The sequence below is a fragment of the Oreochromis niloticus genome, linkage group LG14, assembly GCF_001858045.2.
Source record: "Oreochromis niloticus isolate F11D_XX linkage group LG14, O_niloticus_UMD_NMBU, whole genome shotgun sequence".
Classification (NCBI taxonomy): Eukaryota; Metazoa; Chordata; class Actinopteri; order Cichliformes; family Cichlidae; genus Oreochromis; species Oreochromis niloticus.
Genome location: NC_031979.2, coordinates 22,110,810 through 22,253,963, shown reverse-complemented (window position 1 = coordinate 22,253,963; position 143,154 = coordinate 22,110,810). Strand labels below are relative to the sequence as shown.

Genomic DNA, 143,154 nt, shown 5'->3' with positions numbered 1-143,154 from the left:
GCTGTGAGAATAAGGAAGGTGTTCTAGAAGTACAACTGAAGAATTCATCTTGCTGTGACAAGAGCTCCACCGCAGGTAACTCATTACTTTGTACACTTACATGCCAGCTGTGTGTGATGTATCCAATAAAAACAGTTGCACTTTTTGTGATATTGTACATATGAGTCTTAGTGCATATCAGACTGTGGCGAGAAATGTATTCGATTGAGTAGACATCATGGAATTACAGACTAATTAATAAACCTGCCACATTTGTGTGTATTTTTCTCCCTTAATTCAAAACTCTGTACAAGCGATACCATATTTTAAAAAAGATCTGCCATGTCTACAGTGTTGTTGATCCTCCAATAGTTGTCATACTGTAATCAAAGAAAATCCAGACTCATGACTGGAGGTGATGCCTGTACATTGACTTTGTCATTGACTCTACAGCTTTCCATGGTTGCTTCAACAAACACAAGGAACTATGCTGTCAGTTAGCCGTTTTTCACAAACCTCCACAGAATATTGTTTAAAATGAAATAGAGTTAATCATAAGATAATCAATTTACTGTGAAAAGCAGTATTGCAAGGATATACTGTACGAGAAACACAAACACAAATCTAAACATGAATAACTATGATTGAAGTATAAGTCTTACAGTTTTTAGTATCTGATTCTTTTTCACAGGAGTACATAATGTAGGAAATCTGCGTTGTGGTCCGAATGATGATAAGAAGAGTCTGGTGAGGAATTCCAGTTTCCACCAGTGCTGCGGTCACAACCAGTATGACAACAGGACTCAGTGCTGCTGTGAGAATAAGGAAGGTGTTCTAGAGGTGCAACCGAAGAATTCATCTTGCTGTGACAAGAACTCCACTACAGGTAACTCATTACTTCATGCAGTTATATGCCAGCTGTGTGTGATGTATCCAATAAAAACAGTTGCACTTGATGTCATATTGTACATATGAGTCTTAATCCATATCAGACTGTGGCGAGAAATGTATTTGATTGAGTAGACATCATGGAATTACAGACTAATTGATAAACCTGCCTTTAAAAAGATCTGCCATGTCTACAGTGTTGTTGCTCCTCCAATAGTTGTCATACAGCAATCAAAGAAAATCCAGAGTCGTTACTGTAGGTGATGACTTTGTTGTTGACTCTACAGCTTTCCATGGTTGCTTCAACAAACCCAACCAACTATGCTGTCAGTTGGCTGTTTTTCACAAAGCTCCAAAGAATATTGTTTAAAATGATATAGAGCTAATCATAAGATAATCATTTTACTGTGAAAAGCAGCATTGCAAGGATTGTGTTTACGTGTTTCTTGTACAGTATAAGTTAAACTTGAATTAGCTATGATTGAAGTATAAGTCTTACAGTTTTTAGTATCTGATTCTTTTTCACAGGAGTGCATCATGTGGGAAATCTGCATTGTGGTCCGAATGATAATAAGAAGAGTCTGGTGAGAAATTCCAGTTTCCACCAGTGCTGCGGTCACAACCAGTATGACAACAGGACTCAGTGCTGCTGTGAGAATAAGGAAGGTGTTCTAGAAGTACAACTGAAGAATTCATCTTGCTGTGACAAGAGCTCCACCGCAGGTAACTCATTACTTTGTACACTTACATGCCAGCTGTGTGTGATGTATCCAATAAAAACAGTTGCACTTTTTGTGATATTGTACATATGAGTCTTAGTGCATATCAGACTGTGGCGAGAAATGTATTCGATTGAGTAGACATCATGGAATTACAGACTAATTAATAAACCTGCCACATTTGTGTGTATTTTTCTCCCTTAATTCAAAACTCTGTACAAGCGATACCATATTTTAAAAAAGATCTGCCATGTCTACAGTGTTGTTGATCCTCCAATAGTTGTCATACTGTAATCAAAGAAAATCCAGACTCATGACTGGAGGTGATGCCTGTACATTGACTTTGTCATTGACTCTACAGCTTTCCATGGTTGCTTCAACAAACACAAGGAACTATGCTGTCAGTTAGCCGTTTTTCACAAACCTCCACAGAATATTGTTTAAAATGAAATAGAGTTAATCATAAGATAATCAATTTACTGTGAAAAGCAGTATTGCAAGGATATACTGTACGAGAAACACAAACACAAATCTAAACATGAATAACTATGATTGAAGTATAAGTCTTACAGTTTTTAGTATCTGATTCTTTTTCACAGGAGTACATAATGTAGGAAATCTGCGTTGTGGTCCGAATGATGATAAGAAGAGTCTGGTGAGGAATTCCAGTTTCCACCAGTGCTGCGGTCACAACCAGTATGACAACAGGACTCAGTGCTGCTGTGAGAATAAGGAAGGTGTTCTAGAGGTGCAACCGAAGAATTCATCTTGCTGTGACAAGAACTCCACTACAGGTAACTCATTACTTCATGCAGTTATATGCCAGCTGTGTGTGATGTATCCAATAAAAACAGTTGCACTTGATGTCATATTGTACATATGAGTCTTAATCCATATCAGACTGTGGCGAGAAATGTATTTGATTGAGTAGACATCATGGAATTACAGACTAATTGATAAACCTGCCTTTAAAAAGATCTGCCATGTCTACAGTGTTGTTGCTCCTCCAATAGTTGTCATACAGCAATCAAAGAAAATCCAGAGTCGTTACTGTAGGTGATGACTTTGTTGTTGACTCTACAGCTTTCCATAGTTGCTTCAACAAACCCAACCAACTATGCTGTCAGTTGGCTGTTTTTCACAAAGCTCCAAAGAATATTGTTTAAAATGATATAGAGCTAATCATAAGATAATCATTTTACTGTGAAAAGCAGCATTGCAAGGATTGTGTTTACGTGTTTCTTGTACAGTATAAGTTAAACTTGAATTAGCTATGATTGAAGTATAAGTCTTACAGTTTTTAGTATCTGATTCTTTTTCACAGGAGTGCATCATGTGGGAAATCTGCTTTGTGGTCCGAATGATAACAAGAAGAGTCTGGTGAGAAATTCCAGTTTCCACCAGTGCTGCGGTCACAACCAGTATGACAACAGGACTCAGTGCTGCTGTGAGAATAAGGAAGGTGTTCTGGAGGTACAACTGAAGAATTCATCTTGCTGTGACAAGAGCTCCACCGCAGGTAACTCATTACTTTGTACACTTACATGCCAGCTGTGTGTGATGTATCCAATAAAAACAGTTGCACTTTTTGTGATATTGTACATATGAGTCTTAGTGCATATCAGACTGTGGCGAGAAATGTATTCGACTGAGTAGACATCATGGAATTACAGACTAATTAATAAACCTGCCACATTTGTGTGTATTTTTCTCCCTTAATTCAAAACTCTGTACAAGCGATACCATATTTTAAAAAAGATCTGCCATGTCTACAGTGTTGTTGATCCTCCAATAGTTGTCATACTGTAATCAAAGAAAATCCAGACTCATGACTGGAGGTGATGCCTGTACATTGACTTTGTCATTGACTCTACAGCTTTCCATGGTTGCTTCAACAAACACAAGGAACTATGCTGTCAGTTAGCCGTTTTTCACAAACCTCCACAGAATATTGTTTAAAATGAAATAGAGTTAATCATAAGATAATCAATTTACTGTGAAAAGCAGTATTGCAAGGATATACTGTACGAGAAACACAAACACAAATCTAAACATGAATAACTATGATTGAAGTATAAGTCTTACAGTTTTTAGTATCTGATTCTTTTTCACAGGAGTGCATAATGTAGGAAATCTGCGTTGTGGTCCGAATGATAATAAGAAGAGTCTGGTGAGGAATTCCAGTTTCCACCAGTGCTGCGGTCACAACCAGTATGACAACAGGACTCAGTGCTGCTGTGAGAATAAGGAAGGTGTTCTAGAGGTGCAACCGAAGAATTCATCTTGCTGTGACAAGAACTCCACTACAGGTAACTCATTACTTCATGCAGTTATATGCCAGCTGTGTGTGATGTATCCAATAAAAACAGTTGCACTTGATGTCATATTGTACATATGAGTCTTAATCCATATCAGACTGTGGCGAGAAATGTATTTGATTGAGTAGACATCATGGAATTACAGACTAATTGATAAACCTGCCTTTAAAAAAGATCTGCCATGTCTACAGTGTTGTTGCTCCTCCAATAGTTGTCATACAGCAATCAAAGAAAATCCAGAGTCGTTACTGTAGGTGATGACTTTGTTGTTGACTCTACAGCTTTCCATGGTTGCTTCAACAAACCCAACCAACTAAGCTGTCAGTTGGCTGTTTTTCACAAAGCTCCAAAGAATATTGTTTAAAATGATATAGAGCTAATCATAAGATAATCATTTTACTGTGAAAAGCAGCATTGCAAGGATTGTGTTTACGTGTTTCTTGTACAGTATAAGTTAAACTTGAATTAGCTATGATTGAAGTATAAGTCTTACAGTTTTTAGTATCTGATTCTTTTTCACAGGAGTGCATCATGTGGGAAATCTGCATTGTGGTCCGAATGATAATAAGAAGAGTCTGGTGAGAAATTCCAGTTTCCACCAGTGCTGCGGTCACAACCAGTATGACAACAGGACTCAGTGCTGCTGTGAGAATAAGGAAGGTGTTCTGGAGGTACAACTGAAGAATTCATCTTGCTGTGACAAGAGCTCCACCGCAGGTAACTCATTACTTTGTACACTTACATGCCAGCTGTGTGTGATGTATCCAATAAAAACAGTTGCACTTTTTGTGATATTGTACATATGAGTCTTAATCCATATCAGACTGTGGCGAGAAATGTATTCGACTGAGTAGACATCATGGAATTACAGACTAATTGATAAACCTGCCTTTAAAAAAGATCTGCCATGTCTACAGTGTTGTTGCTCCTCCAATAGTTGTCATACAGCAATCAAAGAAAATCCAGAGTCGTTACTGTAGGTGATGACTTTGTTGTTGACTCTACAGCTTTCCATGGTTGCTTCAACAAACCCAACCAACTATGCTGTCAGTTGGCTGTTTTTCACAAAGCTCCAAAGAATATTGTTTAAAATGATATAGAGCTAATCATAAGATAATCATTTTACTGTGAAAAGCAGCATTGCAAGGATTGTGTTTACGTGTTTCTTGTACAGTATAAGTTAAACTTGAATTAGCTATGATTGAAGTATAAGTCTTACAGTTTTTAGTATCTGATTCTTTTTCACAGGAGTGCATCATGTGGGAAATCTGCTTTGTGGTCCGAATGATAACAAGAAGAGTCTGGTGAGAAATTCCAGTTTCCACCAGTGCTGCGGTCACAACCAGTATGACAACAGGACTCAGTGCTGCTGTGAGAATAAGGAAGGTGTTCTGGAGATACAACCCAAGCATTCAGATTGCTGTGCAAAGGAGTCAGTTAAACCTGAAGGTCAGAAGTGGTCAAATGCAGTCTCATGCACATCTTAGAAATCTATTTAAGGTTTAGCTCTTAGCTTCATAATTTATGTTAAAATGTAATGACAATTGATGAGTTAATGGCAATTATTTTGGTTTAGTTTGGTTTTCCACTTCAAAAGTCTTTATGCTTTATATTTACAGGTTTTCGACAACTGGTAAGATACATATTGCAATAAAATATCATTCTTTTATTTTTTGTGCAAATATATGAATGTGTGCATTTATGTTTTATATTTTTCAGACACATAGGCTCCTACACTGTTGGTAAGTAAATGGAATGTTTTTAGTATAATGTCATATGTAAAGAAATGTAAATTTAATCTAGTCAAAATTGACTATCATGAATTCAGGCTTTGTAGGAAATGTTCTACTCTAATTTGAGTTTATTTACAGTTGTGCTCAAAAGTGTACATACACTCATCACTGGCATGAATATCATAGTAAATTTGTGCTTAAATTATTTCTTTGAACTGCTCTTTTTCATGAATGACTATACAGCATACACCTTTAATAATTTAAAAAACAATGGGTGCACAAGTTTGAAATGATTTTTGATCTTCTGTAATCCCCACAGTGCCAAAAGTCTAAATACACCCCAACTAAGTTAAATGTCCCTTAGTAAGTCGCACCTAAACACCATACTTTTGGTAGCCATGAGCAAGCTTTTGGCATAAATTTGATCACTCTTCTTGGCAGAATTGGTAGAGTTAATTGAAATTTGTTGGTTTATAGACACACAATTGGCTTTAAGCCTGGTCCACCAATTTTTTTCAGTTGGATTGAGGTCAGAGATTTAATCTTTACTGAATGAAATCCGAGTACACGCAGTAAATTGTTATGCCATCCAGTAGCCAGTAAAAAGAAATATACCTGTTAATACTTTCTGTTCTGCTCTGTGGTGGTGTACCAGTGATATGGAGTGGTTTTTGTGTTTATTTTGGGTGTGTTTGTCTATCCACAGCACTGAACCAAACACACATCTCTGTGGGTCGACATGTTACAATCCAAAGACGCATCGTTGCTGTGAGAGACACCAAAAGCCTTTTTGGTTCTGCGCCTCAGGTATTACCGTCTCCATAGCTGTTTCTTTGAGTGAGTGTGTGCCAAGGACAGTTTTCAAGAACTCTGCATAGTCCTGCAAAAAAAAAAAAAAAAACTAAGAACACCCTTAAAGCTTCCCTGAAAGTGTTCTATCTATCATTGATCATTGTATGTGACATTGTATGTGACATTGCATCATCCCATGGTTTTTATGTGGGCCAAGTAAGCTGAATCAGATAAGGAACAGCCCACGCTCCAACAAGGCAGTTAGAGCTGAGTGAGCAGTTTAAACATGTTTATCTTACGTGCAACTGTGTAAAAACAAAAAATTATTTGCAGCATAAATTTCCCCTAAAGGGGACATTGCATCATTTGCTTTTGTGACAGTATCTCATTTTGGAAAATCCCTAGAATGGAAAACTATAAAGAGATGGAATAACAAGCTTAACAGGCTCTATCAACAAGATGCTGTTAAAGAACTTTAATCTAGGATAATGAAAGTATATTATATATTATACTGTAACCTGTTTGCTCATTGTGAAGTCAATACCAAAAAACCCTTTTCCAAATATTTAGGTGAGGGGCATGTTTCCCACTGTGCTGCATACTCTTTTCTTTTTACACAACTTGTAAGAAGTTGGGAGATCGAATAACTTCTGAAGTGGTTTCAAGTGCTAACCACTTTTTTGCCTCTTTAGTTTTCCACAAAGTGCCAGATGTTTTTATTGGGTGACAGATCCTGAAGAAAGCATCAGTTTATCAGCCATGCTTTTATGATAGTTACAGTTACCTGAAAAGAATGCAATCTTATCTGCATGTGTTCCTCCAAAGCCTGTTTATTATTAATGGTGCTTTCAAGTTACCCTGGCCCTATGCCTCTATAATGGTACCCCTAAATAACATTTTAGAAGCTGGCTTTTGAACTGTGTGGCAAATGGACAAATGGTCCCTATTTGGCTTGGATGATGTTGGCAGCTGAAAGTGTGATTCATCAGTCCAGAGAACAGTTTTCCAGTTAGCCTCATTCTATCTAAAAAATAAGCTCAGGCCCAGGGAAGTGACAGCATAACACAAGGAAAGATCATGGCTATGGGTAGAATAAAATGATTGCTGTTTGATTCAGTGTTTCATCCAACACATTGTCATCTATACATGAACTCTTTATGTGAAGTCTTCCTGCTAACAGATAAGCCATGCTTTAGCTCTTTAAGGGTTTCTTTTAAAACAATGTGATTAGTCACTTGCAGTGATAGTCCTGACAGAACATTGATATGTTGTTATGCAAGTCAATAAGGTACTGCATCATACACAGTCAGTTCTCACTTCACCTTCCATATGGACCTCATGCCTGTATGGTGATTTTTTTTAAAAAAAAAATCTACAATTATTATAGTGTGATTAGTGTCAGGAAAGAGTCAGAGTCATCATGGGGTTGAAACGTACCCCAGCTGCAAGGCTCTGTTTTCCACTCAGAGGCAGGATGAGTCCCTGGATAGCTGATCAGTCTGCAGGCTAGGACCCAGCACGTTCCTCTTGTGAGGCAACCATGCCAACCACTGCACTACAATGACTAATCCTGAATTTGAGTTCAAGTAGTGAGTTGTTGTAATTTAACTGTAACCGCAAAGACTGTTATAAATCCATCAAATCAAATCAAATCAAATCTGTCAGAGAGACAGTTTTAGGCCTTAAGTTAAATGGCTTTTGCACAAAAAGAGGTACTCATTGTTCGCATTGACGTTTTATCATGGGTGTGTAAATAACTCTGACAGTTAGAAAGTTAGACAAAACAACGTTTTTCTAAGGGTCCCCTGGAGGCTTTAAGTATTTTTTCATAATACTTTCAGACAGTGAAGTGTGTCTTTATTTTTCCAGACAGTACATCTTGCCAAGATCAAAATCATGGAAAATGCAAGCTGTGCAGAAGGGTGGTTCACTTACAAATAAGAACATTTTTTTTCTCCCTACATAGAAAAAGATTTCATTGTGCACATTAGCAAAAGGTTAAATTGCTATGGGAAAATGGTCTTGATATTTTTCCCCAGACCGCACAACACAATTGAAAGAGCTTCCATCTTTTTGAACCACCCTATAAAAAACATAAAGGCTTTGCAATTAATAAAAAGGGATAACTCAGGATTATCTTTGAGTCCAAAAAAGGATGTACAGCAGCTGGTTTGTTCAAAGTCTGGGCATCTAAATCAGTTACTGTACTCCACAGAAGAAGTTTTTTTTAATCACCATAAGCCCACCATTAACTTCTGAGGGTTTACACTCCCTTCATGTCCATCCCCCTCTCCACCATTTTTGACTGCTTGCAGCAATTTGGCTGCACACACCTCATCTGGTTTACATTTTTTTGTGTATTCCAGTGTGGAGAATTAATAAAGGCTCTAAGCCCAGAGGTGGAGGGTTTTAAACATGTGGTTTGGGCTTTCCATAATATGTGGGCTGTTCAGCAATGTCTGGTATGCTTAACAGCCCACATCAGGGTGTGTAGTGTTAACCTTTACCCTTCTTTTAACGTGACTACTAGTACTTTTTTTTTTGCATTTTTCTGCACTAGTTGAGCACTCAAAACACTTTCTACTATAAATCCCTTTCACCCAGTCACTTACATGTAGGACTAAGCACTTTTATCTAACATTCAGACACACTCACACTACCGTGGATGCATCAGTGGTAACTCAGTATCTTGTTTGTTTCTTGCCCAATGACATGCATAGTGGAGACAGCTCATTCTACCAACCTAGCCCCAGATGCCTCTTACAAAGACTTGGAAGACAACCGAATTCCTTCATTTTATAGTCAGTATTTTGCAAAGGAGGGAGAATACAGCAACTTGTGTGTAACATAGGCTACGTTCACACTGCAGGCGAAAGCGCATCAAATCCGATTTTTTTGACCCTATGCGACCCATATCCGATCATGGTATGACAGTGTGAACGGCACAAATCCGATATTTTCAAATCCGACCTGGGTCACTTTCGTATGTGGTACTGAATCCGATACATATCCGATGTTTTAGAAAGCGACTGCTGTTTCAATGGTCATGTCGCATTAAATCCGTCTTTTACGTCACTGACACAAGACAGACGCCAATTATCAGCGCCGGAGAAGCGCCCGAGAAGACATTGCGAACGCTTCCTGGCCATCCAGTGTAGATGTCAGTGAAACTGTTGGGAAGACAACGTTGGAGAAACGTGAACATTTTATTTGTACTGTATAATCTGCAGATTCTGACAGAAATCTGCAACTATCCTTTGAAGCACCGCCTCTCTAAAACAGCAATAAGGATAATTTTTAATGTATTTACATTATTATGTAAATAACAAAAAACTTAAAGCAAAAATTGGGAAACGTAAAGTCCGAAGTCTTTACATTAAGGGCCATCAGTCAAACAATATTGTTTGCTCTGGGTCTAAACAGAGCGCGTTGTGTGTGACATCTTCTTTTGCGCATGTGGGCCGCGTTGAGGGTTCACACTAGAGCGCGTTTGCTGTCGCATTTTATTTGTAGTGTGAACAAGCAGACAAAAAAATCGGATTTGATCAAAAAATCGGAATTGAGCATTAAGACCTGCAGTGTGAACGTAGCCAAAGAGGGTATTGTGCCTTGTCTTATTTACCTCAGATCCCCTGAGTCATCTTTCAAAGACATCATTAATCCCAACATGTTCTATTTTTACTGCAACTACTATTTCCTCTTTCCACCTACCCAACCCACCTCAATCCTCATACCTATTTGTTTAGGTAAACGCAAGGCCAGGGTGTATGACCCACGTATAGAGGTCTGCTGTGATGGATCTGTATCTCCGTGGAAGCCGTGGATAGATCAAGTAATGTACAACTTGTTTTGGGGGTTTTTCTTTTCCTTTTCTGGGCCTGCTTAGCTGTTTGTGTTTTTCTAATCAGTGTAAAGTGCAAAGGTCAAAAGTTTTAATTTCTTTTTCTGTAGGAAAATCAAATCAAGCTTTCAAATTACGGCTGAAGCCTAAAGCACTGTTTCCTTAAAAAAAAAAACAGAAGGAAAAAACATATTAATGGCATTTTGGCGAGATTTTTCATTAAAGTTTTTGTTATTAAATATGAAGGGCCTCATGCTGCAATATTCAGTTTTACACAAATAACTGACAGCAATGTTACCTAGTGATCCCAGACAAAAAAAGTTGTTTTTGTGCAGCTACGATGAGAGAGCTTGGAGCTCCACCCCGCTCCTCTTATACAGTAACTGAGGGTGTTTTTCAATCTGATGTTTAAACTCGTCTAGCGGTGTTGGTTTTGGTTACCACTACTGCAAAAGGTCCATAAATCTGGTAAGACAAAAAAATTTAGATATGCTATGTGTGGAAATGAGATCTGTGTAATGTTTGAATTGTTTCAAGTTTTTGTTTTTTTCCTGATTTTTGTATTTCATCTTCTTTTTGTCAAAACTCATAAATTTATGTTCACCCACGAGCATTTAAATGTGCAAATAAAAGGGCTTCGTTGTTTGTGCATTGTTGAGCAATTTACTGCATTATTTCTGATTTTTCAAGTGCTGTGGAGTGACTGTGTATGGTTCGGCACAACGTGGAGTTCTCTGTTGTAATAATACCTTGTACGAGGGTAGAGATGATGGAGAGGAATGTTCAGAGGTGGGTATTCCTTACAACCCGGCTAAAGGGACCTTATGTTGTTCTCAGTTTCATGGCAGCCCAGGACAACACTGCTGTGGGACGGAAATTTACCGGCCTCGTACTGAGATCTGCTGCAACGGACACAGGTGATTGTGTGTGTGTGTGTGTGTGTGTGTGTGTGTGTGTGTGTGTGTGTGTGAGTGAGTGAGTGAGTGAGTGAGTGAGTGTGTTTGTGTTGCTGCTTTGCATTGCTGAGAAAGTCCAGTGAAAAATGAGTTCTTTAACTTTGTCGTTTTAATCATTTGGAATATAGCGCTGGTTTGCATTTTGTCAGACAGGGCGGCTGAAAGTATGAAAACATTTTTTATTTGTAGTCTGTCTCTTGAGTGAGAACAGAAGAACCCAGAAAGGCGAAGCAGGAAAAAAAACATTTCGCACGAAACCGTCTGAGACAGTCAGACGTTCTTTTTTTCCCCTTGGAAAATGCGCTGAACTACTGTGCCAAGGAGTCTCTCTCAAACAGCCTGTCTGGGTCTTTTATTGGGTTTGGTGCTAACTGTTAATTGTTACAGCCTGTCTGGTCATGACTCATGTCTTTCAGTGACTGATTTTTTCATTTTTTATTTTTTTATGTGGACACTGACAGAGAGCTGAAGCTGCAGCTCTAATGATGTTCTACTTTTACTTCGCAGCCTGCGTAAAGACTGTGGTAAAGACATTATCTTTCAAGCTGGCATCCAGCAATGAACATAAGAACTCTAACTCAGCCTGTTAGGAGCATGTTTCTTCATGTCGCTGTCCATATTTAATTTTAATTAGTACATCTGTTTTCCACCCAAACAAATCGGAAAAATGTGTGATTTGTTTAATTACTTTACATTGCTGATGAAAACTGGAATTTCCTCCTTTTTTTATAGAATCAGTATGGGACCATGTGAGCATGGGAAAAACTTATTCTGTCTCTTCTGTGAGAACTAAGGAATTAGAAAAACATCTGCATGGCAAAATCCTTTTAAACAGACATGGTGTCTGAGATAGGAAGACACACATAATTATCGGAGCAGACATTCTGCTTCAGCTGTTTCCTCTTAAGTTACTGTGCCAAACAACTTCTCTTTGTCAGCCTGTCTGAGTCCCTGACTGACTGCCATTTGAGGTTGTTATGTTTAAAAATCCTGTCTGTGCATGACTCATCTCCGGGGGATGCCTTTTTGTTTTTAGCGGGATTTCTCAGAACCCTTCAGCTGTGACGCAATAACCCTATCCACCACACTACCGTGTTGCCCTTACCATTATTGCATCATTCAATATTTCTCATATGGGTTGAAAGAAGTATTCATGTATAAAATATCATGTTCAGATATCAGTTTGTGTTTTACGGTTAGTTCCAGATCAGCTGAACTCGTTGAATTGTGGCTGTTTTCAGCTACAGTAGCTGTACAGTAACAGCACCACTGGGTATAAATGCATTCTGTGTAGACTTTGAGTGTTGAAACTGCTCTCATGGTGTGTTTCTTTCACTTCACCCTGTGTAAACACTGTTTTGAAGCAGAGAGGAAGTTATCTTTCAGGCTGACTTCAAGCAACATACATAAGCAGTGATCTAAGTGGGCTGGTACTTATATAGTGCCTTTCTACTCATGCAAACACTTAAAGCACTTTCTACTACAAGCATCATTCACTCAAATATAGACATTCATACAGCTTATTTAACTAAGTACTTTGTATTAATATTCGGAATGCAACAGCAGCAACTTGGGGTTCACTTAGCCTCTTATGAGCATACTTCTTTATGTCACTGTACTTAATTTAATACTAACTGCTACCTCTGTTTTCCACTCAGACACCCCAAATCAGAAAATCTTCACTGCTGTGGGGTCAAAGCCTACAACATTAAAGACCCACAGATGAAGTGCTGTGCAGGAACACTGTACAATTTGACATCATTAGACAAGCATGGAGGGGACGCGCAGTGCTGCGGATCCATCCTGCAAAAGCCACAGGTAGATTTATTAATGGTGTTATCTGAGGATCTGTTGTTTGTGCATCTATTCATGTCTTACACTGTATTATATCATAAGATCTTATAACATAAAACAGTTGTGAGGTTGGAGTAGTTATTGTTAATATCACGCTCAGTGAGCCCCTCTAAGCAGTTTTCTCCAAGGCCATAGTGAAATCTGTGTTTTAACTGTACTCTGGATCTATTTACTGTATATCTGACAGTCAGAATAATAATGTACCATGTAATGTAATGTACCAACATTACTGACTCAACTTAATGTTGTGGCCTCACTGGTTGCAAACAATCATGCTTTCATGAACCATAATGAATTATATATCTTTTCAAAACAAGGATATTTGCTGCTCAAGCCAGAAAAAAGAGATGCTTTACTCTGTCAAGACAGGATTTGGATGCTGTGGTCACCTCTATTACAACACCACCCTGTGGTCATGCTGTGCTGGGAGGCTGAGATCAATCCATGAACCAGGACAGGATCAGAGAAAGATGACTCATGGTCTGTTGTGTCTGCTTAAATGTCCTCTCACAAAGTTAAACTTCATTTTGTGTCATTTTGACTTCATAGCACAGTGGAGGTAATGCATTTGACCAATAATATGCCTATAATGTTCTTTTTTTAGGATCCAGACTTCTATCTTTGAATAATCTAAACACAAGTGGTCTCTGCAAAGAAAGTAAGATATCATCTATAATTTTCAATATTGGAACAAATGTTGTTTTTAAATTTTTTTATGGGTTTTTAATGTAATGTGCTTGTGTATCTCTTTATTTAGTGTACACTGGGACTGTGGAAAGTGTGTCTGTGAAGAGCGTTGTGTTCAGGAATGTGCTGAAGGTTCATGGGAACAACGTGACAGCTCTGCCTTTGCATTACATCTTGGACATAGACGATCACTGTCAATCACCTAAACTGTTTCTTGGGAAGACCTACATCTTTAACAAAGTTAATGTTTTCACTGATTTCAACCATGACTCTGTTCTTCAGTCACTCCATTTCATTTTTTCTAAATGTTCATCTTAGATCATGACTGTCTGATCTATGTATGGTCAGTGATTAGCTGTTCTCTTGTTTTTGTCTTAGAACAAGTACTCAGTTTTTATTTACTCAGTGTTGGGTTTCTTACTCTAAAATAGTACTACACTAAGACTAATGCCTAGGGGTTTTTTATCCTCAGAAGAATGTACTGTTAAAGTACTCATTACAGGGATGTTCTCTTACATAATGGTCTATTAACAATATAACACTGTATAACACTGAACCTTAGAAATGCCCATTAATTAGTAAAAACTCTACCCTAAAAGGAAAGACCATTGAAGCTTAACATTTGGGCACTTTGCTGGTGTAAGCATAAAATCAAAGAACCAGCCATATTTCTATCACTCATTTTATTTTTCCATCAGTTATTGTTGTGCAAGCACACATGAAAATGTTTAAAAATGTGATCTTTTTAATCTTTCTGTTACCTAAATAATTGAAGAATATGTAACTCAATTGAATTAATTCATTAACTGAAATATGTTTACTCAATTAATGCATTATAGAAAAATTTAACTTGATTAAAGATTGCATTACTTTTAAACTGTTTAAATTAAAAAATCCAGAATTAGTTATTAGTGATATTACTTACAAGATGACAAGTTGCTATCAGTATGCAGTGCATTAAATGTTCAACGCTCATCTCCATCCAAACCATGTTGCTCTGTTTTTGAACGCATCCTAAAATGTGTCCTCGGTAATTACTACTGTTACACAGCTAGTTAGTGTACAGTGTTGTTAAGTTATACATGCAGTAATGCAACATGACCATTATCTTTCAAAGTCTGATAAAGCTAAAGTAGTAACTAGGATATCCAAGCTAGTCTTAGTTTGAAATTAACAGTAGCTAACACCTTAGCTATCAGTGTAACAGGAAGCAAGGCATGCAAGTATGTTAGCATACAGCTTGACGGTCACATAAGCTAAACTGCTATCAGCTAATATTGTTTGTCATTTGAAATTTTTGTGACTGTTATTTTTATGCCTCTTTTTTGCACTAAACTAAATTGTAAATGGCAACTATTTGCACATGTCCTTGAACCATACAATTGAATGTATAAATGTACTGTAAAGCATGATTTTTTTGAAAGATAAAGCTTGTGACTGTCAAATGGTTAGTTGACAATACCATTATTATAAGCACCCCAGTTCCCACTGATCCCTCTAAAAATGCTATATTTCTGTTTCTTTGTAAGTACCTACTTTTAATCACCTTGACCCAAGTTATTTTTATATATGTGACTTCTGGGAAGATTTTTGGCATTTACTGTGTGTGTCTTTGGTCACACATACCTTTAAACTACTAACAGGACAAGCTCATGATATACAGTATATATATTTTATATTATATTGCATGTTTATATTTAATATTTAATAGCACCTCCTGTATTATTACGTTTTAAATAAATAAGAAGATAAGGATAATTGAATGTGTGTGTTTTTTATTACTGAGTTATCACCTTGAGGTTGGGATTATCAAAAGTGGAGGTTCTTTAGCAAAAAAATAAATGAAAAAAGTACTTGTATTACAATATGTGCATATAACAATTTATTTATACATAACTATTACTACATTTTATATACACATTGTTTATTTGTATATTCGTAGATATTCAACAGAATTACACAATAAATCAATACTCTAAACTGTGCTTATTGTTCTTACTTTACTTTACTTATACTTTATGGATACCCATATGGATACCGCATACCCAAAACATACTACAAAACATTTTTTGTTTTGTTAGTTTTTTGCTCTTTTTAAAATTCTTTATGAATCATAACGTCATCAGATTTGATTTAAGGTCCTGATTTTTACTTGGGATTTAATGTTGCAGTCACATGCTGCTGTTCAACCATTTAGGAACACCTCATTATATTTAATACATTACACTGGGTTATGTGTTGTAGATGTACATCTTGTGGCTGGAGCATGCTACCCTCCAGCTACAGGACTTTACAGGACTACATGGAGACCTTCACTCTGTCTGTCCATTTCTACTCTAAGTGGTGTGTAGTGAATGTGACAGTGACCAAAACCACCTGAGTTCTTCCTAACCGGAAACCCTGGAAGACGAGTGAAGTACAGGCTCTGATCAGAACTCGTAACACAGCCTTCAGGCTGGGGGACAGTACTCTGGACAGCACTGCCTGAGCCAACCCGAGGAGGGGCATCAAACAAGCCAAGGAGGCCTACAGGAGAAGGATAGAGGGCTTCCAGACAGACAACAACCACCGCCAGGTGTAGAGAGACAGTCAAGCCCTCACCAACTTCAAAGGCCAGAGCCCCCCAACCCCTGACAGCAGCCTCTCTCATGAAAACCAGGACCAAGACAGGTGACGCCTTTGCACAATGCCCACCACCGGTTTGACCTGCTGCCCTTCGGTCTGTGCCTAGGGTCAATCAGGTCCCACACCTCTAGACTCACTCCATTATCCTACTCATGTTGTAGTTTTATAAACATCTCTCGCTACTTAGCCTTGTTTACCAGTTTGCTTAGTTTTTGATAGGCGTGTACTTAACTTGTCTGTGTCCTCCTTTCTCCAGAGAGTCTGAAGGAAAGGTCATTCTTACCTTCTTATTCTTGCCTAACCCACTCTGTCACATCCTCTTAGACTCCGATTGAAACCTCTATTCCACAGGTGTCAAACTCCAGGCCTCGAGGGCCCATGTCCTGCAGGTTTTATATGTGTTCTTGATCCAACGCAGGGGATTTAAATGGCTAAATTACTTCCTCAACATGTCTTGAAGTTCTCCAGAAACCTGGTAATGAACTAATCATTTGATTCAGGTGTGTTCACACAGGGTGTTATCTAAAACAATCGAGGCCTGGAGTTCAACACCCCTGCTCTATTCTGTCAAAAGAGAGCGGAGCTGTTGATTCCTGTTCAACACTTAACTGAAGCGTATATATCTGATACTCTAGCACCCATAAACTCTTTACAGACACTTAGCAGAGGATTCACCTTTTTACCATTGAAGATATACCTGTTGTCAGACCGGGGCTTTTACAGCCTGTGGGCAACACCCAGCCTCTTAACCCTTCTGCTCTGTTTCGCATGCAGTCACTTGCAAACAATAAAAGATAACTGAAAACTATTTCATGCTCTGCAGAGTGTGATGCTTTTATTTTGAAATGTTAACTTTTATTTATGTATGGATGCATGCAAGTGAATCCTTACAGACTGCCATGTCAGACATGTCAGCTCATGCAAAAAAAAGAGAAAGATTGATACCAAATGCCGCATTTCTAACAAGACATGTACCGTAAAATATTTATTTACAGAAGTTAAAAAAAAGCTGTGAGCTTAGTTTGTGGTTCACAGTCGCTGTGTTCAAGGACTACAATTTAAATCACTATGCAACCAAACATGCATGTCTGGTGATTAGCAGGTCAGGTAAACTGCAAAACCAACAAAGCTACACACCTCCAGGAACGCAGCTGACAAAGAAAGTTATGTCATATCCCACAAAATCTTTAAAGAGGCAGTTAACCATTTTGTGATGAAGAGTTTATTATTTATTGACCCTTTGGAAAAAGGGTCAATAGCCAACCCCCTGTTCTAAATGATGCAGGCTACTGTATATGTTACACGACACAAAATAACTAACCAGGGTGCTTTTCTTCAGCATGTCCAGATAAGGGTGTCCTGATAATTTACCATGACTGTGCAACACAAATATACAAATACATAATGTGTATATTTGTGTTGCACAGTCATGGTACAGTTGCTTACATAAAGCAACTGTATTAAGCTAATTAGATAGGACCCATGAAGCCATACTGATTTTATAAAGTTCAGAAGGGAGTCAATATTTAACTCAACCCTATAGATAACAACCATATCAGTGAGATAAAATTAAATTATTTTCATTTCTGAGAATCAATTTGCAGCCTTCCTTTTCTGTGTTTGTCACTGGAGAAACAAAAGCAGCTTTGAGCTCACATCAATTTCCTTTTACAAGACTTTGTGTAATTGCTGATCGCAATCACTTCATGACGCAATGCATGCAGGATTTGTGACCGAGCACAACTTTATAACAAGCATTACTCATTCACAGGTGCAAACAGTGGGAGCTATACAAAAGGTTTCATAAACACTGAAACACCATTAAAGATAAACTGCTGACATGACATGATGACAAGACAAGACTGGCAAAACACTGTAAGATAATTCATGTGAAAATGCCTTACTGCTGAGTTCCACCAGCATGACATTTACTGAAATTTGTCACCCTTTGGAAAAAATAATAGCCAACCCCTGTTCTAAATGATACAGGCTACTGTATATTTTACATGACACAAAAACAAGACTGGCAAAAACACTGTTTGTAAGATAATTCATGTGAAAATGCCTAACTGCTGATTTCCACTAGCTCAACATTTATTTAAAAAACACAGATGTGTCTTTATATGAAACCTGCATATATAATAGAAAAATGTTTTAGCACCCTTCAAAAATCTGGGAACAATTTAAAATAATGTTAATATTTAAAAACTTAATCATGTACTTTAGAAATCAGAATATAAAGACTGACTTATTTGGCTTCATCACACAAGCACATATTACATAACATGAAAGCGATATGCTTATCCTTTCTTTTCGATTATTCTTGTCACATTGGAAGGTATGCAAGTAAACAGTATTTGAAAGTGATGCCTTTAAGAAACAGAAAAAAATTATAGCAAAGTGCTGACAGAGGACCACAGAGTTGGATCTGGGCCTCCAGTTGATCCATATATACTATGTTAAACAAACTGTTGTATCTATTTCCCATTTTGCTGGCAAAATATGAAGAAATGTGGGTGGCTTGAGACCTTTGCGAGAATGATGTATGAAGTCATTTTTGAAACAATGAACAACCTCTCCCTATCTTGTGTGTTTTTTCTAACAATGACTATGTGGAAGGGAATTTAAAATGCTCAAAGTCAAGGAAACACATTGCAACTGGCACTGCAATTAGCCTTTACTTGTGATTCTTTCCCGTTAAGCCCACAATTCCCACTGGAATATGATGCAAATCAAAATGTACTGTGCACAACAGAGAAAACATCAGTAACAGCATACTGGCAGCTTTAAGGGACACACCAAAAATACTTGACATGCCACTGAAGTGAGGGAATACTTTTTTTAGTTTTTGGAAGTAGGCCTCATGTTCACATTTACAAAACACAGAAACGGTTTCTTTTACAGAAAGAAAAGGGGAAAAAAATTAAAGTGAAAGCACAGAGAGTTTAGAGAAAAGCAAAAACTAGCAGAACACATATTGTCCAATTTATAAGTGTGTTTATGACAACTGGAAGACAGCAGGTTCATTCAATATTTTTGTGGCTCACAACGGGGAGTGAAGGTGGATCATTGAGATGCACAGGGACCATAAGATACAGTTAAAGCCACATATAGACTCAGAGGCAAGTGTTACCAAAATATTATCAACTGCATTCATGGAAGGAAATCAGTCTCCAGCCTTTACACATGACAATGAAGAAAGGTATGCCGCCTGGAACCTTTAAGATGGCACTCAGGAACCTCGGCTGGCACCACATTGGGGGAAAACAAAGGCGAGACACCCTGTGAATGTGTCGAATCTTTCCAGTGAATTGCTTTCCCAAGTCTGCTGGTCATTTCATGTACAGCAGCCCTCCTGTGATAATATGTGTGGGCTACATACCAGTGAAAATGTAAACATAATGGTCCTAAATTGATAGCACCCACAAAGTTATACTAATGTGGTAAACTTTAGAGAGGGGGTCAGGCCATGAACCTATTGACAATCATTTCCGTAAGATAAAAGTTAATCATATTTCATCTCCGGCATTCCATTTGTAGACTTCCTATAAATGGAATGGGAGGGACTCTCCCAGTGTGTACAAAAACTTAATGCCACCGGGGAAGTTCAGAGATGTGGAACTCCCACAGCAATTTTTCTTTTATAACAACTTCCGTATTTACTGAGTGCAATGACTTCATCGTGTAATACAGCTGGGATTTTTGGGGGCGAAGGACAAATTTTATACAGGACACAACTGTTTTCATAAGCCTTAACCAGGAGTATCAATGATCCGTTGCCATTCCTTCCTTCCTTCCTCCTGTCCGTTGCATTGTGCCAAATCAAGTCCGATTTTTTTTTCTTGAATAACTGGGAGATGGAGATGTGGGTGGAACTTATGATCTTTGTTTGGTGCTGTTTGCTGTCCTCAAGAAAAATGTCTTTTATGGGGTAAATAAAATATTGCTATCATAAAAAGACATGAATATAAGTGATAGAGGTGGTTAACTGTTTCCTCACAGTAAAAAGGTTCGCTGTTCAAACCTTGTAATTGGACGATGCTTTTAGGTTCTTGTGCAAGTTCCTTTCAACTACTCAGGTTTTCTCCCACACAGTATTGGCACCAGACTATGTGAGCTGGACAGGCAACTAACTCTGATAGTGGGTATTTGGCTCAAGTTACTTTGCCATTCCATAGAAAATAAAAAAAAAATAAAAATTAAACAGTGAGTGCATTCATACTGTTCCTTATGTCCAACTATTCTTGCACTCACACACGCTACAGCTACAAAACACGTTATAAACAAAAATGTGCAGCAAAACTCATTAAAGTTGCATTTTAAAGAGCACTGGAAGAGTCAGTCCTGTGATTAAAAACCCCATACACCAGACAACCTTTACACCTGCACAACAAATCTAAAGGTAGATATCAGTAGAGTTCAGTAAATGTAATTCAGTTTTCTTACCTATCTGCTTGAGGTGAAAATGAGGGAGGATGGAGAACGCTGGAGGAGGATGAGAAAGACACATGTACAAATGTTATATACTTTTGAAAGAGGTAGTTGTGATTTTTAAATTGACACTAACTAATAAGGCATGCTATGTATGTGGCCAGCCTCTAGCCACACAAATACAAAATGTTATTAGGCAGAACACTGATGTCCATCTTAGCCACTGTATTCAAGATTGCAAGACAACATGGCGGCTTTCACAAACCGTTGTCAGTTCCTATGTCTTTTTAATATATTCATTCTAAGCTTATGGGAACACATCAAGTTGTTGGAGATGTAATTACACACTAATTAATGTATATTTATGAGTACAGCATTCTTTTTATTTCTATTAAATAACTTCAGGTATTTACTTTACCTTTAACTCCTTTCTGATATTTATTGTGAATTTGTTTTTATATGGCATATATTCTGTATAAGATAAACAAGACCAATGTATTTACTGCTCCAGTATTTACTATGACATCAACGTCATAGAATGGTTGACCCATTCAGAAATGCATCACTTCTGTTTTTCCCAGAATTTAAACTGAGTTCATTGCTTGGGTAAGACCGTGAGGAAATTACACAGGATGGGTGTTGCATGAGCAGGAAGGGAAAAGACACTTTAATGTTTTTCATTTCCACTCTGGAATTAAGTTGTAAAGCTCAACAAGTACTATTTTTAAGCTTTCAAAGTTTCTTTTCTAACTCCTTTTTTTCTTTCTTTTTCTTTATCATAAAATTTGCCTATTCATCTCTTTCTCACAAATATTTTTTTGTGTTTAGGGTTTTTCCATCTAGAATATTTGCGTTTAATATTAATGTATTTTTTAAACTTTCGTGAAGAAAAAAAAAGGATGACCGGTACTTTGGTCAACACAAAAACTGGAATGAGTCAAACTGACCTTTAACACAATAAGAAGGTTAATTAGTGTATTATGACAGATGTTTAAATGTCACTGAAGCAAAAGGATATGAAGTCACAGACAAAGGTTAAAAGCTTCCTTCTTCTGGCAGAGTATAATCCAATCATAAGTTAGTCAAAAATAAACAAAAGGAAGGACAAGGAAGGCAACTTTCTATGGTACTGAGCAGAGCCAAGTACATCAAAAAGTGGCACGTCAAACTCAGTGTCATTGTCATAGTTCAAGGAAACACTTAGCAGCATTTCTTTTGTGTGTATGTGTCTGTGTGTATGTGTGTGGATGAGTAGAGTCTGGCTAGTACACTGTCAAATCTTATTAAATTATTATACAATATTACAGACCACAAATACAGAAATACATACAGAAAAAGTCATAAGCATGCTAAAAAAATTCTCAGTGGTTGCAACATAGTCTTTTCTGAGAGAGAGCACTCAGTACAGTGGGCTTAGAAATAACATGGGGGTGCTGAACTCTAGCCAGCGAACACTGAAGTGGATGTGTGATAATATGCTAAACTACAGGCTAATAAAACTGTCTTTCTGACTCCAAATCACTAGTAATGATTTTTATTGGAGGTGAAACTCTGCATAAACAGCATTTACAAACAGTTTCCATTTCAGGGCACAGCATGTGCTCCTGGTGTTTTTGGCAAATGCCTTTGTGATGAAGCTAAAGTCAAAACTATATGCAGTAGAATCAAAGACAAATGAACCAAGCATTGCTCCTTCACAGCATGAAAGTTCTGGATTTGTAAACTCCACCCTTAACAAGGGTGGTTGCATGGTTTTCCTTGAATTGTCTCCCTCAGTCCAAAGATATGTATGTTAGATTAAATTCTGCTTCCAAATTGCGCATAGGTGCATGTGAAAGGTAAATAGAGAGTGAAAGTATACGGAAAAACTTGGTGAATAATCTGTGAAATGTTTATTGCTTTGAGTTTTCAGTTAGTCCATATACAATGCAGTCCATAAACCTTTAAAGCAGGTTTCAAACATAAGGCCTGGGGTCCAGAGTCAGCACAGCAAAGACTCCAATCCATCCCACTGGACGTCTTTGGAAAATATGAATGAGGGCATAAATTTAGACTTTTTAACTGTTTTTTCTTCAGATTTACAGCCTTTCCTACTGATAAAGAACTCCCCACAGGAATTCATGCTACAAAAACATAATTAGTAATAGTTAAACATTTAAATGGCAGAAAAACTCCTGTTATTTTTCACCAGTTGCCTTAGAGTTTAACTTGCTTCCGACTTTTATCCTCTCATATCTATTTCCTTATGTATGTTATGTTCCTAATTATTTATTTCCCTTCCTGTTTCCTTTGTCTCTCCTTTGTTATGTCCTTTAGTGTCTCCTTGTGTTTAACTTCCGTTGTCTCCTTCATTGTGATCAGTGTCAGCTGTGCGGTACTTCTTCCAGCAATAAAGTTACCACTTTAAGTTCTCCTCCCGTCTCTGGAGTCCTGCACTTAGATCCACATTCTAACTTCCACACAGCGCATCATGACTAATTACTTTTGCAGATGCTATGCTTACAATTATGGGTAAAAAGCTGCTTTCATTGAGGAAGGCTCTGCATGTTTGATTTGGCAGATGTTAATAGCAAGCCACACTTCCTAACACAAAACCAAAGGAACTCTCAGGGATTTTATGTGTGCCTGGGAAATGACCCCTACGCTGTTCCAGTAAACCTACAACAAAGTAGAATGAGTCAAAGCACATCTGCCACAACTTGAACCCCAATTTCATCCCTGGGCTTCTTCTAAAATTAACTATCAACCACTGAAGTATACGTTACCCAAGGTTAGCCATGTCACAGTTCAGTGACCAAAAAGTAAGTTTCCCCTAATTCCCATTTCCCCATTTTCGCTGCTGTTTAAAGATCTTATCACTAGTTCCTGGCTTATAGAAATTTAAAATCTCTTCTGTCTTCCAGAAAGTTGATTCTGTTTATCTGGACAAATTATTACCAGTGGGAGAAACATTTAGTCACTCACCTTCACTCAGCTGACTTCCTCAATCTCACCTCAGCCTTATAACCATTATAAAATGACCAAAAATAGCACCACTGAGCACGAGAACCATCAGGAGACTTTCAGAAACCACAAGCCGCAGGCATATAAAGGTAGGCCTTTAATACCCAGAGAAGAATCAAGCAGGCTTTTGTAGTGTTCAAATTTTTCAGAAGGAAGTACAGGAAAAATATCTATCATTTAAAAATATTTAATTTTTAATTTTACAGCGCTGAATCTTTCTGTGAGTTCAGGCCATACAGTTTTTATACTGCGAGAATAACAAATGATGTCCGTCTTCTTCCAGAACCCATCCTGATGTCTCCATTCGACCTCCTCTTCGTCTACATCCGCTCCTCGTCCACCTCCTATCTGCACCTGCATCACAAAGACACACACGAAAACACCTCAAACTTCTGCAGCCAATGCTTAAGCACAGTAATATCTGACTCATCAGACTTGATTTAAGCTCCATTGTAACTGAAATTTTATAGCAGGCATCCATCAGAACACATATCGCATTCCAATTCAGTTTTCTTTATTCCATTAAAACGTTAAATAATGAAGCCATTCTGTAAAAGTGAATTTATTCTAACAGTAGCCCACTGTTGGAAAGAAAGCACATTTGGCTTCTTTCATGCTCCACTTGGTTGCACATCAGTGGACAGGGTCTTTGAGAGAAAGCAGAAGAGTTTCTGCTAAAGCTGTTGTGACAAGCTACACCTCACAAATTAATTTGGAATTAGCTAATCCAAGTAGTTTTATTGCCCAAAAAGGGAGCAAAAGTAAAATTCTCCTAAATTACTCATGCTAACATTCCACAAAATAAATAACACTTATGTACAGCAAAATCTGTCAATAGCCAGTACAGACTCTCGTGCTAATAGAATGCTGTTTAAAAACTATCTATTCCAGACATACTCACAGTCTGCCAGATGACTAGATAATAAACTATTGCATTTCAGCTTCACCGGGGGACAGACCAGACAGATTTACAGGCTTATTGTAAATGATCTAAATGATAAAATGATTCTGAAAGTGGTCCAGTGTTAAAAAAAAAAAAAAAAAAAATCCTCTCTATGCATGCAAAGCACACACCACAGGGTCAACAGCAGTCATCTCTACACAACTCTCCTCAGAGTTCCTATTTACCAGTATTGAGACCTAATAAACAGTCTAAATACTTCGGCAGGAATTTAAATGGGCAGTACTCTAAACCACATGCAACTAAATGAAAACAGTTCTGAACTAGCAGATCAAAATTACTGTTTGAACTTTGAACTCAGTGGTTCAAAGTTCAAAGTTCAAACAGTACTTTGCAGATACTGAGTGTCTGTTTGCACTTAAATCATATTGCTAGCCATAAAGAATTCACTGATGATAGAGATTTTATCTTTTTTCAACAGATTAAATTAAACTTCTTTCTTGCACTTAATGTAAAATGCAAAATCTACAACTGTTCTGTAACAGTGACTAGTACTTATAATACTCATGGTCCTGAGTTTTCGACCCAATGTGTAGTTCTTTCTTAATTTTGTTATGTTCAAATGATTTGTATGGGTTCTTTATGGCTTTATGCGCTCAGATCTTAGCTTCAGTTCCGGATGACTTGAGGTTTATTTAATTAAATTCCTTTTGTGGTCCCATTCTTCTTAATTTAATTAGTCAAGTTAAAAAAATATTTTCCTGTTCTGGTCAGTTGTGGTCGAGCCAAGCGTCTAGTCTGCATCTTAGTCTATTTCCTGTTTTATTTTGACAGCTTCCTGTGTTCAGCATGTTTAGTTTTGCTTCTTCCTGTGTCATTATGTCTATTCATCACAGCTGTGTTCCCCGTGTGTTTCCACTTCCCTCGTCATACCGTTTCCCTTTGGTCATTGCTGGGTCATCTGTTCTTATAATGCCATGTTTCAGGTATCCATTTCTAGGTTCCATGTTTCATGAGCCACCTTTCCTTTTTTCAAGTGTTTAGTGTTTTGTCATGGTCCCTGTGTATCCTGGGCCGGCCCCACGAGGCTACATTTATTTATTGTAATACTGCTCTCTCTCATGACTCTGCCTGGGCAGATCTCACTGTGGGCCTCCACCTTTTGCCCACGCACATGTCTCCAATCACTCAGCTATCGTGTTTCTATGCCATTTAAAGCTGGGGCTCAGATTCCCTCGTCGCTGGATGATTGTGGTTGACACGTTAGTGTTAGATTCTAGCTTTGTGAAAAGATCTAAGACATACCTTCATGAGCTGTTTCTTTTTGACTTCCCTTCTCCTGTGAACAGTTTCCCCAGACCTGTGACCAACCCAGTCTCTCAGAGTGGGAGCTACTGTCGTGGCTGAGTGAGGATTCTCTTTTGTGTGGAACTGTGTTGTGGAGCGCGAGTGTGAGAGACCCTTCCCCCCCTCTCTGAATCACCCTTATGGACCTCTGGGACCCCGGATTTCTCCCCAGCTGTACATATTTAGCTACTGGTGTTTTCTGTAAATGAAGAGCTGTGTAACTGAAACTGTGACTTTCAGTCTGCGCTTGAGTTCCCATCTGCTCACCGTGAGATGTTTAGGTTAGCTCTCCCAGTTTCGTCTCTTTACCTCTGACTTTGTTGCCTTTTGCCATCAGCCCCAAATAAACCATCTCGCTTTTGTTCAGTTCCGTCTCAGCTGTGCTGTCTGCATTTGGGTCCTCACTTAAAACATATGATCTGCCGCCAGCAATCATGACAGGGCTGGGAAATGTTGGTTTAGTTTGTTCAAAGCACATCATGTAAGCCAGCGGTCCCCAACCCCCAGGCCATGGACCGGTACTGGAAGGGATAACAGGACTAATTACTGCCATCAGCTGATCCCATGTGTAAATAATGCAGCTTTCCATTCCAAAAAACCCAAAAAACAAGCAAAGCAATAGAAAGGTTTGCTTTCTTTTGTTTGACATACTGTCATGATAAAAAATAACTGTTTAAGGAAGTTGTGGCTGGAAAAGGTGTACGTGAACATTTGATGAGTTTCCTAACTGCCATGTTTATGTGCCACAAACACCCACTCAGTAGACATAATTTAGCTCCAGACTCATTAGTTTTGATTTCCTGCCTGAGGAAACCATTGCTGAGACAGCACACTGAAGTTGGGATCAAGAACCACTAAGAAGTCTCCAGAAACCACAGACCATTGGATGTAGGCCATCGACTTTGCTCAACATCTGCTGGCAGAACTGATCTGCAGACTCAATCTCAATCTCTGTGTTGGCTACAGCTGCCTTTAGCGGACGTGAGCAAAACCTCCATTCTAACTGAGTATTTAAAGGTTGCACCTACAAGAGCAATTTAGGGCCAAATGACAATTAAATTCTCTAAATTCTCTATTCATTAAAATTGTAACGAGAGAGAATAAAGTCATACTGTAAAAGGGATTTTTTTTTTGTTCTAAAATTACCTCACTGTTGAATAAACATCATTTTTGCCATTCTTCACTATCATGCAGACCAATGGAAAAGGTCTTTGAGAGACACAAAGATGAGGTGGTAAAGTTGTTGTTTGGTGCCAAGCTACTCCTCAGCTACACACCAGAATACATCCCACATTAACCTATCCAAGTAGTTTTAGTGACTAAATGATGTAGAACAATGTAAACAAATAAATTTAAAAAATGTAGACTAACAGAAAGGCACACAAAAACAATACAGCAAGAGTAAAATTCTCATAAAAATTCCACCCACACCCACATTATCAACAGCATTACTAATTCTGCCATATGCAGCTAATTCATCAACAGCCAGACCAGACTCTGTCATGCTGATATATGGAGCTTAATGCAATATGAAATGTCTTCATCAGATACCTCATATCTCATGACACGCCACAGTTCATTATCACTGTGTAACTTAGTTTCTAAGCTGGGCCTGCCAGTATCTCTCAGTTTACTACACAGGAGCAATCACTACAATTTCCTTCACAGAGTAGCTCTGGGGAAAATGTCAATCAAATTAGGAGGTGTCCACAAGCAGGGAAATTCCATAATTCCAGTTGTTGATTTTTTTAAATCACGTCTTTTAATCACGTCTGTTCTCAATTATTATTTTAACATTTAAAAAAAACAAAAAAACCCATACTGTCTGTTAGTTAGCCACTAGTCATCCACTTCATCACTGGGTATACATGTTTAACTGCTCATTATCACCAAAACAGAAATAACTAATCAGACCATCACAGCAACTCAGCCCATGTAGGCAAGCACAAGTGGTCAAGACCCATAGTACACCACTCCTCTGAGGTAAGAAAAGGAATCTGAGGCTACAATTCACTTACCAAAATTGGACAGTAAAAGATTACAGAAGCATTGCCTGGACTTGTTTTTTCCCCCCACAGATGTGTGGGTGGCTTTTCTCTCTGTTTTCTAAATGCTTATGACTGTCAATCATTAACACCTAGATATAGGCATGGGAAACAATACCGGGTTTAGTTTCTTTCCCACATACTCAACTGGTGGACAACCCACTCTACCTCCTGAGTTAGAGCCAGGGGATATGCAGTGGATGTGCCCCACACCTTACAGGTGCCAGACACCTAGAGAAGAGGAGAAATAAAAAGGATTTGTTTTGCATACACATAAATATTTGAAGTTCTAAATGCTATCTTAATTCACCACAAACCCCAATCACCAGACATCAAGAACTTTATCTGTTTTATGATCAAAGTAAAAAGAAACTCAAGGCTCATAATTTGTTTTGATTTCTCATTTCCCAAAAGAGATGAGATGGGAAGCATTGCTTAGATAGCAGGCATTCACAAAATTGTGACTGAGAACTACCAAGAAGTCTCCAGACACCATAATCCGTGGGAGGTAGGTCATCAATGGTCAGAGATGCTTATGATGAAGTCCTACTGTAAAAGTGAATTTACTCTAACTATAGCCCACTGTTGGAAAGAAAACACATTTCTGCCTTCTTCCATGCTCCACATGCTTACGCATCAGTTGACAGGGTTTTCACCAGATCCTCCCAAATTCATTTGGAATTAACCTATCCAAGTAGTTTTATTGCCTAAAAAAGGAAGCATGAGTAAAATTATCCTCAGTTACTCATGCTAACATTTTTCGACAAACACCCAGACCAGACTCTCATGGTAACAGCTGGAGAAACTTAGGTCATGTGGGTGTGTTTTTAAACAGGATTCTATACATTCCAGACATATTTAACTATGCCATTTCAACTACACCAGGATACAGATCAGACAGTTTAGTAAATACATTCACTAAAAATAACAACTTTAAGGATTTAATGAGCCATTAAGACTCTGGCACTGCTAAAACATGAACAAAACCGGGCTGATAGGATGCTAAGTGGTCTGAACCAAAAGCACACAGCTGGACCCCGAACAAAAAGGATCGCCCTTTGATTACAGCCTCACAAATCTCACAAGAATTTTTCTGTCTGCCATAGTAAGGGCTTCAGTACCCAGTAATCAGATTTTTGTAAAGCATTTTAGTCACTGTCAGATTGGTGTGTAGATAACAACCTGGACCTCAATATCACCAAGACAAAAGAACTGGTAGTTGATTTCAGAAGGAGAAAGTCTGAGCTGCAGCCTGTCAGCATCAACGGGGAGTGTGTGGAAAGGGTCCCCAGTTTCAAGTTTCTGGGTGTGCACATAGACACAGACCTCCAATGGAGCTCTAACATCTCTGCGGTTTTAAAGAAGGCCCAACAGCGTCTCCACTTTCTGAGAATCCTCAGAAAAATGGACCTGAAGAAGGAGCTGCTGACCGTCTTCTACCGCTGCTCCATTGAAAGTGTGCTGACATATTGCATCAGTGTTTGGTTCTCCAGCTGCACCACAGCACACAGAAAGGCACTCCAGAGGGTCATCAATATGGCCCAAAAAATCATTGGACATCCTCTTCCGTCCCTGAAGGACCTGTACAGCACTCGCTGTCTCAAGAGGGTACACAGCATCCTACGGGACTGCACACACCCAGGACACCGGGTGTTTAAGCTGCTGCCATCTGGCAGGAGGTTCAGGCTGCTGAGGTCCCGAACAAATAGACTCAAGGACAGCTTTTACAACAGGGCAATAGCCCTGATCAATGCAAATAGCTGACCTGACTGGCTACCTACCTGGACTTTTTTGGGGGGGTTAACAACGGTAAAAACAGTAATAATAATAATATTTATATTTATAACAAGGTGCAATAATAATTAATGTGCAATAATAACAGTGTGCAATACAAATACACTTCTTCTTTTTTATTACTAAGTTATTATACTGTGTTGTGTTGGTTGTGCTGTTTGTGTTGCGTTGTGTCATGTCGTGTTGTGTTACATGTAATGCCGATGTAGGACAGTTTTCCAATTTCATTGTACTATTGTACTATGTATGACTGTGCAATGACAATAAAGAGTTATCTTATCTTATCTTATTTTTATGGTTGATTTTTTTTTCCAGGGATATTTGTTAACTGGGCTCTCAGTTCGAGATCATTCTCACTGAAGATCTCCCAGTTAACTTACCTCCATTATGTCAAACACCTATCAATATTAATAGATGAGGGAGTGGTGCCTACACTATTCTCCTTTGGTGAGTCAGTGTAGTTAAGAAAGGGGTAAATAACCAAATCCCTGCTTACTCTAATAACAAGACGACCAGTGGTTGTATTTTGATGTGATATTGTTTGTGTGACACCCTGTGTTACCCTATCTGGCATCTATAACTGGGTAAAAAAAAAATGCAAAGAACAGGCTGAGTGTTAGGATTGGTAGTGTTGGTTGGGGATGACTGCATTTGCTTTCTTTTATCCATTAGTTCGTGGAACTTAATCTTTCACTTCTAAAACTTCCCAAAGAGATGAATACTGAGTCACTCTCAGTGTTGTGACAGGCCAGCTTTAGCTGGTGGGTAGGCAATCCTAGAGTAATGTTTCCCTCTACTGGAGTATTTGTAAATCACATTTAAAAGTTCCTCACTGATGTTCACATAGAAAATACACTATATCCTCCTGAGAAGCGAGGAAAAAATAATCTTCCCATTAAACCTTTTTTTGAATTTCCTTCCCCTTTGGAGTTAAAAGAGGCCACCCAAACACCTAAGATATCAATGGAAAGCCAAGGATTTCCTCTATGTCGTACATCAGGACCTAAGGTAGTAGCTCAAATAAGTCAAAAGATATAGACCAAAAACAAATGTCAATTACAGAGGACATAAATACATACGCTGTTTCTCAGGAGGATATACTCTGTATCAGTATGCTGAAACTACAGTTTTTCTGGATTGCTTACTTATGTGCTTAAAATTCAAAGTCATATCGCCTCACCAAAAACAGCTATTATTGCTAAACCTTTTTTCCTGTGGTTTAGTTGGAAAACACTGGGAAAATTGCAAGCCAAACTGACACTTGAAATTGTTCCATCCACTTACGAGAAAGAAAGTGCTGTACGCCGGATCAGTGGATGTTTCAAGCAAAACTATATGAGCACGGTGCCAAATAAATTTCAAAGAGATTTTTTTAAAAAGGCACACGGCTTTACACTTTTGAAAGAAGATGTGCTGCCTTCATAGGACTAATCAGAAGAAGGAAACAAAAACAGAATGTACTGGATCAAGGTCACATCATGTTCTCACCACTAACCATAAACAAGCTGCTGGGGAGTTTATGAGGCACCAAAGTGAGACAAAACAACTCCTCTAAAGGATCCTAGTGCAGTTGTGTGGCCTGCACTCAAGTCTGATTACTGTGTTCACAAATAAACCACACTGAAGTGGAAAATTAAACCAGAGCTTGATTTAAACAGACTAAACAGCCCAGGTATGAAAACGTGCTCCTTCATCGCTAGGAGATGGTGGAGGTAGAAGTCCAAGGAGACAGTTAGTGTAGGGAGAAATTCATTCCACTCTTATCAGTCATCTTCACAATCTTCAGACAGTACTTTCTTTGTAGGACTGAGCGACGACCACATGGTGGAGACAAAGGTTGTTATTAGAGCCCCATTATAGGGAGTTTGTGAATATGGTCATTGCCAACAAGATGAGAGATTCAAAGGAGAACACTTGAAACCCAGCACATATTTAGGTGGATAAATACTGTCAGATATTCTACGAATTGAGGAATTGGGAGCATGAAACTGTTTAAAATGTCTTGGGATGCATTAAGAGTTCCTTTCACCTGAACTAAGGGACCAAGGCCAGCAGCATTCAGCCCCACACCGTACTCCCCTCATGGTTCGGCTGTGTGGCAGGCAGAACTGGACCAAAACACAGGACTCAGAGACAAAGGTAAACTAAAAGAAGCAGCTGTATTGCGCTGTAGCAGAAAAATCCATGAAATAAACTTGCAAAAATCAAACCTAAACTAGAATCTGGAAACTAATAACTGAATACTGAGAAGCTAGAAACTAGGATCAAAACCACAGGGCGCACAGAAGGGGGGGGGGGGGGGGGAACCCCACACAGCATTATGAGGGCACAACACAACACTGACAGAAAGAAACACAGGGCTTAAATACACTGAGGGATAACGAGGGGATGAGACACAGCAGGGGAGCACAGCTGAGAGTAATCAAACATAATAAGACAAGAGGAAGCAAAATTAGATACACTGCACACAGGACAGTGACTATCAAAATAAAACAGGAAACATGGCACAATTCACAAAGACACAGATGAGACACTGAGATGTGAAACATGACAGACCTGGACACAGAGGAAACATAAAACACAGAGACAAAACGGTAGCCAAACATGGAACACTGGGAAGGTACAGAAACAGAAACAAGAAGCTACAAGTATAAAACATAACATCAAGAGAACTAAAACCATGAATAACAAATAAGAAATACAAATTAAACGGATACAAAACACTGGGTTATCGACCAAGGACTGTGACAATAGAGTCACATATCAATCAGCCATGGAAACACATTCCATGAAGCTTTCTAACCACTGTTCTTGAGCTAATCTAAAAGAAACATGAAGTTTGGAGGTCTATAATGATTGACTCTGGAGAAAGTTGGTGACCTTTGTCACTATGTACCTCAAAATCCACTGACCCCGCTCTGTGATATGGCATTTGTGGCTGACTTGCTGTCATTCCCAATTGTTTCCACTTTGTTCTAATACCACTAACAGTTGACTATAGAATATTTAATAGCATGAAAATTTCATGACTAGATTTGTTGTACAGGTGGCATCCTATCACCCTAAGCACCTGGTCTTTCACAAATGTTTGTGAATGCCGTCTGTATGCTTAGGTGCTTGATTTTATACACCTGTGGGCATAGAAGTGATTTGAACACCTGAACTCAATGATTTGGATGGGTGAGTAATAAAGACATATAACAAATGTCTGTATAAAATGGGAGAGCCTCACTGTAATGAAGCGCTTGTCTGTACCATAAATTATCATTACGGGGGTTGTCGGAACTTTATGCGCAGTAGCATTAATGACAGATGCGCTCAGAGGCGTGCCCTGTAACCTGTATAGAGCAGTCTGTCGTGCACAGGAATAAGCTGTATAAAGTCCATGTAAGTTGCAATGATACTTTGATAAAGTATGTTAAGTTTGTTTCTAACGTAAGCTATGTTACTGCATTTGTATTGTGAGCTATCTGAAAACTTGCTCGTTCTGTACTTACGTTACATACATCCATGTGCTATTTTTTAGCTTAGACGTGTGTCAGGCAAGCTAGCAGCACCCCATGAGAAATGGACCGAATGTTTAAGTGTTCACAGGAGTTTGCACCCTTGGCAAGCAGACTGAGGTATGTGATGTGATCTGTTGTTATATTTTATTCAACTGAACTGTGTAACCCCTTGATACCGTTTAAAGCAACCCTTTTTGTTTTATTTAATCAGTGACTGTAAATCTCAGAATTACTTGTTTTGAATTTACTTGATTTAATTTAAGCTCATTTGTTGTTATTGCTTATTGTTATGGTTCAAAAGGACTGTACGGGTATCAATTTTTTCTTATTTTATAGTTTTCACGGTGCTCAACGATGTCCAGAGAATGAGCCGTGTTTGGTGAGGAAATAAATGGCTGCACCCATTAGAGACTCTTCTGTCGTTCTTGATGCCAAGGGCTGCTACAGTGAAAACTCATCGCTGCCTTGCAGCCATCTACATTCATTGTATTCTTTCTTCGAAATGTGAGTAAAGGAGTGTATTGCATCATCCACAGACCGCTGCATCAGTAAAGGACTCAAAATAAGGACATTATAAATACAATGTCATGCACATCTGCATTCTGTAAGCTGTGTGAGCAAATGATCTTCAACATGGCAGTCTGAAGTAATGCAAGAAAGAAAGACCTGTTCTGTATTTAACACAGTAGCATGTAAACTTGTGATGCTGAATATCCCACATTTCTTGCATTAAAATGGCTAAGACTGAATCTGGGGTTTATGCTATCAGTTGTACTTCTGTAAAAACTTAAGTGGCAAATTGTCTGATTTGAGGGCATCATCAGTATTATTATGTGTTGAATTATTTGGGTTTTGTTGCCAGTCTGTGAGGTTAAAGGTGTAAATATCTAAGTTGAGTGTTAATAAGTTGAAACCACCACTCAACCCATTTGAGTTCAGATATATACACTTAAAAGGGCAGGTGCAACAAGCCAAAAATAAAATTAATAATAATGTTGTCCCCCGTTGAAGAAAGACAAATCTACAGAGGCACAACAGGCCAGGTCCAGCTCCAGAGAGCGAAGACTAACAGAAAAGGGGCAGGAGATGCATGAACAGGAAGCCAAGAAAAATGAAAGGTCATTTAGCAAGGCATATGAGTCCTGGAAGAAGTTAGCAAGAGGAATTAGAACAAAACTGAAAGGTTTCTGCTCAAACGAAGACCTTGTTAGAACACAAACGGGCATTAAGGCTAAAGAAGCATTAGTGCATGAACTGTATGAGCCTATCCGACGTAATCATGCTTCACTCCAGATGTTGTCAAGAGAATGGATGCGTGTGTTGCCCTAACAACAGAAATTTGTGATTTCATTAGTAAACGACTAGAAGATATAGATAAGACTTTTAATGACAGGCTCGAGAAGGAGCATGTCAGGATGATATTAAGTAAGGAGGAGTATGGATCTGTTTTTGGGAAAACTGAAACAGAAACAGTTATTTCAGAGCATTCAAAGAGCTCAGGTTCATACTCCAGAGCCACCTCTACGACTTCTAGCAAACGTGTGGATGCCGAAGCTGACCTTGCAGCTAAACTAGAACAGGCGAAGGCAATGCAACGAATACATGAACAGCAAGCAAAGTTGAGTAGCCTAGAGCATGAGTGGAAAATCAAGGAAGCCCAACTGATTGCAGAAATGACAGCAAAGCTAGAGGAAGAGAGAACTAAACTGCAACAGCTACAAGCAGAAAATGAGGTAAAAGTAGCAGCAGCCAGAGTGAGAGCTTACAACAACTACGATGAATTGGAAAGCCTTAAGTATGAGGCAGATGACAAATCACAACTTGATAGCCAAATCATTGAATCTCAAAATCTGTTGAATCCACAGGCTGAATCATTTCAACCTCAATGTGCACCACCTGAGATTTTGCAAAAGCAACAGGAGGTCAGCTTAACACAGGAGCTTGCAAGCTTGTTCGTCTCCAACCGTCTGCCTGCACCTGAACCCACAGTGTTCACTGGTGACCCTTTAAAGTTTATAGACTGGAAGATATCCTTTATGGCATTGATTGGCCACAAACCCCTCCCTGCAGGTGAAAAAATGTTGTACTTGAAAAGTTATCTTGCAGGTGAGGCACGCAAGGCGGTCGAAGGGTTCTTCTATCGAAACTCAGAAGATGCATATCAGGGTGCCTGGGAGATTCTTCGGGAGAGGTATGGAAGTTCATTTGTCAGCTCCCAATGACCCAGTAGCCCTCAGAGTTTTCAGATTTCCTTCAAAGTTGTGCCGAGGCCATCCCTCATGTTAAAGGGCTAGCAATTCTAAATGATTGTAAAGAAAATCATAAACTTCTCAAAAAACTGCCTGAATGGCTGGTAAGCACATGGGGTCGCATTGTTGTGGATGAACTAGACAGATGTCAAGAGTATCCACCATTTGCTCATTTCACCAGATTTCTACAAAGGGAAGCTAGGATAGCCTGCAATCCCATTGCTTCTCCCTTCCTACTAACCACTAAAGTAACAGATGAAAGGCTTCCTAAGAGAACCAAGGCACTCAGCACAAATGCTCAAGCTAAGCACTCTGCAGGTAAACCAGGGACCTTAATTTCAAAGCCAAGACCACCATGCTTCGTCTGCAACGATGAAACACACGGTGTCGCCAAGTGCCCAACCTTTGCTGCAAGGCTTCCTGATGAAAAGAGAGCTTTCATTCGTGAAAACCACCTTTGCTTCGGCTGTTTAAAAAAGGGCCACACTAGTAAAGAATGCAAAAGAAGGCACACATGCACTATATGTAGTCGAAACCATCCAACTTGCTTGCACATAGAGAGAATAGAGGGAGCCAGTGAAATGTTAAACAGTGATTCACCATCTGCAGGAAATGAGACAAAGGAAGTCCGCAATGTCATGTCACTTTCATCTTGGGAGACCTGGTCTCTGCACTAAATGTGAAGACTCAGCCAGTGCAATTAAAGCTAAGTACAATGACAGCAGTAGACACAGTCATAGCTAGTAAAGTGGCAGTTGTGGATTGCAAGTTTATGGGCTCCATAGTGAGTCGCATGTTCAGCTATGCCAAGCATACACAAGGGATTTCATCCCAGTTGATGAGTCTCACATTCCTACAAAGGACACCGCACTTCAGTGGCCACACCTGAGGCAACTGGCAAACAAGCTGCAGCCACTTCAAGACTGTGAAGTGGGATTGTTGATTATCTATGATTGCCCATCAGCACTGGCTCCTCTAGAAGTCATCGTAGGGTCAGAAAACCAGCTGAAAGAACCGTGCTTGGCTGGAGCATCATAGGATCAGTAAATCCATATCTTGATAGAAAGGAACATCAGAGCTTTGTGCAGAGAGTGGCAGTAAAGGAAATGCCATTGCCTCCGGTCAATGATGTGTTAAAGGTCCTAGAAATGGATTTCAGCGAAAGAAACTATGAAGATAAATATGTTTCTCAAGATGATGCTCATTTTGTAAAACTCCTCGGCAGCACAATCACAAAAAGGAAGGATGGACACTATGAGATGCCACTTCCTTTCAAGGGCAGCTCTCCACCCATGCTGCCAAACAACAAGCGACTGGCTGAAGCTTGTTTGCAACACCTCAAAAGGAAGTTATGGTCCAACAAGCAGTACCATGACCATTACACAGCATTCATGGAGGAAACCATCAGCAAAGGTGTTGCAGAACCAGCCCCCCCTGCACATGAGGGAGAGACAACATGGTACATTCCACATCATGGGGTGTACCATTCTAGGAAACCAGACAAACTTAGGGTGGTCTTCGACTGTTCAGCCAAGTTTCAGGGCCTCTCTCTGAATGACACCTCATTGACTGGCCCTGATCTGATACACTCTCTAGTAGGAGTTCTCTGCTGCTTTAGGAGGGAAGCAGCAGCCATCACCTGAGACACTGAAAAAATGTTCCATCAGTTCTATGTCCCACCCAACATGCGTAACTACCTGAGGTTCCTATGGTGGAAGGGCAGTCAGTTGGAAACAGAACCCCAAGAGTATAGAATGGCGGTGCACCTTTTCGGTGCTGGTTCCTCTCCAGGGTGTGCCAATTTTGGCCTTAAATATCTTCCACAGCAATGCGAAGCTGATTATCCTTCAGCGGCTGCTTTCATTGAAAAGAACTTTTACGTTGATGATGAACTAACTAGCGTCCCATCAGTCATAGAAGCTACAGACCTGATTATCAACGCACAACAGCTGTGTAAGACTGGAGGTTTACACTTGCACAAATTTAACTCGAACAAGGTGGAGGCGCTATCTGGTGTTGCTCCTTCAGAAAGGGCAGTAACCACTGGGCCTCTCAACCTTAGCCTGGATTCAACAGCGGAGGGTCACGTACTTGGCATTCAGTGGTCAACAGAAAGTGACACCTTCAGCTTCAACACTGACAAAAGGGATCAACCCTCAACTCACCGTGGTATCCTGTCTGCTGTTTCCTCCCTCTAAGACCCTCTTGGTCTTGTAGCTCCCTTTATCCTGAGTGGTAAATGTATTCTCCAGGAGCTGTGTCGCATGGGCATAGGTTGGGATGATAGCCTGATAGCCTACATTCACGGTGGGAGCAGTGGAAAGGGGATCTACACAGGCTAAAGGAAATAGCAATACCCAGACGCTACCATCCTACAGACTTTGGCAACATAGTGAGGGTGGAACTGCATCACTTTTCAGATGCCAGTAACATAGGTTATGGTGCATGTTCCTACCTCAGATACAAGAATGAAAAGGATGAAGTACACTGTAGCCTTGTGTTAGCCAAAGCAAGAGTTGCACCAACAAAGCTCAGTAATCTCCGCAAGGCTAAGTATCATGTTAAAAACAGAGTTTGACATGCAGATAGACGAGGAATTCTTCTGGACTGATTCCCAAGTTGTATTGGCCTACATCAGCAATGAGGCACGGTGATTCCATGTATTTGTCGCAAATCGTGTTCAGCTAATCTGAGAAACCACAGACCCTGCTCAGTGGCACTATGTGGATACGGCAGAAAACCCAGCTGACCACGCTTCGAGAGGTCTTTGTGCAGGGGACATTCTGTCAACAAACTGATTATCGGGTCCTAAATTTCTATGGAAACCTGAGATACTCCCAACACAACATTTTTCACCAGATCTGCTTGTCTGTGACCCTGAAGTTAAATCAGTGAAAACCTTTGCTACCCATGTCAATGAGCAAAATGACATCCTGAACCGTCTAAGCTGCTTTTCCAGCTGGACAACGCTCATTAGAGTAGTTGCAAGAATTAAGAGACTAGGTATGAAGTCAGATCGTGTCAGCAGCATTGTGACGGTGGAGGAAAGGATAAAGGCTCGTGAGCTAGTAATCTGTCTGGTTCAGTGACAAGCCTTTTTGCAAGACATAAAGACACTTCAGAAGGGCAACTCTCTTCCGAGCTCAAGCCCCCTAAGCTGCCTTGATCCCATCTTAGATGAAGGACTACTTCGTGTCAGTGGAAGACTGACAAAGGCGACGCTCAGTCAAGAACTAAAACACCCGGTTATCCTTCCAAAGGAAAGTCGCATTACAAGACTAATACTGTCGACATCTGTCATCAAGGTCGGAGTCAAACTCTAGCAGAACTCAGAGCAAATGGGTTTTGGGTGCTTGGGGGAAGCAAAGCAGTTGCCAAGTTAATACATAAATGTGTGCAATGTCGAAAACTTCGGCGCCCCACCGAGGAGCAACGCATGGCAGAGCTCCCGAAGGAAAGGATTGAAGCCTCTGCTCCTTTCTCATACTCTGGTATTGATTGCTTTGGTCCATTTTTCATCAAGCGGGGCCGCAAGGAGTACAAAAGGTAGGGCTTATCTTTACGTGCCTGTCTTCACGTGCTGTCCATATCGAGATGCTAGAAGACCTATCAACAGATGCATTCATCAATGCCCTTAGATGCTTCATCAGCCTAAGAGGAGCTGTTTGCCAACTTCGCTGTGACCAGGGCAAAAACTTTGTAGGAGCCAGAAATGAGTTCAGAGAGGCTCTCAAGCAATGTGACATGCAGGCACTGGAGGCTTTCCTGGCAGACAAACAGTGTGAGTTTGTTTTCAATGCTCCTTCTGCAAGTCATGCAGGTGGTGTCTGGGAACGCCAAATTAGGACCATTCGTAATGTGCTAAATGCCACTACCGCTCAGTGTGCAGGAAGACTAGACGATGCCTCTCTTAGAACTTTGTTTTATGAAGCCATGGCTATTGTAAATAGCCACACCTTGCCAGTGTGGACAGTATCTGCGACCCAAAAGCACCTGAACCTCTTACTCCAAACCATCTTATACTGATGAAGTCCTAAGTTGCTCCACCACCACCTGGGAAATTTGTGAAAGAAGACATGTATGCAGCGAAGAGGTGGCGTAGAGTACAATACTTAACTGAGCAGTTCTGGGGTAGGTGGAAAAGAGAATACCTCATGAATGCCTCCACAAGACAGAAGTGGCACAAAACCCGCCGCAATCTAAAAGTGAATGACATTGTTGTCATCAAGGAAGATATGTTACCAAGGTGTCAGTGGCAACTGGGACGTATTGTTGAAATTATCGAAGGCGATGATGATTTAGTCCATCCAGTCAAGGTTCAAGTAGGAGACCAAAGTCGGACCAAGAAACAGGACCGTGCTTTCAAGCCCCCCATTATCGAGCAGCCTATCCAAAAATTGGTGGTTCTTGTTGAAAGAGAATAATAACAAACATGTTATTATCTGAGATGAACTGACATACTGACATAAACAATGTAACATTCCAAGCAGTGTTGGGTAAGTTACTTTAAAAAAGTAATTAATTACTAATTACTTAGTCAATATTGTATTTAAAATACTTATCTAATTACTGTGTCAGAAAAGTAACTTAATTACTAAATAAGTAATTTAACTAAATACTTCTTAAAAATCCCTATAAACCTTGAGTGGGCAAACAATAGAAACTAAACTCTTTAAATAATAAATAATTTTTTTTAAAAGACGGAGACTCTACAGTACGCAGCGGTAGCATGTCTTCCACAATGTAGCCTGCAATAATTTTTGTAAGCTCACCTTCAGACGCTTTCTGTGCTGCTGAAGTAAAATCAAGTTTTGCCTGCTTAGCAGGAGTTGCCGCGGTGTAATCCATGGATGATGAACAAGAATCACTCAGAAGTGTTCGTCTATGCTCTCCTGTCAGGCGCTTCAGTAGATTACTCGTACTATTAACAGCAGCCGATGTTTTTTTCTCCCCAGGACATAGCTTACATATTACTGTAATATTCTTGTCTGCTTGTTTCAGAAAAGTGAAGAGACGGGAATATGTCCACTTCATAAAACAGCCAACCGCTTCAGCCGAGTCCAACATCTTCCGCTTTAGAATAGACTATGCAGCAAACTGGCGCGAAATGACTGGCACCTGCACTACAGCGATGTTAAAGCGGCAGAGTTTACTTCTACATTTAGAAGATAAATTATTGAAATTAAATAATGATATTCAGCGAGTTTAATTATTTTACAATGTAACGCAAGTACATTGTAAGTAACTGTAATTAAAATACCTAAAAATGAACAGTAATTAGTTACTCTACTTTTTCAGTGGAAAAGTAATTTAATTACAGTAACGCGTTACTTAGTAACGCATTACACCCAACACTGATTCCAAGTGGCACCTGCTCTATGATGGTTTGTACACCTTTATATTGGTTGAAATGGTTTCATTTTTGTTGTTGTTCAGAATCATGTATGATTTAGCTACTTTGTAAATCATAGCATGATTGGTGGGAGTGTAATGAACCGCTTGTCGGAACTTTATGCGCAGTAGCATTAATGACAGATGCGCTCAGAGGCGTGCCCTGTAACCTGTATAGAGCAGTCTGTCGTGCACAGGAATAAGCTGTATAAAGTCCATGTAAGTTGCAATGATACTTTGATAAAGTATATTAAGTTTGTTTCTAACGTAAGCTATGTTACTGCATTTGTATTGTGAGCTATCTGAAAACTTGCTCGTTCTGTACTTACGTTACATACATCCATGTGCTATTTTTTAGCTTAGACGTCACGTAAGCTAGCAGCACCCCATGAGAAACGGGCCGAATGTTTAAGTGTTCACGGGAGTTTGCACCCTTGGCAAGCAGACTGAGGTATGTGATGTGATGTGATCTGTTGTTATATTTTATTCAACTGAACTGTGTAACCCCTTGATGCCGTTTAAAGCAACCCTTTTTGTTTTATTTAATCAGTGACTGTAAATCTCAGAATTACTTGTTTTGAATTTACTTGATTTAATTTAAGCTCATTTGTTGTTATTGCTTATTGTTATGGTTCAAAAGGACTGTACGGGTATCAATTTTTTCTTATTTTATAGTTTTCACGGTGCTCAACGATGTCCAGAGAATGAGCCGTGTTTGGTGAGGACGGGCTGCACCCGTTAGAGACTCTTCTGTCGTTCTGCCATGCCATGTTCCTACACAGACCTTTGCAGACCGTTATCTAAAAGTTGTAGCTGTGTACTGTCACCAGGAGGCAGTACAAAAAAAGAACCAGTTTGTAGGCTATTTTTTTATGTTCCCTCAATTTAGGCACTGCCACAGAGACAAAGTCATAACAGAGAAAGAACTCCTCTGGTTTTGGATTTTTGATGTTTGCTGTTCAAGCCAACTTTTCAATACTCAGCACACCATCCAGTCAGGCTCATAGACAGTATAAAACACTTCCCCACCGATGCTAATAGCAAGTTGTAACAGACTGCAGAGCTTGCAATTGCTGAGCAATCCTAGTCCATCCTTCTTTGGCGAATCTCTGAAGCTCCTGCAGATCTGATGACCTTCTGGCATGAGTTTACCACACAGATTTTTAACAGGACTTTGTGCAGATCACTCCATAACATTCACTTTGATCTTCTGGAGGTAGTTCTCCACCAGGAGCGACATATTTTTGGATCATTGGCAGACAGACTAGAAGACAAAGCCACAACCAAACCCAGTTTTGCTGCTGATTTTTTTATGGTTGTCTTTCAAAATCTTCACATATCCTTCTTTCTTCATGATTCCAAGTTCTAGATGCACTGAAGCATCCCCACAGCATAATACTCCCACCACCATGTTTCACTGTAGCAGTGGTGTTCTTTGGGTAGAATGCTTCTTCATCTTTCTTCAAACATAAGCAACACCTTTATGGCCAAAGAGCTCTAGTTTTCTGTCATCTGTCGTCGTTCGAGCATGCATAATCTTGTCCTTAACATACTTCAGTCTGGCTTGAAGGTGTCTCTTCTGCAGAAGTGGAATTTTTCTTGGTCTGCAACCTCAGAGTCCGTTTCTGTGCAGCACATATTTAGATGGATAAATATTGTCAGGGATTCTAGGAACTGAGAAAAACTGTAATTGGTATTTGGAAAAAAACAGGTTTTAAAATGGGAACATCACTGTCTTTGTCTTTGTTATTGTAGTCGGCAGAGAGTCTAGACTATGGAACATTTGTAACCGAATAGGCATCACCATCAGTACATTTATAGAAAGATATTTATAATCTTTAAATTGTGCATTGTGGTTTCAGTGATTGATTTCTTTTAGACTGTTCTCGACTTGGCCAAGTCATTCATTTGTGTGTTGGCAGTTTTTCTGGTGTGTTCAGACACACTAATACTTCTGTCCAATTTATATATGAGATTGGATCAAGAAGACGAGAAAGAACATTTTGGAAGGGGTTCTGATGACCTATTTTGGATTCGAGATAATGTTTTGGAATATTTTGTCTCATGACAAGTGTAATATCATCAACAAATGTTTATTTCAGTATTTTGTGAACGAATGATTTTTAAATTAATGAGCGGTACAGAAATTGCGCTGTAATTTTAAAATGGTCCATTAATATAGTGTTCAATATGATCAGTGGAACACTCTTATCTCCCATAGACTGTGTTTATGAGACGTGGTAATAGGGCTAGTATCTTTGCGCGGTTTGGTTTTATAAAGCAGCAAAAATTGTGGTTTGCTATTTGTTAAGTGTCAAATAATTATTAGGCGATAAACAGTGAATGATTACCGCAACAGAAAGATCTTTATAATCCTTCTGTTTTTCTATTTTGACAGTGGATTCAGTGGGACTAAAAACGTACAAGAGAGCGGCGGAGGGATACACGGCTGTCAAACTGTGGTACAGCACGTCGCTGGTTTAGGTTTCCGGGCAACTCTGCTGCAACAGAAGGATACTGTCTACACAGATTTCCCGAAACATTTGTTATATTGAAAATCCTGTTCTATTTCATTGCTCTATTTGAGTAACTGATCTCTAAGTAAGTGAAATACAACGCATTTAACTGCGCTTTTCTTCATCTTCACGGAGCTTGAAAAGTCAACGGGACGATGGTGAGTGTAAGCTAGCTGATGTAAGCTAGTTAGCCTTAGCTATGAATCGCTTACACCGTAATGTCTGGAATATAATCGTAAATGCATAGGTTCCAAAGCCATAAAGTATATCTTCTAGACTTTTAAGAGTCCAGCTTCACTTCACAAGGGCATTTTAACGTTGGAAAACTGCAGAAAAATCCCAAACCTGACGTGCATACAACGCTGTTTTTAAAAAAAAATCATTTTATCGTCTATATAACGCAATTCTCGATCGGTGGTTTTCTGTGTGCTTAACAGCTGACGAGATAGAAGAGAAGACAAACATTTTATTTATTAGTGTCTGCCAAATGCGCAGCACACACGCCGTATTGTGAGAGGACACAGACGGCCTGTTTAATGCTCTAATGTAACACCATTCATTCGGCTGTTTAGCAGAGTTATTGTGGATAATATGGTTATAATCTCCGTGCTTGGACACATATTTGCGTCATTTGTTTTTTAGGTTTTTTGCTGACTTATTTATTTATTGGTTCGCTTGGACTCGAGAGTGGGCGTGGTGGCGGTGAAGGTGCTGTGTAAAAATAGACCGTCCAGTGTGAATGTGATCTTTACCCATCTCGTTAATCTTACGAGAAAGACATCGGGACTCTGGGTAACTGTCATTTTCGACATGCCTCATAAGGTGCTGCAGCACGGGCAGTATCTGTGTTAGCCACATCAGCAGGGTGTTTTGAACGGACGTGGACATGCGCAACAAGCGAGAAAAAAAGGGGTCGTATTTAACCACCGATTGGGGTTACATAAGAATACGCCTTACAGGTAGCAACACTTGTTTGTCATATTGCATAGCGTTCAGCAACGCGCTGCAACATTTTGGAAATAGATTCAATACCACCATGACACCATGTCCTGCGTTACGTATTGCGCCATAACGTTGAACCGCATTCTGCTTCTGCTGAATGATCCTCTTTTCCACCCCTCCTTTCTCGCCTCCCTTCCCCCCGCATTGAACCAAAGCATGCCTGGTGCAGTCGGCTGTCAAGACCCGCAGTGCACCCTTCAAGATGGGATCTAACTATTTTAAATACTTCTAATATAGACTCATATCTGTGTCTTTGTCTTATCATGTATCGTCTGTTGTTCGTCTGCATACTGTAACAGACCAGAGGAATGGTGTCCCTTGCTGTCTTTGCCAAGTAAGGAAACTTGGACAGCTACAAAATCCTATTTATTCACATGCTGCTCAAACACCATTTGCAAATATGATTAACTGGCTGCACTTTAGAAAAATATTGTCAACATAAGAATATGTGACATGCTCTGTGGGGTACTGATGAGTTGAAAGCCAGCAGTACTTTTTACAGCAGCTGTATAAATCCTCCAGCTGTGCTCTGATCCAGACACTGCTTGCTTCAGCAACACTGAATTGGTTGGCAGTGAGCAGACTGGATACTCTGCAGTCTGCCATGCTCCCTTCTGCCTACCCCCCTTCCCCTTAAATGAGTGACTCATTGAAATTGATTTGAACGCATGGCATTACCACCAATACCACCGAAATGTTGCTACAGAAATGTTGGTTTTAATCTATTTGGTTTTGAAAAGGCAAGTTCATTTGTCCATTATCCGTGGTACAAGAGCATGTGGATACAGTGAAAACATGTTTGTTTATTCGAGGCATTAGCTCTAGAGCAAATGCACAGTGAGTCCTTAGGCTACAATATAGCATTATCAGCTTATCCTCATCACCGAATTAGTGTCAATGCTAAATTGTTGCAGACTCTAATGGTCTGTTTTATGCAGCAGTTATTTCCCAGTTTTCTAACAAACATCCTGAAGGAGTACACAAAGCAGAAGACACATTCAAAGCAACAGTTGTCAGAGGGTTTAGTCTTTTTTTTTTTTTTTTTTTTTTTTTTTTAAAACTGATCCTTAACATTATGTATGTTTAAGAAGGAAAAAAAAAAGACTCAAGGAGGTGGTTAGTTACGGTGATATTCAGTGTGCTACATTGGCGACCCTGTTCGTGTCTCACTAATTATAGCAGGCGTGTGTATTTCGGGCTGTGGAGTATTTATACCCGTCCCTCATCGCACTTTCTCAGCCTGAAATGAGCATGTTGACTGACTTGGACAGGCCTGATAAGGCTTCATATAGATCGCACAATTATGTCTCAGATGAACTTGAAGAATGAATTTGTCTTAGATGAGTGTAAATTCCTTGTTTGATTTATTAATTTATTTTGTGTGTGTGTGTGGGAGAATGTGGGAAAAAATACCGTATGAATCAGCAGACACCCTACAGTAAGAAATCACAGTAATTCACTCATGATATAATATTATTGTGATTTTTAACAATTTGCAATTTTGCATCTTTTTTCAAATGTGTATTTTTTCCTCAAAGTTAAACTTTAAATGGTTAAACTAACTCTTTATCCAAAAAAAAAATAAAGAATTGTTGCCATTGGAATCAGTCTGGCATCTGTCTTGTGATTGAATTGGGTCAAGTTGGCAATTACATGCAGTGTGTCTCTAATAATACAGCCATTAATTATGATAAATAATTGAAAATCACATATATTTCTGTCTACATAGTCAGAAATTCCTATTTAACTATTAAATTTACACTCAATATAACTAGAATACAGCCGGCTGGCAGCCAGTCGAGTCCCCTCGAGTTGTGCTCATTGACAAAGACTCATTCAGACTGATAGCAACATGTTGGCAATCTGTCTTCATTTACAAATTAAATAACAGTCATTTACAAACCTTAAGTAATCTCTCTGAGAGTGATTTGATTACTGGTCAAGTCAGACTGACTGCAGAAACTCCAGTGTTGGATCTTAGGTTGAGCCGATTTAATGCAAATTTTCTCGGCTAACAATATCTGAAGATGGTTTAGCTTTTGTTTCTAGTATTCCCAGAATATTTTCATTTAGTTATTAACAATTATTATTACAAGAGTTAAAATAATGTTTGTAAAATAATCATGTGTATTTCTTTAATTTAAAATACATAAATTTGTATTTGAAAATGTGAACAGATCTACAGTTTAAATTTATAGGAAACCTTTTTATGCTGTATTAACTTAGTTTTATCTAGGGTCATAGGTAATGGCCACGTCCAGCTGCCAGAAAATACTGCAGTCTGTTTTGAATTAGTTTGTCTAAATTGCATTTGCATTGGCAGAGCCTGTGTACACAGTGGAGCCTGATGCACATGTTCCCCATTTTGCCTGCTGGAAATTCTCTGTAATTATTGTGAAGGTTTTTATATCAATCCAGAAGTGATATTTAATTTGTTACTGCTTAGTCATTCCTTTTCCAAAAATATGAGAAACAGCTGTTTCATTAGTCTTTCTTTTCTTGTTTATTAAATGTTATTCTTTTCCCCATCAAGTTTAGGACTATTTGAAAAAATATGGCAAAAAATCATATTTTTTCATGGCTGGATCTTGACAAGGTTCCAAGTAGAGTTTCAACATGCAGCAAGAAGAAATAGGAGTGAGACAAAACAATTTTTTGAGCATGCAATTTATTGAAAACAACGCACAGAACACACAGAAAACAACAACAGAAATCGAAGTTCCAAACATGAACTCGGTAATGAGTAGGTCCACCATTATTGTTGATCACTTCAAAAATTCTTTGCGGCATGCTTGATGCAAGCGTTTCCCTGAGGTGAGTGAAAACATTTCTCCAAGTGGTGAAGACGGCTGCACGATGGGCATCCACTTTCTGGAACTGTTGTCCATTTTTGTGAACTTCCCTTGCCATCCATCCCCAAAGGTTCTTAATTGAATTTTGATCAGGGGAACACGCCGGATTGTCCAAAAGAGTGATGTTATTCTCCTGGAAGAAGTCCCTTGTTCTGTGGGCATTGTGTGCTGTAGCGTTGTCCTGTTGAAAAACCCAGTCGTTACCACACAGATGAGGGTCCTCAGTCATGATGCTCTCTGCAACATCTGGACATAGCCAGCGGCTGTTTGACACCCCTGCACCTCCTGAAGCTCTAGTTCTGCTGAAGGAAAAAGCACCCCTGACCATTATGGCGCTCCCTCCACTGTAGCGTGTAGAAAACATCTCAGGTGGGATCTGCTTGTCATGCCAGTAATGTTGGAAACCATCAGGACCATCAAGGTTAAATTTTTTTTTTCTCATCAGAGAATACAACTTTCTTCCACCTTTCAGTGTCCCATGTTTAGTGCTCTCTTGCAAAGTCCAAACAGTCAGTTCTGTGGCATTCAAGAAGATGACGCCTTTGAAGACGTTTTTTGTTTTTGAGGCCCTTCAGTGTCAGATGCTGTCTGATGGTTATGGGGCTGCAGTCAGCACCAGTAACGGCCTTAATTTGGGTCGAGGATCGTCCAGTGTCTTGACAGACAGCCAACTGGATCCTCCGGCTCAATGCTGGTGAATTTTTTTGGGGTCCTTTGACTTGACATTTTTTGTTCTATAACCATCAGGATCATTTCAGAAATTCCAAATGACTGTCTTACTGCGTCGCACCTCAGCACCGATGGCACGCTGCGAGAGACCCTGCTTATGCAGTTCAGCAACCCGACCACGTTCCAAAAGGGAAAATTTTTTTGCCTTTGCCATCAGAACATCATGACAGTGTGACTACCTGACAGAAAATGACAATGAATCTACGTTTTTGCACAGATTTGGCCTTTTAAAGGCATGTGGTCCTAAACCTTCGATCAGCTGTAAAACAGCCTGTTTCAGTTTCAGCCTGTTGTTTTCAATAAATTGCATGCTTAAAAAATGTTTTGTCTCACTCCCATTTCTTCTTGTTACATTTTGAAGCTCTACTTGTAACCTTGTTAAGATCCTACCATGCAAAATATGATATATGTTTTTTTGTTGCCATTTTTCAAGTGGTCCTAAACTTTTGATCAGGTCATGCATGTACATATATTTATATCAAAAGTATATTTCTTCTACCTTGTCTAATGTATATTTTCTTCTGTTTTTGCATAGTATTGTTGTTCTTAGGCATGATGCTGCTATGTATTTATAACTGCCCTCTCTACTTTGCTGTTGTAACAGCGTTAATTTCCCATCTCTGGGACTTAAAAACGCTATCTTATCGTATTTGCCTAGTCCTAATATAAGTTGAACCTGCCATTTAAAAACTGTATTTCTTGAATACAATGTACGGTTTAATCATTGTAAATGGTGGCAGGGTTGAAAAAGAGTTTATTTCCATGCTGAAGCATCAGTGTTTTATCAGTGTCCTTTTCCCCTTTCAACAGGCCGATCAGCTGACTGAGGAGCAGATTGCTGGTGAGTGCATACCTTAACCATTTTTGGCTTGTTTTAGGTTTAGCAACACCTAATTTCTCCAACTAACCTTAGAAACTAGGCTCTCAGAGATTGTACAAAACTGAGGTCTATGGGATTGTATGCTAATTATGGTCCCATACTATTAACTAGATAATTGCATTCAATTTGCTTTCCCTAGGTATAAAATCAGACCCTGGGTAATGAGAAGCAGCAGGGTTTTGAGTCAGGTGTCCTAGAAATCAAAGTGAAATGCTTGGATGTCTACATTTATTAAAGGTGCAGTGCATTATATGCAGCCTGTTCTTATCAGGGGTCATTTGTTCAGTATCCCAGCTGTTGCAAATGTACTGACTGTAGATGATTTTTCTCCCCCTTTAATTCATTTTACCACATCAGAGGTTTTTAAAAATGAATTTTCATTGGATTCAATCTTCATTACAACTCACAGTTCTGTTTCTGCAAACATACAGAGTTCAAGGAGGCATTCTCACTGTTTGATAAGGATGGCGATGGTACAATTACTACCAAAGAGCTTGGGACTGTCATGCGCTCTCTGGGACAGAATCCTACAGAGGCTGAGCTGCAGGACATGATCAATGAAGTAGATGCTGACGGTGAGATCAAACTAACATGCACAAAAACTTGAAGTTGCATTACTGTAGCTCTTTAATAAGAGAATTCTTTTGTCATTCAAGAATTCAGTGACTGGCATAAGTGTAGATACTGATACCTGAGATTAGGGCTGCTCGATTATGGCAAAAATGATAATCACGATTATTTTCACTGAAATTGAGATCTTGATTATTTGACGATATTTATTTAACAATAACAATGTATTGAATAATGGCTTTAAAGATTGTCAAAAAATAATGTGCAAATACTGATAACAGTGCAAATGTTTGCAATATAAAAAATAAATGAAAAATGTAAACATCTATGTTTAGTGAACTTCAAAATACTGCATAATACTGGTTGTTCACTGTGTTAATTGAGCAGTGGTCTTTGGCGAGGAAAAACGTTACCGCGTTTGTTATCTCCTTGTGTCTCTGGGAGCTGGTGGGATATTTAGTAGCGTTGTACAGGGAAGCATGAATGGAGGTCTGTGAGGATGAAGCAGGTGTTGTCGAGAGTTTTTCTCTATGCTCCTTCATTGTTTGATCGTATGTCACTTTGTGAGCGGTCTTCAAATGATTGAATACATTTGTAGTGTTGCTCTGTGGTGCAGCTACGACAACGTAGCAAAGTTTCCACACTATGTCTACTTGATCCACGTCTGACTCCGCGAACCCATAATGTTTCCACACCACTGAAGTCGTTTTACCTCTCTTTTCAACCAACGGCATTCTTTCTTCAGCAGCCATTATCCTCTCCTCTCCAAATCTCGATTTGCCACACGGAGCAGAGCGAGAGTAAAGCACGAGGGAGGTGCTAATAATCGGTTCGGTCATTTTTAATGATCGTTGAAAGCCCAGATCGTAATCTAGATTAAAATTTGATTAATTGAGCAGCCCTACCTGAGATAACACAACTTGTTTCTGTTCTCTCTGTATAGATGTATGTAGCCATACATTGAATATAGTCTGTTCTTGTTGCCATGTCTGTTTTCCTTTAATACTTTGAATTGGCTTGCATTGTCATAAGCTAATTTTCCCGATTGGATTTTTAGTTTTTCTGGTAAATTACTCAATGATAACACTATTTTTTTCTGTTTTGTTATTTGTTTATGTTTTATTTATTTTATTAAGGCAATGGTACAATTGACTTTCCTGAGTTTCTGACAATGATGGCCAGGAAGATGAAAGATACAGACAGTGAGGAGGAGATCAGAGAAGCCTTCAGAGTCTTTGACAAGGTAAAGTAGGAGTAAAGTGAAAATATTTAATTAGACTATTCAGCAAAAGGAGATCCTCTGTATTTGATAGAAATGACTTTGATCCATGATGATGGCTAGACAAGAGTGAAAAATGTCTACATAAGCGATATTCTGGAGCGTTTCTGTCTTTCTGCTAGCTGGACTATTATATTAAGCTTCCCAAACACACACATATTGAGCATTTAGCTCAATAGACCTTCCTAAATCAGGATCTCGGCAGCATAGGTGAAGGGAGTAGCCTTGTCTTTGGCGCTATGGTATCTGTAGTAGTAGACACCCACCTGCCTGTAGACAAACTAATTTTCTGCTTTTTTTTTTTGCCACCTGTAGGATGGTAACGGATACATCAGTGCAGCAGAGCTACGGCACGTTATGACCAACCTGGGTGAGAAGCTCACTGATGAGGAGGTGGATGAGATGATACGCGAGGCCGACATTGATGGAGATGGTCAGGTCAACTACGAGGGTGAGATTTTGTTTATTAACCACCGTGTTTTTTGTGAGTCTGCAAATGTGAAAATCTACAAGTTTGTGTGTATGCACTTATTTTTTTTTTCTATCTGTGACGAAGTTATTTGTTTATTGTTGAATGTAAGTTTAAATGTTGCTTTCTGTTCTTTTGTTTTCCACAGAATTTGTCCAGATGATGACAGCCAAGTGAAGAGAAATTTAAAATTTCTTTTAACGTTGCTTGTCCTCTAAGATCACTGTCAAATATACCAAAAAAAGAACAATTCTCAAATGATAAATTTACCTCCCCCCCCAAAAAAAAATTATTTATCTAAACAGTTTGCAAATTGTGCTTTAGTGCATCCAGCTACTTCTAAGGTATCTGTTTCATCAACACCACCAGAACAGAATAATCCCTAGAGAAGTTAATGGACCAAGCTTTAAGAGGGCCGAAGCCCCCGGTACTTCAGACCAAGATTCTGCTGAGTCACCCTGCTCCTGATTAATTTAGAGGAAAGAGCAACTCCGTAAAAGGCAGAGGGATAGGAACCTATGCCACAGTTCATGTAGAGAAGTTGGCTTTTCAATTCTTATCTGATAGTCTTGAACAAAGAAAATCGACTCTCTTGCACCAGTGGTGACTCTCCAAATACTGAATTGAGTACTCTTCTTGCATGCACCCTTTCTGTGACTGTCTCTTGTGACAACAAGGAAGCTCTGATCTTGTCAGAGGTAGTGTTCAGGTTGTGTACACACTGGAGGTATATACATAAATATATAGCTATATATCTGTAAAAAAAAATTTGTGTCACTATTGATTATTGCAGGAGCAAATAGTTGCAATGTAGGGTGTTTATTGGTGCTCTGCTGGAGATGAGCATTCTTATAACCTTGAAGAGTTCGGACGAGAACGAGGGACTGAAAATTGCTGGATGGTTTTTTGTTTTTGTTTTTTTTCCTCAGTTGGATGTTATTTTGTATTGTTTTGAGTCGTGGGCTTTACGTTGCCTGCAGCACTGATTGAAGACAGGAGTGTGTTGAATTGCTTCAGGATGATTATTGGAAAAACACACTTGAGGACTGCAGTTGATACATTTGTTCTGCAAACAGATATCCTGATGATGCAATATTGATGTAACGCTTTATAAATGTGTTCTCAAATATTAATGTATTGCTGACGAACTTTGGTCACAAATTATATCTATATAAGTGTATCGTTAAATTTGCAATGCCTATTGTTGTAGTAAATGATCTGTGACATGTTTTCTCTTTGGTTTTGAAATGTGCCATAATACTCTTTAAAAAAAAACAAAAAAAGCCTCAACCTTCTTGCAAGACCTGTAGTTCTTTAGAATAGAAAAACTCTACTTAATATAATAACATAAAAATACATGCAGTTCATCATATTTGCACTTTGGTATAAACCATGTGGTTGTTTAAAAAAATGGAGGACAAAAAATTTTGTTTTAAAAGAAGAAAAAGAAACCAAATGTCACTGTTGCTGCTGCTATAACAACACGTTTCACTCATTTCTCGTCCTTGTTGTTGTCTGATCTTCAATTTATAGTCCGGTGATTCAACCTCCAGTCGGCTTGCTGTTTTACTAAACAGAATACATTCGGTGTATACTGACACATACTGCTTGTGGTGGGGGCTGATGTGTTTCATTGAGGCTTTCATCTGGGGAATGAAATGGGTTTGTAGCAACGACTTCAGCTTTAGATGTGCAGTTGGTTTCAGTGTTAGGTTTTTCAACAGTTGGCTAAATTTAAGCTGGGGAATCTTGTGATTTCCTCAACGTGTGAAACTTAATATACTGCTCTGTTTGAGATGTACTAATTGGTAACATTTGATTCAGATGTTTGGAAGTAAATGGTTATTGGACTGTTAATTTCTGAAGGTGTGTCCAGTATGGAAAGATGTGATATATTTTCCATAAATCAATAAATTGACTGAGCTTTACTTCACCTGCATTTCCTTGACATGTTTATTCTAAAATGAATCATTAATGAAACAGGCATGCATCCTTTTGTTTCTTCCTTTTTGTAGCTGTTCACAAATTCCCATGATGTTGCAATACACTTCCCCATCCAGGGCTTCTGTGTTAGAAAGGAGTCTCTCTCAGATAGCCTCAGACTGGGTCAGAGCAGGTCAGCCTAGGCCTTCACTCCAGAAACTATCCCAGGCACAGGCTATATTTGGCAGCTCATGAGATTGCTGCAGGAGCTTGTGCTAATCCAGGTCAGCAAGGGTCATGACCCCTCACACAATCTAAATGCAAAAAGCTTTTCTCGCTGAGAGGCAAGATCAAGAGCCAATAGAACGGCGTTTTATCTGGGCCAGGTGAATGTGATTGGATGTGTCCACATGCTAATCATGCAAGTGTAAGTAGATAATATAAATGAATTAGGAAACAGGAGCACACTCAGCAGTACAATAAGAACCGTAGCACTACAGACAGGCAGGTGTGATAATCCGTCTGCGGTTGTGTAACAGGCTGGAAAGGCTTGCTGGTTTACACTGAGAATCAACAATGCACTGCCTCTTTTGCAGTGAGGGTTGTAGACATTTATTATAAATAATTGAATTATAAGTTTTACTTTGGATCTGCTGTATCAAGTGGAGAAAAGAGAGGCAATCATGCAGTTAGCGACTTACAGATTACAACTGTACTAGCAAAACTGATTACAATATCTGATAAATACCACAGACTGCAGCACACTGAAAAACATGTAAAGCAGCTGAAATAGCCCCCCCAGCACACACCAGCCATTTAATGTGCTGCTCGAAAGACAATGCCTCTGTGATTATGATCCAATAATCAAATAACACAAGGCTGTATAATCTATCATAATGCAGCTGTGTAATGAGATATACTCACACTAAATGTTTCACTACAGATCCAATGCATTGAGATTTTATAATGTAATACTACAGTTTTTATGGAAACTAGAGCAAATTTTCTGAAGCACAGCAATTGAATCCTTGGGGATTAGGCTATAACAAAAGGTCTGGACTTGTTTAGCCATCAGTACTAGAACATGTGTGCAAGTATAGCTGGTCAAATTTATCCTGAAGCAAGTGCTTAGATTTTAGATCTAAAAATTTTTGATCTAAAATAAAAAATTTTACATTCTAATCATGTTTTTTTAAGTAAAATGCTCAGAAATACACAATAATTTCTACTAAAGAGAACCTAAAGTAGAAGTTGTATTTAAAAAAATTGAAGCACTCAAGCACGCCCATCAAATTTGCACTTAATTAAAAGTACACTTCATCACTGCTAGACAAAAACCTCCGGTTTTCCCTGTCATTCTATACCTAATACCTTTGACATATTACAGTGTAGGTAAAATACATTTCCATCGAGCACACACACTGTAAATAATCAAACGCTGTCACCAGAATAAAACAACATGAGACATTTTACTTGTCCACACGGTGGCGGTGTTTCATCACGTTCCAACTGGACTCGAGATGTGCTGCGCAAGACAGGAAGGAGATGAGACAGCTTAACTGGAAACAGATGAATGAAATCATTTTTTGAGAAAACATGTTTTCTGTTTTCTGAAGAACATTAAAGGGTAGCATATTCTTAGTCACATAAATCTTCAGATGGAGGGTGAAATGGTCTGTTTGTGCATATGAGGAAACATCCGCGCGTGTGTTATGTGTGAATTGTAGGTGGTGCATGGGTTTGCTTGGGTGCACCACACCCACTACCCATGCGTGTGTACACTGTAACCTAACCACCCCTTTGCTTGAGAAACACATATTTCTTTCCACTGTCATTGTGTCTGAGGGGAGGTGGGGTAGTGGGCATTATATAAATTGCACGGTGTAAGGCAGACTCCTAAATAATGTATCTATTTTAGGGTTATGTTTGGACAGTTGTTCTAACTTGTTTTTATTTTTTTTCACACAATACCTCCCTTTCCAAGACCTCCCAAGAATCCACCTCTTTCTCCTCATATCTACTGTTTTGACATAATTCAACACTGTGCAAAGCCTGGCACACTATCTCACTTTGCATGAAGCTGAACACATTTAGTTTCTCCTGCACCTTGTATATATTCTTCACTTTTGTATCTTTAAATGTTATCCACCAACTATCAGTGCTTTGGCTTAAAGTATAAAGTGTCTCAAAATAGAAGAAAGAAGTGAAAATATCTAGCTGTTGCGTGATCCTCTTGCTGAGACCAATATACACAGAATGGGTTTTAAGATTACAGTATCCTTTGTTATTTAGCAGTTCAGCTGACAAAATCGATCCTCATCCACATCTCTAGCCGTACCCTCTGCTCAACTAAACTTAAGTGCATTATAAAATGTTCCTTCTGGTATGTATCCTTCAAAAGAAAATCATGTACTTACAAATATAAATATATAAATTATGCCTTGTTCAACCAAAGAGTGATTTATTTGAATCCCAAAAAGATAAAGACTGAAAAAAATAAGTTACATGGGTTATTTCTGTAGAAACCATTTGTGGCCCATTTGTTTATATATAGATCACCATATAGGCACCAGTAAGTATTTTTAATTACTTTGGTGATCAATAATCCAGCAATGGATGAGCTAAAATATGGCTTTACAGCTCTGTTCTGGTTGTAACAAGTGTCCAGTTTTTTGCCAAAGAAAGCCAATAATTTCTTAAAGTATATATTCAGACTAAACCTTCAGTTTTGGTTGTTTTGAAGATGAGAACAGGTAAGAACAATAAGTAATTGGTTAGATGTAATCCAGTGATGCTGTTTGTGGGGTAGACTAAAGGACGTGCAAACTTGCATCCACTAAATCCAAACATGTATCACTGCACTGAAAGAAGAAGTGCAAGTAATACATAAGCTCACCACATAGGGTTTTCACTGAAGGATGTGAAGACCACTGTTTGGAATGCCTCACGTGACGTGTGATGGAAAGGGTCATGCTGTTCTTTGTTTCTGTTGAAACCACCAGTAAACATCTTGGGAGAAGAATAATTTCAGCATGAATTATTACTTAGAAATACATGCATTTGACTTCTCATGTTTCTGAACCTTCTCATTAAAGCAAGTCACTATTGCGTTGGCAAAAGATTATTTTAAAAGTTCACAAAAATAATTTGTTAAAATGAATATTCTATAAGTTTTAAATACTGAGTTATTCAAATAAAATGTCAACAAAACACACACACAGTTTTTATTCAGGCCATAAGCACCAGATCCATAGAGTCAAGAGTCTACCACTGCCAACAGTACCCAAGTTGCAGAGTGTGCAAAGGTGACCTGGAGGCTATCCAACACACAGTAGTAGGATTTAAGATGGAAGTTGGGACGGATACACTAAGAGGTACAACCAACTACCTGGGATAGTGTACAAGAACATCTGTGCCACAAATGGATTCGAAGTTCTGATGGGAGATACCACCAAAGCTCATTGAGAAAAACAGGGCTAAGGTCCTGTGGGACCAACCAGACATAGTGGTGACTAAAAAGGACCAGTAGACCACAATCCCAACAGACAACAACATCAGGAAGAAAGTCCATGAGAATTATCAGAGGGTGAAGGAACAACTGGAGCCAATGTTGAAGGTAAAGTCCAAAGTGGTCCAACTATTAATTGGAGCATTAGGACCTGGAACCCTAAAACTCGAAGAGTGGCTCCAGCAAATTCCAGGCACAACATGAGAGCTCTCTGTCCAGAAGAGCGCAGGATTAGGAACAACCGAGATATTGCACAGAACTCTCAAACTCCCAGGCCAGCATGATTTAGCATAAAAACTAAACCATCTTGGACCTTCTGCTCAAAGTTCCAACGCATGTTGTGTTTAACAATAATACCCCCTTAAACTTCTGAATGCTTATTTTGAAATAACCTGTCAAAATAATAGTAGGCTTTGTCTTAACCTTTAATAAAGACTTTGCATACATTTCAGATTATGATACCACAGGAGACCATCACACGTAACACTTAAACTCATATGAACAGAAACTCATAATCAGTATGAAGCTCAATAAATCATATCTAATTTTTAGACAAATGAAACATATAAAAAAGTGTGAGAGTACTTTATAAATCATTTCACTGACATTTTACGTAGTCTTTCTCTTCTTGGCAACATGGCTGTAGGTCCTGATTTTGAGTAACTGTTAAGCTAAAGAGAATAAACGAGAAATGAAAACTTCTTACGTTTAAAAGTACTAGAGATGGAAATTACAGTTTCAGTATCCCTTATCCATCTTCAAGAGAAGGGCTAAGCGACATTTCACTTCAGGTTGAGTGCTTTCTCTTGCTTTGTGGTTCCTAAAGCGATTTCCATCTAATGCTGCTAAAGACTTCAGCAAAATAGCCTGGATTTTTTCAAAGTATGATCTCTGGTATTTAATTTCCTTCTTTCTCAGAACTCACAACCACAATGGTCTCAATATGCTTACAAAAAAAAGAAAAAAAAAGAAACCAAAACATCACTTTTATTGCAAGTCCTTTAAGTGTCCACACTCAGGATGCAAAACCTGACACCATGAAATCTTTCAGGCTGGATCTAATTGATTAAGGAGTAGGTCTATGTTGCAAATCTTTCTTTTTTGATTCTTTAATGTTTACAAAGGAGGATACAAGAAAAGAGTTTTGCAGAGTCTCTGCCCAAAGGAAATCATTTATCCATACACATGGAATTAGTTGTGGTGGAGAAGAAAAATCTTCAAACTCCACGTTATTTGAAAAGCTTTTAATTTAAAGGACAGAAAGTCAAGTGAAACAGATAAGACAAAGCAGTAGGGACTTCTGGGAAAAAAAGAAAAAACAACAAATAAATGGCCTCCATCAGCAGTGAAGACGTCTTCATATGCTATTATGATTTGAATTGCATTAACTAAAGTAAGCCAGTGCAGGCCTGTCTTATTATTTTTGAATTGTAGCTGCATGTGTATCGTCAGGGAAGCCCTTTCCATTTCTGTGTAGACACCTGCTAACAATATCATTCTGTGTGTAGCTAAATGGCAGGGAAATATTGTTGTCTGTGATTTCCTGAAATGCTTCAATAAAAAGCGACTGAATTTAAAAATGGAAAGAATAAGAAAAAGAAAGTTCTATGTTTTTTAAAGCACTTCTCGTTTCCTCTTTTAGAGTTGTGGTCAGACGTTTTCATACAGTCATCACAGTCATTTTGGGCTGAACTATTTGCTTTCTACGGTGGAATGACTTTACAAGATACGTATTTAGTGATTTTCAAAAAAAACAAAGAATTGGGTGCACAAGTTGGGTTTTCTCTACACCACAAAGATTCAACAGTATACATAACCCCCTTAATATTTAGTTAAATGTACCTTTGCAAGTTTTATCTCGACCTGATGCTTTTGATAGCCGATAACAAGCTCCAGACATAATTCTAGCTATTCTCTCTCTTCTTGGCAGAGTTGGTAGCTTTCATTTAAGTTGGCTGTTGGAATTCACAATTGATGTTTCACTGAAAGCAGTTTTGCTGAGGACTAAAGACAAATAATATGCTCAAACAGAGTGGTCAGTTTATAGGACAGTATGCTATAAATATGCACCAGATCTTTGTGTAAAGTAAGTGAGCATGAAAAATACAAACGTGAACAGAGTTGGCATGAATCTTCTTTCAAAGTATTTTGGGGGTTTGCACTTGGGTTTGTATCCGTATTAGATCAGCAGTGTCTTCTCCACAATCTCCAGCTTACGTCTTTACAGTCAGCGTCAGCATCTGGCTCACTGAACAATAATGATCTTAACAGATTTTTTTAGAGTGTTTTTTGCGTCACCGGTCTTTCGAATGCAAAAACACAAATGAAGGGTGAATTTGAGAGAAGAAAGGAACAAAACACACCATGACATGGACAGCTGAAAACATGTGGTGGCTAATTTTATAATTTAGTGATTATTATTTCCATGACTTCAGTACCTGAATCACTCAGTTAAAATAAAACAAGAACCAGCAGGAAGGAAGTGCCGTACAAATATGGAAAATATCTGTAGGCATGGGAATCTTTTCTTTTTTTTTCAGTCTATTGCATTTTTTATCTACTCTTACTTAGCCCTGTGAAACATGTCAACAGACACAAGTGCACAGCATCCATCCATATGCTTAATTTGACCTTTGTCATAATCAAATTCAGCTTTGGGAGCTTTTCCAAGGACTCTGGAGATCTAATATGACCTCTGCTTTAAATTCGGATCTTTTACCGCTAACATCCTGCTTCCAATTAGAAAGACAAAGAGAGATGAAAACAGCCAAGTTCAAACGTCCCTGAACTTCACATGTTTCGTAATTCTGGTGAAGACAGAATAATATCATTATTCAGCCACTCTGAAATTTGGTTTTTTAAGCTCTCTTCCTGAAAATGATGCATTTTTACATCAGTAAATTCCCTTGTCCCAACTCTGAAATAACATTTTCTGAGCAGAAAACAAACCAGAGGCTGATGTGAGACGGCTCATTTGTTTTACAGTAAAGCCACTTTGATATTCAACTGAAAGTAAAAAGATGCTTATCAGGTAAGGCGCTTTGTATTCAGGTCCACTCCCTGCCTCTACTGTACTTAAAAACAGCTGGGTCATGGGCTATTATTCTAGAAAAGAAAAGGAAAAATACTGTTCAAGCAACATTTAGCTAGACTTTGTTTTCATCTCAGCCTTTTTTTTACAATTCATAGACAGATTTAAGCAATATATGTTCATGTTTCACTTAAAGGCACCCCATTTCAAAATAGCAGTATTTCTTGTATTTTGAAACTTCCTTTTTTAAATATTCATGTTATGTTATTCTCAGTGGATGCCAACTAGCCAAATCAAGAAAAATGCAGTCGTGGGGTTTGCACATCTGATTCATAGTCCTTTCTTACTTCCATTTGTAATTTGGACTATGCTTAAAGTCGGGGTCCATTCCTGGAAAATAACCAGTTTAAATGAACTCTACCAATTCTCCCATGAGGAGTGATCAAATATCCAGCCAGATTTATGCCAGAAGCTTGTTGATGGTTACCAAAAGTGTCTGGTCGAGGTACACTTTCCTAAGGGACATTTAACTAAACTAAATCCAAAATAGATTAAAAGTTGTGCATCCAGTTCTCGATTTTAAAAGTCATTAAAGATGTTTTAAAGATTAAAGATATTGTAGACTTATTTCACTCTGAAAAAGAACAGTTCAAAGCAATCATTCATGTCCATGATGAGTGTATGCAAACCTCTGACCATAGCTGTAGGTGGTTTTGACATTTTAATCAAACAAACAAACTACTCCTATTTGCCACTTTTTTCTACTCTGTGCCTCTCCCAAATGACTCTCAATGCCCTTGAGAGAAAACTAATGAATGCAACAGTGGTTGAAGGGTTTGTGAGCTTGAGTGATCCCTGGAGGTATGTTGTTTGACTGCTAGTGTCGCTCAGTGTAACTTTGTCTGATGTGCCGGGCTACATGTCATTTTTATGATCCCTATAATGTCTAACAGCACAAACACAGCAGAAAGATCCAGAAGTGGAGGGAGTAGTTCCAACTATCCAACTACCTGTGTCAGGACACCTATCAGTCAATGCAACACCTCTAGCTCCAGTAGCCAGGTGGATAAATTATATAAAATGTTAGCCCTCCTCAGTCTTGCTATGAAGGGTTAAGCTAACCATAGATTAGAAACAATTTGGGACATTGTGTGGAATTACTCAATTTTTGGCGCTTACCTCAAGCAGCCATTAGAGGGATTGGCTTAATTGATCCGTTTCCAGAGTTTTGTGGGTGTGTTCACTTGAAAAGAGTTACATAGCTCTCCACTTTCTTTGGGTCCACCACTTGCTGGTGGTGCACCAATACTTGGATCAGATGACGGTCAAAGGCTAGTCGGGAAAGCAAGGAGAAACAGGATTTGCTTTTCTCCTTGACAAAGCTGAGCCATTCACTCATCAGTGGCAATGCAGCACAGTGTTTTAGGGGTTTTCTTACATTTAAAAACACTGCTGTGACACCGTAATGGATAGAGTCTGCTCTGTGCTCTGCATATGGCTTATTTAACAAGTCAAAAATACACAACAGTAGTTGTTACAGTTTTACTTATATTTACATGCACTGCCAGAACCTTAGACTGTTAAGTCAGGGTTAGTGGGGCCGCTTCGACTTTCCAAGTTGTAAATCCAACTTGAGGGCATGTTCCAGATGAAAATTCCCACTGGGAATTCAGAAATTGTGACTTACAACTTAAAATTCAACAGACTCTGATGTCTTGGTGGTTTGATCTCAAGGCCTCCTGTCAGTCAGTGTTAATAATGTGTTTGTCTGTCCATCATTCTTCCTAATCATTTGATCCAGCTATTCTCCCACTCGTCATCATCATCATCCTTCTAGTATCCATTCACCCACTCACCCATTTGTTATCCAGACTATCATCCCCTACTCTATCTATTCATCTACCAATCACCCAGCTTCTATCCTCTCACTAATCTGTCCGTCATCCAGCATTCTTCATTGCTATCCATTATTTCTTATTTTGAGTACATATTTCATCTGAACTGTAGGTGCCAGATCCATCTACTCATTAATTAAGATCATACAAGCAAACACCCACAGCTTTGATTGTAAACCAAAGCTTTGCTGCAGCTAATATAAACTGCTTATGTATCTCAATAAGCAATTGTGTAAATTTACCAAATGTTATGATCTTGGCGCCTCAGTTGCTATGTTCACAAACTCATCTGATGGTTTGAGGAATGTTTGCAAGTATGTCTGCATTTGTTTTTAGCTTCTTTGTGTGTTGTTTATTTAAAGTTGCTAGCCTGGTTTGCTTTATGGGCAAAGCAACTGTAAACGACTTAAGTGCTATCCAGATCTCAAGTTGGTAGTTAACAGTAAACTTTGTGAGGGAGGTAGGGAGTGAGGGAGGGAGGGAGGGAGGGAGGGAGTGCATGAATGCTCAAGAGGTGAAGTGAAACTGAGAAGACTGAAACTGCATGTCTGTATTAGCTGTGTAACTCTGCATCAGTAGTTTCATTTACAAAGTATAACACAAGGAGAAATCTGATCTGCATTACTCTATCCATAATTGAAGCTTGGCACTTTGCTGTTATGAATATGACTGGTCAGCTACAGAAACAGCAACAGGAAGCAAGCGTGAACAGGATTACTCTGAGAGGAAAGTGAGCAGTGAAATGTAATTACTATGCTGCAATTTGTATTTATGGCTATTGTTTGTGATGACTCTATTGTTAGTATCCTTTGTAGGTGTCACTGAAACAAACCATTAAGGACTAAAGTAATAGCACATGAGGGATCGTCAATATTACTACATCATGATGTAGTAATATTGATGTGATTTTTATGTTTTCAGCAAACATCTCATCCCAGCAATTTTCCTTTGATTTGTTGATGAAAACAGCGTGGCGAAATGAAACAACAGTGTCTGGTGTTAAATGTATTGCTCTCCGATCATTTCTCCTCAGTGGAATCCAAGCATAACCTGCACATACATCAGTCAAGAGAAATTGGCCAGTTAAGGAAGATATAATATAACATAATGGCTGTGTAAACCCTTTTATATGTATCAGTGTGTCTAGGCGTCATGTAAGGAACAATGTGTGTAGTAATACGTGGCCAACATGACATGGACAAATCAAAGCGAAGCAGTGTTTCCAGAGCAAACACACTTGAAGGATTAACCTCTCTATTTACCGCTCCCCCCCCCTCTCTCACTGGCTCTGTGTGTGTGTGTGTGTGTGTGTGTTTCTGTGTGTGTGTGTGTGTGGGGGGGGGGGGTTAAAAATACATATGCTGTCAGTATCTTCTTCCTATTTCGTATATATAGACCTACCACAGTTTAGTTTACTTTAGCTCACTGTAGCCTAGTCTCCAGGTATTAGATTTAAATGCTTTACAATGGATACGTTAAGTTATAGCCCCATCTTTATTCGTGATTTATGATATATTACTCACTATATATTTCGCTGCAAATTCACACTATCTTGAAATCTACACCATCTTGAAGCGTCTTAGGACGGGAAGGGTTAATTCCGGTCAATAGTCACTAGAAAGCACCGAAATTCTATTGGATTTAAATACAGTTTTGCATCAGCTCTAAAGTGTCCTGTTGCTCTAGATGTCATCTGAGTCACAAGTGCAGTGGGAGGGACTATAGCCTAGACTACATCGATCCGAAACCGGTTAGGAGGCGCAGAGACAACAGACAGATAAAGTTAGGAGGAGACGCGCCGCGCCAGCAGTCCTCAAGTCCGTCCGTGAATTGATTCTGTTTTTCCGACACTACCGGCAGCGGTACATTTAAACCCGGTAGACCAGAGCAGACTCGTGCTGCCTTTAATGGTTTACCGAAAGGGGAAGAAGTAACTTTCAAGTACTTTTTACATGCTGCGGCTTTCTGTCAGATCCAGTAAAAGGTGAGTCCGTATTTCTTAGTAAAACTTAGATATATTTTAAGGGTGTCAATGTGATAACTCGACGTGAGAAGAATCAGAAAGGTGTGGCTGTTTTGTATTTTGTGAAGGATTTCACCTAGATTATAGTTTTATGTTTATGAGAACTAAAGATATATATTTTTTGTTTTTGTTTTCTTTGTTTCTTTTTGGTCCACAGAAAGATTTGAAAACTGTCTACAAGAAACAACCAGAGGAGGAAGAAGAGGCTTCTAATATTTTAAGTCAAAACAGGATTATGAGTCTCACCACACGTCTCCTCTGTCTTACGTCTTGCCAAATGTTGCTGTTAAGAGGACAAGATTTTCTATTGATGTCTGGGATTTCCTTATTAATTCCACACTGAAGCGGTTATTATTTTCTTCTCAACAAGATGAACAATAGCACTGTTTCGAATGCATCATGTAACTATACCTGCATTGTGGGCCGCGATGGCAAACCGGCCACAAGTATCATCATGTTTCTGCTTGGTGTTGTCGGAAACCTCCTGGCTCTGTTTATCCTGGGAGTGCATCAGAAGGAGCATCGCTCCAGGTCCTCTGTGTTCTGCATCCTGGTAACCGGCCTGGCTCTCACAGATCTTCTGGGCACCTGCCTTCTAAGCCCACCTGTATTCATCTGTTATGCCCGCAGCATGTCCCTTACAGACCTAGGCGGCAAAGGACTGTGTAACCTCTTCGGCTTTGCCATGAGTTTCTTCGGCCTTGCACCCACGCTCATCCTGTGCGCCATGGCTGTGGAACGCTGCCTGGCCATCAGCCACCCTTACTTTTACTCTGTACACATCCGCCGCAACTTTGCTAAATTTACCCTTCTCTTTATCTACCTATTTTCTGTGGCCTTCTGCCTACTGCCCTTTGTTGGTTACGGTAAATTCAGGCAGTACTGCCCTGGGACATGGTGCTTCATTGACATGGATGCGACTGAGGATGAACAGGCCAACTTGGTTTTGGCTTTCTCTCTGTCCTACTCCTCCCTCACGGCACTGCTGATCTTTGCAGTGTTCGTGTGCAACGGTTCAGTGATTATCACCCTTTGCAAGATGCACAAGAGCCATATACTGCGCCGTGGTTCGGTCGGGTCAACGGGCAGAAAGAGGAGGCTGAGCCTGGCCTGGTTTGGGCAGGGAGAAGAGGAGATGGATCACCTGGTGCTGCTGGCGCTCATCACTGTCATCTTTGTGGTCTGCTCACTGCCACTCACTGTGAGTCTATATTTGACCTTCCCTCTGTGCAAGCTACTGATATTATGTTGTTTTTCCTTTTCCTTTTACTACACAGTCACATTTGAAGAAGAGGTGACACACTGATTGCCTTTTTTGCAGTTTGCTGAAACATGACCAGAGCGTCACAGTGAAATGAAAAGAGGTTATGGAAATTTACAGACAAAAAGGGAAAAGTTAAAGAAGGTTTAGTTTATGTCATCATCATTACTGGCCCTGTCGTGGATGTTTTTGTGCACTATCTGTAGTGATCATAGACAAATCTGATGTAATCTGTAAATAAGATAGATGGAAACACCTGACTTCATCCATTGGTGAGTGCTTTTTAAGGCTCATTTTTAGCTTTGTGGTCTTTGCTTTGTTCCTTTTTTGGTGCAGGAAGTGAACACATTCATCCAAAAGGGTGGAGTGTGTCAGGCTGCAAAAATGCTTATGTCTGCGAAAGTCCAGGTATTCTGCATTGGAGTCTGTGAGGTTTGACTCAGTTTTCCATCCAGCCTCAAGTGGCGATTTGAGGAACTGGAGTTTTTGACACCTCGGTGTTGGCTTCCTTCTACAGGTGCTGTTTGGTGGAAGGCAAAGTTTACTGGTCATTTTAGCCTCAGCGTTTCCTGACTTTGTGTGCATCTAATAAAGTGAATTCCCTTCCCTCCATCTGTAATCATTACAAGCAAGCTTTTGGTGGCATGGCGACGGTTGATGTTTTTGTAAGTTGTGGTATGTGTTTGTCTACCCTGTTGAAGTCTCCTTAACGGTTGTGCTGTGCTAATGAAAGGTGTGTCCCTAAGTGCAGCCTTTGCCACACATAGCACACTGTCGCTGCTTGTGTGCTTGTGTTATGCATTTTTCTTCACAGCTTGGTATCTGCCTCTCGTTAAGAGGAGTGTGCCTACAACCTGACAACCCTGGCAGACTGGTCCGGCCCTGCCTTTCACAGAGGATGTGTGAATCGTGTTATAAAGGCATTCATGTGCTGGCATATGTATATTAGCCTTTATTTTTTTCTTAAACAGACAGTGTCATGATAAATTAGTTTACAGGAAGCTGAAAATGCATTTTGTCATGCTCATGCTATTCACCATCTACTCACCATCTGCTTCTTGGTGGTTTGTGGTAACATTTGCCCTAAAGGTTTGACTAACCTAGGGTACATGTGACTGTACTTGCCCTGAGTTATGGTTAAGAGCGACAGGGATGACGATACATAGTCGTTCACACTCTGAGTAAGAATCCAGGAAACTCCAACTTCACACGCGTCCTTCTTTTGTAAAGACATGCAGACAGTTTGTGTTTCAGTTTCAAGGTTAAAAATGGAAAATTGTTTTACTTTTGAGCTTTTCTATGCATTTCTATAATTGAGCTTTGTTTTCTAAAAAGCCAAATTTAGCCTAACGTTAAGTTTCACTATCAACGTGCTTAAATTATAAGCTTGATATCCGTTGTATATATAGTGAAAGACAATGTTGCAGCAGTGTCTCAGCAGACGTGTGTGTGTGTATGGTTGTTCACATTGTGGTTGGGATTGTCGTGTCGAAGCTTCCAGACAGATGTAGGCTCATGATTAATAATGGTGGGTTTGCCTGAGGCACAGCAGATGTGGGCAGAGAAGTCTGAATCTGTTCATTGCAATGAAAACAATGTAGAGTTCAAGTGTAATTTATACTCGCAATTTCTCTGCTTCAAAAAAGAGGTATACAGTCTTCATTTGGTCATTAATTCTTGCACTTCTACAACAACAATGTGCAAAAAGAAAAAACAAGAAATGAAAACACTGAGCATGTGTTTCCGGTTAGTTTTTGTTGTCTCAGATCACTTTTGAGGAACTGAATATACTTTAAAGAATTACGTTTTCTTCTATGGCTCTGCACTCCACGTGGGTTGATGTAGGCGAGATGAAAAGCAGGCACTGGAAAATGAACACTTACATTTTTAAATTTAAGTTTGGCAGGGAATATCAATATTTATCGAATCACGACACATTAATTATTTTCAGTGGTCTTTGGCTCACAGGTATAAATAATGTCTGCGGACTTTGTATTTACAGATCACATTTCACAATCTTGCATCCGCTGAATGGCTTTTGGACACTAATAAATGAGGCGGTGTTTTCTCTGTATTTTTCTGAGGTCTGGTTCTGAGTATGGCAAGATTAACTGTTAGTGGTAAAACACGATCTATGAGACAAAGAAGGAAACGCGATGTATGTCAGGTTTACTGTTGCGTGGCTCGCATAAGCAGTACTTGGCAAGTTTGTCACACTGTGGCCCTGATCTTAATGTTATCTATTACCTCCCACTGGCACTTTTCATACCGTGCAATTGATGTAGACAGCTGGAAACTATTAGGTTCAGTTATCCAATTAGAGGCAAATACTGACACACTGTTACAGATTTATTGTCAAATTTATTGCCAATATGCTCTCTGTTGGTTGTAAAATGTTTAAAAATACAGCTATGAAAAAAATCATCTCCTGCTGCTGGACAGGTTTTAAAGCGTTCTCTCAGGATTATGCAAGTTGATACTGCTGAATTAACACTAAAATTACATACTTCCATTGAAGTTTATAAGTATTAGTTGACAGCTCAGTAAGAATAATGTGAGTATTTAACCTATTGTAATCTCCATTTTAAAGGCTGTTTCCTCCAGGCTAAAAATCAATGCCCTTCATAGTGTCGCTATGGGAACTCCTGAAGCGACCCATCTGCCCGTCTGGTCAATACCTGGCTCAATAAAGTTGTTTTAGCTAGAAATTTTCCCCATTATCCTATTTGTGAATAATGAAAAACAAATGGCAGGCCTTTGGTTTTTCCTGGGTTTTTTTTTTTTTCCTAAGTAAGCAACTGCATCAGCAGCAGCGTGGGGTCGATTTGATCACTAATGTTTTAACTTATTCATAAAAGGTTTCCATTAGGGCAGATGCCAACTGCCCGTCTCAGTCATCAGGTCTGTATTGATTCCTGTGTGTGTGGTTAGGGAGTGCAAAAAAATCCATGGTAAATTCCACCTAGCCGCTTTTGAAAATATTACTTGCATCTAAAAAAAAATAACAGCTCAAATGAGGTTATACTAATTCTTCAGTCATTGATCTTCTGAGTAGTTTTACCCACCGTGTGGCCGTCTAAGTAAGGTGGAAGGCTAGAGGCTGGAAAGTTAGAAATTGAATGACAGTAAATGTCACCCTGTAAATGTTGTTTATTTGTTATTGGTTTCAATCTTCTTCAAACCATCAGTGTTCTGATATGTGAGGTAGGGATTCAAAATAATTTGCTAGTCTAATAGAAGGAAAACAGAAAACATTTACAACTGAGCACACTTTACATGGACAAAATTAACCTTTGTCCAATAAGCTCTATGAAATATGAATCAAGCTTCTTGATAATCAAACATGTTTTAAATGTAGCTGAAATATGTGTCGTGTATGTAGCACACGCAGTGATTCAATTACAGTGTTTGGCGAGCTTTAGCAGTGCTAGCAGCAAGAACCTCGGTTTCTGCTAGCATCATTATGCGGTTACACATTGCTTTGGCTGCGTGGTTATATTCCAGTTTATTCTGACAAAGCCGACATATAAGCCGCTCATTTTTTAATATGTGAGTACTGCAAAACAGCGCTGCTATTGTCTGTTTACTTTCCCCCTTGCTTGTTTACATCTTCCATTCACAGAGAATAATACTTTTAACCAAATATTATTTCTAGTACGGACCATCAAGAGAAGCAACGTTTAAACATCTAGTCGACTAGTCGCCCACAGCCCTAGTATAAAGTTTGGCATCTCCTTTGCACATTTGTCAAATGTAGACCAAAGATTAAACACTGCTTAGTGGCAGTAGCAGTGAAATAGAAAATAAAAATAAAATTTACATTTTTATTTTGTTTAAAAAACAAATCTATCTTTTTGATTCCGTTCACAGTAGATACGTCATGCTACCTTTGATTTAAGAGCCTCAATTACTTTAATGTTAAGTCTTTGGACTTCATATAACTCCTGTTGAGCCCTGGCTCTCTTTCGCTCCGCTGGGGCTAGTAATATACAAATCTGACAGGAGTACAGTGCGTTCTGTGATTTGGAAAAAAGAAAAATGGAAATATCAATTTGCTTCCAATAGCTGTGAGCTAACTGGGCAAGAGGGCTGATTGCTGGGAAGATGATGAACAGCAGGCAGCTTTAACACATTTACGGGGCATCATTCCTCCAAGAATCATCGCAGCGCTTCATAAATCTGGATTGTTTGACAGACCAGGCAAGAGAAATCACACAGAGTGAAGTTTTCAAAATGCTATGTGGAACAGTATGCAGCACACAGTTCTTCTGTTAAAAGACACAAAAATTTCATTGGTAAACTATTCGTGAGGTCATAGATTTAAGAAAGATTGAGGTATTAGTTAACAAAATGTTATGAAGACAAATTTCACAGGATATTCTGCTTTTAGTTCAAGAACATTTAGATGAATGTTCGTTGTTCCCCTGCAGGACTTAAACAAGCATACAACTAAATATTATAACAATAGTTTCAGAACCGCCTGGAGTTCTTACATGCATTAACATGCCCAGTCAAAGCCCAAGCCTGAATGCCATTGAAAATATGCAGAATAACAGGCTTTTAGTGTTTTTTTCAGGGACACTCCTATTCGCATCCAACTGGATCCAGATTGAGAAAATTAGTGTGGATGAAGAGGGGAATTTCCCAAATCCAGACATATCCAGAAGATTCAAGTTAAAATGCCTTCCAGAGGTTGTCTAAAATTAAGCAAAAGTTGGAAGTCTCAGTTGAATTCTTTAATTCAGCTAAACTGTCAACTTGTGCGACTAGTTAGAGAAAGAGCTAAGCATCCCATACAAACATGGGGAGAGCATGCAAGCCCCACGCAGAAAGACCTGATGGCAGAATTGAACTCCAGTCCTTCTTGCTGTGAGGCAACCATGCCAACCACCGTGCCACCTGTAAGTAATGCAGTTGTGTTTTCTTGTTAAACCTCCTGCACGACCCTTCTCGCTCCCCATCTTCTCTATGGGAAAACTGTTTCCACACCACGTAGGAGGGAGGACAGGAGGAAGCATAAACTAGAATGGAAAGCACTCTGTGTGACATCAGCATGGGATACGATTACCTTTGCATATGTTTAGGTTGTTGTTAGAAGCACAGTCCAAGCAGCATGGGCGTCGCACTTACATGTGTAAAAGTACTAATGCTATGACAGAGTTGAAAATAAGAACCTTTTTTGTTTCTCTGGTATTTAAACCCCGTTGTGAGGTTTAGTGTTGTCTCTAAACGGAAAGATGATGCTTTGCAATCAACAGCTGACTTTGTGAAAAGAACAAAGAGGTTTCCTTTCCTTTGTGCTTAAGCAGATACACGCATGCAAACATCTATACAGTGTTGGGGAGTTTACTTAAGAGATTAGTACTATATCGAGTCAAGTAATTGTAATTGCTTCATCAAAGTAAATCATGTAATTCATTAATTTGGATTGCTTTTGTAAAACTGGGGCATCTTCTTTTTGCTGCTGGTAAACAAGCTCTATATTGTACACTGAAGACTTTTTCATAAAGAATAAAAAAAGTTTAACCACCCACAAGAAAAAAAAGGGCACTAATAAAAAAAATTTTAAAACTTAAAAATTAAGCACATATTGCCTGATCAATCGAGTAATTTGTTCACAAAAATATGTAAAACAATTTCATCAATGTCCGTTCCTATTTCTACAGAAACAGTTTTCTTTTTAACGTAAATAACATACTCAAATGTAACTCAATAAAAACAATAACAGCTATAAAATAAACATTTATTTTGTGCACATTACAAATGCACATGCATGTGCACGTATTTATTTTTATTTCAGTAGTCAGATGGCTGCAGGCTCACTGAGCTTGTTTTTTGTACTACCTGTAGTTTTATCCTGTTTGCCTTCCCATTGAACTCATTTTGAAATCGGGCAACAAATGATGCCAACGAATCTCCTGAAGAAACCTTTTGATGTGCCAGTTAAGTGTGGGAGCCAGAGAACATGGCTTTGGGCTCCAGTACAATAAGAGGTGAGCAGCTGTGGAAGAGGTCTTTAATGGCTGAGGAACAGAATGAATGGAAGAGGCTGAAGACAGATGTGGAGCAGATGGGGGCAGCTGCAGCAGTCATCATCTGTTCATGTGTTTTTGGTTCCCCGAATGAAAAATTGTTTGTGAGTGATGATGATTATGTGCTTAACTGAACCTTGTACTGTACTTTGCATGCTTGATTGAGCTTGAAATGGTTAATGTAGTTTGAATACCGTTAGTAAATTCATTTTTAGTAGACTTTTTTTGCGACTTTCAGCTCTGAGAAAGTGAGCCATACATATAGCTGCTTATTTGCACATCCAACAAGTATGAAGCAGCCTAAGCACTTTCTTAATGTTGTGTTTGTGAATGTGCGTGGTCCCTCCGATGTATCTCCGTGACCAACTCCTGAAGAAAAAACAAATCTGTCCATTTAGCTGCTATATGCTCTTTTTACCATCTAGTTTCCGAGATTTTTGGTCTGCTGTTTGGTGCAGGGTAGGTGACGTGCAGGAAACCTTCTTTTGTGCTGAAAACAGCTGCCTGAGTCTGGCTGATAATACACTGTGGGTTTGTGGCTATGAGAGACTCTTCTATACAAGTCGCTTTTTGTCTCAAATCTAGACGTCAAAACAGTGATTGTTGCGCTTTTGTGTGTCATTTATTTCCTGTATATGGCACTTTTTTCTCTGTCCTTTGAATGATCGCTCTACTTCCAGCCAGATTGTTTACCACATATTTCTCTGTAGTTACATATTGAATACTTCAGCGGTAAAACTGGAAGGACAAGACATTATGAAGTTATGTAACAGTTTTCCTCCTACTGCTGCAGTCTTGCTAATGCTTTAGATTACAGGCCCCTTAATTCTGCACCAATTTTTTGAAGATAATATAATATCCATCCATTCAAAGATTCAAAGTCATGGTAATATTCCAGCTACCATAGGGCAAGAAGTGGGGTACACCCTGGACAGGTCGCCAGTTTAATGCAAGGCCAACACAGAGAGACAGACATCCAGTCACATTGACACCCATGGGCAATTTACAATCACCTATTAACCTAACATGGACTGTCGGAGGAAGCTGAATTACCCAACGAGAATTATTTGCTATTATTTATAGTAGATACAGTAAAATGTTTTACAGAGGAACCAATGATCCACTGCATAATTCTATATGTATTTGCTCTGTTACTATTGCATATACATTTGTTGATAAATTTGGTTTCTACTGATCTTACTGTGCATGGTCACTAAACCTATGTGGCTGAGGCCTTGACTATTAAAGCAAAAGATCAGCAACTCTATGAATGATTCAATTCCTTTCCACTTGCTAATCCTTATTGGGAACAAAGGCATTTGGTCTAAACAGATATGAGCTGTCCTGCTTTGGTGTGCCTGTGTGCATACAACAGAAAGTACCAGCAACCCTTTTTTCATGTAGCTATTTGCTGTATATATAAATTCACTTTGAGAGCTCTGGATAGTTGGCTTCTTTTTTTGCCATGTGTGTGCGCAGTTATTTGCCTTTCTGTCAACAGTGTCACTGTTCACACGCTGTTGTGTGAAATGTGCTCCACGCCCAAGTTTAGAGTTTCTCAACCTTAGGGCTCATGTAGTCGCTTCAGATTGTGAGGAAAGTCACAAGACGAGGCAAAAGTTTATATAGAACAAATGATGCAAAATGATACGTTGCAGGGTGCTGACTACAGTAATCACATTTTCCCCAGGCATATATTATGTAATTAAAAAGGTATTTTTGATTTGAAAAACCTGTTTGACTTCTTCATAATGAATTTTATGTCATATATGTGGCTTTATAGTGTGGTGGTTTACGCATTCACCTAACGAGCTAACGCCCCCTGGTTTTATGCCCAGGTAGAGACACAAATCTCCACCTATGCATCCAGAGTTAATTCAAATCCTTTTTCATATCCGCTTATCAAATCACAACCACTGATCTGTGTTTCAGAATTGATAATCAGCTTAAGTAAATACACCTAAGTCTCGTCTCCTTATGTTAGCAGCTCCAGAGAACAATAGGATTCTTGTTTTATACTCCGCCTTGTCAACAGCATCAGGAGATAAACGACCTAGCACAATGGCACAGCAGCGAAATACAACACCCTCACATCAAACAGAGGATAATAATGGCAGAATACGCAGAGCATCTGTTGATGTGCTGAAGGACACTTGAAAAGGGAAGCAGTTGACACTCAAGTTCAATAATGTGGTGAAAGCCTTGCTGCAATTAAAAACCATTATCATAGCAAGGCTGGTTTTTAGCGTGGCCAACTAAATGGCTGCTTAGGGTGATCATTGAGTTGGTCACGCTGCCAGCTGGAGGGGCTCCAGAAGAGGAAGGAACTGTAAAAACTGCTAACAGTTCGATCAGCAGTCTACAACTGACTGCTCTCTGCAGGATACTGACTCTCACATAACCTGCTTTTAATTTAATCACCCAGCTGAGTAAGAATCATGTATGACTAACCAGGTTACTGATAATTCTTGTAAAGACCTTCCTTATCTCAATAAATCCTATTAATGTGTGTATTTTATGTGCACAGGTGTGCCCTCAGCTCGGGTCATGAGGAAGTCTTTTGAAGTCTTTTAAAGAAAATCTTCTCCACGAGAAAGCTAAACAGTTTTGCTGATGTCATAGTGAAAAATGTAATACTGATTTCCTGTTGCAGAAACTGCTGGCTCGGTAGTGCGGTGGTTAATGTGTTCGCTCAGCACGTGTAAGATTGCTGGTTTGATTCCAGCTAGAGAAACGAGGGCATCTGGTGCAAAGCTCTGCCAACTCAAACATGTTACCTGGTGTGGTGATGCCTTATCACAAAGGCTGAAGGTTTCTTGTTCTAACAATGAAATCAGAGCGTTGCTCTAATTATTCAACACGGAGACAGGATACATCAGCACCAGTATCTGTACTTTCTACACATCACATAAAGTTACAGTTTTACAGTGAAATCATTGATCTAGGATATCAATAAATAAAAAAATGTTTGTGGGTGGGGCTGAGGGATGAGGGGAGACATCAATGAATCCTCTTTGTGATTCTTTCCAAAATGCATTTCAGCTGTGCGCGGATTGACTTCTGCCTTCAAAGACATCTAAGACAGAGTATGTAGACAACAGGGACTAAACAAACTAAACAACATAATTGCAACCAGACAGTAGTGACGATTTTAAAATTTTGGGGGTCAGTGCACCCTGGCTAGTGTTTACTTCTGCAGAGAACTTGAGAATATGATGGGAAGTTTCCTTTGCTCTCATCTTCTCCCAGAGAGTCCTGCAAAATCCTAAAAATACATCATGTTGGCAAATAGCCAGTCCACATAGGATGTATTTGTATAGTTTCAGATGTGTGACCCTCACTGATGGAAATGAGACTAAACTGTCTAAGTAGAGGAACTTTTTTTTTTTATTACAGACAAGTTGCTGTTGATAAAAAATGTGCACAAGTGGCACAGCGAGGTAGTTTTTTTAAATATTATTGTTTTCTTTAACAGTAAAAATGAAATGTTTGCATGTAGTTTAAAAAACACATTTATAAAATATCTAACTTTCTTCTTTCTATCACGTTTCTTCTACACAGAACAGAACTAGAAACTGAGATAGAGTCGGCTACTCTTATAGAAAACATTTGAGGAAATAGTTCAAAACTTTACAGCTAATCATCAATAGTTGATGGATAACGTGTGTGTGTGTGTGTGTGTGTGTCTGTGTGCGCGCACGCCTGTTATCTGGGAATAAAGACTGAAAACATAAGGAATCAACTGGCTGGCTTCACTTCTCACTCTTTGTGTACATTATGTCTCATTTGGTTAATCTGTCTCACAGTTGTGTAACAGTTAGCTTTGCTTTAGAGTCTGTTCTGTGTGCTTTGATAGTGCCGTAATCCAGACTTCAATCCTTGTTATTATATTCGGTTTGAGAGGTTTTCTTTGATGCTACTATGCTGCTGATCCCCAGCTGACACACACCCAGCACATCGCCTGGCACCTAGATTCTTGTTCCCAGCAGCTCAGTGGGAAAAACTAAGAAATGGACAATGACAGGGAATAATGCTGAATTGCAGCTGTTCTGATCAAGATGCCAGTTAGGAATTCAATCAAAGATCCAAATAAACATGCAAACAAAGCACTTAGCAATAGTCACTTACAGACTTCATAAATGAAGTGCTTTGTGGTTATTTGTAGCTCACATTAGCAGAATAAATGAATTATGCAAACCGCTTTGATAACCTTTAAAACTACACCATACACTAGGCGGTGTAAAAACCACATAGTGATGCAGTGATGCCTTGGCTGTGATTTAACTAGAATAGTGTTGCAATATTGTTGCTAATATGCTGCGCTATTAGTTTAATGAAGTGTATATTGCAGTGTTTTTACTTTAATAATGAAGACAATCCCAAAATTAAAACATCCAAAGACGGTGAGGGATTTATTTGGCTTTGGTTTGCTGTTAGAACCAGTTTGGAAAAGCCCAAAATGAAGGCCTGCTGTGTGTGTTAAGACCTGGAATTCTTCTTGTATGTCATGCGCTCCTCATTGTGGACAGCGTCCATTCATTTAGTTGTGCTAAAAAATATCCAAAATGTACGATGAGAAAGTATGCCTAGGATTTACAGAATTATAATACGGTAGCTCAAAAGACTGACTTCATGTAAGTAATTTATTCTTTCTTTTATGGTTGCGTCTTCAGCATGTTTAAAGTATTTGAAACAAACTCACTTAAATGTAAAAAAATCCATATTTTACTTTCCAGCATTAAACATATTAAAACTGAGTTTGTTAATCTTGATTTAAAGCCTGTCCTTACGCATGTGGAACCTTTGTATGGTTGTCAGTCCTCTCCTTTCACTGTTGTGCAATAAAGCTGATGAGTTGGATCAAAATGACCTCAGTTAAAAAAGGTCGACTTTACCTTGTGCCAAAGTGATAAAAACACATTCTGAGTCGCTTCCAATGATGTTTGTCTAATAAATATAGTCAACACAAAAGCAACAGTTGTCAGCTGAGCAGACTTTATTGGCATTGCAGTAAAGTGAGGATATCACCTGTCACCTGCTGTGGGTGGAAACAGTACATGCGCTAATCATAACCTCCTGGGATTTTGACCATTGTGTTTTATTTGACCTTTGTATATATTCATAACTATATGATAGTTAGTCTGGGATGGCAAGCAATAAAATAATTCTGTTTTTTTGAAAGGTCGTCTGAATCGTGGCTTTATCAGCTACAAAGTGCTTCACACATAGAGCGCTCACCGGTTACCTCCACCCCAGCTGGTTGTGTGACCCTTTGACTACGTGACCATGTCACATATCATCACATCACCAGAGTTAATATAATGCCATAACTGGGATGAAAGATGAATAAATCAAACAAAAAAATAGGACCGATGTTTTAAAGCAACAGCAAATTAGTTCCAGTGGGTGTTTTTCGCTGCTAACAGCAACAAGGGATTTAGTTCATAGTGCTCGGTTATGTGTGGTTAATTTAGATGAAGTGTGAAGAAGGACAAGGATGACATCCAGATGGCTCTCTGTGAAAGAATGTCGCAACCAGGATGAAATTCATCTGAACTGACTTCACTAGTGACATTAAACTCAACCTCAGTCAACAACAGTTACACTTGACTGTGAGCAATTCTGCTCGATTTGAAGTCATTTCAAAAGATGCACTCCCGCTGTTTTCAAAGGGCATATATGACCCTGCTAACATTATATGAAAGCACAGTAGCATCATGTCTGTGAAGGTTCTCAGTCACCCAGGTCGCCGTAGTCTAAGGAGCTTGGAAAGAAAAGCATCTGAACTTCTTTAAGTTTCTTGAAGTTTTAAGTTTCAAGAAACCTAAAGAAGTCCAGACGCTTTGTTTTCAAAGCTCTTTAGACTACAGCAGCATCGGATATGGCAGAGAAAATGGGCCATTTTATCTCCAATGAAGAGGAACTAAAGTGTCGGTCTACAGCTTCTTCTGTTGTAATACTCTCAAGGTTTTGTAATTTGCCCAGCTAAAACACTGTGCCTCATATTTTACACTGTACAGTTTGAAAAGTGGGGTTTTATGGTTTCACGGTTACTTCCACTTCCTCTTTTGGGGAGTTTGAGGAGTGTAGTTCTGACACCAGCTTCTTTTTTTCAGTTGTTAAGCAAACAGCAACTCCTACACATTCGGCACGTCCTGCTCCGGAGACACGATTTAATTGTGAGAGAGTTCAGAGTGACAGCTTTATTTGGCCCTGAATTCTAAAGAGATAATAAAGGTTTGTCTTAAAACTTTTATGTGTTTTCCACAAACTTAGAAAGGATGTAATGGATAAGACATGGTGTATTATTTAAAACAGGAGTCAGTTTTTTTGCGATACCAAGGCATGCATGTTAAATGTAATATTTCTTTGCCCTGAGGTCTTTGCAGACAGTTGAATTGATGCGTGAGTGTTCAGAGTGTCTGTTATTCTCAGAAGTAATTTATACATGATGATCGTTATAGGTTTAATGTTTTCAGGTGCAGTAGCTCACTGCAGTATTGGGCACATCTTAGAGAGGAAGTTCACTAATGGATCGCAAGTGTAGACAGTGTAATTCCCCTGATGAAGCACGTCTGATTACAGCAGTAGACTCACTATACTATCGTCACTTATTGCAGCGTATAGTTTTTTTCTTCTGAAACAGAACACAAACTCTTATAATATGTCTTTCATGGAAATGATCAGCTTAATACTGATCTCTAAAGGCTAGAAGGGAGATGTGTTTTCTGTCAAGTCACTAAGCAATACGAATATCACCATTGAGCCGTTTTACATGCATGAGAGATGTATATCCTGCAGATGCTGTCGGCAGGAAACACCCACTCGTTTTTTCTTCTCTGTACTTTCTCCTTAAGCTCAAATGTCAGAAAACACCTCCTCAGTAGCTTCCCAGGCGCAGATAATGGAACGGTTAGTTAAAAACAAAACAAAAAAAACGGCTACCCTCGCATTATAGTGCCACACTGAATGATTCACCAACTACAAAAACTCAACCACTTCAGGATCTTACATCCTCAGAGATAAGCATCCTCAGAGATAAGCATCCTCAGTCAGCCTTTATGTCATGAAGCCGCGCGCTGCTCTGTTTAAGTGGCTCAGGAGAAATGACACAGAAAACACCTAATAAATAAAATCCTGCATAGCTGTTAGTGGAAATCCTATAATCTCCAATGATCGAAGGATCAATGAACTGTAAAACTTTATAGCAGGGACAAAATACAGAGGACCGGCAGTGTGTTGTTTTGAACCTTTCCCTGACCTTAAATCTGCTGTCATGTTTTGAATGAATGTTTTGATAAATACATACGGGCAGAAAGCAGAGATAAGGTTTGTTGATGTGTGAAGTTGAAGAGAAGTGAAAACTAAACTCAGAGGAAAAAAACGTTTGGATGAACTCCCATTTCCACCAATTTACTGTATGTGGAAAATGTCTAAAGACTAAAACTAAAGTATACTTTCAAAAATAAAACCACAAATATGTACACCATTCAGCCACAATATCAAAAAAGAAAACACTGAAAGGTGAAGCACATGGGATTGTTATAACATAGTACGGTCCTGGCGTTTATATGGACGTTACTTTAACATGTGCCACCCAGCAGACCTGTGTTAATGGCACCTTACATGCACATGTGCCCCCTTTCCCTACCAGGACACTGCGTGCATCCAAGCTATACTAAACAAACTGGTCAGGAACAGTTCAGGGAACACATAGTCCTTGCTTTGCATCCCACAGGACCCAGAAGCCCTTCTCCCAGTGTTGAATGTTAGGCATGGAAAAACACCACTAAAGGGAGTTGCGCAATAAAAAGGCCATTAATTTTTCTGTCGTGGCTCATCTGTGTGTAGTTAGTAGTTTTTATGATTCACCTCATTTAAAGTGCTGAATGAATCAGATGCCTCCATGCTATGTAACGGTTATAGATCTTTGTACGATTATCTTTGTCCCTGCACTAATTCAACCTCTTTGGCCAAAAAACAGAAATACAGCAACGTTTCACGCACCTTTGGTAAATTGCGCTCTCATGCTGTTGCCAACTCTACAGCCCAAAATGATTCATTTGTTTCCAAAAAAGCAGGATGAGAGCATTAATCAAGCTCAAGCCTATAAATTTATTCCATGGAGGATGGGTGTGTTAGATTTCTCATAAAGACTTAAATGAAGTGAACCAAAAAGTCTGCAAATGACTCACTATTGCTTGTAAAGGCTAACAGCTGTAAGCAAGTTATGAAGCTGAGGCAACAGTATATCGTCTGTGTGAGCATCACTGAATCACTTCAGAGCAAAATGTAAGTGGATGAATCAACCTGAGGAAAAAGGTCGTATAGGTTGTGTTACTGCTAGCTTACCCTTGAAGGGATGGCTACGGTGAAAGGCTTTTACTTTTAAGGTCAAGTTCAGGTCAAATGTTAGGATTCAGCAAATAGTGAGTAGATCTTCATGAAATGACTGTAAGTATGACGTCCTCTGAAACGATGATAACACAAAACTGTAGGTGCAGAAACTCGTTAAAACAATAATGTTTGTGGCAAACGTCAGTACATATTAAGCCACATCCATACTTAAACCCGTTAAAATCAGTGCTTTTAAATTAAGAAGATAAGATAAGATAAGATAAGATAACCTTTATTAGTCCCACACGTGGGAAATTTGTTTTGTCACAGCAGGAAGTGGACAGTGCAAATGTTATGAAGCAAAAATTAGAATACAATAAGAATAAATACCATACACAACTGTACAGAATAGAATAAAATAAAATACTATATACAGTAGAATAAAATATACAATAGGATAAAAATAGAATACAAATGCTGTACACAACTGAGTAAAAATACAACGATGCCAGAAAGATTATTGCACTTAGTGTTATTGCACTTAGTGTTATTGCACATGTGTGGGTGTGTGTGTTTGATCAGTTGAAGTCTTTGTTGTGGAGTCTGACAGCAGTGGGGAGGAAAGACCTGCGAAATCTCTCCGTCCCACACCGTGGGTGCCGCAGCCTGCCACTGAAGGAGCTGCTCAGTGCTGTCACAGTCTCCTGCATGGGGTGGGAGATGTTGTCCAACAGGGATGACAGCTTAGCCACCATTCTCCTGTCACTCACCACCTCCACTGGGTCCAGAGGGCATCCTAGAACAGAGCTGGCCCTTCTGATCAGCCTGTTCAGTCTCTTCCTGTCCCCGGCAGAGATGTTGCCGCCGCAGCAGACCACACCGTAAAAGATGGCAGAGGCCACCACAGAGTCATAGAAGGTTTTCAGGAGTGGGCCCTCCACTCCAAACGACCTGAGTCTCCGCAGCAGGTACAGCCTGCTCTGCCCTTTCCTGTAGAGGGCGTCTGAGTTATGAGTCCAGTCCAGTTTGTTGTTCAGATGAACACCAAGGTACCTGTAGCTGTCCACAGCCTCAATGTCCATACCTTGGATGTTCAGTGGCTGCAGTGCAGGATGTTTGTGCCTGCGGAAGTCTACCACCAGCTCCTTGGTTTTACTGGCATTGATCTGGAGGTAGTTCAGCTGGCACCAGTCCACAAAGTCTTGGGTCAGTCCTCTGTACTCCTTGTCGTCCCCATCAGTGATGAGGCCGACTATTGCAGAGTCATCAGAGAACCTCTGCAGGAAGCACTGGGTGGAGTTGTGGGAGAAGTCTGCAGTGTAGATGGTGAAGAGGAACAGAGCCAGAACCATTCCCTGTGGGGCCCCCGTACTGCAGACGACCCTGTCCGACACGCAGCCCTGAGTCCTCACATACTGTGGTCGGTCAGTGAGGTAGTCCAGAATCCAGGTAGTGAGGTGATGGTCCACTCCAGAGTTCTCCAGCTTGTCCTTCAGGACCGAGGGAAGAATAGTGTTGAAGGCACTGGAGAAATCAAAGAACATGATTCTCACAGTGCTCCCAGCGGTCTCCAGGTGAGCGAGGGAACGATGTAGGAGGTGAATGATGGCATCATCTGCTCCAATGCCAGGCTGGTAGGCAAACTGAAGTGGGTCCAATGATGAGCTCACCAGGTGCCGAAGCTGAGATGTACCGAAGAACAGATCAAATGAGTCCGTGTATTGTGAATTGTGGTAGTCATAGCTTTAAACTTACGCAGCCTTAGCTCAAGCTATGAGCAGTGTTACTGACACAGGCTGTGTGTTTTTCAATAGAAAAGCTCTGAGGGACCTCGCACTACACAACACGCCTTCAAATTCCTGAAAAGCAATCAACCGGGCGGCGAACACTGCGGTGCATTAGGTAACTAAAGAAGCAGCTGTTTTCTGTGGAAGTTAAAAAAACGCAAATATTGAATACAAACATGAAATAAGCTGCACACATGATGTCAGTTTTGTATTAATAGTTCATTTTCTCCAACTAAAAAAACAAAACAAATATTGCAGGTTTAACAGGCGCTAATGAGATTGATATTGAGCTTCTGTTCTTACTCTAGGAAGGAAAGAAATTACGCATATTTTCCAAAAATTTTAATTCCTTCAGAGACTGTAATCAATCTGTAAATGATCTCTGAAAGCCCCGTTTTCTCTGCACTGTCTCCTCTAAAGTTTCAGAATAATCTTACAGTGAAACAGGATCAGGAAGACAGAGTTAGGGGAGTCCGCTAGGACAGCACGATAGGCAGTAATGGGTTGTAGAGTGTAGAAATCCATTATGTGGTCTGTTTCCTGAATGAAACAGCCATCCGCAGCCTCTTACATGCATCCTATGTGTGTCTTACATGCCTTATTTACAACAGATGGCCTGGATCTAGGTACATGAAGACTGTCAGAACAAAGAAGCGAGATCCACAAAAAACAATTTGAGCAAAATAAAACAAAAAAAAATCTCCAAAGCAAAATACGGGTGGCCTAAATAAAAGATAACTGCATCTCCGGTCAAACCAGAGCAAATGATGCCATGTGCCTCCTCATCTCCTCTGTCTTTCATCACCCCCCCCATGACCCAGAAATCAATCTAAATATGCCATGCTGAAGGATGTCTCGATTCCTAAAATGCATCTGGCAGAGAGAGAAGAGAGGAGGCTTGTCGGAAGAGTTATATTCGAGGGTGCACAGGTGTTGCATCCTCTGCTAAAGTGCTTTTACCCATGACGCATGAAAGAGGCGCGTGACACGGCTGGAATATACAAACCATGGCATTAGGGGGGGTTCTGTAAATAAAGGAGTCTCTGCATTCATTCGGATTGTTGTGCCACATCCCTTTAAAATGATGACGTCTAAGCAAAAATACCTCATTTTGTTATATGCCTGTTGCCTTGGCTGCTGGGTAGGATTAAGACTTGAGGAGAGGTGGTGAGGGAAGGAACTGAGGACTGAGAAAGCTGCATGCAGGCAAGGTAAAACCATACTGACAAGTCCGAGGGCCGTCGAAATATCAAAGTAAACTAGTTTAGCTGAAATAAACTTGTCTGGTAACAGTGCCCTCCAAAGCTTTATGCGTATAATTGTGAAATGTTTAAAAATCCATCGATTTTTAATCTGCTTTAAAAGATACAGTTTTTGATTAAAATGAAAATATCTCCATGGTTTCATTCAGTATTTGTAATTACAATTTGCAAGGCTGTGGGTGGTAATAGATGAATGCAACTGCACATGTACGGCACTTTGTTGGTTAGATTTATATACAGTACATATATGATACATTATATGTCTTCATCACGCCTTCCCTGCAGCTCTCTGGTTCTCTTTTCTCCTAAATAATCCCCCATGATGCTTTTCCTCAGTGTCTGGCCTGCTCTTTAAGCACAGACAGATCCATTAATATGCTCCTGTTTAAGGAGAGCCTGACATGTCATCAGTTTTGGCCCCACAGCCTGTAGTGCTTTGAGAGGACGGCTCGTGATTTGTGTTTCTCTCTGCGGGGCTTAAAGCCTGCCGAGAGCACCATAAGAGGCAGGGTGGCATGCAGGGAGCACAAGCATGAGCGAGGGTGGTAATGTGGAGTGAGACAACAATAGCGAGGAAGGTAGCAGAGCACACGAGTCTGTTTGAAATGTTTCTGGCAGCGCAGCGTGATGAATTAAGTGTACCATAACTTTGCATTGAGCACAAGAAGCATTTGTCATTGTGTTTGTTAGTGTGTTTAATGCCAAGATTCATTTTTGTTTGAAACATTAAATCAAATAAGAAATTACTGCCAGCATGAGACCTGTTCCTAGGTCAGAAGCCAAAATAGTTAAGGGTGTTGTTGTATTTTCTTTATTGTTCCTACGAACATCTTTCTCTATGATTCTCCAGAGCTTTTAAAATGTATCTGCCACCTCTATTGTGCTGACATCTTTACACCTGGGCCCTTTCCCACACGCACACACGATACATAAATCTCGAGTTTACTAAATTCAAACTGTTTGTTTGAATTTAGTAAACTTCAATTTTTCAGCATGTATGTCAGTGTAACCTTTGATGTCTAGGTAACAAAAGCCAATTTTAAGTGAAAGACTAGTGATGTACGTGATGAACGTTGGCAATCACGAAGCTGTTAACAGCCGCTTCACGCAGTGATGAATTAAAAAAATAAATTCTCAACTAACAAAACAAACATTCAAAACTCTGTGAATACTTCCAGATGAGTTTATTAAATAACCGCTCCCCAATTTTTCAAAGTTTTATTACCGCTCTTGATGCTGCAGTGACTTCCTGCTTACATACTTTGGGTGACTATTTTTCAAGTTTGCTGGCATTTCATTTACACACAGTCGACATTGATAATTTTATTGAGTTCCAACTCCATCTTGGAAGCTACTGGTTTTTACTAAAGCTAGAGGTTTTTTTTTATTTATTTATTTTTTATTTTACTACCAGTTGCTACTAATGTAGTAACAAGGAGGGGAGAAACTTACTAATAAAGTGGTGGCAGCAGGTAAATTGTGAAATTTTGCAGTCAATGCGTGCAACAGGTTTAAAAAAGGAAATGTGTTGTTGTGTGAAAGGAAGTTGAGGACACATTATCTCAGATGTGTTTTCGTAAAATCCCTCCATGTCTTATCTGCCATGTATTAAGCCTGTGAAATCCGCTAGAATCTGCCAGCGTCAGTTGTGCAATTCAAGAAAGTTTAGACGACTTAAAATTGCATGATTACTTCCTAAAAAGTCAAAAACATCTGGAGAGTATTTCATTCCACGCTCAACTGTAACTGCTACTGACACATGCAGGATGACGGCTCTCTTCCAGGATTTTGATGTTGTTATACTGTTGAGCTCAACGCCTTCGGTAAAACCACATGATAAGTGCTGTTATTCTGGTGTGCTTGCTCTCTTATTCTGTGTTGTCTTTTTTTTTTTTAATTGTTTGTCATTGGCGTACCCAGACATCTTTAGGTGAAATATCATGTTTGGTTGATTTTAGCCAGCTGAAAAGTGTGCGAAGCATGCTTGTGACTGGTCCCTGGACTGGGTCTGGACTCTCCCTCAGGCCTCTCTCATGTTTCTTGCTTATTAGTTTTCAGTCCAGTCCCTAGCAACATGGAAACATTTACACCAATGTAGAAAAGCAGTCAATCAGCACAAGCCATTAATTAGGAGAATGTTTGTTGGATATTTCGTGGAGGAAATGGAGAATTGTTGATAGAGAATGGGAGTGAGGTGACAAAGATGCTTTGTGGGCCAGCTGCTGCTTCTCTCTCTGCCCTGGCTTTGTAAGCAGCCAGCTGCTGCTGCTGTTGTCTGGCCTGCTTTTCTCCAGTCTGTCATACCATAAAGGTCGATACAGGAAAAAGATGTGGTTTTAACATGCTGCCTTATGTGGGTCTGTTTTCGGAACACTTCGTACATTTGAAACTTAAAGATGCGCTTACACCGAGTGTGGTGATGCTGACAGTTGTTAAAGCCTTGCACAGCAAGATGAACTGCCGTCTCCGTCGACACTGATGCTGAACACGCAGTTGAGTTTTCATCTGGCTTTAGCAACAAAGTGCCGACGACACCGCTCTATTTGCTGGAGGAAGCTTCGAATGGTCTCCGTCCGGTTGAGACAACGTTTATTCTTTAATCTCTTTAATCGTGTGCCAAAAACTTTCCGCTGTCAAGATGTTTCCTCTCAAAAATTTGTATTAATATTTTTACAAATGCATTATTACCATTTAATAACTTATTACTGTTTGTCTTCTTCTCCATACTTTTGTCTTCATCATTCTGGTACAAGCTCATCTTGATTTTATCCGTTCAAGGATTATTTTAGAGAACTGTGTCGGCTCTTTCAGATGTTTTCTGGCAAAGTCTAATCTGACCTTCCTGGTGTTGAGTGTAACCAGTGGTTTGCACCTTGTTGTAAACTCTCTGTATTTCCATTCATGAAGGCGTCTCTTTATTTTAAAGTTTGACAATGATACATCTGCCTCCTCAAGAGAGTTCTTGGCTCAGTTAGATGCTATGAAGTTGTTTTTCTTAACCTTGGAAATAATTCTGTCATCATGCACTTCAGTTGTCTTCTGTGGTCTTTCAGGTCTTTTGGTGTTGGTGAGCTGATCAGTGTACAATTTTAACAATGCACCAGATTATTTGGGTTTGTCAGCCTATGATGACCTCCCGCACTTACACTAACAGTGAACAGCTATGACATACAAATTCAGTACTTTGAAGGGAACGGGTCTTACTTGGCCATAAAACTGTTTTGATTGTCCCAATAATTTTGAACCTCTGAAAATGCAGAACTGTATATAAAAATGTCAGATTTTTATTTATCTATTTATTTTGTAAAACCCCTTGAACTAAGTTGAAATTTTGCACTATAAACCCATCTTGATTGTTTAATTTACAATTCTACAAAAATTGTGTCTCTAACTCTTGACCTCGGCCTTGTAGAAGAGACGGTACACAAACGTTTACACTTGTAAGCTGGAAATCACAGAAATTGCATCTAACCTTGACGCTCTCTCTGTCTTTTCTTTACAGATTGCAGGCTTTATCAATGCGATCCATCCATTTTGCGGTGACATAGAGAACCTGACAGCTTTCAGATTCTATGCCCTCAACCCCATCGTTGATCCTTGGGTTTTTATCATCTGCCGCAAGTCCGTGTTTCGCCACCTTTGCTCTCTGCTGAGCTTCCGGTTCAGTAAAGGAGCCGTAAAGACGACAGCACACTGCGCTCTGTCTTTACCCCTTGACAATGTCATACAGCGCAACCCACCGGATACGTCAGTTCCACCAACCAACATGTATTCCAATTTACCTCGATGACCCACAAAAACCCGTGGCAGTGCAAGGTGATGGCCTGGAGGCTGGAGGACATTTCTATATGGAAAAAACTTTTAAGGAAAACTCCAAAATTCCTGCACCTAGTATTTGAAGCCACAAAGACAAGACTCTGTCACAATTTAAATCTACACATGGCTGTTAAAATTTCTCCCTTAACTTTGGAAAAAGTGACTGCACTAAGTGTTAACTTTCCACTAACAGACGGAAGTTATTTCAACATTGCAAGGGGAGCTGTGCCATTAAAACAGCACTGTGACTTGGAACTAAGACACTTACAGTCATGTCAGGCCAAAGGATGACATACTGTAAAATCAGAATATATGCAGTTGAGGAAAGCTGTATGGAAATGCATGAATGTATAGTATTTCGTTTTTATCTCGGTCAGTCGGCCCTTTCTTTAAGGCACAGTAAGTCTGTTAATGCATTATCTAAGTCTAAAGAATGGATGAGATGAGATTCAGCTCACGCAACGTGCCTGCTTACACGGTTTATTTGGATGACATATGTGTGTAACAGATATACAAGATTGTTATTGAACTGTCCACTGCCCATAATCCAGAATAGCCTTAACAAGTCTGCTACCATGCGATATCCCCATGTGGAAATTAAATGAACTTACAGGAAATGTCTTGAAAGACTTGTGTGTCTCATACTATGACTTATCTATTAAAAATGTCTTTGTGTGTCATGAAACATGAATTAAAAAACATATGAATTACATTTAAATCAAATAAAATTTATTATGAATAGGAATAAATATAGAACTAAATTACAGTATGATATATAAGTCTCACAGAACTTTCTGTATATTAAGCAAACATTTACTAATGGAGACAATGGGGCCGGGGGGATTGTTTGTTTTTCTTTTTATTTCTTTTCCAAGCTGAATGCTAATGATATCAATGTTTGTTGTATGTGCAACATATGCTAATGTTTAGCAGATCCAGTGTTAGCAATGCTAATTACTAATGTGTCAGTAGTTATTATGAATGAGCATGAGTGAATCCAGTGAAGAAACCAAATTTGGTCAAAAACCAAAGTGGACACAAGTACTGGGCCACCTAAAAGAGCTTCTCAGCAATGGAAACACATACCATGAAGCTCCCAGGACACTGTTTACATGCTGATGTTAATGACAGAGGAAGTCTGGAACTCTGAAGTTACTGAGTCAGCAGAGAGTTTGCAACTTAAAATTACTGCCCTTCCTCGGTACTTTTACGTGGTCTGCTTCTTCATGAATGAGTTGCTGCGGTTACTTAATGTTTCCACTTGATTTGTGGAATATCTAAGAGGGAAAACATTTTACAAACTTAATTGCTGCAGTGATGGTGTCCTATTACGGTTCCTTACTTGAATTCAGTGAGCTCTTTAGGACAACCGGCTTTCTCACAAGCGTTTGTAAAGGCAGACTGCATGGCTAGTCGATTTTGTAAACTTGTGGCAATAAAATAGAAAGCAGCTGTATTTGAAGATTAAGAGATGAGGCCTATTTCTTTGTCTATATAGTGTATTTTTATTTAAGACCAAAAATCTCAAACACGGGTTGGCGCTAGACCAAGACGTCAGTAGGTTTTTCTCAATTTTACAGAAAGGTCCCAAGGGGTCACATTTTTCTGCTCTGCATTGTGTTGACCAGACTCTGCTGGTGGCTTCAGAGACTTTCTCAGACATCGCCCACATTGTATTTACTTACATATGAAGAAGCAGTAGGCAACAAAGTAGAGACCACCTTATCTCGACTGAGGGATAAACATAGACTGTCCGTCTCAAGTATAACAACTTCCTGCGAAGGGGAGCCCTCAGAATAGGAGTAACAATAAAATCTGTAAACACGTGTAATGTCCTTTTTCTCCAAGAAAGTGTAAACTCTTCTACAGTTTATATCAGAGTCTCCTGAAATATCCTTTCTTTAAAAAAATCACATCTTTGTCAAGACTTATGTATCAACTGTTCCAAGAACAAAACCACTGTGACTGAAAAAATAGATTTCAGAAACGTAAACCTTTTACTTCTTCAGGAATTAAGATTGCCTGACTCATAACACTGACTATTTTGTGTTTCATGTGTTTGTGTTTGTATGTGTGTGTTTTCTAAAAGACATCCTCTACCTTTTTACACCGATAAGGTTTAAGTGAATGTGAAAATGTAATACAAATATATGTTTATGTATATATGTTAGTACAGTAGAAGCTTTTCATAATTGTGCTCTGTTGGGGAAAAAAACCTGTCGTAAAAATGGCCTATTCCTTTTACCACTTACTTTAGCATTAAAACAGTAATGTGAAGGTAAACCTGCCTTTTTTGCAAGTCTAATAATAATATTTTATGTTGAGAAATGAAATGGATTAGTATATGTTGTTACTATTCCAAACTATCTCTGAGATTTGGGTTACTTCTTTTTCAGAGGGTTTCATTCCTGTGGGAGGCCTGTTCATAATGTCACTGTTTTGCTTGAAAATTGCATTCTGCTTTTCTTCCTCCTTATCACAGATCTCTAAACTACCTATGATGATTGTGAATGTTATTTTAAGAGCTTTTTGCTTTTAAAAATTCTGTGCTGCTGCAAAATGCACTGTGAGAATTAAGACTTTTAACTTTAAAGCTGTAACTGTATTAGTGCCGTTTTCCTGTGCTGTAAAGCAGTGTGTTTTAATGATCATGTAAGTTTGATTTATGCAACTGCAGATGTATGAGTATGACAAAAATTGCCTTTTTTTTTTTCAAAACATTTTTGTCTTCGATCCACATTCACGTTTTGATTTCACTTATGCTCAGTCATGCATGTCTCGATGTTAGACACATTACCACCCACACATTTTGCTCTTCGAGCTGTAAATCCATTGAATTGAATGAAAGAATATCATTCATTCTATCATTAACATTTCATTCATGTGAAATAAAATCTCATTACAGTTACAATCTTGTCAAAAACTCTTTTGTCCATGTAAAAACAAGCAATAGTGAACAAAGTTACTTTGCACCGTTTTTCTTCTATGAGGCCTGATGTTTGAAGAATATGAAATGGAAGCCCTCATGGAGAGAGAGAGAGACTGTGTTTGTTTGTGTGTGTGTGTGTGTGTGTGTGTGTGTGTGTGTGTGTGTGTGTGTGTGTGTGTTGTCATAAAAAAAAGGTGTTGCAACAGTACAACGCACTTTTTTATTTTTATGTTAACAATATTAGAGATAATATAACATGGAGGCCTGTGAGAAAGATGTGATCTTTTAAAAAGTATAATTGCTTAATAGGTTTATTCAGATGCATCGCAAAAAGAGTTGCAGATTTGGAATTCCAGTGAATTTCACTGCAGATGCCGATGATCCTGTAAGAAAGTTTCTTGAGAAGTGAAATGCAGCACAAAAATGACTGAAATAACAAGTTTTCTGACATGATTCAGAGTGAAACGGATGACAATGAGGAACTTTTAAAACAAAAAGTGCCATATTAGCAGTAAATGACTCAGCAGTTGCACGATGGCAGCTGATTTTGTAAACACCATGTACCAATACCGGTTTGCTGTTTTTAGAAACTCTTTATTTGCAGTTGATGATTTTTTACTGTCAGACTTTAAGAGTTGGGGGAGCAGCTGGACAGTTACTGGTTCTGCAGCTTCACCTTGTGGTTACTTAGTGTAAACATCCAAAGCTGGAGAGACTGTATTACCAAGTGTTTTCTCAGGCAGTCACACTTCACCACCAATCGAGTGTGACAGAAAGGGTTATGTTGCAAGTCCCGTTCGTTCTGTTCTTTGATTGGCAGGCTTGATTAGGCTGTTCAGCATTCATTGTATCATTTTGTTAGGACATACTTAGCGTAAGTGACCGTTTCAAAAATTCAGTAAAAATGGCCAAGTACTCAAAATACAAGAGAACGCTTTGGTTACAATGAGAACACTCAGGAAACTGTCAGATTTGTTCACAGTTGTAAAAAGGATTGTTTCATTTCTGATACAAACACACTTATAATTTGTTATATAGACTCAGTGTGAATTTATCATTTTAACTCTTTAAACACTTAAAATTTTGTGATGTGAAGTCAAGATTTACTTGTTATCTCAGTTCATACAGTCATGCTATATTATAGATATATTACAGATCCCACTGGTTAAAGGGGAACCGCTCAAATGTTGCAACACAAAACAGTGACTTTATTTTCAGTGACGTCTGCGCACAGATGAGAATTTTTTTTTAAAAACAGCTGCATCATTGTGGTTTGAGATAAACTGAAATCCTACCACAGAAACGCTATGAATAGTTTTGTGCCTCCAAAAGTTTGATTACGATGGCTTCATAGGGCCGCAGTCTGAGACTGTAGAGAGATGTGGACACAAAACGATCCATCCCTGTGCTGGCTACAAACAGCCCGGCTTCAGGCAAGCTCGAGGCCCAGGCAGGATCCAGGCTTTGAGGCTGAAACCCAAAGTTGAGCAGAACAAGGAAGTGGACACAACCCCAGGAGCGCAGAAAGGCAAGAATTGGGGGAGATAAAGGAGAGGAAAGAGAGGAGTTGGAGGATGACGAGGTGTTGAAAGGGAGGAAGGTGAAACTGCCATACTGAAGAGCTTCTTCTCTGGCTTTGGAGAAGCTGAGGGAGGAGAAGAGCTGAAGAGCTGCACGGTTCATTTTGCTCTTGTCCTGTGGAAGAGGGGAGGATAGAGACAAATGTGAGAAAAATAAATACACCATGCCCCAAATACTGCAACAGCTTTGCAAGAGTTCCAACTTCATTTGTGAAAAAAGTCAAAGAACAAGTCTTATTGAGACATTTTTATAGCAAAAGCTAGCTTCATACTGAGTGTATGAGTATCTGATAGCTCATCCATCTCTCTGTGTGACATGCAGATTTTCAGTGATGTATAATACAAGCTGCAAATGTTTCAGATGGCATCATTAGCGGTTAAAAATCATACATCAGTCAATTTAAAGTCTCAAACAAGGCTTTACCTTTGTTTTCTCCATGTCTTTATCATAATGGATTGCTGGTGATCCCGGCAGAGTCATCATCAACACCAGGAGTAACTTCTTCAGTTCCTGAGATGGGTTGCCTCCAACCTGTTAAAACAATGGAGAGAGTGGCCATATAACAACCAGCTTTTCAAACTAAAGCTGAAACAATAAATATGTAATGGAACGTAGTGCATAGAGCTGCGGTTTTTAGTATCTTTGTTGCATCTTTGTAGTCTGATACTTGTAAAATGTCACATAGAAAGGTCACTGAACGATTATTAGGGTTGAGCTGATCAGAGACAGATAATACCACTAGATTGAGCAATATGCGCATCAGCTTTTCTGACATTTAATAAAACAAATAACAGGTTTGCTTATAATCGAAAACATGACTTGATACAGTCAATTAAAATAATTGTACAAGTATTTTAGGAAAATTAGCAGAAAAATCTGTAAAATAAGCACTTTGCTATCAAAATATACAAGAATCGACTAAGATTTTATTTTCATAGAGAAATCTTACTGTCCAGCTGGGCCATATGTCATCTCCTCTTGTTTGTAGGCATCTCTCTACAGCATCAGCCACTTCCTGTGCAAACAGTGGGTGATGTGAATGAGGGAGAATGGACCTCATGACCACATCCACCAGTGTTACGTTGACCTGACGGGAGCCATTTAGTGGACGCAGAACATCTGACGTCTGTTTTACCACCACAATCCTGAAATTAAACATTTCTTTTTCCAGCAATCCTTGAGCTTCCTTTATAACATGAAAAACTCTGTATTTACATGCATAACTACACCTTTCCTCCTCCGGACTGCTGAATTCCCCAAAGACACGTCTCCACTCCAGCAGAGTCTGAAAATTACGCATTTAATTGGGAAAACTGAGCTTATGGTAACACTGCTTGTAGCAAAATTCAGAACGAGTAAATATCATTTGACCTTTTCTGAATATGCTGCATCAGTGTCACAGATAACAAAACCTGCCACACCATTCTCCAACCAGAAGTGGAGTGCACGCTGTGGAAAGAATATCCATTTCATATTTTAAGAACTCCTGCGTCACTGGGTGCATGATCAGAAAGCAGGTTTTACCTGTGTGGTAGCTGAGAGGTTTCCAGTTATACCCTGAGGTGCCAACAGATCCAGTTTACACAAGTCAAGAACAATTTTGAGATCTGCAGGACCAGCACGAAGCACGGTAATCAGTAATAAAGGCCCATAAAACCAGGTCTGAATGCCATTATGCAAAAAAAAAAGAAAGTTATTTACTCACCTGCTTTGTGGCTCTCACTGAGCAGATGTTGCATCCAAGCCAGTGGAGCAAAGTTTTTATCAGCGGCAGTGAGGTTTAAAGGAAAGACCTCAACATCAAACACACCCTTCAGGATTAGAGCCCCTATACCCAAAGACTTGAGGTAGGGAAGCTGCTCGTCCATTGCTTAAGAAAACACATATCAGAAAGAGTTACTTATTTTTAATCAGAATGCCATGACGTTCAGTTTCCTCATGTGATGGGTTTGCATTCATGTTTATTTCAGCAGAGCTGTTATTTATCATTTATATTGAAGAACATGTTGCACACAGATGCTCATGTGGGATTAAAAAAAAAAGTTTTTTATTTTCAAAGCAAATGCAACAACAGTTTCTCAGTCTCTCATAATTTTGATACAATCATGTGGTAGCCCATAGTATCGATCGCACAGTCAGATAAAGTAGTTCACAGCACAGAGAAGAGCCCAAGTGCAGCTTTTGGCCTCACAGTAATAGTGAAACTGTTTAACTAAAAGCAATAATTGGTGCAAATACAGCCACATTTGCACATTTTGTGGGTACAATGACACCTGTGTGGTTTTAAAAGCTCTCTGTTTCATGCAGATCTTCCTGTTATTGCCCCTACCAACATAAATGCGGTGGACAAAATAATGGAAAAAATGGTTTCAATAAAAACTGATCACTGCGGCTTTGGTGTTGTCATGACTGCCAGGAAGTACGTAGTTAAGTGATGGTGAATGAGGTTCATCTAAGGCTGTGCACGCTGCAAATTTTGATATAGATCAGATACCATGTAATACGGGGCCAATGAATTTAACTTATAAAGGCAGCTTGTGCATCATGACTGAGATGAATCATCAATTTGTAAATTCTGAATTAATTTTGATCAGTCACTGTGATTTTTACTTTCCACAATAATTAGTCAAAGCAAAACATTTTTCAGCTTCTCATCTATTTTGAAAATGGGGAACTGGAATGTAAATGTGTCCGTCTTTAAAGCACTTTGGGTCAGTTTAAGTGTGTTTTAGGTTATACATAAAGATTCAGACATTTTTCATAGTGCATGTTTGACGGTTTTTCCCCCTCCATTTTCAAAAAACAAACAAACAAATAAATAAATAATTGACCACAATTTAGTGGGCTAAAATTTTACTGAAAGGATCGAAGCAAAGTATCGATCTTATGTGCTAGTGGATACTATCGATATTTGAATTGATCCCCCCACCTCTAAATTCCCCATTATGTCAATTTTTTTTAAGCAGAGAAATATGAAACTCAAATTTCAGCATTTTATTTCGGAGCGTCCTACCGCACATGCCCTCTGGACCCTCGGTCTGCGCCTCCGTCCACTGGTCGGCCTGCAGCTGATAGAACAGAGACTTCTGCCACCATTTCAAGGGCGTCGCAACCGGCCGGGGGCTCTTTATTATGATGGCGACAGAAGTGGCAAGTATGGTGACCCAGGCGAGCCAGAACAGCAGCACCAGGTAACAGCGCACTTTCCTCCATCCAGGCCCGTTAGCTGCCTCCAGCTCCTCTCTCGTCATGGGCCTCCACAGAGAGTCGGGCTCCGGAGTGAGCAGAGGGCATGTCTCTGAGGCCCCCGACGGCACACTGCCATAACCCACATGCCCGGCGTTCACGGGCATCTCACGCTGCTGCAGGTGGGTGACAACCCGTTCAATTAAAGGGATTATTTTCACTTTCAATGAACATTCGGACACTCAAGCTGAAGCACGCAGAAGCTGTCGCTAAAGTTTTCTCTGGACTCGCTAAGTTCGTCTCTTTCAGTAACTCGCTGTTTCCACGCGACACTGAGCACAATCACAAGGCAACTTTGTAATGAGCCGCACCTACTGTACCTGCCGGACTCAGGTGCAACAATTAATCTGACCCGCAGTCCTGTTGTCCCACTTCGTTACAGTGGAGGCACAGTGAGGGACAACGAGTGTCCATTCTCTCTTAAACAAGATTAAGCGTTTGGAGAGGGGGGGAAACAGCACAGGAAGGACTATTCAAGATTTAATTTACTGATTATTTCACATCATTCTAGTTTGTCTTTTTTCAACACTTTTATTCCCCCGTGTACTCTGTGCTCCTAATTGCTCGTGGGCATGTTTCCTCTTGTCCTTAGCTGCCCCTTAAATTAATTTCACTGGCAGTGATGGAAGGCAGAATTAACAGCTCTGAGTCAGCGCATGCAGCTCTGATGAGCTGAAACTAAAATTAGTTGAATTCTGGAAAATTTTATTCTTGCAGCACAAATTCACAACAATGGTCACTTCAAGACACCTTGCTATAGTAAGGTAAAGAGCCTGCATTATAATAGAGAGACAGCTCTTGGTGGCAGTGGTGGGGATTTTACCATTCCTCTGTTGCAACTCTGACAGGAAACTGTAGTACAAACAGAACTGATTTTCTGAGCAGATTTTCCTAGAAAGTCTGTAACTTTAAAATATACTCAGATGATTTTCTTTTATTTAAAAGATCATACGTATAAGCCGATCCTATGTGTTTATAACTTCTTTGCACTAGAGGCTGTGGCCATCCCAGCCAAGCAAACACTTCTGTAAAATGTGATATTTCTAAAAAATTCCAGTGTTGCCTGTAAAAATGACAAAATCCACTGACATTTTCATTAGTTTCTACAAAGTCTTGACATTTACGAGCTTTCCCTGACAGCCAAAATAGTAGCTGCCAATTTAGTGGTCCTCTGGTGGCTGTTTGGCTACATATTTCACCATGGTGTTTGAGCTAAGGTAGGAAATTGCAGCACCGGAAGGAAAAAACTGGTGAAAGTTGCTTAACTTCCTGTCGTGAGGCCACAATAGTCATTTTAAATCAGTTTAAATGAACTTAAATGCCACAAAACTCAGTTATTACTCACATTTTATATATGGTAGTTTCTTTGTGCCTTCCTCTCTTTCTTCTTCTTCTTCTTTACCTCTTCTTGTTTTTTTTTCTCTCTTGTTATATTTGTCCGCACAAGTGTTCCAAGCTGAGGGATGCTGCCCTGAGCTGAACATTTCCAGTGATCCGACTTGTCAGGAGTGAGGAGATGTGAAGGAGGCACAGTCCAATAAAAGCTCTGCTCTGGGAGTTAATAAAGAGGTGCTGGGCCTCATCACACCCTCGCAAAATATTCTGATGAACCCGTGAATGTCAGAAGGAGACCCCTAAAGTGCCCCATGTGTTAGTTTTAGGGGGATTTATTTGGTTTTGGATGATGAGGACAAGAGGGGTGAAAGGAGTCTAGTTTTTGGTCTTTGCTCAAATTGAAGCTGAAGGTAGAAAATTCAACCGTTTTTTTGAAAGCCCAAGTTAGGATAACACTTATATTTTAGACTCTATATGTGACAGATAAAATATTAAGTGTGAAAGTAAAATAATTGTGACTGTCTATCATTTGAAAGCTGTATACATGGAGCAAACTGAGCTAACTGTGCAACAGAGATCCACTGGCTTTAACTCCACTGCAATTTGAAATTCACATTGACGTAACACATCACACCCGCCCTCTAAAATGCTGTAAATCTTAGAAGTAATGAGGTAGATGTGCTAATTCCCAGAAACCTCTCAGCCTCTTCATCCAGTTTGGTCCTCTACCCTCCCTCGCTGTCTTTCTCCTAACCTCTCCTTCATTCTTTATCCTTTTGTGTCTCTCGCTCTGGCTTTCTTCTCTCGTGGCTTACGTTTATGTTGATGTAACAAGTTATTGCTATCTGTGTGACCTTTGCTCCATGACAGCACTGTGCAAACTGATTGTTTACCGAGAGATACTGTGCTCCATCACAAGTGTCACATCATTTGTTTTCCTCATATGCAGCTTGTATACAATATCACATGGCAGTGTAAATGAGCTGCATTACACAGACGCTTCCATGATGAGCAGATAACTATCACTGTCTGACTGTGTGGTTAAATAATATTAATTACTCCCTGGATAAGCAATAGAAAATTGATGGGCAGACTCGCTGTCATATTATAAAGTATAGTTATATACACAAGTCATGAGTCACTACTCACGTCTTAGCATTTTGCTAGTAAAATGCAAAGCTGGTGCAACAATTTATTGAGACACGCAAACATACAAATATTGATGTAAGGCAAAAACACAGTTCATTCTAACAAGCTTGATAGTCAACATTTGGTATGACCCCCTTTTACACATGAATTCTTTTAGTCAAGCATTCTTTTGATTTCTTTAAGTCGTCTTCAGAAATAGTTCTGCAGACTTGAAGGACATTCAAAGCTCTTCTTTGGACCGCGACTGCCTTTTGTTCTGTCAAGATGATCCCACACTGCTCAATAATCTTGGAGTTCATGAGGCCAGTCTATGACTGACACTCATCCACTGTGTGTTCTTCTGTCCACTGGCCATTGGCAGTGTTTTGGGGATCATTGGAAAACGTTGCCAATCATACACTTTCCAGATGGTATTGCACGGTGAAGCATAATCTGATGGTAATTTTCTGTGTTCATAATTCCATCAATTTTGAAACAATCCCCAGAGCCTCCACTGTGCTTTACTAATGGTTGACAGTCACTGTTGTATCTCTCTCCTGACACATTCTAAGGATACTGTTGTAATTTGAACCAGAAATTTCAAATTTGGATTCATCACTCTGTAAGAGCTGATTCCTTCCAGTTCTTGTGCCATTTGGCATACCTCAGCCTTTTCCTATAAATGGCTTCTTCAGGGCCGACCTTCCACTGAGACCATTTCTGATAAGTCTTTGGCGACAGTAGATGGATTAACTCAAGTACCAGATGTGTCTCTCAGATCCTGGTGGACTTTTTCTTATTTGTTAAGGATGTAAATTCCAGATACTGTTTATCTGCTGTAGATAATTTTTCTTATAGGCGTTGCCACTTTTTCTTTTGTCCTCCACAGTTGTCCAGATCCATCAAACTTTTAGAGAAACAGAGCTCTCTGTGCTAAGATATGCCAGCAACTCTTTATGAATCACATCGTTGCTGCAAAAATACTATTTTGCCTGTCAAACTGTGGTATCTTTAGTATTTTCTATAGATTCAAGTAAAGAAATGGGAAGAAATTATGTGGAGTTGCCTACTGACACAATTTTAAAATTGTTTTTTGCTAAGTTTTTGTGTGTAGCGACAACACTGTTTCCTTAGGTTAGGCGACCTTTTTTATGCTTGAATGATTCATAGGTCAGTGTTAAGTGGCTTAACAAACAGCCATGAAAGGGCTGGACCGAGAAACTGTGAAAAGCAGCCAATGTTCAAATAAAAGCTTTGAAAGATCTCCAGAAAGCCCAGAGGACTATTGCTTAAGACCACGGGGGTGCTCAAGACGTTTGCACATTAATAGGATAAAAAGATAAATAAAAACACATGCAGTGGATGTATCATTTAGTTCCTCCATATTTAATTTGATTTGACCAGAAAGCAAATATGTGTGGCTATACCCCAAAAGAACAATACCCTATACCCAAAAAAGTTACTTAAAGAATTGTGCTTAGTGTGGTCCACATCTAAGAAGTGTCTAAGCTTTCTTCATGGTGTTGATTCTTCATGGCTTTAGTTTGAGTCTTCCTCTGATCCTTCAATGTCCTGAAATGTCACAAGACAAAGACATAGTTATTTCAGACCCGGTAATGCTATAAAATAATAATTCTATAAAGTTGTTTTGTAATTATTATTATTTCCTCCTGAGACTCGGATGAAAAAAAATGTTTCGATATTTAGATTTTTTTTTTTTTGAAAATTTGATTATTCTCTTTCAAGGAAACACATTTTAAAACTGTTATTTATTTATTTTTCACCTTCTGTTCCTGGAAGTGGACAATAGGTCTTGTTTGATCACAGAATGCTATGATGCCTGAGTGAGGCCAAAAGATATTTTACTCGGAACTGTGGAAGTGGGGTCGTGCTCAGAGCTGTCAGGTGATGAGGTGGAGGAGAACCAGACATCAGTGCAAGAAGGTTAAAAATTACAATGGAGGACATACCAGCTTTTGGGGCGCCTGAGAAGGGGTAACATGACAACACTTCTTCTTCATTATGGATAAGAAGTGTTGCACAAGCTAGACCTCTGAAGTTGTGGGATTTGAATCACTGTGTCTCCAAAGGGATCGTCATGTAAAGGGAATCATCTTTCCATATCAGCCTTGTTACATTCTGTTCTCACTTCAGTCTCCTCAGCTCATGTATTACTTTGATGGACTCCCTAATCTTGAAAAAAATGTCTCAACTTATTGAATTGGTTTAAACTAGGAAACAGGAAATTTGGATCATAGGTTATGTATGAAGTCATGTGGTGACCACAGATATACTGAAGAAGTTTTAATGCCACCTTCAGAACTGACCATCTCTCTCTTGTTTGTGTGCTCTTTTTTTTTTTTTTTTTTTTTTGTAATATAATCCCGGGTTGCCTGTTTTCTGTTTGATGTAATCAGAGGAGCTCCTGTTTGGTGGTTGTGGACAGCATTATTCTGTTTACTTGTTTCATCCTAAAAATAAAATTTCAACCCAATTTCTGTATGGTTGAAATCGAATTGATCCTCAAAAGCTCTTATTTCCTCCTCTGAGATTTTAACCTTCCTGCTCTGATGTCTGGCTTTTCTCCACCTAATCCCCTGACAGAAATAACTCTGACTCCCCTTTCACAGTTCTGAGTTCATTTAATTCTCTGCTTCCTGAAGTAATGACTTAGGTCAGATGCTGAAGACACTGAGTCAAAGTTTTGTTTTGCAAGAGGTAAAATTAGTGTGCATTTCTGAAATCCTGCTAAATGTTTCAAAAGAATATGGAAAATATGGAAACTGCAATTTCCATCATTTTAAAAAGAAAATCTGTGTGCTCTGTTAGCTCAACCCCCACAATGTTGTATAGAATACAAAGCTCGGGATTTCCCCTTGACAGTACAAGTAAACCTGCAAGTCTTCATACTTTAGAAACTTAAACTAGAAGGTTGATCAGTCACATCAATAGCTAGTTGCAAACATATGTGTTTAATTTTAAAATCCATATCCCAAAAGTTCATTCTGTTCATGTGGATGTGTCGTTTTCAGTGGGAGAAATCCACAACTTGTGGTTTGGTTAACGTGAAGAGAAATCCTGCCCTCAGATTGTCCTGCTCTCCAGAGTCTGTTATCCCTACATTAAGGATTTCCAACTGTAATGTGACAGAAGATAAATATCCATAGATCTACCAGCTTTTGTGACATTTCTATTGCGTGTCTTCTATGCCTTACCATAGGCTCCTGAGTCCTTAGAGCCATGATGTGTTTCTGGTACGCTGAGATGATACAGTCTCGCCTGCAAAGGTAGAAGCACTGATAGTAGGTATTTGATTCTCCAAAATTAATTCCACTTCAAACAGATCAGTGTTTGTGGCGATTCGTTTGCTCACTTGCTGGTGATTCCTCCTCCTGGGGGCAGTCCCGGCATCTCTTCTGCTGCTAGGAATTTGATCACATATAGAAGGTCAGGGTCCTCATCTCTGGACCTCATCACCTGGATAATTTCTGTGGAGGTCAATGAGTAAAACAACCTGATTATAAAAATGGAAATTAAGAGCGATCTATTTTAGCATGCAGCAGGAAAATTATCAGCAGTACCTTCCACTTTCATATCAATTTGTTGCTCAAGCTCTGCCTCTTGTTGCAGTGCCTCCTGTGACACCTGGGGGGCGCCGGGGAAGCAGACAATGATGATGCTGATGTTATCCAAGCTGCCCTGCAGAGGGAGACAGAGCACTTTGATGCAGATGGAAATAAGAGTAGAAAGTTACATGTACTTAAGTGCTATCTGAGGTTCTTGTATTTTTTCCATGTGGTGGGGAAAAAAAACTGGTTTCTTGGCTTTTTAAACACAACATTTGACTGCTGTAGTTACCAGGCTATTTGTTTTCTCTATAATTATTAGAAAAAAATGTAGCTCAGCATTATATGCTGACTAAAATGACCTAGAGGGTTATGAAAAGGTTTCAGTTAGTACATCAGTTATATGTTGTTGTATACATGACTTTAAAGAGGCTTCCACCATCTCTAAAAATGAACCTGTTGAACTGATTAAAAGCGTTTTATTCTGTGATGTCACTTTGTAAACTACATATTATAGCTTGTAACTTTGGAAAAATGCATCCTGGAAAGTCATTGCAGTGTTATAACCATCATCCTGTTGCCTATGAAGTGTGTACTGGAACATACAGTTATTCAGCAGGTACAGTAAGGCTTTTTTAGGTGAAATAAATAGCACCCCATCGTAGCCAGGATAAAGTGTCTGAGCCAGCGTCAGCAGCCTCACATTCAGGCCTAATCCCGACCATGTGCGGCTTTTCTTCCTCCAATCTTGTCACCAGGATGCCTTAATACAGCTATTTATAGAGCATGCAAAGGGCTTGACAATGCCTAGATGGATAGTAACTAAAAAGCATTAAGAAGTCCAGCAGGAGTAATCTACTTATGTAACAAGTTGTTAGCATAAAACCTCCTCACAGAGACTCTCCCCACCACCACCCCCCTCTTGACGTAAAGCTTGCCATTCACAAATCCACCTGTGGTAACTCTGAGTCTTACTGAAAGGTCCAGTGTGCTGAGTTTGAAGTAAACAGAAGGTCTGCTGAGATAAGACCTCGCGATAATACACATGTATGTACACATGTGTTTGGGAATTAAGCAGTTCAGTTTAAATTATATATATATATATATACACACACACACATACATATATATATATATATATATATATATATATATATATATATATATATTCTTTTAGAACATTGCAAGTCTGAGGGCTTCTGTTCAGCTTGTCACTATCAAAGTGCTTCATTATTACTGTGGATCTTGTGGCCTGATTTCTCACCTTATAGAGGCAGAGGTCAATGACTTGGGTACAAATCTCTCTCAGGTCATCGCACACCTGCAGACGGTTGCGTACAAAAGCACACAGTTCTTCATTTCCAATGGCATCCCACACACCGTCGCAAGCTAGAATTAAGAACTCGTCTTCAGGCGTCCTCTCCAGCTCGTAGACCTCTGGCTCCGGAGACACGAGTTGCTCCGTCTGCGACCTCCAGTCCACCTCCTTGAAGTCAAAGTCTCCCAGTGCCCTGGAAACAGCCAGCGAGCCGTTGATTCTCTGCAGGGTCACCGAGCCTCCGGCGTTCTGGATCCGCTCCTTTTCTCTGGGGTTGAACGGCTTGTGATCTTCGGTGTAGAAGACCACCTGGCCGTCATGGCAGAGCAGAGTGCGGGAGTCTCCGCAGTTGATAAAGTAAATGTGGCGCGGAGAAATCAGCACACTTGCTGCAGTGGAGCCACTTCTGTCCCAGTTGTCCTGACGAGCCAGTTTGTGCATATGACGATCAATGTCTAGGAAGCCTTCGCGTATCCCTTCCTTTACTTGCTCAGGATCCTCGTTTGTTTTAATCCCACCTGTTGGAAAAGAGGGAGAATCAAAGATAGATGTTTGATTTGTGCCATTTTACATTTAACCTTTAACGACACAGAACAAGTTTAGAGTATGAAAGTGCACTGGAGAGACAAACATTACTGAGCAGTACTGTAGCTGTGAGCAAACGTGAAAAACTCAATGTAGTTTTGTTTTTTTTCCTGTGGAACTGCTGGATTGAAATTACATGTTTAAATTCAGTCCCTGCGATGTTTCAAGTGTTTCTAAAAGCATCTAGAATTTTTGATTTGAAAAAAAGATGCATACTGTAGTGTTGTGTTCTTTTCTTTTTTTAATCACTTTAAGTAATGCACAGTGTGCTGTAACCCTTAAGTCTGAATCTTTTATAGTCTTTATTAATCAGCTCTTAATGAGCTATTTTGTGTCCCTAAAGTAATTTAATTGACCTGTTTATTAAAGGATTTGTTTTGGGACTGAAAATACACACCTTCTCTTAAAGCATTTAACTTGCCAGACTGCTTCTCCTTTGCATGATATTGCTTATTTTATTCTTTAAGAGGCTTTGGTCCTAAGCAAACTACAGCGAGTGCATTTCAAGTCTGAATGTTAATTATTAAAGCCACAAAAGACTATATATAAATTTCTAACAATCTTAAATTTTGATTCAGAGTCAGTGGTTAACACGTACCTGCAGCCAGGATGTGATCCAGCAGGTGTCTGGCACAATACTGCGCCACTGTGGTGCCTGCGTGTCCATCAAAAACAGCAAAGTAACCCCACTCTCGCAACTCTGCTCTCAGCTGGGGCATACAGGCGTGGGCATCCTCCATCTGAGCCCTCCACCCCTGCATGCTTGCCACAGCATAGTTCAACCCCACATGAGATCCCCCCTCAGACACATACTTTTCCAAAATGGGATGCTCCAGGTACGGGCTGGGTAGTGCATCATCTTCATCCAAGTTGTCCTCCTCCCCAGGCCCTGTCTCCCGGGATCCTCCTTTGAAGAAGAAGGTGACCATCTTCTCTGTCTCTTTCACCAGCTGTCGGAGGAAGGAGGGAACCTCCACGTTGCTCGCCCGCCGGGCCGTCCTCATCACTCCACGGAGTCTGTGCTCAAGCTTCCTGCTCGACTTGGCGGCACCTCGTCTCCTCCGGGTGCCCCTCCTCCGCCCCTGTGTTTTTCTCAACAGGTCCAGTGCAACAGTTAGGTTATAACCCTCTTCCACCCAAAGCAGGGGAAGCAGGTAAACTAAAAGATTTTTTCAGTGAAATCCAGTTAAATGAAACACTGCATTCGTTTTCTATTTAAAAACACCAGGGACATTTTTTTAAAAAAATCCTGCGGCTTTCTTGTAGAGAATCCTTCCTCGTCAAGACCTGGTTGGTTTTTTTTGTCTTCCTCTCTCTCTTCTTTTCTTCCTCACTTTATCGACCTGGCACTTCTATTGGCTCATCTATTTCCATGGATTTATCTCCTCAGTTTGGCCCCACCCACTCCCTGTCCTTCTTTCTCTACCTCTGACTGTGTAGTACCGGCTCTGTAGGTAATGCTGGATTATCACATGGCCAGCAAGCAAGCACAAGAGTCCTGTGTCTGCACACATGCATGGATTATAATTAGGACATTTTGCAAAACACTGACAGATCCCATGATCAGTCTTGCACGTCTGTGGGAGATCAGAGTGACTCATCAATTATTTATTTGTTTAGGTGTCATCGCAATAACCTGCGAGGTTGCCAGTGTTGTCCATAAGTCACTCTATAAATGTTCTTAATTTGCTTGAAATTTGATTATTGAAAAAAAAAACTAATCTTATTCATCTCTATATGTCATAATCTAGCTAGTACATTTTATTTGATGATCTAATCATGTAAATGAAACACAAGTTGATTTCAAGTGATAAAAATATACATTACTTAACAACACTAAGCCTCATCATAAAGACCAGAGAGCTCTCCTGTTAAACAAGGGAAATCACTGAGAGCTCAAAAAAAGCCATGTAGAGGACTCTGAGATGAGCGCTGTGTTAATAAATAGATTTACTTGCTCTCTGTTTAGGGTCAAATAAAACTTAAGTAGAACTTATTTTGGCATGCAGTGTTTCTTTTAAAATGTCAGGAGGCAAATTGGTGGATTTAAATTTTTACCAAAGGTCACAACTACAACAAAACAACATCACAGGCAAAAAATATTGTATATATTATTGTTCAAAGGTCTTGAGCCACCCTTCCTTATATTTTGCTTCCAAGGACCCAGACTTTGTTGACATGAAGTGGTCTTGAGGAGTAGTTCTCCAGGCTTGAAGGTCATTTCTTTGGACATTGGCTGGATTTCACAGTTTTTCACTCCTGCCCTTATACCTGGCCATTTTCAGAGGAATATGTTTGTTTGTCAACCCACTTAACTGGGCTATGAGTCATTCAAGTGTAAACAAGGTATCTTACCAGGGATGAACCAGTGTTGGGTCTATACATAACAGACAACTTAGAACCAAATCTATTAAATCTATTAAATTAAATCTATTTAAAAAAGAAGAAGAACGGTTTGACAGGCGATTTACTGTGTCAACAAGGTGATTCCCAAATAGATCCATAATAGCTAAAAACTTAACATGTCTCATCATGGTGTGCAGTGTGGCCTTAAAATTGAAAAAAACTGAAGAAGTTAAGGACAAAATAAGAAGTAGCAGACCTAAAAAAAATCATCTACAGAGATTAAACAGTATCTGAAAGTCATATCCCTAAGAAATGGGCATAAACCCAGCAAATCTGACAGATAAATCTGGCCCTTAGTGACAGGGCGGCTGTCAAGAAGTTATTCTTAAGTAACAGAAATGGAAAAAAGGCTGAAGTATGCCACTTGACACAAGAAGTGTTTTGGAGTGATGAATATGAAATTTTTATTTCAAAAGTAAAATAAAATGTTAGTTATCAACATTTTTGTTTCAGTCATCTGTAAAGCATGGTGCAGGGTCTGTCATGGTTTGGGGCTGCTGTTCAGCCAGTGGTGTTGGGGAAAAGTATCATCATATTTTTAATTCAACATGCATTCCTCTCTGGAAAGTGTCAGCTGGTCAGCGGCGTAATCTTTCAGGATAGAAATGATCCCAAACATATTACCCATGCAGCTAAAGCAAACCAGCATAGAAAAGCACACAGTAGAACATTAGCAGACATGCACTGGCTTTCACCAGTTCCCAAGCTTGAGCTTGCCAGAGAACGGAACAGCTGGCTAAAGAAGAGCTTTGAATGTCCTGTGAGAAGCCTGGAAAATTATTTCTTGAGACTACTTAAAGAAATAGCAAGACGGCTTGCCTAAGAGAGTTCAAGCTGTTTGAGGAATAAAGGTGATCATAACAAATATCGACTTTCACGCTCATTAGATTGATACACTCAGTTTATGCCTCATAGACTTTATTTCCATGTATTTGTGCACATGCTTTAATAAGTCATCGCACATATTTCCCATTTCCTAGCGAAATTTTAACAAAGTGTCTGGTGGCCCAAGACTTTTGTACAGTGCTGTATGTTCAGATATTGAGTCCCAGTGAGTTAATCATGAGTTAAATCCACTGTGAAGCTGAATTCTATTTGTGCAAACTGGACTTTTGAAACTTTTGAACCATTGGCTACCATTCTGCCCTAAATGTTGAGAATGGTAAATGGTACCAGCTCCTTTAGGCTGTGTACCATCATCTCTGATGTGTGACAGAAATCTAAAAGAAGTGCTTTAATGTTCATTTGAAACAGAAAGATATGCTGTTTAAGGCTAAAATGGAGGATAAAAATAAGCTAAAATAAAAGTGGAAGTCATTCAGATGAAGAGACAGATGATATGCAGCAAACTGGCCCTCTAACTTGTAACCTGCTGATTGTGTGTCAGATGACACCTCTGCGTCTTAATCTAATTAGTTTGTGTATTTTTGGTTTCTGACCTGGTTTACCCGGGACTTTTGCGGTTAAGAGCGTTAAGGTCTATGTGTGTCTCTTTGTTGTCATCAACCTAAAAGTAGCACTAAACCTTTTATAAACTGACACTGGTCTTTGTGTTTGTCTGATCATGGAAACTGCCAGGCGTATAACTCAGGATGTGACTGTTTGTTTTAACATAAATAAATGTAGAACTGTTCAATTACATGTGACGCTAACAGTGGATAATAATGACTGTTTCAGCTGCATGCGTAGTGTGCTGTTGTCTCTCAAATCATTTCGTGTTTAAAGCAGTTCATCAGTTTTCTACCCCGGTTATGGAAATCATTCAAGAAAACATAAATTGTTTTTGACATCTCTCAAACATTTGGACATCAATCTGTCAAGCGAATACAATACATGGCTTAAGTAATTTGGTCTATTCCCAGATAAAACCCATTTAAGCTGTTACACATCACCTTAAAATTAGGTTTTAAAAAAAGTTTACGTTTAGCTTTTTTATGAGTAAATATGTGAAATTTTATATAAACTATGAAAAGGAAAATATATCTGAATTTCTTCAGGAGGTCTTTGTTGAGGCACAGCTTTGACCTAGTGGCAGCTGCCATGACGTCACTCAGCTTGCACTTCTATTCAGTTTTTTTGTTTCCTTTTTTTATTACAAAAATCTAGTTTAAATCTATATTTTTCCTTTTTAAATTTCCTTTAGCTACTTTACAAATGATTACAAAAATGACTCAAACATCTCAGTATAAGAGCTGGGGTTTGGATACATTAGCAGTGTACAGTTTTAGAACTGAAAAGAAGAGTCTGTGTTGTAGTTCGAATGCTGAATTTTAAATCAAAGGCAGAATAAAAAGCATTATGAAGATGTCACACAGCACTTTTTTTTTATTAAACCTTTGTAAATTAATTAAAAACCAAAATATCACAGTTTTTATAGCTGCACAACACTGCCTCCTGGTGTTCAATGTTTCCCGGGCCTTGTTTCCAATCTAATTAAAAGCTTTTACTTGAATTTCTATGTTACAATATATTATATACTGCATCTTTTATGACTGTGGTTTTAGTTGTGCTTTTATGAGAAAACAGAATCTGATCTGTATTACTAAAACAAACTAAAACTGACAAACCTTACATGTTAGTAATGGGATGTAATTGAGGATTCAGCTCACCATGCCCGACCTGAAATGATTCCTTCTCTGCGTATGCTTTGCTTTATGTTCATGTTTTACATTATTAATGTCTTCCTTCTCTTACGGCCTGATTCGATCAGATCCTGAGATGGGATCACATGATGACAGAGAGAGGGAGAGGGGATAGATAGTAGCTGTGAATGGGAGCTGACAACAAGCTGAGACAGACAGACACTCGTGCTCCCCCCCCACCCCTTTTGCTGTAGCGTACACTACTACTACAGCTGCAGCCTTAGCGATGGAAGAGGAGATGTAGAGGGGAGGATGGTGGAGTGAGGCAGGGCGGGGCTGTTGAGTGACTGAGCGAGAGGCAGGAGAGGGAGGAAGCCTCTCAGTAGATGACCGAGACACAGAGGGAGGAGGAGAGAGAGAGAGAGAGAGAGAGAGAATCCACAGGACGTGAGTGCCGGCAGCAGAGGAGGAGGAGGAGGAGGGGGGGAGCTTCCAGACTGGATGACTGGATGGGCCCAGCAATGCCTTGATGGAGCATGGGCCAGGTTTTAGGATTCTCCCACTGCCGTGAGTCTGCTTTGGTCCTTCAGCTTGTGTTTCAGTGTTGGGGGCGTCTGCATTTGCTTATCTCACCTTTCCATCATCTCTTATATTCCAGCTCAGTATCTTTTCCTGCTAACTGCTATGAGCATCGTATGTGTTAGCTCTCCCCCTCCCTCCTCTCCTGCATGCTCTCTGTTCCTCTCTCCTGCTCATACCTTTGATAAACACATGGCTTAATGGAGCGGATGCAGTGCAGAAGCAGATTGTTTGGTTGTTGTTATCTAGCGTTGGATGGCAGATGTTTATTTGGTTGTGTCTGAGAGGGCTTTTCAGCCAGGCATGTTAGGCATGCAAGTTATTTCAAGCTGCCACAAGCTTCTGTTGTGCTTTCATATCTGCCTTTTATTTCATCTTTCTGACAGAAAATGGGCACGATCCTCTCTACATTTAAATTAAAGTGGCTGCTTATTTGCATGTGCAGACGAGAATATGCTGCTTCGTTCCACTCCCTGGTTTATTTATTAGCTAAAGTCATGCTGGCTGTCTAATGTAGTGAAGGCCTTTACTGCTGCCAGTACAGCTCTGCAAGGAAATGAATCAATATGCTACAAAATGGTTGATATGCACACAGTTTTATGCTGTGTTGTTTTACATAGAGGTTGAAATTGCTGAGTAGGTTACCTCCCAGTTTTTTTTCGATGTGTACAGTCACAGTTTACTTATAACCCTTAAAACAGTGACTCATAGCGAGTTACTGCAATGCTTCTTTTGTGGTTTTTAATCACTGGAAGCAACACCTACGTTCAGTGTTTTTTAGGCTGCGAGCTCAGTGTGAGATGGTGGAAAGAATGGATTTACAGCAGCGTGCCTTAAACATTTCTATGTTTTACCTGTGGGTTCATGCAAAAGTTTCACTGTTTTCCTTTCAGAGGAATATGGCTCCGTGGCATCCACTCCAGACTCAACTCCTCCCTGCACTGATGGTAAGCAGATACTTAACATCCCCAGAGATATTCAGTGGCAGAATGTCTACTCATTGATGCATCGTTGTCACTGATGCAAGTTCAACTAAATGCACCTGTCATGCAACTTCTCTAACGCTAGCAATGAAGATCCACAGGTTAGACAAATGCTGATTTGTTCATTTTGCAAGGAGAGCTGTTTTTGCACTTATCAAAGAAGGCTTCATCTTTCGACTCCGCACTCTTTCTTCTCCCTGACATCAAATAGGATGCCTTGGAGCTTTCATCTGTCGTTTCCATTTAATAAAACTAAAATCTCTCTCCTTGCATAACACTGCACTAACACTAGTATCACCCCAGTGTCTTTAGATTATTTGTAAAGTGGTTATTTTCCCAGCTTGTGTCCTGTTTCTTTGTCCCTCTCCGTTTTGTTGCTGTGTGTCAGTCTGTATGTTGAGGTCACATCCATCTTGTTTTTCTGTTCTTTCAGGTGGAAATGAGGAGTCAGAGATGTATGAGCTGCAAACGGCCAGGGAGTGGTCCGACGATGATGACGGGGGAGATGGAGATCCAGATGATGATGATGAGGGACTGGCTTCATCCCCGTCCATTTGGGGCACACCGCGTCAGAACTCCTTCGAGCAGACTTTCTCCTACATCGCTATTGCCGAGGCTGAAGCAGTGGGCACCTCTAGACTCCTCCGCGATCGACGCAGGGCTGGTTCTCGAGGAAGTCGCACTCCTCTGAGCCGCACGGACACCCTGGAAACACTGTTGGACTCCCCTGATGTAGACTGGGATCCTCAACCATTCCTCAGTAGAGAGGAAGAAGAGGAAACGTCAGAAAGCAGAGACCATGAGAGAGTTGAGACGAGGACAGAAAGTGCTGGAGAAAGAAGGGAAAGGGAGCAACAAAGACAAACTGAAACTATTACAATTCAGCCCTCTCCCCAAAACCTGGACCCAGAACCTCAAGGGAGCGATGAAGGAGTTCAAAGAGAGGAGAGTGTTAACGAGAGTGTGGAGAATTCCCCTTCCATCCTGCCATCCCTGCAGCAGAGCCCCTCACAGATACTTCAGAGTGAGAAATATGTGATGAGGTTGCTTCATTCTGTGTAGTGTGAAACTCTAAAATATGTAGTGTCTGGGAAGTCTCAGGATGCCCCAGTACAGAGATGACTAGCTTGGTTGAGGGAGCAGTAGGTTTTCAACCAAAAAAATGTAATGAGCTCTTTGCACAACTGACTTGTAATTTTAAGCATACTGAGCATTAGAGTAGATGTTTTACAAGTGTAGCCTGTATCCATAAATCACTATGAACTCTTATGATCAACTACAGATACAATAAAATACAAAAAACTGGGTTTAGGACTGGGTTGTCATTGATTCTGTCAGTCAGCATAATGATCTTGTCAAAGGTCTCTTAAAGTCCTCATGTGATGTACAAAAAGATTATGTAGTAGCTGTTTTACCTTCATTTTATATTATTTTTACACTGAATTTGAAACATCTTGTAAAGGAGTCTTTCCAAATTTTACATTTATTGAGTATCAGTAACTTTTTTACCAGTGTTAGTTCTCAATTCCTCCTAACTGTCTCCAGCTGAGACTTTCAAATCTTTGTGTACTGAGAGCTTGAGTGATGACTTTGCCTTGAGTCATGCGCCACGTTAGGTGGGTCTGAGGCAGAAGTGATGACAAATCAAAATGATTGGACAATTGTAGCATCGAAAGGCCGCATACAACCAAGATCTATTTTGTAAACTTTATATGTGGAAATGGAAAGTGGATTTTTATGAATACAGTTCATTACATATAAAGTTATTGTGCTTTAAATTAAAAAGTGAGAAAAAATAGCATGTATAAATAGAAGAGCAGTGGAACCCCAGATGTAATTTTTATTTCTACAGACTCTAAAATACCTAATTAACTGCTCTAATCTAAACTACATTCAATAGTCTAATAGTCTCACATATCACTTGTATCTTGTGATCATGTTAGTGTAAAAGAGATTTTGTTTATGGTGAATGTTATAAAGAAAAATAGTGGTCAAATCAAACAAATCATCATTTTTGTGCAAAACATAGTTGAGAATGCTGCTGTTTAGTTTAGCATATTCAACGTGCTGTCATTACCATAGTGACACATTTTTCTTTTTCCCAGCAGCAGCAGCTGAGCCAGTATCTCCCGTTGCCAGGGAAACCATTTCAGTCAAGCTTCTCACATCTGTGCGACCGGGAGACCCAGCGTCATCTTCGCCGCCTGCCATTGGCCTAAACACTCAGGAACAACTGGTCAGAGATCACTGGTTTTCAGCACTTAACCTAACAGAGGACTGGACAGCATGCACACACATAGCAGGTAGGGGAATAAAAAAACGCTGTCTTCTCCTGACCTCTGCCTCTTCTTCTCTTCTCTCGTTTAGCAAGATTCTTTCACTGAGCTTAATCAATACTTTAAAGAAAGAGAATATCAGGTTTCACTTTCTGCATGGACCTTCAGGAGCAGGCAGACAAAGATAACTGACCCTCTCCCCACCCCCCTGGAAGTCCTGGCTGTTCATGGTCTCCGTAATAACCCTCTCTTGGGATTTAAGGAGTGATTGGCTCATTGTGAGCAAACCATAGCTGGCATTGGCTGACTTCTCAGATACATGCTGATGTCAGCAACACAACAGAAAGAAAGATGTAGATAGTATGTGCAGATTTGTGGTAGTTTGCTAGCATTGTAGTGGTGAATTGAGCCTTGAAGTGGATCCTCTGTCAGAGTGGAGCTCGGTCTTATTTTAGATGACTGTTTGAGCGTTAATAAATGTGCGGTCAGGCTGATGACAGAGATTAGGGTCCCCTGAATAAGTACTGCAAATATATCTATTGGAACATCATGTTTCTTTTGGTTTTCTGACTGCTTTTAGTAGCTTTGTATCAAATGTCAAATATTGAAACTGGCAATGAATAAATGACTGGGTTCTCTCGAATATTTCTAAATCATTCAGCTACTTTTAGTCAGTAATTTTAACCCTTGTGCTGCTAGTTGTTTTTAGACATTTGACATCTTAAGCATTTGTCTTGTTTGTTTTGTCACATTAAATCGTAAGCAGAATTAATAACTCTAGAAAAGCTGAAAAAGAATGCAGCTTTTCAATCACTCTTCTGTTTTTTTGTCAGCAGCAGAAACAGAAAGATGGGACCTGGTGACATAACAGAAAACAAGACACCCATTCTCCTGTTTCAGGCAATTTAAAATAAAAATAAATAAAACAAAATCCCAGTTTAAAGGAATGCATTCATGCATCTTTCTTTAGAGTTATTTTAAATGAAGTCAGAAGAGATCTAGTGTAATGGTTGCAAATCATCTCTTTATGGGTGAAGCTCTTGTATTCTCTAAGAGTGCTGGGCGGTGCTGCACATGAGATTATTTTGGGCTGTCAGGCCTTTGGACTGCTGAGCGAGCAGTGGGTGGCCAAAAACAGCTCACAGGGGTGAGGGGTACACAGAGAGAGAGAGGGGCAGAGGGTGTGAGGGGAAACGCTGGAGCGGCAACCAAAATGGCCAGTAAAGGTGAGATGCTCTGGATTGATGTGGAAATAGAATTTTTGTACACCTTTATAGGTGAGCTATAGGTCTAAGCTTAGTGTGATGAGCTGAGGGACAGCTCCCGCAAAGAGCTGTTTCATTTCAGTTAAATTGATGGCAGAGGAAAGCTGCAGATTCATGTGGTGGACTGTTCAGCTTTCTGACTGGCTTAGAGAAGGCTGGTCTGTCAGAGTCCTGAAGGTTTAAACTGAGTGGATTTCCTGCTGCTCGCTGGAGATGGGTGTTTCCATCAGCTGCAGGTGTGTTTGGTACTAAACTAATCAGTTGTTCAAATATAGCCACGTAGCCTCTTTATCAGTACCCTGGATTTAAATGAGCACCAGCCATTCAAATGACTATAAACTTTCAGTCATGGTTTGTAATATATTTGCCAGCTGGGTTCTCTTACTCTTTAGTGTTTCCTCTTTAGACTGAAGAGCTGGCACAGATGGAGATATTTCATTCTAAAGTAGTATGAGGTTTTGTGGCGACATGATTGAGCTGACATGACCGGGCACAAGTGAAATGGATTTTGGGGGCTGAAATGAAATTATGTCAAGTCAAGGTGGCATAAAACACGAGTCGGCCCTATTACTTCTGTTTGACTGGTTAATTGACAGTTGATTGACTGTTTGTTTGATTAATTATAATCAATAATACAGTAACATCCTGTATATCGTACTTAAAGCACTGCAATTCAGCTAATGTGAATTGCACCATGTTTTAGCTCAGTACTTGATATGTGGTGAACTGTGGATGCGCCTGGATAATAAATAAAAAAAAGACCAAAGCCCTTTTGTACCTTTTTTTTTTTGTATATCTTTATTTGTACTCTTAATGTGGTCATTATAACCCGGGTTTTATGGAGTTTACTCACTTTTGGAGCCAGGCTCAGTTGTCCATAAGGTGCTGCAGTTCTTCATCTTAGTGAACTATAGTGGACTGAAGAATTAAGCTAACTTGTAACCAGTGAAATACTTCCTGTCATGTGGAGATTAAATATTTAATGCATGGGTGGGCAATTAATTTTGCAAAGGGGCCAATGGGACTGTTGTGGAGAGCCATACCAGCAACTCTGAACTCAATTCTGGTTAACATGAATTTTATCTATTTATAAGTTTATTGGTGCAGCCCTTCACAACAGTCCTAGTTTCTCATGTAGCCCTTTGGGAGAATTAATCCATTAGTTAATGTCTTAAGTAAAGTGACTGAAAGTGGAGCCCAACTGATATAGGATTCTAAGACCGATACTGTTACCGATAGTTGATTTAAAAGTTCGAGATTCCAATATATGTGCAAATTTCTTCTTTCTCTCTTTATGTGTAGTTATCTATTTATTCGTTTACTCTCTGACTGTTGTGTTTGTGGCACACACAGGAACACATGCCACAGCAGAGTACCTTCTGCTGGACAAACTATGCAATGTCAACACTCATAACATGGTTGAAGGGTGTTTCTCCAATTTCCTGTCTGCTTTTGAAGTTTTGATTTATCAGCCCTCATACATGCCAATGCAAATCGATCAACAAATAGCTAATATTATTTGTCTGATAAATTGGTCACGTTCTGTTTGAAAGGAAATGGCAAATAAATAAAAGAAATAAACCAACTTTAGGGGATTACAATGGGAAGTCACCTATATATATATCTCCTGCCGTGTTTTTGCATATTTACTCTATACTAGTGTGTTTAGAAAACCCTGAGCAAGTAATAGAGAGCAAGTAGTAAAGTACAAGTACAAGGTGTGTGAAGATGAGCCAAATACAATGTGTCTTCCATGGCCAGTTTTGGTGTCTTACTGCTGTTTATGTATTATTACACTAAACATGCATCCTGCTGTGTCTCCATGTGAGTGTCACTGTCCCGGAGTGGCAGCAGCACAAACAAACACTATGAACAGGTGTGTTCCAGGGGCATCATGGGTATTAATTGTGTGCAGTGATGTTTATAAATAACCCACCTGCTGTCCGTGCACTCTATTGAAAGAGGCTTCCCTTTATTCTAATGCTGAGGCTTAGCATTTCGCTGAATGACGAGTACAAAGTACCAGGTCTCTCCCTGACAATAATTACACAGCACAGGGACACTGCATTTACAGTGAGCTGTGTGATGGAATTTTAATTACTGTTAATTGCTTAATCGTTTTCTGTAACATTAAAAATGTTAAGAGAAAAAAGATGAAGAATCACGAATTCTACTGTGTACATCAAAGTTGTTCACTGTAGTACGCCATGACTCTGCAGACGCCTCAGTCTCCACGGCACCTGTTGCTGGGTGACAGAGAGGGAAACTAACAGGGTGTGGAGAAGAGGGTGCCGATGTCCTGACGTCTGACAGCAGGTGCTGTGAAAGGCTCCATTTAAATTCCCCTCGACTGCTTGTTTCCCTCTTTCATCTGAGGGCTAAATTTAACTGGACCTAGAGCCTGATGTGTCCTCGGAGCTGCCCTGTGTTCTTTCATGCCTGAGGCCTAAAATCCCTCCTTGCCTCATGTCTCCAACCTCTCTGGCCACCCTTTCCAACTCTTTTCCTGTGCTCCAGGTGCTCTTTCAATGGTGATTCCTCAAAAATAAAAAAGGGATTAATAAGCCAAATGCTGAGGAGTTTAAATGATACAGTAGCTTTGTTAAAATCAAATATATTGTCAACAGCTGCCTGGACTTTTCAGCCACTGTTTTGGGGTTTTTCTGCTTCCTATTCTGTTGGCTCTATTGTTTTTTTTACCTTTTCTTTTCTTCGGTTGTTGTCAGAGGTGTACGTACACTCATCATGGACATAAATGTCATGGTAATTTGGGGCTTTTGCCATTAAACTGTTCTTTTTCCGGGTAAGCGTGATTGTACAGCTTACATCGTCAAAAACTTTACAAAGCTTGAATTGGATGCAAACGTTTGATTTTAATTTAGATTTTCTCCAATCCAAACTGGGTCAAAAGTAGACATACATGCCCAGTAATATTTGGTTTAATGTACCTCAGCAAGTTGCAACTTGACCAAATGCTTTTGTTACATATCAACAAACTTCTGGCATATTTCTGGCTAGATATTTGACTGCTCCATGCAGAATTGGAAGAGTTAGATTAGGTTAGAAGTCAGGGGTTTGGGAAGTCCATTCTAGAAGTTTAATGTTTGTGTTTGGGACCATTGTCCTGTTGGAACACACAATTGTATCCAAGTTTTAACCATCTAGCTGTTTTGCAGTGAAGTTGAAGAATTTAGAGGTAGTCATGCTTCATTATTTCATCCATTTTCTGCAGTGTACCAATACCACTGGCAACAAAACAGCCACAGATCATGATGCTACTACCACCATGCTTGATAGTTGGTACTGTGTTAGGTTTATTGTTTGAAAGCCTCACCTTTACCTATCCAAACATACCTCTTGTGATTGTGGCGAAACAGCTCAATCTTCATCTTGCCTGGCCATAAAATGTTCTCCAAATGACATTTGGTTTGTCCATGTGGGCAGCTACAAATTTCAATCGAGCTTAAAGGTATCAATTTTGGAGCAAGGGCTTCTGACTTGGTCAGCACCCTCAGTCAATGGCAATATAAAACTGGCTTTGCTGTGGACAGTGATGTTGGTGTTCCAGCAGTTCCCAGTTCATTGCAGGCTTGAATGGACTGTTAATGGACTGTTTCTGAATATATAACCAATTTCCCTTCCTCTAAGGGTGACAGTTCGTATCTTCTTTTGAACCTTGGCAAAGTGGTGACACATCTGAATAACTTGTACTTGGAATCTGCCCTCGTTTAAAATTGGCTTCCAAACTTATTTAAACCTACATTTCTCCTTTTTAGATCTTCACTGAATTCCTTGAACTTAGTCATTTTAATATGTGCTTTAAATAAATCATTTAGATGCTGGCAAAGCATTATTTAATACAAGATTTAAGTGAATGTATGCATGTTTGACCCCTCTACACCTCTGTGCTGTACAATCATTCCACCCTGGAAATCGAACATCTCAAAAAAATATTGTAAAAGTCTCAAATTTCCATGATATTTGTGCTTATGATAAAGCATGTAAATTTCTGACCACACGGTACACACGGTCTTGCCTTTTAGTGATGGACTTGATCTACTGGAAGGACACGGAGCGGAGTGGCATGGTGCTCACAGGGTTAGTGGTGGGATTGCTGTCCCTGTTCCAGCTCAGCATCATCACTGTGGTCTCCACAGTCTCCCTGGCTATCATGTGCTTCACCATCTCAGTACGGATCTACTACCAACTCCTCTACATCCTCAGCTGGGGTGATGGAGAGCATCCGTTCAAGTAAGATGCTGTGCTTTTATTTAGTGAAGGGGACTTGAACTTTGTTATTTTAGTTTTTATACAAATTAATATAGAATGTGCTCAAGACCAGGGGGTTAAGATAACAGCTTTCATTCAGGAAACCTTTCTTTTTTCTGTTTGTTAAAACATACTTGAAATTTTGTCAGTTTTGTTGAATTTTCCTTACAGGATACTCATCTTGTTGCGACGCCTATTTATAAAATGATAGCTTTATATGTAAAATGGATTTTAAATAGCTGCTAATGACCTGGGAAATTTCAGAGATTGGGCAATTTAAAGGCTAGGATTTGAAAGTTATGACAAGTATTTGTGCTTGAAGGATTTAACTAAATCTGTGTGGAATCTGTGTTTTTAAGGAGAAATGACTCAGAAAAGACTCAAAAATAAATGCAGTGCAAAAAAATGTGAGACTAAATCTGACTTTTGTTGTCCTGTCCTGTCAGGTCTTATTTGGACTTGGACATCAGCTTCAGTGGAGAGCAGGCTGACCTCTATATGCAGAAACTCATTGTGATGACTCTGTCAGCTGTTGACACTCTGAAGAGACTCTTTTTTGTTGGCAACCTTTTTGAATCCCTCAAGGTAAGTTAAGCTTTTTAGTCAAGTTACTTTTTTAAAATGATGTGTGTGTATGTGTATACCAGCTTCACATTTACTCTCCTAATCACCTGTCTTCAGTGATTTGTTTCGCTTTGTCCAGAACCTCTCCTCTCCATTTTTATCTTCATTTTATCATCATTAACCCAGATATCACTCCATCTCCGTAGTCCTTCATTTTGCTTCATCATCTGTCATCTTCCTCCCTGCCTCATCCCTCTATCACTGGAGGTTAGGTCATTGCCATGCCAACTGTTACTCTCATTCGCCCGGCTCAAAGCTGAAGCCTCTCCTCCTAAATAAGTTAATAGCACTGCTGGCAGCTGGCAGTCCCTGTGACATATTTTTGGTAATTGTTTGGAAGGCTAAGTGTCCCTTTGGATAAAGAACCCTTTCAGATCAAATTGAAATGCCTCACTCTTCTCATCCAACCCGTGGCTATGCCTCTCCTGCTAGCAAGGCTTTGCTAGCAGGAGAGATCATATTCATCAAGTCAAAAGCGGAAAATCTGCCAGCATCACATAATTAATGATTTATATAGTTTGCTGTGACGGCAAATGCTTTGTTGCAGTTTGTTAGATAAAACTTGATTGACTTTAGGTTTATGTCCTTTCTCTGAAAGCGAATGCATAAAGTGCCAGTTCTTAATTAGCCTTTGCCACAGTCATCACTGGGCTCAAGTCATTTCAACAAAATACATATATTGAACATAAAGTGCACAAAAAAAACAAAACAAACAAAATGTACCTGAAAAGGAGTGGGATGAAGAAAACTTATTAAATCCCACCCCTATATTCACTCATCAACAAAAAACAATAAGCTTCCCGCAGCTACGCCCATCGTTGCAAACCAAACAAACCAAACCAAGCAAAACAAATAGAACCTTCATAACTGAATACAGAATATATTAATTATAAATTGCGTTACCACAGGTAACAGGCAATAATAATTACAAAGTAACAAACACACATACATATACATATATATCTACACACACGTACATATATACACATACATACGCACACACTTTTTTTTTTTTTTTTTTTTCCCCTTGGAATCCATACCAGCAGTGGTAAGAGAACAGACATTACAGAGCACACTAAAACCATCATTGATTATACTGTGACCAGACCAACTGTTTGTAGAGGAATTTAAATCTATGAATATTTTTGCATTGTTTCAGTTGTAAACTCAGACTGTTCCAGATTTTCATACCACATACAGACACACAAAAATTTCAAATGTAGGTGTGTTCTTGAGTAATGCAAATGATACAAGTCTAAGAAAAGTTTGAGGGATCCTCTGAGGGGTCAAAATGGTCAATCAAGTATGAACAAAAACTGTGTGATGGTTACTTACTTTTGATTAAATTTAGAGTAATTTCCACTTATTTCATAGAGAGTAGTATTAGACTGGGATAGGAGCTATTGATGCAGCATTCACTATACAACTGTACCAGTCAGTTACAGTATAGTTAGTAAACTTGACTGCCAGTATTGGAATAACATGCAGAATACTCTATTTTTTACCAGTATCAGTAAAACATCTACATAAATATGAAATTGTAGTTGTTAACAGCAGACAGAAATAACTCCTTTGCAATAAATGGTGAGTCAGCGTAAGCTGACTGAGCCCCTTAATCCCAGGACCCCCTGTTCTCAACCCTGACCTTGCTGGAATGTGGCATGACACACAGGGATATGTACTCAGAGACACCCGAGATAAGCTGGAGTCTCCTTCCATCTGACACAGGGTGTCCCATGTCAGTATCCTATGTACAGTGACAGAGCCACTGGGAAAAATGTGGGGAAAGAGTCATATCATATTGGGGGGTGGGGGTTATATTTTAAGCTTATTTTATCCATCAAGGAGAAATTATGTCAGTGACAATAATTTAATGAATTCTGTATCCTATTTACATAATACAGTGGAGCAAAATCAACAGTGTGTTAGTGTGATGGACTGTTTTCTAGCAGAAGGAAATTAAAACCAAATGGAGGTTTGCAGGAGGGTTTCTTGATAACAGCTTAACTTTCTGGTGAAAGCTAAAGTCTGTGCAGCTGTTTCTTTATTTTATGTTTATTCTTTTAGTTCCTGTTTCTGATGTACCTTGTGACATACCTGGGAGACCTGTGCAATGGCCTTACTTTGCTCATCATCAGTAAGAAATGCATATCATCACTGGACATATGAAAACTATTGATGCACTCTTTGTTTATCACTTTGGCAACTCTACTTTTTTTCCTCTTCTAGGTGTGATCGCTGTCTTTTCTCTGCCCCTTTTTTATAGACGACGTCAGGTAGCAACTTTTTTTTTATTTGTACACTCACTGATATTTAATGTCCATCATATCCTTTAACATTTTTCCCTTTTTCTGTTATATTCCAGGAGCAGGTTGATGGCGTTATTGCAAAAATCCAGGCCCACATTTACAACGTCAAGGACATGTGAGTATGACGCCATCCTGTGGCAGAAAGGTGCCATCACCAACACAGTGGAGCTCATGATCTCAGATTTTTCTTTTTACTTTAAGTATGCACTAGAGCTGACTGCACAAAGTTTAAGTCACACTGTTTAACACAGTATATAGTCTATAGCACTATACAGTCTATAAGAAGAATAAAGAAATATGCCAAATATATTCATTGCATATATTCATATATTCATTCTGATGCCAGGTCTCTCTTGGAAATGAGATTTTAAATCTCAATGAGATTTTTACCTGAATAAATAAAGGACTAATAAAAAAAAATTGCTACATTACTCATATATGTTTTTAACACTATAAGGAAATTAAATTTTGAACATGTTGAAAAAAAAACTCTGAATCTTTTGGCACTTTGTTTCTAGCAGCCTGTTGTAGAAACACAGACATGAACGGGTATTTTTGCACAAAAAGGTGATTCTCAAAGTGCTGTTAGCTGAAAAGTTTCCACATATCTGCAAGTGTGAAGTGTGCAGGACAAAAGAAGACACAGGAGTTCTTAAAAACTATCTGCATGAGATGTGAAAGTAGAAAAACCTAAATAAATTAGACAATATATTTTTAAGCTATGTATTGCAAACATAATGCCAGATATAGCAAATATGATACAAAGTCAAATTAATAAAAGCAAATAAATCTTAAATTAATTTTTGTTTTTAATTAAAAAAATATATATTTATACATTTCTGGCAATTATGTCATGATTCAGCTTTAAAGGGTAAATAAATAGGATATGACTAATAGATTAAAAAAAATAAATCCAGCAAAGACTTGAAACAGGACCTGAGAGATGCATCTGGCCCTTCAGCTGATCCATCGACTGTGCATCAGAAATGGTCTTAGGGGAAGGGTGGCTGTCATTCTTCAGGAAGGGAAGCAGGGAGAAAAGGCTGAGGTGTGCCAGATTACACAAGAACTGGACTGAAAATCAATGACAAATCCCACTTTACATTTTTTTGAGAAGGGACGCTCAAGATTTTGCACAGTGCAGCTATTAATAAAGCAAACACCTTATACTTTACGTCACAGCATTTTGTTTCAGCTGGTCAGCAGGCTGAGACTAAACATGATGCTGAATGATTTGTAATAATGCCATGAATAATAATGATCATTAACTGGTTGTAGTGTGTATGCTCATTAGCTGCTAATTATTGGCCGAATGTTGAAGTATAGAGAGTTAGCTTTGAGATCCACTGTTAGTTTTGCATTAGTTTTTAGCTCTTTTTAGTTCACAGTGGGATCTCTGAATTTTTAATGTTCACAGCCTGGTTCCATCAACTTTTTTTTCTTAGTCAAAGAACCAGATGTGTCCTTTTTTCCTGTCTTTTTTCCAAACGAGAAAATAAGTAGGATTAACAAACCTGGTTGTTGATCCAAACCACTAACAACCAAATTGGTTTATCCATTTCCCAGTCATGCCTTCCAAGCCCACTATAATATGCTGATATAGTTAATGGCAGTGACAGTATCACGCACACACAATGACAAGAAGAAATAGCAGGTAATCCTTATCAAAATGGCTTCAAGACACTAAAACAAACCAGGGGAGCGATCTAATGTAAGCAATTTAAAAGGTTTTACTATATGGCTAGCTAGTAGGACGAGCTAAGGGGACTAACAATGTTGGAATGTGTTCCTTAAACATAGGATTTATCTGTGGGACATACCTGTCTAGTTTCTGGCAGCACATTAACACACACTTAACAAAAAATAATGGTGGTGAATGATGCTAATTTTCACTTATTGTCACTTATGTCTCTCCCCTGTAGTCTTCAAAGACTTGTCCAGGGTGGTGGCCCTCCTCCTGATCCAACTCCTGGTGGTGCCAAACCCAAAACCCAGTAATCACTCATGGACAGCAACTTAAAGAGAAGCTACAAGAGTTACAGACTGTCACTCAGATGTCTTACATGGCAGTCTGTGCTCAGAGCTCCACAGAACAGAGCTCCAGAAACTGGGGAAGGGAAGGAAAGGGAGGTTATTTAAATAAATGATGAGGAGGACTACGCATGGTACTTCACACTAACTGTATCCAAGTTATAGGGGTTAGAGGATGGGGCTGAGATGATTCTGCTTCATGGTGAAATGAAGGTGTATGAATCCTGGATAGGACTCTTGCTGCTGGTGTCGAAGACGAAGAGATTCTGCAGCGCAGGTGATTGCGCATGACCATCTTTGGAAATATTGTTTTTGACATGTAAAAATAATTCAAAAAGTGTCTTAAATTGAGCTGTAGTCCAAAATGAGGTACAAGACCATAAAAGGGAAGTTCCCACGCTGACAGCTACACGCCTGAGTAAAGGGAATCGAGTCGTTGAGAGGATTTGTGCGAGAGGACTAATACAGGGGTCAACACAGATCACGGCAGCATAAAACTGGCAATTAAAGATGTGTGTGAAATCACATGTACATTTCTCCATGCATATTCATTCACATGACTGTTTATCTGTGTGTATGCAGGTGTGTATGGACGTTTCTGTGTGTGTGTGTGCATGTATGCGAGTAACTGACATAGAGCTTGCTCAAACAAAACTGTTACCCAGCAATTAAAGTCACATTTCTTAATTTTCCAAAATTTTGTGTTTCTTTTCAGCCTCGCTGGCATCCATTTTTATTCACTATCAGTCACCCTTTTTATGTTTTGTGTGTGTTTTGGGTTTTTTTTCTTCATTTCTTCATTGCTTACACTAGAAGATTCATGGATGTAGTGAAGGAGGACATGCAGAGAGTTGGTGTGATAGAGGAGGATGTTAGGCAAAGGGTGAGATGGAGGCAGATCAGCTGTGGCGACCCCTAAAGGGAGCTGAAAGGCACTGCTTTCCCTCCTTTGATATAAATAATAAGATAACTGAGCTCCTCAGTGACTTTAGTAATTTACAATATTATAAATTTTACAAGAGGAAGTTCTTCTCTGGCAGAGTACCAGAGGCATCAGTGTTGCTGAGGAGTTTTATGATTGCGTATATGGGCAATAGACAAAGTGCTAAGATTTCCCATCTTCTCTCTGCTCTTAAAGTGTTTTATCTCCCGTTGTAGAGGAAGCTTGTGAAGGAACGTGAAAGTGAAATACAGCAGGTGCCTTTTCAACCACAGGTTACAGTGCATGATCTGATTCACAGTACTCACAACTTGTTTCCTCCAACAATGCACCACTTCTCGTATCAGCCTAACCATTTGTTTCCCAATAATGGAGTTTTGTATGTGTACAAAACTTACCGGATTCCTATATCTGTACAGGGCAAGTAATCTTATATGGAACTGTAAGTGCATCTGTTTTAGGAATAATAAAATTATTCAGGATACTCCACAGTTGAAGTCCATATTTCCCTTTAGTGTCTGCTGTTAAAGCTCACACAAAGACTGTTATGCCTTATAGATGTGAATTTGCATCCAACAGAGAAAGCATTGCTACAGTCATAGATATAACCCGTTAAAAACCAAAACCTAATGGCCAGTTAGTGTCAGAAATCATGTGCTGCTTAGTCATAGACAGTATTAGTAATAGCATAGACACACCCATCTGTCCTTTCTTTAAAAAGGTAAACATGATGAGCAGTTTCTTTATGCAGCCACACAGCTTAACATGTATAAATCTGTTTTGTCATGATTCACATGTACATATTTAGCAAAGCTGCTACTAATTCAGCCAAACTTCATTTTCATACAGTTGTCATACCAAGCCTAGATTACCAGATCTTTTTGTTTTCTATTTGCTGTGTAAATATGAAATCTTTTCATTCCTTTTCATTCAATTTCCAAAAAATTGACCACTCGTGACCTGCATTATCTTAGTGCACTTTTCTTTGTATTCCTGAAAATAACTAGTTTTATCGCTGGAAAAATAAACTCGTAAGAGATCAAATCAACATATACTGTGGCTTTTTTTAAAAAAATACAAAAGTATCAATGCTACATTGTTTTCAGGTATGTCAGTTTCTCGCTGCAGCCACAAGGAGGCGGCAAAAGGCAAAATATTCGGTTCAGTTTTCGAGGTTTCCGGTGTCTCTGACAAATTAGCATAAGAAAGCGGATCACCTTAGATATTGGACAGTTTAAACCAGGCCGATCACGTGGAGAATTACTTTGAATATTTCCATTTATTGATTGATTGAGTAATCTTGTAGATTCTTGCTGTTCCTTCTTGGAAAAGCGTACAAAGTACAAGTTAAAGTAAGTCAGGAGGCTGAAGTCTGGGTATGAAATCTATGTTCAAAAAGGGCATCAAGGTTTCCTCCTAACTGGTGAGGACACGTCTGGACATGCCTACAAGAGGTCAAACATCAAGCCCATAGCAACCCAGTGTGTAACAGGTTAAACGAGAAAACTACACAATAATATATTGAAAGGAAAGATTGATAATAATAATAAAAAACAGGATCGTTCCTCTTGTTTTCTAATTTCCCCAAAACAGTTTAATAAGGGTAATGTTCTTTTCTTCAAAGAACACTTGGATCCACACTCCCACGTTGCTGGGCGGAGCCAATGAGAAAAAGTAGGTGGGATTAGTCAAATTAATCCTAAAACACACACAAAAAACGCTTTGGATCCTCCCTCGCCTTGTAAAACTGCAGAGTGTTCAGCGGCGCAGTACTGGACGGTAACTTCCCATACTGGATTTGACAGCGCGTACAGGAGGAGAGGTTTTACGCACGAGCTCCATTTGCGATCATAACCGTTGTGGGGGGGGAAAAACTGCAAAGGAGGAAAGAACCTGTTCTCATGGTGGGTGTTTCACCGGTCCATCGAGGAGATCGCGGTGCAGAGCTGGCTGACTGAAAGGCACCTCCACTCAGAATGGATTACGGTAGGACCATGGCCCCTCCAGTGCCTCCTCATAAACCCAAACCTACCCGGCCAGGACAGGCGCAGGAGCGGCTGCTGAAGTGCGTCCTGCTGGGCGATGGAGCGGTGGGAAAAACCAGTCTGGTGGTCAGCTACACCACGAATGGATACCCGACGAAATACGTCCCTACTGCATTTGATGACTTCTCGGGTAAACCGACATATTATTTTATTAATTTTATTCCAGATTTTAGAAATGTTGCAAATGCACAGGCAGGCCGTGTATGTGTGTCAACTGTCCAGGTTATTTTAATGAGGTGCATAAACTTAATAAAAGTTATGACACTTTGAAAACCCTCCTATAGAAAATCTGTTGGTTTCCATCCACCTGTCAGTATCACCCATTTTCCACAGGATACCTTTTCAACTCTTGCTTGTTTTAGAGATCAGCTTCGCCCCACCCCACTTATATTCCCCAGTGTCCCTCTATTATTCAGATGTTAAGGACTGATAGCTGTCTTTGTGTTTCCTGCTATCTTGTCCTCCATCAGCGGTAGTTAATGTGGATGAGGTATCCTCCCTTGTGTAGCTGGGTTTCCATTTGGCGCTGTTCCACTTTCTGGCTCAGTAATCCCTGAAAGCTTTTGCGATGTAAGAGAAGAAAAACAAAAATCCTTTGAAGGTGATGTTTGAACACGAACAGTATTGGAATAGAAAAAAAATACACGGTGACCTGTTGATCACTGTTATTGACGTATGATCACATCTGTTATTTAGACATACCATTTGAAATGCAATTTGAAATGCAGTTCTAGAGCTACATGGGAGCTGTTTTGTTGTTTTTGCAGGATTATACCCTGATTTATATACAAAAATATTTTACCTTTTCAAAATCTAACATTTATATTTAAAAAGAAAATGACTGGCTGTGAAAAAACTTGTAAACTTAATCATTTTTGCCATTAATCATAGCTAATTCCCTGACATTACTCTTGATAAGCATTAAAAGGAACAACTTGGCCAACCCAAATCTCATAAAACACTCTTGGAGAACACACACCGCCCTTAGACAAGTGCTGGCTCAACTCTTCCATACAGAACAGAGGTTGGTTCACTGGTTCACGGGTTTTGGATTGCACAACTCTGCCTATTGTTGTCAGCCTTGACCCCAAGGCCTCTCTTCTATACTGAAACGGGCACATCTGTTGCAGTAGCTCTGAGGCAGAGATTGTCTTTCTCCCTGGCCTGACAGAGAGTGATTGTGCAGTTGGGGCCCTTAATAGTGATGTCATTTTTCAGTGCCTGGAATCAGAGCGTTCCCTTGAAAGCTGACTTCTGAGCAGTTACACAATGCCACAGGTGGCAGAGACTTGGAGAAGCGGGAGGCTAGGAGACTGGACAATAAGGAGTTTTGGATGAGAAAATCAAAGGAGTATCATATGTCAGGTATTAGGAAATGATTACCCAATGGCATCTCTCTTATGTTCCTTCTTCTGTGTCCTCCCGCGCTTTCCCCCCCCCTTGCCTCTGTGAAAGCAGGGTGTTCTGACGGCTGTCCTCCTATATGAATAGTTCCAGCAGAACCCTTTGATCAGGTGGTATGACCAACCAAACGCTCCAGGCCTATTGTAAATGTTTCCATGTGCCTGCTGCTCTGCGTTGTGTTCAGTTTTCTGAAAAGAATAAATGGCCCTGTAATGAAACTCACTGTGAGATGACTCACTCTCTTTTCCAATCTGGAAATGAGGCCTATTGGAAGAGAGTCACTAAATAAACAAAATCTGCTTTGTTTTTACCCCCATGCACACACACATACACACACCATCAGACAGCCTTGGACTGGCCTCTGCCAAAACACAGCACAGAACAAAGCCCACCGAGCGGTCTGAGCGACAGTAAAGTGTTACTGTCTGAACGGTAACTGGCAGAGTGGGTGGGCGAGACAGAGCAAGGCCATTTGCGAGCTGGAAGAGCAGAGCAGGCGACAGCGGGGAGTCTTTTTGTTTTTTAAACTGTAAGGGTTTTGTTTATTGCTGAGAGTGTTGCGGTTAGTAGCTGTGTGTGTGTGCATTAACTCAAGTGTCAGGTGGGGGTTACATACACAGCCTTAAAACTCATACCGTCACCTGTGACTCACTTTGTTTTCTCTCCGTCCGTTTCTGTATCTGCAGCTGTGGTTCAGGTGGATGGAAGCCCAGTCAGACTACAGTTGTGTGACACTGCGGGACAGGTGAGTTTGCACACAAACACATTGCATTACCACTCGCACTACGCAGGTCATTGACATACAGTGCCTGCATGCTTCTCGGCCTTTGCTCAACATAACTCTCACATGTTGGTTGATTAGTCGCCAGTGCTTGGTTGCAGTGTTATATGCAGAGTTATGCAGGAGTAGTTTTTAACAGCAGATATTAGGATCCGTGCATGCTCCTAATGTTTACAAAGACATTTTCAAAAAAAAAAAAAATTCTTGAGTACATTTGCAGACTCATCCTCACTATATTTGAGGCACTGAACTGATGGAACAAATAATCGGTTAAAAGTCATTTGGTTATAAAATTATTATTAGTTGTAAACTGTTACTAAGGTGAATGCCACTGTGCTACACAGAGCTTGCCAGGTACATTTATTGACTCATTATAATGTTAATAGGCCAATCTTGGAAAGAACATGTTGTGAAACAGTTTCTCTTTCTCTGGGGCATTGGGTGGTTGTTTCATAACCCACTACAGTCAAACCCTGCCCTGGGAGCAGCATATTTGACATTCACAGCCGCTGTGAGGGCACTGCCAGTTCTGCATGGAATCAAAGACAGTTTGGCTATAAAGTGGAATGAGGCTTTTGAGTAAACCCCTAATACGTGTAAAACCTCACAGCATGTTCTGAGCTGTTCACGGCGTTAAATCTGCACACACATACACGCAGACGCATCCGCACGCAGACAAGCTGGGGCAAATTCAACTAGATAAAAGTCTACAAACACTTACTGTAGTGATGCAATTCTATGCGAGGGTGGGGGGTGAGCTTGAACCAGAGACTGGTCGGGTGTGCCAAAAACGTTGAGATGAGAGGGGAGAGAGCGAGGAGAGATGGAAAGACACAGAAGGTCTGGAAAAAGATGATAGCAGCCACTTCCAGGGCTGATAAACAACGTCGCTCCTCACTCAGAGATGTTGATACGTGTGTGTATATTCTGCAGATGGGCCTACGTCATCAGATCGCAAAGCGCAGCCAGACCTTGTGTGTGTCAAACTCAAAAGCTGCATGTGCTGGGCCTCAAATCCAAATGTGGAAACTACTGATTTTTTTTCTGCACATTTTAATTGTGTTTTAAGGGCACAGAGAGGGATTGCGGCATTGTTTAGTCAAATAAGGATTTGTAGATATATGCTGGAAAGGATGGAGTTAAACGGAAAAAAAGGAGAGCTCTGAGTCAAGTTACTGCCAACCTTAATCTGTGTACTCAAGGATGTGGGAGGCCCATGTAAGTTAAAGCTGTGTGGCTCCAAAGTGTCAATTTAAGAGATTTACTGCAAATGGTATAAATGTGTGGGCAGGATTTGTCTGTTCTGAATATTAGCGCAATATAAACACTATCGAGACAGTTTGTTATTTAACAGTTACTGGCACCACTCCCTTTCCTGTGATGTGATGTTACAGTACTTGAGTGTGTTCAAGTGCATCTGTGTGTGGTCAGAGTAAAAGGAGGCAGCTCAAATCAAAATAAAGACTCTGAACCTGACAAATGTTCAAAAAAATATAAAATAAAATTCCTCTCTTTGTTCTTCTCCATCAGGACGAGTTCGACAAACTCCGCCACTTCTGCTACAGTCGGACAGATGCCTTGTTGCTCTGCTTCAGCGTGGTCAGCCCCGCCTCCTTTCAAAACGTCTGGGAGAAGTGGGTCCCCGAAATCCGCCGCCGCTGCCCCCTGACGCCCATCATCCTCGTAGGGACGCAGTGCGACCTGCGGGAGGACGTCAAAGTGCTGATCGAGTTGGCAAGAAGGAGGGAGAGGCCGGTGCCGGAGGAAGATGCCAGAGCGCTGGCGGAAAAAATCGGGTCTGTGACGTACGTTGAGTGCTCAGCACTGACACAAAAGAATCTGAAGGAGGTGTTTGATGTGGCCATCTCTGTGGGACTGCGACAGTCTGATAGGAGAGCGCGGCGGGAGAGGAAGGTCCGCAGCACAGCCGATAAGATGAAGATGCTCTCCAAGTCCTGGTGGAAGAAATATGTGTGCGTCCAGTAGGGGGGAAGGAGATAATATTTCTGTAACTGATGTAAAACTGGAACTGCTGACATATTTGGGTGTGCTGAGTTGGATGTAAGGACTCCTTGTTACTTTCACATGGACGGCCTCAAACGACCTACTGTGACTTTAATTCGATGGAGCAACAGTTCAGCAGGGCCACCTGGCTAAGCTATATGGCTGTTTGGGGATTTGATGGTTTTACTTTGGCCAGAAAAGACCCTTTGTTGATGCCTAAGAGACAGCATAAGGTTGTAACCACTGTCTGTTCTTCAGAGCCAGTATGTAAAATGTGACTGTGACCATCATGGAACCAAAAATTATGGCACTAAGACAGTGTTACGGCTCATGGACTGCATATCATACAGAACTTGTCCAAAGGAATTCCAGCTGACTTGGGGGTCATTAAGGTGATGATATCACATATTAAGAAATATACTCTTTCTTTTTTATGATTTGGTTCATTTCTTTATCAAAGTATATTATTTCATTTGATCTACACTGTAACTCAGATTTCAAGACTTGCGATAGATTTTTTCCCGATTTTCTTTTCAATTTTGTTTTATTGAATTCAAAACACGAACTGCTCTGTCTAAAAGCCCAAATTGAACATTGCAAGCCCTGCACTTTTTCCAAACAAGAGGCATCTGTGAGTCAAATAGCTTCTAAAATAGACTCTGTAGTTTATCAGATTTAACTCATCCTTTTAAAAATTTACAATCAAATGTATATGAGTATAATTTTTTTTTTTTATGGAATGATGATGACATCTCCAGGATGTGTATGGCCGTTTTAAATGGTGTATGTTATGCTACAGGCTGTCGTAGTTTTGTCACAGCTGTTAATTGGCCATTAAGCTCCTTTACCAACAGATTGATTTTGCAAAATATTAATAGCAAAGATCTGATCATCATCCAACCAACACAATCTGGAGAACACATCTCTGCTGTAGGTTTATGGACGTTTTAGCAATATCTGTTTTCACTTTGACTGATTCCAAAATGTTAAAGCCAGTTCGACTTCGTAACATTTTGTTACTGTTACAATGTTGCAGCAATACATGGGTTATACCACTGTACCTTGGTCGTATTATCCACATTTCAAACACATCACTGAAGTCTGGCTATGCAATGGTCTTTGGACCAGTGAAAGAGTGGAAATCCTTCTTCAAAAGTAGGATCCAAGCAGGTAAAGGCTCTTAGCTGCTCCGCTCACTGCTTTGGATGATCACAGGGTCTTTCGTTGTCAGTCAGTATAAAACGGAACTCTCTCCACTTTTGAGATTATGCAGTAAATGAGGTGAAATCGCCAAAGAGACTGATTCTGTGTTTGCTTCTTATTTTTCAGAAGCCTTTCATTCATCTGTCTATTTATCTGTTCCTTCTGGGCCAATAACTGATCAACAGCAATACAGAGCAGATGTATGAGATCTCACACGCCATTATGTATGTTACATAGTGATCATTTGATGTTTGTAATGTCATCAGGATAAATCTGCTTGTACAGATACAGTATAAGTGACTCGGTCTTTGTCTGTGCTGTCCCAACTCTAAATGGGCTCCGTATGATTGTTTCAGTTTGTGTCTGATTCTGCCATGAGAGAAGTTCTTTGGGTTTTATGAGTGGAACTAAATAAAATGTGAAATATTTAACCTGCCTTTGTCGTTGACTCTTCTGTGGAGCTGTGTTACATGGTCGCGTGGTAGAGGGCAGGGGAATGTTTCTGAGGTTAGTGGTTACTACAGAGTATGAATAGACGTTTTCGTGGATCTCATATGTCCTAAAAGAGAAATTTGATCCAAATGTAGAGGTTTACACACAGGGTTTTATTTGCTTGCCGCAATGAGGATCAGAAAAACATACGCAACTCTATGTGTGTGTCCTCTATCTTTTCAGAAGTAAAATATCCCCTCTCTAGTCCCCTTTTTTTAGCATTTTCACTATTGTTATCAGTTGGATCTCAATTAAGAATCATTATACTAGATGTAGTTGACTCAAATTACCTTATAGTACTGTAAAAGCAATTACAGTAAGTGATCATTAACCATGAAATAACCTGACATAGAAACAATAGTGAAGAACTGCTGCATGTTCTATCACCAGTCATTGATTCTGCATAGGTAAGCAGTTCTCTCTAAAATGAACTAAAACTTCATTTTTGTTGGAAAACGCTTCAAAGATTCAGAAACCTCAGAGGTTTTGTCGGGAACCAAGACTTTTAACTTTGCAGGATCAGATGATTATAATTGACTAAAATAGCCCTTTCCTGCCATGTATAGCTGGGTGTCTACACCACACTACAACAATGGCAGAGAAGGATGGTTAGCTAGGTATCTTGTACTTGTTTAGAAACACTAATGATAGGGTAGGTGACTAAAAAGAGAGTCTGTGTCGTCTGGCAGGCTGCAGATGAGTATGCTGTCCGGCCTCAGAGTGAGTGAAACTAAAGCAGCAGTGATGCCAAGTGGTCTAATTATGATAGTTAGCACGGCTCCACTTTCCACCAATATTTTAGCATGAAACCCCATTGTTGTGTCTCAGCAAGGCAGCTATCTTGTGAAACGTCCTGTGATTTAGCATCGTGGCTTGTGTGTTTGACTGTAATATCTACCTGCCTGCTAGAAGTACAGGTTATTGTCTGCGACTGGAATCCTGAGATGTCAATCATGAAGCTAACAGTCAGGAAACATCATAGCAGCGGGCTCTACGCATCGCTCAAGTTTCACTGTGAGATTGTTTAACTCTGTCACCATGCGCACATCTTTCTGCTAATTTAGACTGCAATGGGTAATACGTATTTTACTGCATAAACCAGAAGAGCTCAGTATGAACATATGTGGGGGGATTTGTGTTACAAAATGTAAATAAAAAGATTACGTCAATGAGCCAAACCCATGAAGATTATGGAAGTCATGTGGAACTCACAAAATATTATCATTCACTGATAATCTGTGCATGCAATGGAGCCCATTCATGGTCACTGGTTAAAGAAGTCAAACTAACATTCGTTGCTCAATCAGATTTCTCCCACTATGGCAAATATTGGATTCAGTCCAAAAAAGCTGCTCAGTTTCCCTTGAATGCCTTTTTTAATCTGTCGAGGGTAACTACAAATGTTAATGGGAACATGGCCATAACTACAACTGTAAAAACAGCATGGTGATGTGTCTAAACGCAGATTGTATAAAAAGATGGACATAGCCTCTGGGAATAAAAGGTAAGGCCAGCGCAAAAGTGCCTTTAATCTGTATTCTCTTTAATGCTCAGCAAGTCGAGATTCTTCTGGGAGCAAAAAGACATCTAGTTGTGCAAAACTCAGATCAGTGACCTGAGTAAACTCTATGTGGTCTCAATTGCTAGTTTTAGGCCTTTTTTAAGACAACTTGATGTTAATTTTTTAAATGACTTAAAAGGAGGATAAAACAGAGTTTGCTTCACAATGGCTTAGCTTGTGATTGACAATTAACTGCCATATGAGCATGCAGTGTCCATCAGTTTCTAAGTCTAATCCACCCCTCACCCTGTTTTCCATACAGACATGGGAAAGTCTTCACCGACCACCTCAAAGTGTCTAATTCTGTCTTTAAATGATCCCACGTTCACCTGAAAAAAGCTTCTGACAAAACCTTGACACTAATTAAACTTCAGGACATACTTAATTTCATTTAGCAACTGAAAGAGACTGTGCAGTATTAGTCAGCGGGTGGCTGTAGCTCTGGTCAGTAGGTGACCTGGAAGGTTGGTGGTTCGATCCCTGGCTCCTCCAGTCTGCATGTCAAGTATCCTTGGGCAAGATACTAACCCCAAGTTGCTCTCCGATGCATCCATCGTAGTGTGAATGTTGCTAGAAACGCACTCAGTTTAGAGACAGTACTTGTGAGAATGGGTGTGATTGGGTTGGGCATGTTCTATACAGCACTTTGAGTACTTCGCGAGAGTAGAAAAACGCTATATAAGAATTAGTCAAATTTAGATGAGATTAGCAAAGCTTTTAGATCTATAGTATATGGACAAAAGGAATAGGCCATAGCACTTATATTCTTTGAATTCAGCAGATCTTAGTCCCATTGATACAGGTGTACAAAATCAAACACAAACACTGGTGCAAGAATCTGTTGCTATAAAGAGCTCGATGAAAGGCTTTAATAGGATGCCAACATTGCAACTAGTGAGTTTGTGAAATTTCATAACAGTAATAATATCAAAGTAAACTGAAACCAAAGAAAACTCAGCCACAAAGCTTCAAAGCATGGGTTTGGGTTGGGTCCGTTTAAGAGGACGCAGAAGATTTTTGACTTAACCTAACATGCTAACATTCCCTTTACGCTTAAGTTTGATTAGTAGCTATGTATACTATTCAACTCTAACAGACTAAAGTAGAGCGTAGCTATTTCCTGCTTTCATGCTAAGCTAAGCTGTGCTAACTCAGAATCGTATTGGATAGGCGATGATGAAAGTTGTAACAATCTTCTCTTCTAGCCTGGCAAGAGAGTGTATTTCCTATATTGTCAAACCATTCCTTCTAGACATTTTTTTTTTTAAATCAGAAAAAGCCTAATCAGCACAAATTTTTTATGCCATTGAACTCCTCAAATACAGAGTATACTTAATGGTTCCTGCTAGCAGCTCTTCTTCATGGAAATACTTTCAGCTTTCTGTCAAACCAACACTGGGTGAGCTAATGGTGTGAAATGGGTGGCCCAGTCAGCTGTAGCCTCCTTCAGCTGTAACAACCTCAAAAGGTTACAACCCCGTGAGCACACCTCCTTACATAACTTCTAAGAACCATTTAGGTAACAACTGAACTCTGACTCCACATGAAAGAGTAGATCAGTAATCAGTTCTGATGTCTTTAAGTTGATGAAGGATTTCTGTGGTACCCCACACACACAATTGCCAGCATAATGACTGGAGCTCAGCCCACGGGGTGGGATTACTGAAAGACATTAACCATGTTAATCGGGTCTGTGGGTTGAGAAGGGGTTCAACAATGTGGACTGTGGTCCACTTTGTACATTGTCTTTAGGATTAACTGTTGCCCAAGCTTGTGTAATGCGATGCAATATGTCTGGGGCCCGATTAAAAGATATTGATTGAGTACAGTTCATTATTCTTGACAGAAATCATTTTTAGACCTCAGTTATTTCAGTGACTTGTCCTTATATATTCACAAGACTAAAAGTGTTAGGTGTTTATGTGATTGTGACAAAGGACTGCAAAGATGTTCTCATCACTGTACCGCTAGTTGAAGAGGAAGTTTTAAATGTTATCTAAATTATTTGCTGAAGCTTTAATGCATAGATTTACGAATAATATTTTTATTTTTTTCTCCTTGTTTCTGATGACTGAACCCACCAGCCGGCTGTTGGCTCACACTTGGTTGCAGGAGCGGCCTGTCTGGCATGCTACAGTATGGCGCGGCAACTAGGATTATGTTTTAATAAGCTTATATAAACACCCCCCACAGTGCGCTCTCATTATGGGAAGCTAATTGAGTCGCTCTGTCCCGGGGGTCAGCAGGGCCTCTTTGAACAGCTCTGTGTTTTGCTATAAAGAGGCCCATCTCTGCCTTCAGAACATCTGTCCTGTAGTCTGTAGAACATGTGTCTTTGTATCAGGCAAACTGTTTGGACGTGCACATGTATGCACTTACACATGTACACTGTATTTGCCTCCAGCTTCTTTCACATCTTGAGGATAACTTTACAGTCCTCTGTCCTTGTTTCAGTCCACTCTGCGAATAATTATTATTTTCATCAACCTTATTGGGGTTTTAAACTGTATGCTTTTTATATGAGAATCTCATCTCATTTTTAGCAAAGCCGTAGCAGAACGAATAGCAAAAAGGTTGGGATGTCATGAAAGTTATAAAGCAGACAGCAAAAATCTCCTCACTTTTAGACCTACCACCAATATGAGACAGATATTTTTGGTTTGAAGTGACATAGGTCTAAAATGGTTTGTAATTAAATTTCAGGAAATAATACAACTCTATGGCCAACAGTGATTCTGGTTCTGATTAAATTTATTGTCCTAGGTGGATAGACCATATAGGTTGTGATGACATGCTAAGTTTTAGTTTATAGATTTCCATGACAATTTAAGGTATTCCAATAAAATGATCTGTAATAATTTGTGCTTTCCTGATTTTTTTTAAGTGTTGTTACTTTATAAAAGCATTTTTTATATCTAACAACTAGTTTTGACCAGTTACTTGCAAAATTTAAGATGTAACATGTTACATCTTAAGTATTAATGCTTTATAAAAAAAAAATTCTACTTGAAAAATTAGGTAACTGTCCTATTTAGCAAAGTTAGCTCAGTGCCATTGAATATTAGCATAATTGTAAGCAGCCTTACTACAATCATAAAAAAATGTTTATCACGTGATGAAGTCAGTGGAGTCCTGTGACGAACTAAGTTCACCCACTGACTTATTAGTTTATTAAACCACCTTCAGCAGTAATAACTTAAGGTAATTGTTTTCTGTTTGACTTTATCAATCTCTCACATCATTGTGGAGGAATTTTGGCCCGTTCTTCTTCACAATGTTGCTTTAGCTCATTGAGATTTACAGTTTTCTTAAAGTCCTGCCACAACTTTTCAATTGAGTTTGTGGACTGGGCCATAGCAGCACGTTGACTCTTTTCTATGTAGATTCTTGCTTACTGGGGATCCTTGTCCTGTTTCACAGCTATACAGAGGAGTACTGTGGTACTGTGGTTGCAAAACAAGCCCAAATCAGGGCCTCTTCACCACTGTGCTTAACAACGGATATGCGTTTTTTGTGTTTTTCACCAAACGTGGCTCTGTGTATTATGGCCAGACATCTCCACTTTGATCTTGTCTGTCCAGTGAACATTGATCCTTCGGTCTTGTGGTTTGTTCAGATGCAACTCTGCAAACCTAAGTCGTCTTGCCATGTTCTTTCTAGAAGAGTAGAGACTTATTCATGGCAACCATTCCCAACCATTCAAACTGTCATCATCTTTAATATTTAACATGCTAACTGAGGCCTGTAGAGTTTGAAATGTAGCTCTTATTTTTTATTTATTTATTTATTTTATGTTTCTCTGAGCGTTGCACAAGCTTACTTTGGGGGTGCTGGGGGATCCACTCCTAGGAAGATTGTGGCCTTGTGCCAACACAAACTTGAAGACTTCAGACCAGCAAACTCCCAAAACATAAACTTGATGATGATCAGATAATCAAGTGCATTTCCAATTAAGTGCACACTTACAATCTTAATGCTATGGAATGCTATGACTATGTAATAAATATGTGCTTAGTTGTTATTCACATTTTTTTTCTCAACCATATGCCCACCATTAGCATTTAGCTTGAAGCACTGGTTTCTACACAGATAACATTAGAGTGCCAATGTGGCTGAAGACCAATAACTAGACATGCAAGAAAGCATGGAGAATAATCCAAGTTACCATAAACTGCTACCTTAAATATGTCCTTTGGTAACAAATTCTTCAGAAAAATAATCACAGAAGAGATCTTCACTCACTTTCTTTCCTTCAAGCCTTTCAAGCCTAGACTATTTTTAGTAGATTATTATTATTGTGACATTGAGCTTTAAAATATAAAAGAAAATATGAATGGTTTTATGTTATCATTGCAACTTTATGTTTAAACAACTGACCCTAGGAGTTGTGAACGTACTGAAGTACTGAACAAATTTGGCAGCTCATGCAGCTTATTGCCTCATTTACAAACACACCTTTGTGTATGTGCTTGTCACATGTGGCTTTTGTGGTGCATTTCAAAAGTCAGAGCATGTAATTGCACGTAATGTAATGTCATTCCTCAAACTTTATAGCCAAACACAGCTCAAAATGTAATTAAGCAATTGCAGATAGAATGAGATGACAGAAGTGGCCCCGTATCTTTTCTCTTATCTCCACCTCTGCTGCACAATAGAAGGGGTTTTTTTCCATTGACGGCTGCTGTTAATATTTGACTCAAGTTGTCAGGACACATCTTGTTTTCTCAAAGGTTCAAAGGTAAACATTACCAGGCGAGCTCTAGAAAATATATTTTTTTTAAGAGTTCAGAAGCCACTAACGTTTTGCTTTATGCTTCTTCGTAAGGAGAACATCTGCTGTTTGCTTAGTGCCTCAAGTCACCTCGACTGTACTTGGTTTCAGTGTTTAGTGTCAAATTGTATCTGGGGCATGAAAAGTAGTCCCGCCTGTGAACAGTAAGTGGTGATGAAACTGGAGCACAGGAGCACAGAATTTGGGGTTTAACTCAATAAGGTTTTGATTTCAAAGAGGAGCCTTTTTTTTCTTTCCTGAGTTGATCATATTCCCTGTTTTGGATCCAGCTGAATGGCTGATGTCACTAACAGAGGTTATGATTGGCTCACAGCTGCAGCCTACTTTGCCTCTGTTGTGTGATTGGCCTACAGAGACATGCATTGTTCCCTCTGTAGAAACTGCTCATGGGTATAATGACCTCATTTACTCCGTGACATATGTGAATATATTTTTCTCCTCTGTTCTTCCTTGTCTCTCTCTATACTTTGACTTGTTTATTTCACATTATCCAGTGCTTCCTCTTTTTTCTGTTGCCTCTATCACCTGCTTATCAGTTTATTTTTCTGGTGTTCCCTGTTCTCTGTGTGATTGCTCGCAGCCTGTGGCGCTTTGATCTCTCATATGGGACAGATAAGACTGCAGGGCGTGTGTGTGTTTGTGTGTCTATATGCATACACACTCATTTATGCCTAGTTTCCCCTGGCCTTGGTGTTGTATTATAGTTTAGTACTCCAATAGCCTTCACTTTGACTGATTTACACAGAACAAAGACACCTCTGATAACATATGAGTGACTGGTATTGCTCAAAAACCTTCGCTGACCATTCTTAAACGTCCATGCTGGATTGACATTATCTTCAAAAGAGTACATTTATTCCTAAAGTAAACAAATGTCAAACAAGTCAGTCCACGGATTTAGTGGTGACTGATAATGTCTGAGATGAAAGCTAATTATTTACCCAGCGTTGTGACTTATTACTGGTCTGAACAGCTCAACATCACTGCAGGACCATTGTGTTCTTTGGTGTGGTGGAAAGATAATTTTTTTCCACACATGAAAGATGTGTATCAGTAAATGTGTTAAGTGATAAGTGATAAAGCCACGAAACTCATGTCCATCTGGAACAAAAGAGGAAATCATGTGACCATTTTTAAAGGGCAGCAGAGAGAGGAAGTTGGGTTGATGGAACGGGCCAGCAAAAGATGATTCAGTATGTGGAAACCTGTGCTAGCTTTGTATTTTTCCGATTTAAACCAAATCTTTATTTCTTTAGCCAGTCTAGCTGCACATATGAATGGCCCATTAGCTGGTTAGTCCAAAAGTATTTTTTCAGACTAGAATATCAGATGGATTTAAAAAAAAGATTCTAGGTCATTGGGAGAAAAATCCACCCTGTTTGGTGATCCCTGGACGTTTGGCACGTGGGACAAATGTTTACATCAACCACACAAAAGCTAATGAGTGTGATCATCACCTCACTTTTCCTCTAGTTCTACCATGAAGTTGACAATTATGGTTCTTAGAGTTTAATATTTTTGATCCTATCATAATGATAAATTGTAATGTCACTACTGTTTTGCAGGCACATGACCACTAACCAAATGACATTAACCTGGTGACCATTTTGGACGTGTGACAATAATGGTAATGATGTAGGATCAAGGGATTAAGGCCCCAGTCACACAGGCTTGAGGACCAGTCAGTGACCATCTGGCTACCCATCATGAGGAAAAAATGAATATTCCCAGCTGCAGTTGGTTGATGGCAGTTGCTGGGAAAATGATTGCTAAAGTCCCGGTCATGCAGGCTTACAGGTCGGTGACCTGCTGGCAACCACCTGTGGCTAGAGAACAACATATATTCCCCAACTGGTTGGCAGAAACCTCCTTGTGATTGCTTTGTTATCTAGCAAATTGCTGCAGTCATAGTGTGAATGGACTTATTTTCTAACACCAGCCAAGCTGAAATTGTTAAATGTGCAACTCAAACCAAATTGGAGGAGTTTCTTCTTTCAAGTAAACATGTTGGCTGCAGCTCTGAGGTACAACTTTCTGAGCTATAATCCATTTCAAGTTTCCAGCATATATTTTTAAGTTTTAGTACCGCTCGGCTAGTAGTTGTGAATATTTGCAACAAATGTGAAAAACTAGAGACAACTGTGGCTTTCTAGCAACCAAAGCAATCAGAAAGATGTTGTTGGTACAGCACAATCTTTGCAATCGGCAGCAGCTACAAACTTCCAAGAACTACTGCCAACCAATTAGGGAGTGCACATTGTTATTACATCCAATATGTCAGACAACTCTTGAGCAGTCTGTGCATGACATCAGTTCAATTCAATTTTATTTATGTACTTCCAAATCACAGTCATCTCAACGTGTTTTATACTATAGGACGACCCCTGTGAGCAAAGACTTGGAGACAGTGGAAAGGAAAAACTCCCTTTTAACAGGAAGAAATCACCATTAGATCCAGGCTCAGGGAGGGGCGGGGCACCTACCACAAACAGTTTGGGGTGAGGGGAGGGAGACAAAAGAAACCTTAATAATACACAAAATCTCTGTGTGTATGAATATGGGGTGCCTGAAGGTTCTTATCTATATCAGATATCCATATCTGTTATCATGTCATCATGTTGTTAGCAACCCAGCCACCTAGTAATCAGAATCAGAATCAGCATACTTTATTAATCCCTAAGGAAATTATGTGGGTTCCAGTTGCTCCAGTATAAATAACATATCAAGGATTGACAAAGGTGATTATAAATAAATATCAAGAATGTTGACAAGAATATTGCAGAGCAGAAAAGAGCGTGTGCTGCAAAAAGGGTGTAACTATTGCAGTGTTTACAGTGTATTAGGTGGAAGAGTTGTACAGGGAGATGGCCACGGGCAGGAATGATTTCCTGTGTCGTTCAGTGGTGCTTTTTGGTAATCTCAGTCTCGCACTGAACGTGCTCCTGTGGCTAGCCAGCATGTCATGGAGTGGGTGGGAGATATCATCCAACATTGTCTTTGTCTTGGACAACATTTGTCTCTTCGACACAACCTTAAGGGAATCCAGCTCCATCCCCACAACATTACTGGCATTTTTAAGTCTGTTGGCGTTTGTGACCCTCAACCCAGCATGCAACAGCATAGAGGTTAGCACTGGCCACAACAGACTCATAAAAAATCCTGTGCATTGTCCGACAGATGTTGAAGGACCTCAGCCGCCTCAGAAAATAGAGACGACTCTGACCTTTCCTGTAAAGTGCAGTGGTATTTTTAACCCAGTCCACTTTATTGTCTATGTATAATCCAAGGTATTTATGGTCCTCCACAATGTCCATGTTGACCCCCTTGATTGAAACAAGGGTCAAGGTTTTCCTGGTCTTCCCAAATTCCACAATCAATTTCTTGGTCTTTGCCACGTTGAGCTGCGTGACAAAGGAGTCGACCACACTGACTCATCACCCTTGCTGATGCATCCAACCCCCACAGAGTCATCAGAAAACTTCTGAAGATGGCAGGTCTCTGTGCGGCGGCTGAAGTCTGTGGTGTAGAGGCTGAAGAGGAAGGGGGAGAGGATAGTCCCTTGTGGTGCCCCTGTGTTGCTGATTACCTTGTCAGACACACAATGTGGAAGACGCACATATTGTGGTCTTCTTGTCAGGTAATCAACAATCCAGGACACCAGAGAAGCATCCACCCAGGAGGGTTGGCCTGATGGTGTTGAATTCACTGGAAAAGTCAAAAATAATGACCCTCACAGTGCTCGCCGGCTGATCCAGATCAGTGTAGACACGATTGAGCAGGTAGATGATGGCGTCTTCAGCTCCGAGACAGGGCTGATAAGCAAACTGAAGGGGATCCTGATGTGGTCTGACTATGGGTCGGAGCTGGTCCAGGATGAGTCTTTCCAGGGTTTTCATGATGTGGGAGGTCAGTGCCACAGGCCTGTAATCCTGGGGGCCACTGGGACAGGTACGAGGCATGATGTCTTCCACAGCACTGGGACCCTCTGCAGACTCGGACTCAACATGAACAGTTTATGAAAGACTCCACAAAGCTGGGGTGCACAGCTGGGCTAAAATGACCTGTTTTTAGCATTTATGCACCTATAACTCCTTATGAAAGCATTTTTAATTTCAAAAGCATCTCAATTATAAACACAAAATGCCTGCCAACCAGCTAGAATTGACTATTGTTTTTTTTTCTACATTTGTTTTACTCTTCCTAACATGATTAAGTATATCAGCTTGCAAGCAGCACAAAAAGATCAACCAACACTGGAGCATGGGTATGTGTTAGTAGTGGAAATATGCTATTGTTTTAAATATGACAGCTGAGATCCCTTCACCCTAACAAGGTAATAAGGCAAGTTCCATCCATCCATTTTCTAATCCAATTCAGGGTTGGGAGTCTAACCCGGCTGTCACAGGATGAAAAGCAATGAGGCATGTTTTTTTTTTAAACAGAAAAAACAAATGTCACTCCAGCTCTGATTGTCTTTGTGGAAACACTTTTGCAGATTTAATGAAATCACTTTCTTTGCCCCAGTTTTCATTTCTCATTTCTTCATCTTGGCTACTGATACACATCTTTCATGGTTCATCAAAGATACACAGTTTACTTCATGTTGAAACTTCTTAAAGATTGATAAGAGTGCTGAGCTTGGAAGTGTTACCTTGTGTCATCATTTGTTCCAAACTATTTGAAATAAATAAGTGGATCAGCAAATTAAAGTGGCTTTTTCCTCAATTCTTGGCGCTTGATCAACACATATGCTCTCCCGCTCAGCCTAAGGAGATGCATACTGACAGGAAACAGAATCTCTCATGGCCAGGGACACTTTGTTCCCCACTCTGCTCTAATGTACTCACCGATAGACATATGAAATCTGAATCTCGACCCACTCAGAGTTTAGTGCTGCAAGCCCGGGCCAAGCCAGCTGTTGGAAGTTACGGGGCCAGTTATGTAAGCACGTCCCTCTCTCCCTATGCGGCCAGTCTCCCTACCTCACGGCATGCTGTGCCTAAAGCTCTTTATCAGTAACTGAGATAACACCTGCAGAAGCGCTCCACTTCTCTGTGCCTGTACAGTGGAGCAGTTTTCCAGTTCACTGGATAACAACAGGATTCAGCTTGTACATTTGACGTACTTTTTCTTCTTTGCCCTTTTATTTTCTTGCAGCTTTTTTGATTTGTGCTTTTCTCCCACTCTTTAATCTCATCAGTCTTGGCAGACTTTCTCTTGTCTTTCTTTTATTTCGTTCTTCTGCACCCACACTAACTCCCTTTTTCACCCCCTATTCTTCTCTCTTTCTAGAATCGCCCTTTATCCCACTTCTGAATATATGCATTCATTTCTCCATTGAATACAAAAAAATACAATGCCTTATTCTTCAGTCGCTGACCACCAAAATGACCTTTACCTTTTCTTCTCTCTCTGACCTCCCAGTGGCTTTTTTAAAAATTCTTCTTTGCCAAGTCTCCACCCCCAAGTTTCATAACACACTGATTTATTTATTTATTTATGTAATTTTTCTCATTTTTTATCCTGGCGTTCTGTTGTTTTACACTTTTTCTTCTTCAAACCACAAAATGTGATTTATCAGCCCACTTTCTACCATAATCCTCTACATACACAATCAACCATACATGCACACACTCCTGAATCTTCCAGACCTAATAGCCTTTTTATTCCCAACAGTGAGCTCACACTGGGACCGTGTTTGTCCACTGAAGTCAAACATAGAGCTGCCCTCAATGATTGATTGCTTAGTAATCTCACAGTAACAACACAACATACACTAAAATCACTGTTTGAGCATGTGGTGCAGTACACAGGAGGTAAGGAGCCCCCATAGACAGACCACATGATCTACCAAAACCAAAAGTTACCCTGACAATCACCATCTTTCAGCAGAGGATATAAGTGCTTCAATTTTTAGTGTTTAATTGTGGAAGCCATTATTGTTACCCACAAATACACAGCAGCCCTAACTAGAGCTAAACTACCGCTGTGACCCTGCAACCTCAGCCCCCAGCATGCTTTGAAACCTGAGAAAGCAGCCCTGATCTTTGACCTCCAGCCTACCACCTCCCACGGCAAGAGGAGCCCTCTCTTTCTCCCCCTTTGGACAGGATGTGACCTATAAGAGGAGCTCCGTAGGAGGGCCTTTACTCCAGACACTGTCCAGACTTAGTGTCTGGACCCAAATGATCTGAGACTGAAGGCAGCACCTGACAACAAGATGTAAGCAGTTTAGATAAGTGGTAATAGAATAATCACCATATTTCCTGTATCCTGTAGAAGATGAAAAAAGGAATATAACCAATTTGAACTATGCTGCTCAAAAAAATGAGGGTGAAACTTCAATCACACATAGGCTGTCAACGAAGTTCAAAAGCTGAAAGTTAAAAAAAAAAAATTAAAAACTTATATTGCCTTTTTTAGCACTATGTTTATATTTTATAAAGTGCTAATCAACCAAAAATTTCAAATACTCTGCTGACTTGTCTTGTAACCCATCAGCTTGTCTACTGACTGACACCTAGTTCGTGCTCACTTTTTGTCTTTGCAAAAATGCACTATGTACCAAAAGTGATGTCCAAACTGCTGGTGTCCATCATGTTTGGTTTTGGATTGTCATGCATCTCAGTTTTTGTAACCTGGCTTGAGTGGTGGACAACTGTGTCAGTCGTTACCACCATTTCACTGAT

The 143,154-nt window shown here is 39.7% G+C and overlaps 7 protein-coding genes and 1 long non-coding RNA gene across 14 annotated transcripts in view; 6 read left to right on the top strand and 2 right to left on the bottom strand.

The window, feature by feature from the left end:
* LOC106096463 (uncharacterized) overlaps nucleotides 1–15,668 on the top strand; it is a 26,838-nt gene extending 11,170 nt beyond the window's left edge. The window contains exons 7-23 of one of the 2 annotated variants that reach the window (XM_019345356.2): nucleotides 1–75; nucleotides 671–865; nucleotides 1,396–1,590; nucleotides 2,186–2,380; nucleotides 2,911–3,105; nucleotides 3,701–3,895; nucleotides 4,427–4,621; nucleotides 5,153–5,353; nucleotides 5,524–5,537; nucleotides 5,624–5,646; nucleotides 6,344–6,444; nucleotides 10,176–10,261; nucleotides 11,108–11,187; nucleotides 12,885–13,044; nucleotides 13,398–13,560; nucleotides 13,685–13,738; nucleotides 13,838–15,667. The exon at nucleotides 1–75 is cut by the window's left edge and continues 120 nt beyond it. In XM_019345356.2, coding sequence (XP_019200901.1) covers nucleotides 1–75; nucleotides 671–865; nucleotides 1,396–1,590; nucleotides 2,186–2,380; nucleotides 2,911–3,105; nucleotides 3,701–3,895; nucleotides 4,427–4,621; nucleotides 5,153–5,353; nucleotides 5,524–5,537; nucleotides 5,624–5,646; nucleotides 6,344–6,444; nucleotides 10,176–10,261; nucleotides 11,108–11,187; nucleotides 12,885–13,044; nucleotides 13,398–13,560; nucleotides 13,685–13,738; nucleotides 13,838–14,085 — 2,375 coding nt within the window. In that variant the 3' untranslated portion in view covers nucleotides 14,086–15,667. Of the gene's footprint in view, nucleotides 76–670; nucleotides 866–1,395; nucleotides 1,591–2,185; nucleotides 2,381–2,910; nucleotides 3,106–3,700; nucleotides 3,896–4,426; nucleotides 4,622–5,152; nucleotides 5,354–5,523; nucleotides 5,538–5,623; nucleotides 5,647–6,343; nucleotides 6,445–10,175; nucleotides 10,262–10,960; nucleotides 11,188–12,884; nucleotides 13,045–13,397; nucleotides 13,561–13,684; nucleotides 13,739–13,837 lie in introns of both variants that reach the window. The other variant, XM_019345357.2, reaches the window with a different exon arrangement.
* A 9,951-nt stretch (nucleotides 15,669–25,619) lies between these two features.
* On the top strand, nucleotides 25,620–26,911 carry LOC109204931 (uncharacterized). Its single transcript, XR_002064436.2, has 2 exons — nucleotides 25,620–25,989; nucleotides 26,077–26,911. It is a non-coding gene; the product is annotated as an uncharacterized LOC109204931 (long non-coding RNA).
* A 16,600-nt stretch (nucleotides 26,912–43,511) lies between these two features.
* calm3a (calmodulin 3a (phosphorylase kinase, delta)) lies at nucleotides 43,512–53,289 on the top strand. Its single transcript, XM_003450805.5, has 6 exons — nucleotides 43,512–43,733; nucleotides 48,969–48,999; nucleotides 49,470–49,613; nucleotides 50,745–50,851; nucleotides 51,203–51,338; nucleotides 51,505–53,289. The coding sequence occupies exons 1-6, from the start codon at nucleotides 43,731–43,733 to the stop codon at nucleotides 51,531–51,533; spliced, it is 450 nt and encodes a 149-aa protein (XP_003450853.1). The 5' UTR covers nucleotides 43,512–43,730; the 3' UTR covers nucleotides 51,534–53,289.
* Nucleotides 53,290–63,359: 10,070 nt separating this feature from the next.
* ptgir (prostaglandin I2 receptor) lies at nucleotides 63,360–89,139 on the top strand. The gene is made up of 3 exons (XM_005455755.4): nucleotides 63,360–63,697; nucleotides 63,894–64,937; nucleotides 85,918–89,139. Exons 2-3 carry the CDS (start codon nucleotides 64,107–64,109, stop codon nucleotides 86,203–86,205), a joined length of 1,119 nt encoding a protein of 372 aa, XP_005455812.1. The 5' UTR covers nucleotides 63,360–63,697; nucleotides 63,894–64,106; the 3' UTR covers nucleotides 86,206–89,139.
* Nucleotides 89,140–89,399: 260 nt separating this feature from the next.
* Nucleotides 89,400–94,523, bottom strand: LOC102082501 (4F2 cell-surface antigen heavy chain). Of its 4 annotated transcripts, XM_019345208.2 has the most exons (9): nucleotides 93,755–94,523; nucleotides 92,447–92,611; nucleotides 92,266–92,348; nucleotides 92,113–92,190; nucleotides 91,971–92,026; nucleotides 91,877–91,886; nucleotides 91,691–91,756; nucleotides 91,165–91,272; nucleotides 89,400–90,855 (listed from the first exon to the last, which is right to left on the bottom strand). In XM_019345208.2, exons 1-9 carry the CDS (start codon nucleotides 94,092–94,094, stop codon nucleotides 90,466–90,468), a joined length of 1,296 nt encoding a protein of 431 aa, XP_019200753.1. In that variant the 5' UTR covers nucleotides 94,095–94,523; the 3' UTR covers nucleotides 89,400–90,465. The 4 variants fall into 4 exon arrangements, with proteins under 4 accessions (XP_019200753.1, XP_019200754.1, XP_019200751.1 ...); XM_019345206.2 differs by having other exon boundaries at nucleotides 89,401–90,855; nucleotides 91,691–91,886; nucleotides 93,755–94,519; XM_019345207.2 differs by lacking the exon at nucleotides 92,113–92,190 and having other exon boundaries at nucleotides 89,401–90,855; nucleotides 91,691–91,886; nucleotides 93,755–94,519.
* Nucleotides 94,524–96,467: 1,944 nt separating this feature from the next.
* On the bottom strand, nucleotides 96,468–103,274 carry ppm1na (protein phosphatase, Mg2+/Mn2+ dependent, 1Na (putative)). The gene is made up of 6 exons (XM_005455760.4): nucleotides 102,518–103,274; nucleotides 101,281–101,852; nucleotides 100,032–100,149; nucleotides 99,824–99,938; nucleotides 99,666–99,729; nucleotides 96,468–98,022 (listed from the first exon to the last, which is right to left on the bottom strand). The coding sequence occupies exons 1-6, from the start codon at nucleotides 102,921–102,923 to the stop codon at nucleotides 97,990–97,992; spliced, it is 1,308 nt and encodes a 435-aa protein (XP_005455817.1). The 5' UTR covers nucleotides 102,924–103,274; the 3' UTR covers nucleotides 96,468–97,989.
* Nucleotides 103,275–107,126: 3,852 nt separating this feature from the next.
* rtn2a (reticulon 2a) lies at nucleotides 107,127–123,231 on the top strand. 3 transcript variants are annotated; one of them, XM_005455758.3, is made up of 10 exons: nucleotides 107,127–107,474; nucleotides 108,380–108,433; nucleotides 108,903–109,493; nucleotides 110,575–110,772; nucleotides 116,054–116,261; nucleotides 116,726–116,864; nucleotides 118,971–119,040; nucleotides 119,133–119,179; nucleotides 119,269–119,327; nucleotides 121,135–123,231. In XM_005455758.3, exons 1-10 carry the CDS (start codon nucleotides 107,444–107,446, stop codon nucleotides 121,208–121,210), a joined length of 1,473 nt encoding a protein of 490 aa, XP_005455815.1. In that variant the 5' UTR covers nucleotides 107,127–107,443; the 3' UTR covers nucleotides 121,211–123,231. The 3 variants fall into 3 exon arrangements, with proteins under 3 accessions (XP_005455815.1, XP_019200749.1, XP_025753900.1); XM_025898115.1 differs by lacking the exons at nucleotides 107,127–107,474; nucleotides 108,380–108,433; nucleotides 108,903–109,493; nucleotides 110,575–110,772 and adding exons at nucleotides 111,908–111,971; nucleotides 113,840–113,886; XM_019345204.2 differs by lacking the exons at nucleotides 107,127–107,474; nucleotides 108,380–108,433; nucleotides 108,903–109,493; nucleotides 110,575–110,772 and adding an exon at nucleotides 111,866–111,971.
* A 683-nt stretch (nucleotides 123,232–123,914) lies between these two features.
* On the top strand, nucleotides 123,915–130,051 carry rhoub (ras homolog family member Ub). Its single transcript, XM_003450807.5, has 3 exons — nucleotides 123,915–124,358; nucleotides 126,319–126,377; nucleotides 127,944–130,051. Exons 1-3 carry the CDS (start codon nucleotides 124,160–124,162, stop codon nucleotides 128,397–128,399), a joined length of 714 nt encoding a protein of 237 aa, XP_003450855.1. The 5' UTR covers nucleotides 123,915–124,159; the 3' UTR covers nucleotides 128,400–130,051.
* The last annotated feature ends 13,103 nt before the right edge of the window (nucleotides 130,052–143,154 follow it).

Bases quoted from the DNA above. Each gene is read 5' to 3' on its own strand.
- calm3a (XM_003450805.5), top strand. The intron at 49,000-49,469 runs GTGAGTGCATAC...GCAAACATACAG, and splicing joins GACTGAGGAGCAGATTGCTG to AGTTCAAGGAGGCATTCTCA. The intron at 50,852-51,202 runs GTAAAGTAGGAG...TGCCACCTGTAG, and splicing joins CCTTCAGAGTCTTTGACAAG to GATGGTAACGGATACATCAG.
- ptgir (XM_005455755.4), top strand. From the start codon at position 64,107: ATGAACAATAGCACTGTTTCGAATGCATCATGTAACTATACCTGCATT. The intron at 64,938-85,917 runs GTGAGTCTATAT...TTTTCTTTACAG, and splicing joins TCTGCTCACTGCCACTCACT to ATTGCAGGCTTTATCAATGC.
- LOC102082501 (XM_019345206.2), bottom strand. From the start codon at position 94,094: ATGCCCGTGAACGCCGGGCATGTGGGTTATGGCAGTGTGCCGTCGGGG. The intron at 92,191-92,265 runs GTAAAACCTGCT...TTCTTTCCACAG, and splicing joins ACCTCTCAGCTACCACACAG to CGTGCACTCCACTTCTGGTT. The intron at 91,273-91,690 runs GTAAGATTTCTC...TTGTTTTAACAG, and splicing joins ACATATGGCCCAGCTGGACA to GTTGGAGGCAACCCATCTCA.
- ppm1na (XM_005455760.4), bottom strand. From the start codon at position 102,923: ATGAGGACGGCCCGGCGGGCGAGCAACGTGGAGGTTCCCTCCTTCCTC. The intron at 100,150-101,280 runs GTGAGAAATCAG...CTCCCTCTGCAG, and splicing joins TTGACCTCTGCCTCTATAAG to GGCAGCTTGGATAACATCAG. The intron at 99,730-99,823 runs GTGAGCAAACGA...CTACCTTTGCAG, and splicing joins GGAGGAGGAATCACCAGCAA to GCGAGACTGTATCATCTCAG.
- rtn2a (XM_005455758.3), top strand. From the start codon at position 107,444: ATGGGCCAGGTTTTAGGATTCTCCCACTGCC. The intron at 116,262-116,725 runs GTAAGATGCTGT...CTGTCCTGTCAG, and splicing joins GATGGAGAGCATCCGTTCAA to GTCTTATTTGGACTTGGACA. The intron at 119,041-119,132 runs GTAAGAAATGCA...TTCCTCTTCTAG, and splicing joins CCTTACTTTGCTCATCATCA to GTGTGATCGCTGTCTTTTCT.
- rhoub (XM_003450807.5), top strand. From the start codon at position 124,160: ATGGATTACGGTAGGACCATGGCCCCTCCAGTGCCTCCTCATAAACCC. The intron at 124,359-126,318 runs GTAAACCGACAT...CTGTATCTGCAG, and splicing joins TGCATTTGATGACTTCTCGG to CTGTGGTTCAGGTGGATGGA. The intron at 126,378-127,943 runs GTGAGTTTGCAC...CTTCTCCATCAG, and splicing joins TGTGTGACACTGCGGGACAG to GACGAGTTCGACAAACTCCG.